This window comes from Scleropages formosus, chromosome 13 (assembly GCF_900964775.1).
Source record: "Scleropages formosus chromosome 13, fSclFor1.1, whole genome shotgun sequence".
NCBI classification, from domain to species: Eukaryota; Metazoa; Chordata; class Actinopteri; order Osteoglossiformes; family Osteoglossidae; genus Scleropages; species Scleropages formosus.
In genome coordinates this window covers 20,200,865-20,328,425 of record NC_041818.1, presented here as the reverse complement: position 1 = coordinate 20,328,425, position 127,561 = coordinate 20,200,865, and the positions used below count along the sequence as shown (strand labels likewise).

Genomic DNA, 127,561 nt, shown 5'->3' with positions numbered 1-127,561 from the left:
AATAATTCCTTCATGTAAATACTTTAAGATGAAAGATATGGAATAAAATTTAACAATATTTTCTCTGTTTTACACTTTCCACTTGTGTTCATGCCTTTCAACTGGATCAGTCAGTTGTTCATATTAAGAATTGTAATTGGTGAGAATATTTCAGCAAGATGATGAAGATGACACATGCACATTGTCTGGAATTGCTTGTCCTGAGCAGGGTTGCGGCAAGCCGGAGCCTAACCCGGCAGCACAAATCACAAGGCTGGAGGAGGAGAGGACACAGCCAGGACGGGACACCAGTCTGTCACAAGGCACCCCAAGCGGGACTTGAACCCCAGACCCACTAGAGAGCAGAACCCAGCCAAACCCGCTGTGCCAACACACCCCCTCCGCATGTGCAACCTTGTTTGCTCATCCCTTCGCTCACTCACTCACCTCTGTGGAGCTGCTTGTTCTCCACTTGTAGCTGCTGGTTCTTCGTAGACAGGTAAACAGCATCCTGGATGGCTTCCAGCAGCAAAGTCCTGTACCGGTCCTCCATCATCTCCTTCTGCTCCTCAAACACCTGGCGGAACACCCGGAACACCTGCGGAGAGAATTGGCATTCAGAGCCACAGACAATGAGCAGGTGGTGTACATGGATTGTTCATTTCCACGCAAAATTCATATGAATATTATGGACTTATGAACAATCATCAGGTGAAGCAGCCCTGCTATTGTACCCCAGATGAGGGAACTTGATTTCAACTGCTTCTGTACAGATCCTGTTGTGTGAAATTATGAAAGGTGCTCTGAAAAAAATGAGCCAAAATAGTCATCGTAATAATCACGTGAAAGGATCACTGCTGTTTTACAGAAGGAAACTGTGGGAAACACAGAAAGAATGTGAACATTTGCTAGGTTTTGGTCTCTTTTACTAGGTGGTCTAACCATGCTCACCTGGAGGCCCTCCTCCCTGAGGCTCTCCATCTCCTGGATGTGCCTTCCATGCTGGGCCACCATGTCCCTCTCGGCCTCCAGCTTTTCCCGGCGAAGAGCCTCCAGCTGCAAGACCAAAATCTGCCTCTCTTTGTCCAGCCTTAGCAGCCGGGCTTCCAGCCCTTCAGCCTACAGAGAGCGGAGCCCAGATCTGATGTGACAGTTTTTGTTACGTTCCTCAGAACGGTATTAAAAATAAACAGTCTTCTTCAGTCACCTTCTGTGAATTGAGCTCCCTCTCCATGTTCTCCAGTTCTTCTTGGATCAGCACTCTATGCTCTTCCATCAGCATCCTCCTCCTGCTCAGAGCTTTGTTATATTCAGACTCCACCTCAGACATCGGGGACGATCCATCATCATCCTGCCAAAAGAGAAAATTGAGATTCTGAGATGTCTTTTCAAGTGACACTCTGGTAAACGACTGCAGGAAGATTTTAGTTGCAGTCATTGCAGCTGAAGGTGGATCAACCAGTTACTGAGTGTGAAAGGGCAGTAACTTTTTCCACACCTATGATACTACACCAAGGAAATGGCATAGAAACAATACAGTTTTCACCTTTTTTTCTTTCAGGCTCCATTCAGAAGCAACTCCTGATGAAAATATGTGATCAAATTTAATGTCAAAGAGCTGGAAATGGAGAACACTAGAAGGCGACTAATACTTTATCACAGCACTGTATAATTTTTAGTAATGACACTGATTGAAGAACTTTACCTGGCTGGCTTGACTCTCTCTTGGGAAGTCACTCCTGGCAGCAGTCAATCTACTCTCCTCTTCCTTGAGGGCTTCTCTCAGCTTCTGGATTCGTGTCATCCTCTCCTGGAACTTCTCCACGCTCACCTTCCCTTCTGCGCAACACACATTGGGAGGTTTCATCATCTGATGAACACAGCAGCTGTGGTGTAATGCTTGTCCTACAGAGAACAAGATGTGGCTTGTAGTATTTCCTTCGGTTGGAGCTCATGCAGGGGGCATGGTGGCGCAGTGGGTTGGACCACAGTCCTGCTCTTCAGTGGGTCTGGGGTTTGAGTCCTGCTTGGGGTGCCTTGCGACGGACTGGCGTCCTGTCCTGGGTGTGTCCCCTCCCCCTCCAGCCTTACGCCCTGTGTTACCAGGTAGGCTCCGGTTCCCCGTGACCCCGTATGGGACGAGTGGTTCTGAAAATGTGTGTGTGGAGCTCATGCTCCATAGCATACCACTTATGTGGGCTTCCATTTCCTGTCTCAGTTGATTCTGAAGCAGCTTCAGCCTTTCTCTTGCCCCCTGGAGGTCAGTACTTTGGCCAGGTGTCTCCATCTGAGGATGTCTTCCTTTATGCCTCTGTCCCATTGTTGCAAAGCAGAGTTTCATTAACTACACATTGCATTGTCAGGTTACATCAGTAATATTTTTTTTCTCGATTTTTCTGGTAATATAAGTAAACCTTTCTTTTTTCCAAGATTTCTTGAGACTGGATCTTCCTCTTCTCCCAGTCTTGCTCCTTCACCACCTGTTCAAGAACCACAATAAAAAAAACCACCTTCTCAAAATCTGTGTTCTCGTTTGTTAGCAGGACTTCCTGGAGCTGAAGAAAGAATGGTTTTAGCTAAATATATATGTTTTATCCCTTTAAAGTTTCTACCAGTCAGTCACCTGTAAGTCTTCAATTAGGTCCTGTAATCTTTTGATATCCTCCTCTTCATTCTGCTCCTCTGATACCATCTTGGTTCTTAGCTCCAGAATTTTCTCTCTGATCTCTTGGGCAGCCCTGTTAGGACACCACTGTCCAGGGACCACACGATTCACTAGTTCCCTAACCCGCTGAGCTAGGGCTAAGGCATAAGCAGTTTCCTCATCCAACAGATCTTTGGGATGAACAGAGGAAAGAAAGTGATGATGGTCATACACAGAGACCACACTCTCAGAGCTCATCCCAACAAAGCAGAGCTTCACCTTGGGGCTGAACACAATACAGCAGGACATTGCTGCAGCTTCCCATGAGCGTGTCCTCCAGGAGCGAGAGGAGCAGCCTGTCTTCAACTGTTTCCCGGGCTTCCAGAACTCTCATCAAGACACTGACCCTGTCAAACCATGAGGACACCAGTGACGATGGAAGAATGGCCTGAAATGAGTTCTCAGACTTCACATGTCAGGTTGAATGATAAAAAGCCTAAAGAGGACATTGTTACCCATTGAGGTCTCCCTTGCGAGCACTTCCTGCAAGGTCAAAGAGCTGGAGCCTGCTGCGACAACATTGCACATCCCCAGCCCTGTCCACTGGGAGCCTGCGCTCCAGGCTGAGTGAATACAATGTGCTGCACCTGGAAGAGATATGCAAACCCTCAGAAATCAACAGGTGGTTGATAGAAGGTGCTGTTGAGACCAGAACTCAGTAGCAAAAAATTAAGCAGGTGATATGATTGATTCATCAACATGGCAATGTGGACATAGCTTATTATCTCAAGATACTGTATTAGTATCAATGAGGCAGCAGGTGACATGATGGTTATGGAGGAGCTTCTAAAACCTGAAGGTTTCTGGCTCAAGTCCCAAGCGGCCCTGTGAACAAATTTCTTTTTACCCAGATTTATTCATTCTTAGTAACCGCTTGACCAATGCATGGTCACAATAATCCAGAGAATATCCTGAAAGCATGGGTTGTGAGGCAGGGTAGATGCTAGTCATGCCACCAGTCCACCGTAGGCTAAATACACACACTTATTCACTTGCATCTACACATACTAACGGTAATTTAGAATCACACATCGACATGAAGTTGACATCTTTGGACTGTGGAAGGAAACCAGGGTACCTTAACCCTAATCCACAGTTGAATGTGCAGCCCAGCACTACCTGCTGTCCCACCGTTTACCCAAACTACTCCAGAAAAAATATGTGCCCTCATCACTGAAATTGTAGCTCTGAAAAATAAAATCTGAGCTTTGATCTGAACATTGCAGGGCACAGTAAGATTCTCTGTGTAGGGTCAGGGAGGTGTGTTACCTGTTCACCAGGTTCCCGGAGAGCTTCAGTGTCTCCCAACCTTCCTCATACAGAGAGAGAGCCTCCTCTGCACTGCCCACTTCTATCTCACAGAGACCCCCAATGAGACTAAAACAAGGAAGGACAGCACATGGACTTTATCCCAACCCGTCAGGAGACCCCAAAAGATATACAACTGTCTCATTGTCTGAGGTTATTTTACTCCAGCAGAGGATTTTTCTAATCTCTGATTCTCTTCCTAATGACCAAGATTCAACCAAAAAACAAGAAATCTTCACCGAGACCCTCAACAGTGAACATTCCTCAAGTATTACGATTTACTGCACTGATATAGTGATCAACTCTTCCACCATAATCTCGCGTGTGTAGCTCACAGTCCGAGCACTGGATGAGTCCTTGGCTTCAGGTTCTGCCTCTCGGGGTTCAAGAGGTCAATGGCGCTGTCGTCCGGATAGAACTGGGAGAGGCACAGCAACACACAGCAGATGCAAGAGCTGAGTGCACAAAAACAGGCCTCATAAAACTGCATGCTTTTAGAGAGAAGACTGACTGAAATGCGGTATAACATAAATAAATCATACCTGGATATAAGACACTGTTGTAAAGCATTCCTCATCTTTAATCTTGGAAAGTTCTTGGAAAAAGCCACTGAGCAGCTGAAACAGCAGTATAGGCAGATCTTAAACAGCTGGCATCTAATTAAAGTGTATGCAGTATTATATACATATTTATGAAACTTCCCGTCTGAATGTTCTCATTTACTAAAGCTTAATTTGACTTCATATTCATTAGACCAATGTGCCTGAACAGAAAAAAATCCAGGCTTGCAGATTTACTGCAGATTTTTCACTCTACATTGTAGCTAAGCTTTAGATCAGCATCACAGTAATGTGTTACAAATTCTTTTAATTTTTTTTTTATATTGACATTGTATTTTGGATGTTGCTCCACCTGTCTGATAAGACTGGTGCCCTGCAGGATGGCTTCCTTTCCAGATCTGTATGCTCCGCCAAAAAGGACAGATCCACAGTAACCAGAGCCCACCAGGCCACATAGAGGCAAGAGGATTTTCGGGAGCAGCGTCTGCCAAATGAACCAATCAGCACTGAATATACGCTTCCTTTTAAACAGTTGCTTCCGCCAGTTTTTACAGCTGACTTAACATTTGAGCTTCTTAATGCAATGACCAAAATTAACTTGGCAAACAGTGTAAATTGTAATTTTACAAAAAAAAAAAAATGCACAAATATGAGGTCAGGTCTCACAAACTCAAATGGTTATTAGTAGACATGCATAATGTACATCATTCCACCATTTCGTCAAATTTATGCATAATACCTAATAATGATTTTCCACTCATCAGAATGCAGTGAAACACAATAATTACTGAAGCAACAGAGTACAGTAGCGCGCACACACACACACACGCATCATCTAAAACTACTTGTCCCATACGGGGTCATGGGGAGCCGGAACCGAACCCGGCAACACAGGGCGCAAGGCTGGAAGGGGGGAGGGGGACACACCCAGGACGGGACGCCAGTCCGTCGCAAGGCACCCCAAGAGAAACTTGAACCCCAGACCCCCCGGAGAGCAGGACCCGCTCCAACCAACTATGTCACCGCACCCCCGTAAAGTAGCACAAAATGACCAAAAATAATGAGTCCAAATCACTGGCTTTGTACATCACATTTACATTACATTTATTCATTTAGCAGATGCTTTTCTCCAAAGCGACGTACATCTGAGAGAAAATACAATTTGAGCATTACATTAGGAGAGAGACATAGCTGCAACTATATTATACAAGATTTTTGAACCTATCTTTTTTTAGATACGTGAATAGAATAATTATTTAGAAATGCAAATAAAACTCACTTCCAGCATGGATTACAGGTCAGTGAAGCTCAGTTAAATATTCACAGTGGTTATCATTCTTATATACAACAACATTATTATATTATACTGCTTAGACTATTCATTATAGGCTTTGGACATTGTTATAACAGCTTAAAAGGAGAGAAAAGAATGTAAAACCAGATTTTAACAATACATTTCAATCCTCTTACCTGTACGTCGTTCTGGTTGGTAACGGCATCAAATTCAAAAGACGTTTTCTGTGGAAAAATATACACGGCTGCAACGTCTAGATATATGAGGTTTGTCGTTCAGTGCTTGGATTGTTGAATAAAAAATATTTTGTCTTTTCCATAATCATCCTCACCTCATTTCCATCCCTATAATAATCCGCTCTGTTCGTATCTTCATGAAGAACCAGTCGGCCTTCGGTTGCCTCACCTGTACAGGTTACACGAGTTCAAGTAGTTGGGGGTTGAGGTCATGCGTTCTACTGGGGAACTCTTTGGTGTAAAACAAAGGCAAAGCTCAGCAAATTCAACAGGTCTCATTCATCAAAAGTTACACACAGGGTTTCAGCAGTGCCCTATGAAACACACACCCCAAGGTCCGATTTGTTCTTTTTATGAAGTAGGCAGCTCTCAACCTGACTGCATCCTGCTGCCTTGTCCACCTACTGGGGTGTCCCACATCCTTCTAGAAGACAACTTCACCCTTTTGGAATATCAGTAGCTGAGCTCAATCATTGCACAGATAATCAGTGGTCAATCCCACTTACTTGAACATTGATTGACCACCACAGCAACTCTCACTGGCACATCATGGAGGATCTAAGAGTAAACATGGACAGAAGAGCCACCAAAGTTCACTTCCTTCAGCAACCACAGCAGTGAGCTTATAGAGGGCATCATCTGCTACATTTACATTTATTCATTTAGTTGACACTTTTCTCCAAAGCAACTCACTGTTATTTACTCATTTATACAGCTGGGCAATTTACCAGAGCAATTCAGGGTTAAGTACCTTGCTCAAGGGTACTACAGCTGGCAGGGAGACTCAAACCTGCAACCTTTGGGTCCAAAGGCAGCAACTCTATCCACTACACTACCAGCTGTTAATTCTAAGATGTAAGTAACCACCATTCAGCAAGTATAAGAAGTACTTACAGGGACATCCATATCTTCGGAGAGCAAAACCCAAACTCATCTGCCACCTCCTCCACCTCTCGGCCTCTGTGTCGAGTTACAAGGACCTGCAATATTGATGAGCTGCTCGCGTTTGTCTGAACAACGAGGGAAGGAGGTACACTGATCCCCAAGGGGAAAACGATCAGATTAAGGGAACTTGTGTATGTCTGACGAGAGCTCCGCTGGTGCATGTTGTTGCAAGGGCTGCTTAAAGGCCTCCACCGTGTGAAGGTCTTTTTTGGATTTTCCCACACAAATTGTTATGTGAAAAAAGGCTGCAAAAAGAAATTCTGTAACAAACAGGTGTTCTGTGCATTTTATTTTAATCTATGCAAAGAAATATGGCTTTTTTTTACCGTGTTGTGGTTTTATATTGGAGTCAAATTTTGCTTTATTTGAAGAGGTTCTGTTGTTCGCTCAGCTTCTGTAAAACACACACCGGCTTCATCTAATGGACACATGTGAATTGGTCACAGTCATCCGAAAGAACCGCGTCACTTTACTCACACACACACGCACACAACGTCTGAAGCCGCTTGTCCCATACAGGGTCGCGGGGAGCCAGAGCCTAGCTTGGCAACGTAGGGCTGGAGGGGGAGGGGACACACCCAGGATGGGAAGCCAGTCCGTCACAAGGCACCCCAAGCGAGACTCGAACCCCAGACCCAGTGGAGAGCAGGACCCCTTCAAACTCGCTGCGCTGCCACTCCCCCCACTTTACTGCACTGTCTAATAGGAAATTATATACTTTATGCATCATTCCAAGCTCATTGGAGCCAGTATACCTTGTCCCCAAAAATGTACTGAGGATGTTTCATTACCTGCTGTGTGTTCTGAGAGTGGTCATGGTGGGTTTGACTAGTGCTTGATGTGTGGCGGGTCTGGGGTTTGATTCCTGCTTTGGGTGCCTTGTGGTGGACTGGCGTCCCATCCTGGGTGTCCCTCCTCCACCTCCTGTGTTGCTGGGTTAGCCTCCGGCTCGCTGCGACCCTACTTGGGATAAGTGGCTATCGACAACGTGTGCGTTCTGTTTATTTATGGTTTTATTTTATCTTTAAGAATTGATTTTTCGAGATGCCTTTCGTTTTTCTGGTTCGTTTGTTTGTTTGTTACAAAAGGTTTTGTCAAACGTGTGCTGTACTGACATCTAGTGGAATCCTTTCAAGACATGCAGCAAAAATTCATTCCACTTTTCCCAAAACACCTCTGATGGTGAGGAGTCCCTTCAAGGACCAACGCGTTGTACGTACTTTCAGGTTCCGCATTCCAGCACAAACCCTTGAATGCGGAGCACTGGGGACTTTCTACAGCTTGCACTCATTTGCCAAAGCACTCTTTGGGTTTCCCCCTGTTTTCCCAGGGAAAATGAACCAAATCTACACCCGGCCAGCGCTGACATTTTCGGTCTTGTGAGCATGATGTGCAAAAAGTGTCGTCATCGTGCCTACAGAGCATATTGAACGCAGGAAGACAGTGGTTTTTAGGAAGGAGTATACTTTATTCAAAATGAAATCTCATACAAAGAGAACTTTATTAATCATTCACAGACACCTCCGTTGCAAATACACTACATATTTAAACTTGGAAACAGTGTAAAAGAATTTCAAATATATATTTAAAACAAACTGAGTCAACATGATGAAGGGGTTTTACATGAGAGGTGCTACACGACTTTATTGTCTTTCAAAAAGGCTCTGTGTGTTGGATGATGGGGGGTTGAGGGGGTTGGGGGTGGTTAAATATGAACAGACGTAATAAGGATACAGTAAATAGGGAGAACAGTAAATAATATTCATTACAGACTTTATTTTAAGCACTGAGGCAACTAGCAACATGATAAAAAAAAGTAAGAAGATTTCACCCTTAGCTATCAGCAGAAATTACCGAAGCTGTTCGGAAAGCGAGAGTTTGAAACATCTTCCCCTGCACTTGTTAAAAAAAAAGTTAGTTGATCTTTGCATACTTTAAAAAATTATTGGTTACTTCGAGATGCAATGAAGAAGGACACTTGTTGTCAGTAGCATCCGGCATTTTCAACCAGTTTTTTCTCCTAGCTCACTTTAGTCTTCTGGAATGAAAAATGAGAAAATGCATTAATAAACCAACGAAGCAGCGCTGTTTGTTTCAGGTTACAGCACAACTGCGGAACGATCCGGAAGTATGCAAATTAAGCACTGCTATTTCCTTGCTTGCGATTATTGCGTTCCTCGAATTGCTCGCTATGTTTGGTGGGGCCGATGGCTTTGCGGTCATCCCCTTGTGTTCTTATGGCACAGACCAAGGCGACCTCCACAGGATCATCTCCAGGCACCCCAGTCCCCCTGAGCTGTGCTCACTCACCGTTCAAGTTCAGCGTCTTGGCGAAGCTGGGCAAGGCCATCCTGACACCTGTTTATGGGAACAGCAGAGTGCACGGTCACCGCCGGTCCAGTTTAAAGCCGTCACGTCAGTCGGACTTCCAAACAAATGGCAAACCTACGGGGCATCCCGCCGCAGATGGGCCTTCCACGAATCTTCGTGTTGGGGATCTCCTCGCCATTCTTGTCAACACACCAGCAGTAGCCAGTGCTGTGGTGGCACTGCATGGGCAGGTAGTTACCGTCCTTGTCACACTGGGGGCGGTAGAACCCGGGCTTCACGCCTCGGACGCCGGCGGCCTCCACCTGGCATTTGGTCTGGATGGTGGATGCTGTGGACGACAGGCACGAGCTCAGTATTCACAGCGCGAGGCATGGCATCACAGAATATCTGGTCATGGGCCACCTTCTCCGTGGTGTTCTGGGGTGTCATACACAAGTAGGGTTATGTGTGTGTGTGTGTGTGTGTGTGTGTGTGTGTGTGTGTGTGTGTGTGTGAACAAGAAGAGCAAGATGGAGGAGTACCTCCCATGGCGGTGGTATGGTCAGGGTCGGCAGTGGGTTTTGGAGGAGCCTGCTGGGCCATCTGGAAGATTAGCCAGTGGTGCATCCAGGACTCAAACCCCTGTGAGAAGAAGTTGCCTTTGAGACCTGGAGCAGTGGCAAAGCCCAAGGTCTGTCAAAGCTGACGCTCAACAGTGTCTTACCTTCCATTCAGACTCCTCCATCTGAGACTTCAGGGCCTTCAGGTTTGACAGGAAGGTTTCATTGAACTGAGGAAGATCCTGGCCCTGATGGAGAAAACGTAAAGATCATTAATGTTTCGTTCGTTTTGACGAAACATGAACGGCACAGCTGGAGCTTCAGCCGTTATCCTCAACCAATTTGCGAACATGTGCTCATGAACGTGTCGCTACAGTTACATGGCGTGAATGCTGCCAGACATTCACCTGCAGGAGCTCCTTCACTTGCGTCTCCACGTTGACCATGGCGGTGTTCTCCAGCTTCTACAAGACAAGCAGAATACACCAGCAGTGAATACCCCAAGAGCTGTCAGCTTCTTCAGAATCAGTCTCTGAAATCACAGCAACACCCCCACCGCCCGTTCCCGGCCCATCGGAGCCGGTCAGTCGTACCGTCATGGGCATCATCTTGCTGTCATCTGACATGTCCATAAGGAGCGGCATGCTGTACAGGGGCATCCGGACCGATTTGGGAGCGGAGGAGCCTGCGGTGCAGGAGGAGAACAAAGCCGAGGATCTTCTTTATTTTTCATAATCTCATCGAACCCGCTTAAAGATGTGAAGCCACTCACAATAAGAAGCAGCCTTTGGATAGTGGCATGTTTTCCTAACCTGAGGCCCACAGGGCTTGTTTTGAAAATAACACAGCTCAACTAAATAAAAGTACATATAAATAATCCTATGCAATTATTTCATAGGACATGATTCTCAGTGCAGATGATGAAGTTTCAGTGCAATAAATTCAGAGCAATATTTTCTCAGAATTTATCTATAAGCACTTTCATAAGAGCGCCCTTAGATTTCACTGGATTCTTTTAGGGTTCATGCAATGGAAAAAGTTAGGAGCCTCTGATGTAAAGGTTTAATATACAGTATAGTGTACACTGAGACAGTGTCAGTGAGGCCTGTTTACCCCCCTGCCCTGCTCACCACGAGGGTTCTGTAACACCCTCTTCTGCAGGTCGCTGGCAGTGTTCTGCAGGTTGGTGAGCCGGCTGCCCTGGTTGACCACCTGGTAGACGATGAGCGCCTGGCCCGCCACCAGCAGGCAGGCCAGCATGGTGAGCCCAGAGATCTTGAGGGCGTGAGCCGTCGACCCCCTGGAGCCCAGGAGGAAGAGCAAGAGGAGGAGGACGAACGGTCAGAGTTGGGAACCGCAGGAAGAGCAAAGTGTGAACAACATGCAGATGTGCAGCAGCTGCTCTTCTACCGTCATAGTAACAGTGGTAAATTTTGGTAAACTTTTCCTCAGCAGCCCTCCCTGATACAAACAAAGTTAAAGTTGTTTTGAATTGATTGTATTAATTAAAGTTGCTTTCATGTTCACGCAATATAACATCCTCTCCCCCCCGACCCCAAAAAATGACATGAGCAGTACATTAAAAATGCTCAAAAACAAAATCCATTGTTGAGTTTTTCTTTTTTTTTTTGTTCTTATTATTACCCATCAAATACTAAAAGATCATTGGCTGATTTCATAAATCAGAGCCTTTGCGTCTGCTTGTGAGCAAGTGGAAAAACCGAGAGAAGCGAAAGTACAAGATGACATCAGCTGTTACTGGGCAGAGGGTTTACCTGAGAGCTTTGAAAGTTTTTTGTCTGAGCAAGAAACGCATTTAGTTAGACCAAAAAACTGATTTGAGAACACAAATAACCAAGGCTCACATTAAAGTATAGCTTTTTTAAAAGCACCAGATACATCTAAGGTGCGCACAAGGGCATTATTTGGGTAACAAATCATTTTTAAAAATGTATATATTCAAAAATAATAAAAACTTCATTGTTTAAACTGATAATAATTACGATCCGCGCAACAATGAGAATTATGAAGTAAAAAATACCACATTCGTGCTTTGCGCTAACAATCATACAGGGTGACATTCACTTTTTGTTCACGGTTCAGTGATGAATTCGGCAGGGATTTTCAAGCAAAGCGCAACTGAACAAATACAATTTTCATCGAGAAAACTGTAAGTCAATAACATCTGCTGAATCATTCTGGATTAAGTTAGTGAATGTACAAAGTGGGAAATGTCTAAACAAATTATAAGTTGTTCTCGATCAATAAGTGCAATATGGCATATTTTAACTGTTTAATTAATTCCATAAAAAATAAATAGAGTACTAACGTAGCAGGCCTACCATGTTGATTTGAAATATATGACATATACAACAAGCCTTATGTGAAATGTGCATTAATGTGCATGTATAATAAATCTTTTATATGGCACTTGCCCACCTCTGGGGGGATCTCTGCATGTTCACACTCTCTCCACTCTCTGCCCGCTGCAGAAGTCCATCGTCTTGCTCGGCCATCGTGTCCAGGTGCTCGCGTCCTTGTCCCTGTCACACGACTCTTCAGAAATGCAAACTTGCCACTAGTGATGCAGAGAGGAGAGGCGAGCTGTATAGATGGGAGGGCAGGGAGAAGTGAAAGTGCTGCAGGCGTGGAAAGCCCCGTGGTGAAGATGCAAGATGGGGGGGGCACAGGCGGCCTTCAGGGCTGAGTCGCCTTCCTATTGGCTCCCTTGCGCTACATCATCTGTTGGTAGTGGCAGAGTATGTGTGAATGATGAGGAAAGTCTATATTTCATCAAGGTTTGGAATTAAAAAAAACAGTAGCAACTGTTTCTACACTAAAACATCTCCGCCGTTTAAACTGAATGCCCTTGCAGACCAGACGAAAGCAGAACTCCTTTCAATAAACTTTGACTCTACCTTCTCTTCGTGTAAATCTGTTGATTTCTGTAATTATTCTCAGGCTTGTGCTTTGCAATGAAACAAAATTCCACTCTCCGCAGCCTCTGTCTTTTCCGAAAGCATCAGGAATTACTCTGATCTCTTGTGTTTTCACCCATTTCCACATTGGTTCAGTGCACGACGGCGTCTGACCAATAACTCGTAGTTGTGTCCATGACAGAACATGTCAGATCGTGGTTTTCACTTGTGCATTTTTGGTGTATTTTTCTGAACCGATTAAAGATTATGTTTTCTCTTCATCCTAAGGACAGACATTCATTAATAGAAGTAAATAATGTCAGAAGTTAATTTAATTTCCACTAGCATTGACCAGAAATTGAAGATCCCATCCTGTCCAAGTCATTCTTTTAATTATTCATACTTTTAGGGGCTTAACTGGTGTCCACACTGCACAGCCATTTAAATGTATATAAAATAAAGTTTTAATAAACTAAATTGACTGCTTTTACTAACAGTGCTTTTGATCACATTCATTTATAACTAAAGAAATCATAAGAAGGGGAAATTGGATTCGCATCCTCATTTTCGACTGAGTTACAGACTTGTCCAATATATGCATTTATTGTAGTATTTAATGGGAAAACACCTAACTCATGCACTGCTCCCAAATTTCACAAAACTCTTGAATTGTTTTATGAACTATGAAAATTATGAATTGTTTTATATTACAGTGAATCATACAGTGAATGGAGAACTGAGGATGAACAGAAAATGTACTTCACCCAGCAACACGTGAGTCACTGCAAATAGCGGCTTCTGATTGGCTGTTTTAATTTTATTTTCTGCTGTACGCCTGCTGGAGGTCCCTTCAAGATGACACAGGCTGGTGAACAATGGGTGTTTAATGAATAAAACTTCTTGGTAGAGACTTTTTCTTTTTTTGCTGTCAATGCTATGTATTCACATTATGTGGGCCAGTTATGTGCAATTTGTTGCTGTCAGGTGCGCCACCCTAACCTGGTACATTGTACCTGGTGTCTGATGATGCCCAGATCTCCTCTGGAAGACAGGATAAATACGCTGAAAAAAAAATGCAATAATGAATCCATTTACCTACATCCTGAAGTGAAAGGAAAATGGAGGAATATACAGCATAAAATATACATGACATAATGTACATACTGTACATTAGTGTGTGTTTTCCTGTAACAGGAGGTGCACCATACAATAGAAAAAATTCACATTGCCCAAAAAGATGCACATATTTACTTACATTTATTATTATTAAAAAGAGCAGCATTTTATGCAACAGCATGCACGCACGCACGCACATCTTCTGAACCGCTTGTCCCATATGGGGTCATGGGAAACCGGAGCCTAACCCGGCAACTCAGGGCGTAAGGCCGGAGGGGGAGGGGACACACCCAGGACGGGACACCAGTCCACCGCAAGGCACCCCAAGCGGGACTCGAACCCCAGACCCACCAGAGAGAGGACCCGGTCCAACCCACTGCACCACCACACCCCTACTATGCAACAGCATTTTATGCATTTATTACAGCTGCATGTTTCTCTATATTAGTTTAGTCTGCTGTTTAGCATTTTGTATTACTCTGTTAAGAAGAGCACATTATAAATACATATAAATTTGAATTAAGGATTCAACAGTGGGGGCCGTGGTGACACAGTGGATTTGGCTGGGTCCTGCTCTCTGGTGGGTCTGGGGTTCGAGTCTTGCTTGGGGTGCCCTGTGATGGACTGGCGTCCTGTCTTGGGTATGTCCCCTCACGCCCTGTGTTGCCGAGTTGGGCTCCGGCTCACTGTGACCCCGCTCGGGACAAGCGGTTTCAGTGTGTGCGTGTGCATGCGTGAGGGTCCAACAGTTATTCGGGTTTGCAAGCATTCAGGTTATAGGGTCCTGTGTGTAAAAGCTACACTATCCATATGCACATGGATACTAGGAGGCACCACCTATTATGAATTAATCAAAACTGAAAATGTACAGCCTGCACTCAAGCAAAACGTAATGCATCTGTATCTATATGTGTTTGAGAGTTGATCTGAATGCAAATGTGTTGGGTTAGACATTTGCTGGAGTGGGTGTCGCGCAACCATTTAAAAACCCTTTAAGAAAAATTTTTATTAGGCCCCTTTTGTTTTATTGTTAAACCCGAAAATCCTAATGCAAATTGTTGTTTTGAAGGAGTTATGGAATGCAGACGGATCACTTTTACACACGTGGTAGGAAATGCATTTTAATGCTCTGAGCTTCAAGCAAAGGAAATATGGGGAAATATGTCTGTAAATATGGGGATGACCAAAGTGTTCAGTTTTCTTGCTTTTAAATTAACATTTGATCTGCAAAACAATTCAGAAGAATTCAGGAATCTTTGGACGACTTTCCGGGCCTTATTGTTTATTGTACCTTTTTTTTTGGATTATTCTCTGAGATGTAGGTCACTTTAAAGAAAAGAGTCTGCGAAATGCATAAATATAAATATAAGCTTTTCTGTCTCTGTACTGTTCACAAAACTACATTCACATTTACATTTATTCATTTAGCTGGCGATTTTCTCCAAAGCGACTTCCAGCGTTAAGGTATTCACAACTATTGAACCATTTATACAGCTGGGAATTTTTTACTGGAGTAATTGAGGGTTAGTACCTTGTTCAAGGGTACTACAGGAGTCAGTGAGATTCAAACTAATTAAAAAACAAATATATATAACAACACAGATCAATATACACACACACATTTTCTGAACTGCTTGTCCTATACGGGGTAGTGGGGAACCGGAGCCTACCCGGTAACACAGGGCGTAAGGCCGGAGGGGGAGGGGACACACCCAGGACGGGACACCAGTCCGCCGCAAGGCACCCCAAGCAGGACTCGAACCCCAGACCCACTGGAGAGCAGGACCGCGGTCCAACCCACTGCGCCACCACACCCCCCACAGATCAATATAGTTTTTCGGTATTAAACGTGTTGTGATTTTTACAGCATATACAGTATTTATATATTTACTTTTTTTAACAGTTTTACTCTGAGAGAAAAAGCAAATGCTTCATTTTGTATGGAAGAGGCTGAGGGACAAGGTAAAAACAGTAAGTGGCTGCAAACACATTTGAGGAGGAAGTGTGGAAATACCCAGTGACGCTGGGTTCGTCCAGTGGCCGCGATCCAGATCTGATCCAGCGAGACACACACACACACACACACACACACACACACAGACACACACACACACACACACACACACACACACACACACGCATAGTGACGGGTATCGGTTCATGACTCAGCGACCAGCCAGCAAATCTCATAGTAACATGCAGGGTGTTAAATATCTTTGCAGTTGTTGGGTATGCTATCAGAGACTGTCTGAAACTTCCTGGTGTTTAAAGAGGTGGCATTCAGGTGGCATGGTGGCACAGTGAGTAGTGCTGCTGTCTCATAGCACTTGGGTGGTGTGAGAAGACATGAGTTCCATCCCCACTCAGTTTGTGTGGAATTTGCATGTTCTCCCCATGTCTGTGTGTGTTTCCTCTGGGTGCTCTGGTTTCTGCCCACAATCCAAAGACATGCTGTTCAGGTTCCCCCATAGTGTGTAAGTGACAGAGAGTGTGTTTCACTGATGTATGGATGAGTAACCCACTGTAAGTAGTGTATCTAGCAGTGTAAGTAACTGCAGTGAATAAGGTGTGTGGGCTGATAACACTCCATAGTGTTCATTGGAAGTTGCTTTGGGGAAAAGCATCTGCTAAATAAATAAATTTAAACATACTTGCTGTTTAAAGTCTTACACAGGATCCTGCAATCCCACATACATCAACATTTGTAACCCAGGGCAACACGAATATTACAAAGTTTACTCAGGTTCACTGGTGTAAAATTATATCATGAATACATAATGGTACATGGTACATAATGAATGAGCAAACATTTACACCAGATGTTCTGAACTGTTTCCATGAATGCTACTGATTGCACTCATTTTAATGTTTTGAAATTCGATTACCTTCATAAAGAACTGTCAAAGGTAATATTATTTGAACGTGAATTTTGTTTTTCTTAACTTTTATTTAGTTTGACAAAGTTAAGTCCGACAGTGTTTCTTCAAAGCAATCCTGTGCTTCAAGGCCCGTCTAAAGACCATCCTGAGACCCCCCAAGATATCCAGCAGGTGGTGCAGCAGTTCGGGTTGATGCCTTGCACCGGGAAAGTTCAGGGTTTGAAACCTCCTGCTGATGTAGGTACCCTGAATTGCTCCGGTAAAATTACCCAGATGTATAAATCGGTAAATCACTGCAAGTAGTCAAATGGCCTAAATGAAGGGAGTGTTTATGTTTTTGTTCAGAAGGTCTCAGTGTTGAGACTTCTGAGAACTGCGTTTGGTTCATAGGAGACAAAACACAGAGGGTCTTTTTTTCCATATTTGTTTCACAATTAGGAAGGCAACACACGTCTCTAACTCTCAGGTTTGAGGTTTTGTAGCTTCCTCTTCTTCAGTCGCGGAACATTCTAGATGATTCTCTAAACTGCGGCCCGAGAGGTGGAATTCAGCACCACCCCTGGTCGAGAGCTGCAAGGAAGGTAATACAAATGTAAAAAAGTTATGAGAATTTTCTGGTGTGTGTGTTGTCGGAGAGTGCGCTAACACACACGCGCCACCCTCATTCACAAACCTGTCGTCCGCTTTTACATCCATCACCGCAACCCGAGTATGAAGTGAACATCGTTTGCCACACAAATACCGCAAAATGAGGAATGATTCCCGATCACTTCCTCATCAAATTGTGAGCGTTCCTGTCCCGTTTAATGCGCATTAAAAACTGTGGCACTGAGGGAACAACTGATAGTCACTCACTTATCAAGATCAATGGGGCAAAATATATACAAAATATGTATTTGTTGCAACACATTATAGCCTGACTGAACACAAAGCTCCACATAGTTAACAATTCTGAATTTTAGTTTGATAAAATTCTTAATGTTATCACTCCTTATATAATATGGTTAATTCTGGCGGGGGGGGGAATAATTGATCCCCTGGGCAAGCAGTATGTCACCAAAAGTAAATTGAAATACCTAAATGAAAGATATTTTATGCATGACAGTGATAGCAACAAATATTGTGTAATATATCCAACAAAAATTATTTCTAGCTTCCCTTAATATTATGTGTTCCTTTATTATTTATGGCAAATAACTGTTGGTCTGGTGCAGGGTCGTGGTGGTCCAGAATCGATCCCACAGGTACACGATGGACACGTTTTGATAATTTTGTTCACGGATGGTCATGATATAAAGCAATAAAGTTCAGTCAATCACTGCCTCTGTCTTTCACTCCTCAAAGCACAAAGACATGATGCCCGTAGGGGTTCACTGCAGCTTCCATGACAGACATTTTAAACAAGATGATCATTGAAACTGAATTATTTATGCTACTGTAGGGGTATTTATGTTATTAAAGTTGCATTATTTTAATTCCAGTTAATAGTTACATTATCATAGTTCATTTTTAAAAGTATTAACAGTGAGAAGGTGGTATAAAGTTTATCGCCTTGCACTGAAAGAACCAAGTTTTTAATTCTTGGTCCCGCCGTAGTAAATCATTGTAAATGACTTAAAATTGTAAGTGGCTTTGGAGAAAAGTATCGGGTTAGTATGGATTCTGCCATTTCAGTTGTTATGTTTACCTGAACTAGCAGTTATGATAGGAAACAGGAAGAATGTACTCGGGATTTTACGTAAGAATAGTGACCATGGTAACGTACTGAAGGAAATGGCCAGATTGTGACCACGGAGACACAAAAACCCTTTGTCTTTCTGATACCAACTCTGTCTCCCTGTTCCACAAAATGTGTAATACAAGTCACTGTACAAAATAAACTGTTGCGGAAGTAAAAGGACTGCGGAAGGATCAAAAACAGCGATGTCTTGAATTATAAGGTCATTCTGTGAAAAAGGGTGTTATTCTCATAAGCTATTAAAACTGTTTCTGTTGTTGGGGAACCTTTTATATGAGGACAAAAAAAATAGAAAAATATTTAAACCAAAATAATTCACTCTTTTTTTTCAATCAGTAAGATATGTTAATATTCCTTTTTCTTCATAAAGGAGATGATCAGTTTAGTTCCCAAAACAGTTAAGAATAAAAAATGTGCATTCCATTTGATAGCCTCAGGTATCTCTGAGCACTGAATGACCAGTTACTTTGTTAAACATAGAAAAGAGCTCTCATATGGACATCATAAAAGCAATGTACTGTCCTAAGGAATCAGGAGGAATTAATGAAAATGTACAGAATACAAAACAACCAAATTCATGATAAATGAACTCTGAATGGTACATTTTCAATTATCTTGTAATTATACACTTTCTTAACCCAACTACATTCTATACCATTATCATGGACTCATGTCTTATCTTTTTGTCCATGTTATATGACTGCATTGAACTTTTCATGTGGAAGTTATTTCGCACAACTGAAAACACAGCATATTATAGACCATGAAAACATGCTGATGCCACTCGTTCTAATAACTCCGTGAATGGAGAAGACAGGGTGGGAACAGAGCCGTCAATCATTGTCTGTGCTTAATTAGTGCAACTGATTGATTAATGAAGATAACTGGAGCAATGCAGTAAATCAGCATGATGCGAGGTTCTCAGCTCTGCTCTTGGCAGCCCTTTGTATATTCTGATGTTCACACAAACTGCAGGTCATTAGCTTTGATTGAGCTCTTCATTGAATGAATTGCACATTTCAAACTACAACAATTAAAGGAATTAGTTGAGGTTCACTGGGGCAAGAGAAACATTACCTTAAACAATTATGATTTAAAAATACAGAAATCATTGGTATATTTAATCAATTATGGGATATGTATTCATGGCACCCATTGACTAGTGACACTAACGATCCAGGACATCAATGCAAATACTTACATTTGTGTTGTTCAGCAGAAACATCACCAAGTAGAGGATTGCCAAGATTGATTAAAATATCATTAAGGGTGGTTGTACTGAACACTGGCTAAGGATAACTAAAATACAGAAGAGAAAAATGCTTTAGAGGGAAGGAAGCTGAACCTTTAAAATGCCACTTCAAGTCAGAGAACCTGTTCTGGTACCACAGGGCCAAGGTGCTTAATTTTTTCCCCCAAAAAATGTATATACCCAGCTGAATATAAAAGGATGAATTTTTAATCTGTATTGGCAAGGTAACAAGATAACAGAAAATCTTCATAAGTACGCAAGAGCTAAAATGCTTACCATTCCACATTACAAAACTGAACTGGAACCAAAACTTTAAAGAGCCAATAGCAGTATAATGTGTATTCTTGCACCATCTACTGGCACAACAGAAGCACTGCACCAAGAGGACCACACCTGCCTGATGCCTAGAGCGATCTACCTGCTAGAATGCAGCATCTCATCCATTTCAAGACCAAAAGTCTAACAATACATACAACTAGACTTAAGCCATAACACAAATCTTAAAAAGCAAAAATGCAAACAAAACGCACTACAGATGTATCTAGATTAAGTACCTGAAGTATAAGCACAGAAGCCTCCTTTTGCCTGTACAGTTCTACAGCACAATTTCAAAACATATGAATGAACTTATGAATACCAAAAACATTTCTAATTCCAGATCAAGCAGTCTCAAAATACGTCAACTACTATGAATATTTAAACAGATTTACTAGCCGCAAACAAAAACAAAAACAAGAAGCATGTGTATTACAACACTTTATTTTGGTGACCTTGGAAATATACACATTTCACAGACGACGGCCACGGCGACCACCCTTTCTGCGGGTGCTGTCTGATGGAATGGGGGTGACATCCTCTGCAACAGAAACAACACTACGATCACTACACAAGGTCAAACTGAAATCAACATGCTTGGGTGGACCCCAGCCCCAACTGCTGCACAATAATAATCACAAAATTACAACCAAATGATTGAAGTCCAGTTTCTTACCAATGCGGCCAATCTTCATACCGGAACGAGCCAAGGCCCTAAGTGCAGACTGTGCACCTGGACCTGGAGTCTTGGTTCTGCAAGATAATCAAAGCCCATTAACATTACTTCACAAAGGATACATGCAACTTAAAGCACCATGGAAACATCATTGGTGGACTGAGTAGTGAATCTTTTCAACAAGCCCGCAAAGTGCATTTGGAAGTGAGAACAGTGCATATTTATAAATTGCTCATTGGAAAGTCGACACTAAACCTGCAAAAGCTGTTAACAAGTAATGCATCCTAAAGATATCAAAACCCGGAGGCTTCCACGGTTGGTGTCAACTGACTGGAAGTTTTGTAATTCATAAGTACAAAACTCCCAGTCATCCTAAAGATGTTGCAGAAGCACTTCCCCTCCATAACACTGTCTAGATGCAGCACTTATAGTTTACAGCTTTACTTTTATCCAAGCAGAAGCTACAACCTGACCACCCAAGGGCAGTATGAATTAAGCGTATTTCCTCTTCCAGATTTTGAAACTTGGACAATGTTTCAGGTATCAACTCCAACTAGCAAGCTCAACACAGCAAGATTTGTCTACACTTGTCTACACACAGTGTTGAACATTACATTTAAACCCCACATTTCAAAGAAAAATTAACATAATTTACTTCAATAAGAAGCACATATTAATGGTACCAGCGATGACAACGATCCTAAAAACACTCAACTGCAACAAGACCCCATCTTACCTGTTTCCCCCAGTGGCTCTCAGTTTGATATGCAGGGCAGTGATGCCAAGCTCCTTGCACCTTTGAGCCACATCTTGAGCAGCAAGCATAGCGGCGTAGGGGGAGGACTCGTCTCTGTCCGCCTTCACCTTCATCCCACCAGTGACGCGGCAAATGGTCTCCCTTTTAAAAAAAAAAAAAAAAAGAAAAAAAGAGAGGTTAATGGAAAAGAGCAACAGCTGGACCGTGAAAACATGAGGCCCTTCCTCAGTCCTGCATGCGTAAACATTGAGTTTACATGCAGCACTTGCTATACACTGCAGAGAAAGACTTTTCCTATAATTTCTAGTCAGATATGTTTTCCAGTTCACCATGTAACTCAGTTTACAAATGCAGTCAATATTACTGCATCGATCACCTTAAAGCAGACATGTATACTGTATATGACACGTTTCATCACAGTAACTTAAGTTAGACATTCAACTTTACAGCAAACAATTTATACAGGTAGGTACTTATCACTTCAATGTAGCTACTCTGATCATGCACGCTACAGCAGAAGGATCCGCAATGTGCACCGAACAGGAATATTCAGATTACAAGGCAACACCTATATCGTTACACCACCTGCAGGAGTACAAATCTAACAGGGCAAGTTAGTAAATGTTACTTTACTGAAGTTACCACCGCTTTTATGCATATGTTGTAAAGGCAACGTAACTTACAGTTTACACACAAGTAAAGCTGTTGTGTGTGGGTATATGAATTATATCCATGCTGTCCATCTGAAGAAATAAAGATTCTCTCGAGACTTACTTGCCAGAGAGATCGGTAACGTGGACGAAGGTGTCATTGAAGGAGGCGAAGATGTGGCACACTCCAAAGACGTTCTCGCCCTCGGCGACCTGCGGGCCCAGGCTGATTACCTGCTCTTCCTTCTTCTCCTTTCCCTTGCGAGGAGCCATTGCTGCAGAAACAAGACTTCCGTTGACTGGGTAAGAATTAATAAGCCTTTCCTGTATGCGAGCTGCCTCAAAATCCGACAAGCGTACAGCTTTTGATCTCGTGATCATTTTTAAAACGAGTTAAAAGATGAAAGCAGAATTTCATAAATAAAACTGCACTGCATGATACACCAGTCGGTACAGTCACGCTAAGTGTATTACTAGTTTTCTGTGTGCATCATTAGCTCCGAACGTTTATTCTCGACCAATCTTAGAATCTCAGATAAAAAGAACAAAGCTAAAATAATCTAACACAACACCGGCTCTGCTGTAAAGATAGCTCTTCGCAACATACTGCGTTTACAGCATCGAATGGACGCGGCCTACCACGGAACGAACTGTATCACTTGATCAGAAACCTCATTTCTTACTTTTAAAAACACGGAAGTGTAAACATATCTTACAAAGACAAAACCATTCAACGAAAATAAGATATTGACATGCAGTATTTGCTTATTCAAACTTAGATGAATAAGGATTTATTCTGATTATAAAATGAGAGCCCGCTTACCTATGTGTGCTTCTCTGAGCAGTCCGACCAAGAAAGGAAGACGGTACTACATCCGGGTTGAAAGGTTCGCATGTTTCCCCCGGAAGTGAATCGCGGATTGGAAGGTGAGCCTTTTGCCCGGAAGTGTAACTCATTTTGTTTGTGTAGCCGGGTTGTGGGTTCTTCAGTTCTTTCTCAGTGTTCAGTGCGCTTAGAGTGAAATAACTTGAATCAAAAGTAAAATTTTCAGCGTATACTCCATTTATAACAAAACAAACATATAAAATGTATATATGCGTATCACAAGCCAGAAACTACAATTTTGTATATAATATATGTGTGTATATACACACACTACATTTTTTAATGAATTTCGAAATGATTCCCAGAGTAATATTAAGGTATTTACATCCTCTTTGCAGATTAACCTCTTTTTAGTATTTGTCTATTACGTTTACATTTTCATAAAACAACAGTTACAATCACTAGTAATCTTCATGGATTCCCAATTCATTATTTAACAAACATGGAATTATGATTGTTGGTAGTTTTGTCTTAGTTCCTGAAATAAGTTGGACTACATTTACGCAACGGTCTACATTTTAAATACGACTACATTTATGCAAAAAATTACCATTTGTTCATTAGAAATGTTTTCATCCACAATAACGCACAACTCACTAAACCAGACTACATTTCACAACAGAAAAAGCTTTAGAAGTAGGCGCAGGTGGCTTGTCTGATACAACCTTTTCTGCCATAGCATATTATACCAGTAGCTGTCTAAAAGAAAGATGGAAAACAAAAATAATGGTGTGATGCAAATTTATGGAGCATAGTACAGAAATAAACTTTGGGGCATAGAGCTAATTTTGATATCTAATGATGCATTGGAATCAATTTACCATTTGTACATCTTGGATACGGTGCAAACTTTTTTGAAAATGTTGGGGCTCTTAATGCCAGTTTCAAGTCAAAGTTCACAGCCAACACACAACTGTATCGTCACATTGTTTAAAAAGCAATCCTTGAAAAAAACAGTATGGGTGTCTGGGTGTTCATGTGCTTCAAAATTATTAAAATTTGACAGGTTTTAACATCATTGTCAACAACCGCTTGTCCCGAGTGGGGTTGTGGCAAGCTGGAGTCTGACCCGGCAACACAGGGCGGAAGGCTGAAGTGGGAGGGGACATACTCAGGACGGGACGCCAGTCCGTCACAAGGCACTCCAAGCGGGACTCGAACCCCAGACCCAACACACAGCGGGCGCCAGCTGAACCCGTTGCACCACCACACCAGGTTTTAACATATAAACCTGAAATGTATGTTCTGGTGTTTATTGTACATTATTTCAAGCACATTCACTTTGTCAGATAAGTTCTAGGGTAAAAATATTGTAAATTTAGAATCCCTATTTATTGTGTTATTTAGTCCAAGACTTGTGTAAATCTGTGCAGAGAAAAATCACCCTTAAGTGTAATCTTTCTGCTGTGTAACCTACATGAGTACACTTAAGACTCCTGCATCGCAGATTCAAGTGGATAATCATGCAGAGCTGTGTAAGGGAGATATGATAAAATATCAGAGATGTGTGATACTGGTCTGCAGAGATAAGGAAACACCAGAGGCCTCGGTACAAAGTTAGCTCTGTAATTCTGCCTGCGTGCAGGCATTTACCTTTCCTAGTCACAGATCGTGTAAAGCCTCACTTTAGAAATGTGTAGGAAATGTGGGCCAAAGGTGGAATCAGTGGGCAGCGGTTCACGTTTACCAGAATTATTCCTATGACACAGAAAGCTTCTTTCCGGGACAGCAGGTGTGGTGAAAGAATGTCGGCTGTGTCTGAAATAGCACAATGGTGTGACAAATTCTCAGGTAGTGGGGACTAAAAATACAGTGCTGCTTGAAAGTATGTAAACCCTATAGGGATGGTCTTTATTCTTTAATAAAATATAAAGCTTATAAAATCTAAATCTTAAATCTTGAAATAATCTTGTAAAAGGAATAAATGATGGTGATTTACACAACTGATTCCTAAATACTTGGACTTACTTGGGTCTACTAATTGTACCGACTCCTACCTACTCAGTTTAACCAGTGCAACTTGGCTTCACTTATTTTTCCACCTGCACTACATTAGTTTTGCTACGACACGCATGATTCCCTCTATACTAACACGTGGAATTAGTAATTACACACCGATTATGTCAGATGAGAAAGACCGGTTTCTGATTAAATAACAATTTCACGGTAAAACTAAGGCACAGAAGGGGTTCACATACTTTCAAGCAGCACTGTATTAGAAATAGTATCCAATGGTGTTATACACAAGGGTGGGAGGGGGCATGTCCCCAATTCTCCTCTCCCATTAGGTCTATGCAGTGTTTGATTTAAGCCAGAGAGCAGTTCACTTTCAATTAGAAACACAATCACCGTAGCTCTGTGGCTTCTGTTGGGGGCTGAAATTGGAAAGGCAGGAGAAGGAAAATGAGCGTGGATGACTTTGGGGGCGCAGAGAAGCACATTAGCCCGTTGTTTTGGAATTAGCATCCTTATCTGAGTAAACAAGTCATCACTCCACTAAACCATGAAAGTGACCAAACACAGACAGTAATGTAAAGTGACACATCGTATTATTTGATGCAAATCAACAGACACTTGTATGAGCCATGAGGAGAAAACAAATCACTTCGGTCCTGTCTTGCATCTGGTATCATCCGTCAGGAGCCGGGCTTCAAATGTGACACAGTAATTACACGTAAAACGAGTGGGGTCTAAACCAGGCTTTCAAAAACCATGATCACGGGGACCCTGTGTTTATGCTGGCTTTATGCAATTTTTTTTTTTTTGGATTAATTATGTTTAATTTGACTGCTGGGAAAAGCTGACATTTGTGACATCTGTTACATCACTGGGGGAAAATAAGGTACAGTTGTACTAAAATGATGATCTGCTTCATTTACTGTTCCCCCCTCCAAAAAAAAAAAAAGCTTAGTTTATCCATTATCAGTAACTGGTTGTCCAACGCCAGTGCAGGGTCACAGGGGTCTGGAGCCTATCCCAAAAGCAAAAGCATAGTGTGAGGCCAGGTGCACTCTGGATGGGACACCAATACATTGCAGAATAATCTCACACATGCTTTTGGACTGCAGGGAGTACAAAAATGGGGAGAACATGCAAATTATACTCTGATTCAGCTAGATTTGAACACACAAAAAAACACAACTAATGATCCAACAGGAGTAAAAGTTGAACAGAGCTGAACACTGCAAAGGAGGATAATTTTATTTGAATTCAACACATAACATAACTGGTCACTTTCATCTGAGCCTCACAACATATAGTGGAACAACACCGAAGAAGAAAAAGAGATATTAGTTTTTGCCAAAATAGTAACATGCATAGTTTGAAGTCAATTATAAAATCCTACATAATTAATAATAAAAAAAAAACTCTCTCTTAGAAATGGGAATGAACTTTGTTTAAAAAAAGGCTCTTGGAATATTCCTTGTGGAAATACATTGTCCTCCAACAATTTGCTTTACAGTCATTGTTGTCCATCTAAATTTAATGCTCTCTGTATCTTCTGGATTGTACTCATTACTTTAAACAGATTGTAAATTGCCATGGATAAGTGTGTTATTTTTATTTATTTGGCAGTTTGTCTTAATAGGGTGTGTCACATCTTTTGAATTACACAATTGTACAAAAAGCAGCGCTGTAATTTATCACAGTGGGAGAACTGCACATGTTTTATTTAAAGAAAATTACTAAGTGTTTCTGCAAGAATCTGCAGTCAATTACAGTCAATTAGATCTCAAGAGTGCTTTGCAGATGTGGGTTTAGCGAAAGAAAAATGAACGGAATATGTGCGGAATTTGGGTTCGGGGAAGAATGCACTTGGGGTGAACCTGCGTGATGCTTCGAGAGAAGATCTCATCTCCAAAGCAGCTGATGACTCCGCTGCACGATCCACTTGCACAACTCTCCCCACCCAAGTTCCCTTCTCATGCTGTCCTCTTTTACACGATCCGTGCTTCTTGTCTGCGTCTCCCCCAGCTCTCCAGCCCCTGAAATGACCCTGGACATTGATAAACGATCCCCAAAACCCGAAAGAAACGGATCCACGGTGCAGACTCCACAGTATCTTTTCCCCAATTAAAATACAAAAGGCGAGTAATAAAAAGACTCATTTTTATTTGTAAATTAAGATCACAAAAGTATTAGTTACACAATAAAAATTATTAACAACAATTACAGTCTGATTGTACAGTTCAGGTAATTACTACCATCATGATGGTTATTTATCATTATCATTCTTTATTAATACTTGACAATAAAATACAGGACCTCTTGGGGAGAAAAAGTTGGCAGTGTGAACATCACCGGGACTTATGTGCAGGGTAAAGAGTTCTTGTTGGAAGATTTGGAGGGAAAGCAGAATGAGGCAGCGAGTTAGTCCCTTCGGCAGACCACTTGTAGGTAAAACAGACCAAAAGGTGCAGGTAGCAGGACTCTGTCCCTGCGATCTGAGATGGGCACCTCAGTGAGCACTAATAAATCTCCCCGAAATTAGAGGAGAATCGGGATCCACAGTGAGCTCAGAAGGAACAGGGCTTTCCAGCTTTCAGCAATTAATTTCAAAGGCTTTCACTTCTGATGAGGGAAAAATTGACCTTGATGTTGACTGCCTTCAAGGAGTCCAATATCCTGAGAATGAAAGATTTAAAAGCACTAAACTGGAAGAAAACGGCAAAAAAAAACCCTACATTGTTAGCCCTGCTCTAGGTGCCAAATTTTTCCATAATCCTGGGATTGCAGGCAGCAAGGGTTTAGAAATCATATTTCACACCCCAGGCTGTGCGTTGAAGATGACGTTGGCATACCGTACCAGGAAAATGTTCTCGTTGCACGCAATCGCCACCTCCCTGCCAGCCCCTCCCCCAACAAATTCGAGATCGTTCGAAGACAATTTAGACTCGTAAAATATAACATTGTCCTGCTCTGTAAATTCCTACTCATTGAGAGGAGGTCATTGCATCACAGACATCTGATTCCAGTCCATGAGAAAACTACGTTGTCCCCGACCCAACATCTTAATATTATATTGCATTGGGAAAGAAGAGGTGGAGGAGTAGCGCCCCCCCTCTCTTGTCGCATTCAATAACTTAAAGGTATACCATATCAGGACAAAAAAAAAAATAAGAAAAAGGTGGATTCTCACATTTTAAAACTAGTGAAATGAGAGCAGCTTTCAAATAATTACGTATTAAAAAGCTATTTGTTAAGATGTAGTTACAATGCCACGATCGATAGGTCACAGTACCGCACAGGTTGAATTTGTACCTTTCGTACATTTTGTAGTTCCTTCCCTTTGGAACGAGGATTCTTGGGAAGAACCCAAAAGAAATGTGAAAGAAGCAGGATGGAAGCAGTGATGTCTCTCCCAGTACAGACTGTAGCAGCTGGGATACAAACATGATCTCGTTCTGCAGTCTGCAAGTTGACGCCCGACTCCCCCCCCCCGCCCCGATATATACATTTATCCTAGAGGGTCAGTGAAATTAAGTGTGCTTTTCAACCCGTGTCAAAGAAAGAGACCGAAGAAGGGTGGAGACCGAGGTGATTACGGCTGTCAGACTGCGGGCATCGACAGCGTTTGTGCAGGTTAGCTTAGCAACGCAGCAGGGAGACGTCTCGGCTCCCCTTCTGGAATATCCGTACCGTACCAAGTTTGAGAGAACACGACAGAACACTATGCTCATTTGCATTAGTCTGGCCAAAGAAACGGGCAGCAACCGCGACAAACATCACCGAGTTCATTCGGCAAAGATTAACTTTCCTGAACTTCTTACAGTTAAAATCCAATTAAAGCGTCTTTCATTTCCCAATCTTTGTAGAACAAGCAGGATTTCTCATAATTGAACGCTTTGAACCGAGGTTGGACCACAAGGAGCGATGGCGAGTAATTCACGAGGAAAGTGAGGGACAGCTTGTGGAGCTAAGCCACTTTCGGAGAGCCCGATAAGGAAAGCGCTTCTCCAAAGTGCCTTTGAAACACCAAAGGATCCAGTGGCTTTTCCTTTCAAAGGGCTGCATAAGCCCGTTTTACAGCAGCTCCGTCATCTCGCGGACGGGGGCGGAGCGCTTCCCGGGCGCATGCCAACACGCACGTCGAGTCGCTGAGCGACAGCCGTCGGGCCGAGTGACACGGGCGAACTGCAGAGCTGACGCGTGCTTCTGCTGGGCTAAGACGTGTCCGGAACAAGTCTTCTGTTTAGCTCAACAACCGCAACATCTAACATCCAACACATGGGAGACCCACACGGATGATGGCGACAAAGAAACAAAGGAGTCCTCTCATCAGAGCCAGATCCTCGCACCGATCGTTCGAGTTACTCGGATTTCCACGCCAACCGCGCTAGACTTTATCCGAGCACCTTCCTGGGGGCTAATACTCAAAAACCCTCAAAGTGCAGGATTTGTACTGTGTTTTACTCTTCCCAGGCAGCGCTGCAACTGAGGCCACACATCATAACCCTGCCCCTCCGCACCTACTGAGCCAACTACACCGCACCACACCTGAGAGGGCGGAGTTAAATCGCACGCCGGTCAGAAGACACCGAGACCCTACGGGAAGTTCAGAGTCAGCGCGGCACAACTCGAGCAGCAGACGCTCTGACTCACCTCCTCGCGTTACGCAGACCCACGGCAATCAAGGCACTACGACACCCATTACATTCATGGCTGCATATGGCACCATTACGCCCGAGGCCTCGCAGACACTTATCTTACAGATAAGCAACAGAGAACCACGTCGCTGCGATCAGATAGCACTGAGCAAACAGCGATACAATTACAAATCTTTCAGCTTTCGCCCGGCTCTTAGTTATCCGCGCTCTGAGATGACGGCGACTCGCAGGAGGGGGGACCGAGGTTTGACAGCCGTCGCAGTCGATCGGCCGATTTTCGCCGAACAGCGGGAAAGCAGCGGCGCGAGGCTGGGAGGCGGACGGGCGGTCGGTCGGAGAGAAGAGAGGATGTTCGCACGTGCATTTAGAGGACTGGAAAAATAACGCGGCCGGGAACATCCTGCAACCGCTTGGACCCAGAGGAGCTCGGAGCCGCAGCGAAGCGCTGATCTGAAGCAGACGCCGAACGATAACCTGACGTGTTTGGTCCATTAGCTGAATGAAGCGGCAATATGCACGCAACTAACTTGTTCAGGAACGCACGTCTTACTGTCGACACCTGCATGCTCGGGTTACTCTAATAACTTAATAACCAACGGTAAAATAAAGAACAATTACCTTAAACCAGACCATTCCGCTCAACAACATTCAACAGAGCTTTGTTTGGAAACACACGCACTGGCCTACAGTGTTACTCTCTACACTCCACACATTCATAGGTCCCGCAGCCAGAGCCGGGACGTACACATCAGCTCTGTAAACACACCTGATGTTGCACTTTCTGTGGAATTTTGGATTTGAAATATCTTTTCTATGAAGAAGAAAAAAAAAAAAGTTTAAGAGAATCCTGCAGTCCCGTGATAAATATGTATTATTTGGCCCAAACATTCTTTGTTGCCATCTTGCAGGGCGAACCCTTGATGGAATGACACGCTGCCCACACGGGTGAAGGTTCAAGTACTGGAAAACAAAAATACTCCCACTCGCCCACCCACACGCACACATAGACGATCGAAACCCAGTGAAACCCTGCGGGGGAACTGCCGCACACCCATGCATGAGAAAAAAAGGGGCCCTCGTCACTGATGGCAGGAAGCGGGGCAGGAAAGGCTCGTGTCGGGCGGCACCCAGGCATGCAGTTGCTTAACCGTGGTTTGCTTTACCCCGAGAACCCCCCCCCCCCCCCCCACACCCTCACCCCAGTGGCACACCCTCCGGCTCCGCTATGATGCTCTAGGCCTCCAACACCCCTTGCATCACAAGTTCTAAGATCGCTCTTTTGAAGTTGCTTTGAAAGAGCCTCTGGGGGCCCCGTATTGATGTGCTATTATATAAAATTCCTACATGCTCTGCCTCTTGCTTTCTATACAAGGGTGTGTGTAAAAACGAATGGGGAAAAGCACATAGAGACAAAGGGTAGCTCTTGGGGTTGCGTAAAGGATTTGAAAAGGGCTGGGAAAGGCAAAGAGCAATGTTTGTTAACTTTTACCGGCCCTTGGATCATCTTATGCTTGGCGAGAGCGGCTCGCGCGGAACACTTAAGTGCGTGTCGGGTTCGGTCCTCGTGGCGGGAGGGGAACGCAAGCCGAGGTCTCCTGCTGGAGGTCACCTTTTCGGTAAGCTGTCCTCGTCCATCTGCACCACCCCCTGCACACGTCTGGCCCCGACCGCTCCGCCATCGGGCCTCTCCTGCCGGGTCGGCACGGCGCCACCGCTTTCTCCTGCCGGCCATTCTCATCGCCTGCAGCTACGCTCTCTGGGCCGGGAGGGTTCAGCCGTTCCATGCCTTACAGGATTAAAAAAATTAAATCCATTTTCATTGCTGCAGAATTGAAATGACTTCCTGTCCTCTGCAGGGGGAACTGGCAGATGGTGCAAGGGGAACGGAAGCGGGTGTTGAAATGCAGAATGTGAAACATGGGCACGGCGGCGTGTGTGACTGATCAATTACCCCCGCCGAGGTTTCAAATTAAACTCAATCAGGGGCTAGTCTAATCTCTCCCCTCCCACCGTCCTTCTCCAAATCGCCTTCTCTCGTCCGCAGCGGGCCACTGGGGAATCTGGGCGACACGCTCGGACTGCTTAGCAACATTCAAGCCTTTTTTTTTTGAAAAACAGGGACCGACCTCACCTTCAGCTGCGAAGAGCATCCGATCGCAGAAACTGGCCTAATTGATCTAAAGGCTCCGCACGTCACACATTCAGAAGTCAGTTTTCCAAGAGAAACTTAGAAAAGAAAGAGGGGGAAAAAAAAAAAAGGCTCTGCTGCGTTCACCCAAAACCAGACTTCTTTGTCAGAAATAAGGCAACTTCAAATCTCAGGTGAAGCTATAATCGGCCTAATGGGCGACCCTTCTTTACCGCGCCGGCTGGGTGTAGTTAACGTCTCTCCGCCGCATCTCTTTTAATTGCCCCTTTCACACTCCGGCTTACTTTCTATTTAATAGTCAGAAAAATAGTTTTTTTTTTTTTCCTTTTTAAATTCCTTTAGAAAATGGCAAGCTCTGCATATCCTGTTTTCACATTGTGCTGACATAAATTGTTTTTTTTACTCTGATGTCTGCATATTTAAAATCACTTAAAAACGGGGGGGGGCGGGGACAAACAGTGCTAACCAACTTTGTTCCGTAGTTGTCTGAATACTCAGTGGTACCATACTTTTAACAGGTCACGATGATGTAAAAGGAAAGAAGAAAAAAAAAAAAAAAAAAAGACTTAAAAAAAATAGCAAACGTGTCAAAAATACAAAAAACTCTGAATAGTCCACGTTGATGGGAAATGAACATTCCTTCCTGGCACTTTCATACGCCTGTGGCTAGTGTATTTAATAACTGGCACTACGCATACATGTATTCTTTCTGCGATCTCCCAAAACCAAAGTGTCTCTGTGTGTGCGCGCGCGCAGAGACATGTAGGGGAGATGGAAAGAAGTCCTGTCGTTGCCCCCTGAGTTCCAGCTTCTCTTTCAGCGTCCTGCCACGCTGGAGCAGGTGATAAAGAGGCCGGATGCCACGGAAGGGCGGGGAGTGCGGTTTCCTCATGGTTGCCCTCCACCGAAAGGAAACGACGTCCTCTGATCCATCAGCTGGCGGTTGCCTCTGCCCACATCCTCTGCCCCGGAGGAGGTCCGACTCGGCCAGATTCTCTCGTGGTTCTCTGCGGGAAGCCCCGGCCGATGACGGAGGGAAGGAGGCAGCTACGTAGGCGAGTCTGCTGCAGGACCACCCCCGTACTTCTCCCTCCTATTCAGAGGAGAGAACACACACCCCGGCGTGGCAGGTGGGCGGAGCAACTCGTCCTGTCGCCCATGTTCGGTCCAGGTGGCTCTTGTTACCTAGCGTTGACCAGCTCCTCACGTAGCCAGCTGGGCAAGGGCTGGCCGATCCTGTACAGCAGCTTGGAGAGCTCGACGTTGTGCTCCCGATAGTACTCCCTCAGGAAGGTGCGGGACTGTGAGGGGAAGACCACCAGAGCTCACCATCTCAAAAAGCAGCATATTCAACGGAAACAGAGCAAGAGAACCGAAGCAGTGGAACTTCGTCGGAAACCCAAGCTCTCGGGACACAGTTTATTATTCCGCACATTATTTATCGCTTTGGTAGGAACTTTAATGTCACCGCGACGCAAATCTGCGGAGCAGATCTTTCACGCGCGGATTTACAAGCTACTCGGCCACGGAACGCGTTTCCAGTTCTCGCTTTAATTAGGAAGCAGATGACTCCCGCGCCAGTGTTACTCATCAGATCTTTGCTATCAAACGTTCACCTTGAGAATAAGGCGGGGAAAATAATTCTTTGCTCTTTGGTAAACAAGGCTGAATTGTAAATGTGCAACATGAGGCAGCGTAGCACGTACTAATCTGGGCATCACTGTGTACGGAGACCCGCCATCTGCGGGAAGCATCGCATCCCGATATGCGAGTCTCTCTCTGTCTGATGGAACTGTGTTGGCTGAAGGTCAAGTCAGTCAAATTTCAATGTTTTCTTTGCGATAACTGCATCTATTATGACGTTTTACATCAAGGCACTGCATGAAAGCTTGGGTATTATAGGCATTCCGATGTGTTTTTTAAGCATTTATGAGCAGCGCTGCGGTAAGATTTACAACCGAAACAAAGGGCCATGAGAAGTGGGCACTGACTCCCGTTTTCTCAGAACAGCATGGAATCAGAAGTCAGTTGAGCAGCCTTTATCATTCATGACCAGCTGCGGAGTCAAAACTGTTTGCTTCTCTTCCCACTGCTTAATTTTCAATGATAAAATAAAACAAAACTGAATATTTTCTTCTCCGTAACGTCCCCGGATGCATGCACGTAAGAGGGCAGGCTGGGGAACCGCATGGTGCAGCCGGAGGCAGATGCACCTGAGAACAGCTAGGAGATGGATGTCTGCGTGCCGAGCCCAGGGATGGAGAAACCATCAGCGAGCTCCCAGAGAGCACCGCAAACACAGCATCTGACAGATGGCAAGCCAGTCGGCGGAGCCCCGCGTCTCTAGCGGCCCCTGGAGGCTGGGAGGGGAAGTCACCTGCGACTTCTCGGCTCATTAACTCGGACTCTCCCTGCCGCGGGGCCGCCAAGGGAGCTCCAAGGACTCAGAAATGGAACACCTGCAGCCCGTTTCTTCCCCCCGCCCCAACATTGTTAACGACGGCCGGGAGAGAGCACTGCCCCAGAGGGGTCACATGACACAGGGAGATGAACAGGCAGCTGTGGGGGTCATCCTAAACACAACCGTTTCGGAGCCTTTTTCTAGCACACGTATCTTGGAAATATACAGATACGTGCATATGTGGATTTCATAAAAAATTAAAAGCACCCCTCTAGAGATTCTACATGGACACTGTTGCGGCGAGTGTCAGCGTTTGCCTGGCGGCCAGCCACTCACATCCAAGTCCATCTCTGGGTATCTCCTGCCCTTGCTCTTGCCCAGACACTTGGTCTTTCCACCTTCCAGGAGCTGGCACCAGAAGCCTTTCTTGGGATCAAACCTACGCACCGAGGACAAAGCTGTCTTAGATGCAGTGATGCTGGGGCAGCTGGTGTTAGATGGCATCTTCTCTCCCCATGCAGAAAAACGTACATAACAGAAACCACTTTGGGAGACCTCACTGGGGAGGTGACTAACAGATGTTGCAGTTTACATGTCTGGGTTAGTAATTATCTGCTCAAGATGTGAGCGACAGAGAAAGGTATGGCAGAAGAGGAGGTGAGGGGGTTACAATGAACAAAACAAGGAAGAAGGGAGGAGAGGGGACAGAGAGAAAAGGATCATGGGGAGAGAAAGGAGGGGGATGGAGGATTCAAATTCCAGAGTCTGGCTTATAAAAAGACGACAGGAACCCAGACCAAAAAACAAGGATCAGCAATAAACCCATTTAAGCACATCCAAACATTTCCAGTTGCCCTGATACAGGATATCTGCAGGGCTGATTTTCCCGTGCACTCACTAAATTTTAACTGGATATGGTTTAACAGTTAAAGTAGCTCTCACGCTTTTTAAGGACGTTAATGGCCTCAACATTTCTATGCTCTCGTGTTTTTTATTTTTACTTTTTTTGGGAGGGGTATTTTCGAGTTCCTTGGAGACAAGCCAGGTACTTACGCCAAGATTTTGTGGTAGTTTACTACGTTCACCAGTCCCAGAAACTTCTGGATCTTATCCATGACTGACGCAGGCTCCGTTCTCAACATCTGTCCATCCAGGACCAGAACCTGGAGAGATCAGCTTTGTGTTAGAGACTAAATCAAACCACTTAATGCAGCTGGGTTCATACACACCCAAGGGTTTCTCAGTAGCAGTACAACAGGAATCTTGTCACAAGCTTTTGCATTTTAATAACTGGCATCTTACCAGTTGCATGATGACTGTGCTTTTCAACTGCATCTAGGAGATACTGCCCAGTGAGCCTGAATACCATGGTTCCAGGGGTAGTAAGACAGAAGGATTTCCTAACCTGGCTGGGGTGATAGTAGTTGAGCCAGCGATCCAGGTGGGTGGCGTACCATCCCGGGACCAGGCAACGGTTCTGGAGCACCCGTAATTTGATGGGGGCATCACGGCCGGCTGCGATCACCTCATGGAAGGTGTACTTCAAGGCTGCAGGGTCATCGTGGGCACGCTGGTGCTGAAGGGCGGACCGAAGGTCTCAGAGTTCATTGATGAACATTGCGAGGCAGCCAGACAAACGACATTCACAACTATTTATCCCCAAGGGGATTTACAATGATTTAACCATTTTTTTCTACTAAAGCAATCTGGGGTAAGTACCTTGCTCAAGGGTACCACAACAGGAGATGGGATTCAAACCTGGGTCCTTCGAGTCCAAAGACAGTTTCTCTAACCACTATGATACCTCCTGCCTCTCTACACCCCTAACAAATAACACCAGAGGCCAAATGCAAATCAGGATGGAAAAGAAATGTAGAAACTGAGGACATCCTCAGCCAGCACCAGCTACAGGTAACAAGACTGGACCCAGAATCTCCCTGCAGCAATGTTCTTTCCAACACTACAACTCTAATTGCAATAATGAGCCCTATAATCACTAACCAAGCCTTCAATATTAAGATGCGACACTTGACGGCTTTTGTTTAATAGCAGCGTTAATTACTAATCACGGCATTTAACAGAACCACCTCTCTGTCATTTTGCTGCTAACGTATAACACGTTGTCTTTGCAATGAATATTTTAGCTCATTTTAGGAAAAGCGTTTTAAGTGAGTCAAAATGTATAAGGGGAAGCCTCACCTGGTACCAGGAGTACGCCCGGTCGGCGGGGTTGATCAGGATTGTGATGATTTTGGCCTTGGGGAGCAAGGAAGCGGCCCGCTTGGCCGACAACTCCGAGTCAAAGTAGTTGGCGCTTTTCTCAAAATAGAAGTCCGAGCTGGTGTTGGAGGGCAGCGGGAAGTACTCCATGTACCTGCATAGGGGCGCAGAGGAAGATGAGGGTCCCGAAGCAGTGAGTCAGAGCGATTTCCACAAAGCGCATCGCTGTTCACGTCAATAAACAATCACAGTTCACAGTCTTGCGCAAAACTGCCTTTTCACGCTATTCTGTTTACAGGGCAGCAGGCGGAATGCTAGTTTGAGCCTTCGTCCTGCACTTGAAGGATCGGGGTTTGATTGCCAGCTCCTGCTGTAGTATCCTTAAACAAGGTACTTAGCCTGAATTGCTCCAGAACAAATTACACACCTGTATAAATGAGTAAATAAATTTGAGAAGATTACAATATGTACAAACCTAACAATCAAGTGCACTTTGGGGGGGAAAAAAAGGATCAGCAGAATGAATAAATAAAAAATAATAAAGAATAATACAAGAACGTCATCTCAGCTTTAATTAAAGTCAAATTAGTCCCGAGGGTCCGTCAAACGTCAATATGTTATGGGAGTCATTATCGCGTTACGCCCTCCCGAGCTCGCGGCTGATGACGAAAACTCGAATGGGGATTTTCCAAGTCTTCGAGAGCGGATGTCTCGAAATCGGACTGCGCTCACGGGGGGAAATGTAATTACGTGCGGAATCCGAGTCCTTCGGAAGAGAAGCCCACAATGGTTAATAACGATCCGATCCCTGATGTCAGGCAATTCCAACCTTCCAATTACTCCCTCTTGGACTTCTTTCAAGTTTTTTTTGCCCATATGACATACAGTTGTGAAAAATCGCACATGTCTCAAAACCCTGACAGGATCTCATCAGCCGAACCAGCAGAAATGCTTTTATTAAGTATGGAAAAAAAAAGGTGAAAGCACACCTGCTTGCTTAATCAATCATTATATGGTAGCCCTGCGTACATAAATCTGCGTTAGGCGCCTTCCGGATAATAATTGCCTCGATGTGAACTGTGATATTTAAAAATTGTTCCGATTATTAGTTTTGCACGGAAGCAGTTTCCAGCGACGGACTGCGGGACGCAGCAGCCCGTGTTTAAAAAACGAAAACATTCTGCAGAATGCTAATTCGAGCATTTCACGCTTCAGAGAAATCACTTCATCATAATTATTTCTTTCGATTTGTTTCCCCGGCATTGTTCGAATCTCAAACCTCCGCAGTTACGTTCACCTTGAGAAGCGGGCCCATGCTAACGAGACACTTATCCAAATTGTTATTTTCACTTTAAAAGGGAATACGGGGAAACTATTTAAAATTAGCGTTGTGAGCACACCCCACTTCCACGCCGTCCAGCAGCCCCACTCCCGCGTGTCAGGGCTGCATTGCCCTGGAGAGCCCTTCTCCCGCTTCGCTACGTTACAAGAGCAGCGAGGCACCCGGGCTGCCTGATGCACGCCGACGTGCATTAGGCTCGAGCCGCTCACTTGGTGGCACAGCCTCTGTTTGTTTTAAAGCTTTCTTGCCACATTCTGCATCCGAGGCCGGTGGAGCGGCAGCGGGACGATAAAAACGTTTTTTTATGCGCCCTTTAGCTGAGCGGGAGGGACCGCGGGGCTTCAAACATGCAAGAGAACCTCACGCTACTCCGTGAGGGTTTCGAGATTAGCGCTTCCGCCGCTCTTTAGCTTTCCTCCCGACTAAGCGGGCAATCGGAACACGCGGGCAGATTGAGAGAAAAGCCCACTGACCAGTCGATTCCTTTGTGGTAGTTGTGGCCATTGAAGAACTGGATTTCCTCAAAGGTCTCCTTGCTGGGATAGTTACTGGTCAGATCTGGGTGCATGCCCAGGAAGAGATAGAGCGCCGTCGTACCTGTAGGGAACGGGGGCAAAGCCGGTTAATGACAACAGGATGGGACGGCAAACCGACAGAACTCCTCGACTCAGTAAAACCCATGTGCCTCCCTTCCCTTCTCTTCTCTCTCCACTGGCTACCTGTAGCTCAAGTTCAACACTTGCTTACAGATTACAAGAAGGTCAGAGGATCCACACCTCTATACCTAGAGGATCTGATCACCATTGATCCTACACCCCAGCAGGAGTGCTGCACTCCTCCACCTCTGGCTGCTTGGCGGTTCCGCTCATGAGAGGTCCGAAATCAAAAGTCACGAGGTCCTTAGTTTTGGCTTGATGTGATGGAGCAAACTACCTTTTCTCCCTCAGAACTGCTGAATTCCTGACAGCAAATCTCCTCTCTTTAAGATCCATTTCTCTCCTGAATTCCTAACCGCATCATAAATTGGAACAAGCCACGTGTTTTGATATCCATATATTATCTGACTCTCCATTCTGCAAGAGGCTACTAGAGAGATCAGTGCAGGAATCAAACGGGCTGTTCTTTGATATTCACTGTCTATGTGTACAACTCTTATTCTGTTGCCATATGCACTTTTGTATACCATGATTTATACGTCACTATGGAGAAAAGCATCTGCAAGATGAATAAATGTGAATGTGATGTAACTGTAAAAGCAAAAGCCATTATGTGGGATACAATCCTGATCCATTCTGGTTAAAATCCCAGAAGGTCATTTTATCTCTTAGCGCACTTACTAACCTGAACTGCACCAATGGTATTAATGGGAAAAGTGTGAAATCCAGTGTCAGCTAAACAGCAAAATCATAATATATCATCATCATCGTCGTCATCATTGTAGAGATGCTGAAATAGACTTACGAGTGACTGGACAAATAGAGGCATTAATCAACAGAACTGCTAGCTTCCTGAAGAGTGCTGAACATAAATGCAGCGGCAGAAGAGGCTGACAGGACCCCATCGTCCCATGCTGGACTGGAACCCGGGTGCGCGACCAGCACATTCCTGCGTATCGCAAAAAAGGGACGAGCCCAGAGCTGGGGATCCTACGAGACCTGTCTCCGGAGCCAGGGCACTGCGGAAGCACGCGGGGCAGTCTGTTTTACTTGGCCGACTGCTCTGCATGCCAACAGCAGCTGTCAGTGATTCAGTAACAGGTGGTGATTATTATACAGGAGAAACGGGCTCTGTTCTGCTCCGGACGCATCCGGTTGAGTTTGACAGAGTGCAGGCGCACACCACGGGCACTGTCAACAGCGGCGCAATGAAATCGAGGGGGACCCGGAGGCCCCGTCTCCAGACTAGGGGAGCCGGGCTCCACAGACTGTGCCGTGGTGCCAGACCTGGGCTAATTGCACCGTGAAATGAGGGAACGCACTCTCCGCCCCAAACCCTAATCCTCGTCTCGCTGCAAAGATTAACAGTGCCATTTAGTGCCCTCCAAGAAGGGGAAAATCACTCCCTTAAGACGACTTATAAAAGTGTAATTAGCCCACGCACTAAACCAGGAATTCCCATTTGCACTATAGTAGTTGGAGATAAATAAAAACAGACCGCCATGCACGCCATTTACCATAATTCCGCAATAGTTAGGAACACGCAAAACATTTACGTTGACTCGTTTAGAAGACACTTTTCTCCAAAAGAGTACATACGACTTGCAATGTAGTTTTTAGCCGACACCTTTACCCAGGTGATGGAAAGTGGTACATACACTGCACAGAATTCCTGACGATCGTTGACCCATTTATACCAGAGCGATGCCACACATACACACACGCGTAGATACACACACACTATGGGAGAACCAACTGAGAGTCCCCATTTAACCTGAAACACATCTGTGGACTGTGGGAAGAAACCAGAGCACTCACAGGAAACCCATGGAAACACAGAGAGGATGCGCAGCTCCACACAGACTTAAGTGGGGGTCGAACCCACGTCCAACCGCACCATCTGAATTGAACTGAGGCTGAAAGCCACTCTCCCATGGTCTGCAGGAAAGGAGATACCACAGCACTTACCCGTCTTCTGTGGTCCAATGATGAGGAGCTTGGGGAATCGGTCACACGTTTTCTCCTTGGACCAGATGTCCTTGTGTCGCTTGTCCTCACAGGGATCCTGCAGAAGAGGAAAAAGGAGGGGGGAGGGCGGTCGTCAGGATTCCACAAAATGAGGAGCATCAGCGTACAGGATGACACGACTCTGAATGGAGCCCATACGGGAAATAATATGTCCATCTGCTGAGAAAACAAGGCTCATGTGAGTGACATAATGGGGTTAGGGTTCAGCAGCACTCGCAATCCCTCCCTGCAATTCGGGGGTCAGCGGAGAAAGACGTCTCCCTTGGGTTCTCATCATGGTCTCTCAGACTAAATGAGATATGCACATGCTGCTGCGTTTGCAAAATGTAGAGGTTTCCTCTGATAAATTGCAACTTTGTCACCACATGAACGTTGGGAATAAGCCAAAGTATTCGGGGGAACGCGGTAAAGGCCCACTGGGGGGCCTAAAAGCTCAACATAATTACTACCAATTATAACCTGGTGGAGAGAAGACTCCCGAGGGAAGCGTCACAACGACCAAGGCTCTAGGAGACTCGGGGCTGGTTTTGTAATTAGGGGAACCAAGCAATCGCCAAGAGGTGCCAAAATTTGGGGGTTCCAAAATTTTGCAACAGAAAAAAGAAAATGTATTGTAATCTTGGAATTTTTTTTTTTTTTAATTGTTTTTAATAATAATTTATTAACAGTCAAATTAGAAAATTGAAGATCTGAGATTGTATTTATTATATAAGCATAAGAAGTTACTCTGTTTATAAATTCGTATTTTATTTTCCCTTCTTCGTAATCTGGACGTATCCATTTGTATGTGCACCTTTATTAATTTACAGATTGAAGTCTAATGGGTGCTGGATTGATTCCTGCCGAAAACCCTTCTGTTAGCCCTGACGAGAGGGGGACACTCACATTTCCAAGCGACACACACGGACTCAACCCCCTAAGACCGCAGACCTGGAAATGACCTGCTTCCTGCACTGACCACAGAATGGACCAGACGTGTACTACTGCTGATGCACGTTGCCACTGGGTCAGCCTCATGAATCTCATGAATAAATGATTTCTGTGATAATTTCAGTTACTTAGTCTTAAACAAGCAACCTGTACTGAATTCCACTTTGAAAGGCATTTATATTACGAACCTTCATATTCCCAGACATAAAAATCTAAAAGTATGTATTCTCATATCTTTAAATAAACAAAATCCCATTATCATAGTATGCCTGCATTTAAAACAGCTATTGTGGAATTCATATAGTTTTTTAAAGAACTTTTTTCTACAGCATTCCAAATTAAAAGGTTGCAAGAAGTGAAATAACGCACAAATAACTGTTAAAAATCTCAGTCGACTATAATCAATAAAATGGTCTTCAGACACAATTTCTCATTGCTGTTACATTTTTTTCAAGTGCCTGCAGAATCACAGACAGGTTTCTGAATAAATTCTAATTTTTCCATGATGCCTCATCAAGAAATTAAGATTTAAGATGAAGACAAGATGAGCTGTTGTTTTTCATACTAAAACCACGGGTTCTCATTACTGTAACAGGCTTGTGGTGAAGATCTTAAGGAAGGTAAAATAAAACTGATTAATCATTTCGAAAGACATTAAAAGGCTTAAGATGATACTGGCAACATTTTTTTTTATGAAATCACCATGGCTGCTACTATTGTGAACAAAAACGCAAAGGATTCTTATTATCATCACTGACAATTTTCACATCTGGTTTGGTTTGAAGCTCGTGAGACTGACCCGGGCAGCTCTGATGACTGCCAGGAGCAGCTTATAACCAATACAGCATCCTCATTGTGAGCTTGATCCAAAGATCCCCTGTAAGAGCCAGAGAACTTCCTCCGTTCACTCGTGCGATAAACAGGTGGGCCAGTATAGGGCGCTTTGTGGGACCGAGGGCTGCGAGTCAAAGAGCACGTCAAGAAGAACGGTCGCCAAGACCCTACGTTCTCAAGCCGGCCATCTGCTTCAGGCTTAGCACGGGTTCACTGCGCAAACATCTCGCCATGCGATGTCCACGATGGACAGCTGACCCCTGGCAAAAGAAACTAGTCAAGTATAAAGCCTGTTTCATATGATCATCAGTTTCCCTAAATGTGCCTGTCAGATTCCGACGCCCCCAAACAAAGGCATCCGGACACAGACGAGGACTCTGCGACGGAAAAACGGTCGTCACGTATAGGAACACGGTTGCCAGCCACTCTCCTTTCTGCGAGACACAATGGCCGTCCTTGTCAGGTAATGATTATTCCGGTGCAGTGGACAGCCGAGGCGTACCGAGCGTCGGAGCGGGTCATTCATACACACGCGGAAAACGGAAGAAATGTGGCAGAGGAGATAGGAGAGAGAAAAGGAAGAAGCCGAGATGAATGCAGGTCCAAGGGGTGATGCGGAGAAGGAAACAAAGGCCTCGTGTTGAAGGAACAACCAGACCTGAGCACGCTGCTGCGCACAAATGGGACTCGAGCTTCATGCGTGAACTCGCAGTACGGCAGAGCTCTGCAGACACGCATGCGGAGCTCTGCCGGACACGATCGCACACGATCACACACAATCGCACACACACTATGGCTTTCTCGGGGCTTATCACCTGCCACAGTGGGTCCCTCTCCTCGGGGAAGATCTGGAAGTAGCGCTGGGCCAGGTGCACAGGTGGCAATGTCTGCAGCTTCAGGTTGGTCCACGTCTGCAGGAACTTGACCAAGTTCTTGAAGGTGTACAGCCCCAGGCGGTCGTTCCCGTAGTTGGATAAATGCGTCATGAAGATGCTGATCTGCGAGGCGAAACAAAGTCTGAGGACGCAAACGGGACGGAACCCTGCGTCATATTTTCACGACAGCGCTTTGAGTTGGACAGGGAAGCAAACGTGAACCTTCTGTAACCGAGGAACCGAGATCTGCTCGCAGAAACAGCTTGGCTGTTCAGCACGGTTTCATGACCCACTTCCAAGAGATACATTCCCATAGTGTGGTGCAGACAGGGGGCATGTCCATAAGTGTAGGGCGGAGAAGGGGTGTGTCCATCGGTGTAGAGCAGAAGGGGGTGTGTCTATCAGTAAAGGGCAAAGAGGAGGTGTGGTCATCGGTAGGGCAGAAAGGAAGTGTGTCCATCACTGCGGGGCACAGAGCAGATGCTACTCACAGGGTTGAGGAGCACGGTGAGAAAAAGCTCCCCCCCGTTTATCAGCTTGTCCAGCTCTTTGGGGCCTCCAGGATACTCCTTGTAGAAGATGGTGTGAGTAAAGAGACCGCATGTCTGCCTTGGAAGGACCTGAGAGAAGAAAACACAAGCATCTATTACTACACCGAAGCCACAAACAAACACACACACACACACAATGAGGCAGAGCACACACACGTACACATACGCAGACAGTCATCTAGCTTCACCAACACACATAACGGCTCTAAATTTTTGTCTTTTAATTATCTTCAACGGATGCCCGTCACCCAAGTGAAACAAACCCACGTTATCCGTCAGCCTACACGGAAACTAATGACAGCGTAAACGCGGCGCCACGGTTAAAGGATTTGCAAATCGATCATCTGAGAACGATCGGATGATTTCTTCCACGTATTCGGCCTCGAGGACGCCCCCTCTGAAGGGCTGCAAATAAACGCAGCCTTGAGGACAACATCTGCGCCGCAAAGCAGCTCGCCCGAATTTCATTATGGGCCGATCGGTAAGCGTAACAGCTGTATATGAAACATTAAGCGAAGCTGCGCTGTTTCAAGTCACGAAATGCTGATGTGAAGTGAAAGGATGAGGGCTACGGGCTCCGAACTGACGTTTAAAGCTGTAAAGAGCACATTCCCCATGTGGGACATAGAACAGGCTCTGCCTTGTCAAGGCCACAAGCAGCCGGAGTTTCAATGCCAATTCGCTTCTGTCAGAAGGACCTCAGCGGGGATCGCTGCATCGCGCCGCGGGGCAAACGGAGGCTGTCGTTTCCACGACGGTGAACGCTGAACGTGCGGCGGTGCCGCCTCGCCGCTCTCCACTGGCAGTCACGGTCACTGGAGATGGGAGCGGCTGGCTGAGTCGGCTCGAGCCGCGGCGTGAAGGTGAGCCGCGTCATCCGCACGACGGGACCGGCGGACGCCATTTCCATCCGGACGAGGGCTGATGTCTCGGATCTCGGCTGACCGCCACGTCTACAGGCCCGTCTGATTCCTCCGGGAGCCATAAGCGCGAACCCTGTGAGACCCGAAGACCGCGAACAACACGCGCGTGAAGAAGTGCACCCGAGAGCGTAGAGCTGGCCGAGGGTCTGAACGCAAACCGCTAAACGGTTCTGAAAATCAGACACGTGGCTCTTTCCATCTGCTCACGTGCACCGCGGCATCCCGGAGGCGGCCCCTCGAGACGGGCCCCGCTTTGTCGGGAGCTCCGGCTCTCGGGCGGGACTTTCCGCTAAGAAGCGGACCGGCTCCGCCACCAAACGCAGCTTCCGCCCCCACACCCCGCCAGCATCCGTCCCCCTGCCACCCCATCGGATTCAAACTCATTTTTCCTCCCGAAGTCGCTCTCGTGCGGTACCGCGAATAATGCTTCTTCATCCAATTTGCTCTGAGTGCAATTCATTCCCAGGGAGCAAATACTGGTGAGAAAAATAGGGGGGCCGCTCCGAAACGACGGCACTCCTTCCCTGCCCCCCCCCCCCCCCCCCCCCGCCCCCCGTGCTCTGGTGACAAATGATCACACAAAATCAAACACACATATATTCAAGTCCCCATGGTGAAGCACAGCACGCCTCCTTTAACAGCAGCGCCTTGAGCATCTCAGTTTGACCTTATATATCATCTGACTTATCTTGGGTATCAAACCGCTAAACATCCTCCGACTGCTAATCTTTTGGAACTATTAGTGTCGTACGACTGCCAGGGAGTGACAGAAAGCAGGCCAAGCCACTCAAACCTGAGTAGCGGCGAGGGTTTGAGCAAAATCACTGATGGCTCGGGGTGATAAGAGGACAAGTGCCTGTGAGAGGGATGGACCGAGGAGCTGAGGGTAGCCGAGCGTCGGGGTTCCTTACGCTGATGCCGCTGTGGATGAAGCCCCGGCGGAAGCGGGCGGGCTTCAGGTGGGGGTACTCCTCCGTGCTCGTCACCTTGATGCCCCAAACCTTCTTCCAGGCCTCGTAGAGCTGCACGTGCACGGGGTACACGCCCGAGTGGTGGGGAGCCACAGCGTAGCCCATATTGGTGGGGATCCCGTGATCCTGGACGGGGGAAGGAGAGGCTCATCTTTAGACCGATAACCGCTAACGAACAACCTTCGCTCGGAAGCAAAAATGAGAAACGCGCAGACACACACACACAAACGCACGCACACCCCCACACACTACACTCCAGCAGCCCTGTTATTATCACCGCCGCCATTATCTACTTCATTCAGAGACGATGCCCTAATTACACGCTGTACGGGCCATTTATCATCAAAACAGCCGTCTGAGGTTGGCCCGCTGTTTGTCTTTCACGTCTGCTGGTCTGCGCACAGCCGAGTCGCCGGGATGTTTACGCGCGGCTTGCGGTTCGGACCTGCCGGCCGACGGCGTCGTCCCTGTGCAACGACTGTTATGTATTTTTCGTCAAAACAAACGGTTATTTGCACAGCTACGTTTTAGCCACCCCCTGCCGCGCTCTGCCACGGTCTGCAGATTTGTCTGAGGAGAGGTGCGGCGCCCGCTTGCGCGTCTGGATGCTCACCGCCGCAAACCGCCGGTTCAGCATCATCTGCTCGGCCAAGACCGTTTGGTTGTGGAAGAGGTGGGGTTGCATGTGGCTCCACATGTGAGGGAACCACCAGAACTCCTTGACTAAGGACAGCAGCAGGTCGTCGCCCAGGTCTTCTTCATCCGTGCCTGAGGGTTGGACATGCATGCATGCACGCGCGCACACACACACACACACACACACACACACACACACACAAAAACAGGCACAAAATCTGACTGGATCACACAATGGTATTCACACAAAACAACGTCTAAAAGGTTCAAACAGACCTTGTATACATGGAAAACTGGAAAAATGGTTCCTCTGGCATGGAATTTATCCTTATCCCGGCACTTTACTGAATACACATCATAAAAATAGCACATAGAGCACTGAATATACTCCAGAAAAACAGATTTACATAGTGGCAATGATAAAACCTGGATATTACTCACTAAAACACGCACACTTTAAAAGACCTTGACTCCAACCTTCCACCTAGTGCTCCACAAAGCAGCATAAACACAGATACAATATGTACGTGTTTTATGTCTGTAAACGGATATGTTCTCTGTTTAATAACACATTACCACTGGAGTTGTCTATTCAGAAAGGAAAATCAATATCTGTGCCATTTATGTTATCTGAACTTGGAACACGGGGCTTTGAAGGACCGCCGCGCTCCCGACTGCATAAACAGGAATGAGGTCGGCCCTGGTACATCGAGGCGACGTACCTGCGTGGAAGAACTTTCCGGAAAAGCCCAGGTTGAAGGTGAAGTTGGGAACGTAGGTGCGCAGCTCATTCTGCGTCTCGAGCAGAGCCTGCACAGAGGACGGACACGGTCAGCAAAAGTTACCGCCACGTTAATGCACGCACGCTCGTGCAAACGCGCACACACACACACACACCCTGCCCCAGTTCAGCGAGTCCCTGGTGCACCATACATCATCGTATTCTGTCTGAAACCTCCCTCTTTCCCCTCCCGATTTGTTTGTTTGTTTTATTTGATCTCTGCACTGGGATCATAGTGTAACTCGTTCGGCATGTCAGAGTGGGACTGTGATTTACTGCCCCGCTTTACAGCTGTCAGAGTGATGCCTTTGATTGTTCTCACTTTTTATTCCCACCCAGTACTGAACATCTAATATCTTGGTATTAAACATCAAAAGGGGAGACAATAATAAACGCGGCTGTACGTGTTTGAAATATTCATGCCCTCAGCTCTTACGGCTGTCAGAGCCTGACACAGCAGGCCAGGCTGTTGGCCCGCAAACCGTAATGCTTTAAATGATGTTGAAATTGTTCTGTGTGTGTTGGGGGGGTGAGGATCTGCCAGTGTAAAAAAAAAAAAAAAAAAGAAAAAAAAAATCACATTTAAAGACAAACATCTGATAGACATATACAACCATGGATGTGGAACGGATAAGCAAACAGTACAGTTCGGATTCCTTATTTAACACGTGGATGGAAACATTTCCAGCTTTTTGCAGCATGACAAGGTGGGTTCCAGGTCTCTCGTGCCCTCCCTATGCAAGCCTCCACTCCTCCTCAGGTAATAACCACCCAGCATTCTTGCTGGGCTGCCGTTTTCCAGCCTGTCCCCCACCGTGAAACCCCTGGCAGTACAGGCAGACAGTTGACATCACCTTGACATCAGACACCTTCATGCGGGTGCCCTCCTTGCCCACGAAGATGTCATCGATGTCCACCAGCAGGTAGCGGTCCAGCGACAGCGACAGGCGCTTTCCCGTCAGGAAAGAGACGGCATCCACGAAGACCAGCTTGTGCAGCCAGAAGTTGAGGTTGTTGCCAAAGAGGACACGCTGGATCCCGTCATGGAGACCGAGGTCCTGCACCACGGAGGCGTGCAAGGCGGCGGTACCGCCCACGGCTGCCACGCTCTCCGCCGACCTCGTCTTGGCCAGAAGAACCGGCTCGTAGGTGGAGTGGTTCGACTGGAAGACGGTCCAGTCATCGCCTGGCAACGGGCCCCGCTCCACCTCCCTAGCCCGGGTGATGAAGAGGAGAGGGGACTTGGGGTTCACGGTGCAGTCTTTCAGGCCCAGGTTTGAGTGCAGGAAGAGGGGGAAGCCCTTGAGCTGGGCACTCAACAGGCTGTTTTCATTGGCCTGTAGGGACAGAACATCACTAGTGAAAAATGCACTTATCAACTCATCAAGATGGGCGACAGGGATTTGTACAAATGAAACACTGTCATTATTATTATTATTATTAACCATTATTTGTTTTTTCAAGGCCGCTTATAATGTTAGGTAATGAGCTTTACAACGATTTACCCATTTACACAGCACAGCACTTTTCGGTCCAAGGTTAAATACACTGATAAAGGGTGCTACAGTAAGGTCAGGGATCCAGACTTTTACTGCAAGGCAATTGCTCCAACCACTTTGCTGTGTGCAGTTCCTATCATCATCATTATTAACATCATCCTTTTGTCCACTATCTAATTTTTTTTTTAAACTTATACAGCTCGATACCACACTGAACACTCATACTGTGATTCTTGAGGTTGAAGGTTGGTCTCTCTACTACGGTACCTGGTACTTTCTGATGAAGGCTTAAAATAAATAAAATGGTAAAATCAATAAACTATATATGTCAAATACAAAAAAATTAAAAAAAACCTATTTAATATCTTTGTAAAAGAAGAAAAAAACATATCACACATGAACCCTTGCTCTTAAAGTCTTGTAGCACAAATAGTGAATTTCTAAAACACTGCGGGGGTTTTTAAAGCAATCTGGGTTGCAGACAAACAGAGCTTGGAAAGCTGCAATTCAACAGCATTCAATCAAACTCGCAATTCAGAGCATCCATCCAATCGAGCCTTTCCCCTCGTTATGTCATGTTTTTGCATCGCGATGAGTCGATGAAACAGAACACAAACACAAATAATTAGCGGCGGGTTTGGAGCGGTGCGGACTGTTAGAGAAAGCCCTCCTTTTTCTCCACTCACCCCGGGGCTATGGCTCACTCTCACAAGGGACTAGGAATGCGTGACATTTTGGTGAGGCGCGGCCCCCCCACCATGCTTTCCCCCAGCTCTTCAACAAATCTCTCATTTACAGTCCAAAAAGCCCCCCACCCAGCTTAGACCGGCTGAGTAGCCACGCCGCAAACGGCACGACAGTCCAGTGACGCCTGTCAAGAGAACCACTGGGCCGTGTCCCTCCTACCTCCCGTTTCGGCCAGGCAACCCTCCCTCACTTGCCTCCCCAGCAGAGAAAAAATGAAATGAATATGGCAGAGTATGAATGAACGGCGGGGGGGGGATAAACATCTAACCACAGTTCAGCTTTTTTTTAAAAGGTGCATCAGAGCTGAGCTTCAGGCACTGACAGCAATGAGACGCACGGCCGCGTGAAGTTGTCGTTCGCTTCCCGGGACCAGCCCGCCGGTGAGTCAGGCTGATGCGATTGGAGTCCGACAGCAGCCTCGGCTCCACGGATGACAAGGCGGCTGTTTGCAAGACGAGCGTCTTTTTACAGCTGTGCTGTCAACACGTCGCAGCTCCTCCAACACCCCAGAAAAACATAAAGAAGGGATTTCAAAAGCAGTTTAGGTCATTTACTTATTTATTCAGATGGCACTATCTGTTCTCTGCTTTTGGTGGGAGATCGTTCCCCGCTGCGGTTCCGGGTCCATCACACAAAACGAACCGGTATCCCGCAAGACCATGTTCCATCCAGCCCGACCCACGGGCTTTGGTGGGAAGCCACGCCTCTCCGGAGCAACCCTATGGTGATTCATTGTGCTGGGCTCACGTAGAACCGCCGGGTCAGGTCACAATTTTCTTCCAAGTCTGTCTCGGTCTATCAAAGACTGACCGATGCGCAGGACAAAAGGGGGCTGCTTGAACCGGAAACAAAGACATCCCCAAGAGGGAAAAACCTGGGAGCAATTACTCCAAGTCTGGGTGGAAAGGACAGACCCGGGGGGATTTAATATCAATTAAACATTAATACGGACATGGGATTAAACAGAAAGACCAAGAGGAAGAGAAGTGGAGCTTAAATGAGTTTACACTCGAATGTATAATTAAAGTGAGAGCACTCTCAATATCCTTACTGCCAGTACGCCTCTCCTGCTTTCTCCACGAAGGAATGAGGACGCAAGTTTGGGCAGTAATTTTGACACAACAGCACGCCGGGACACGTCTGCCACCGGGAAATTATTTACCCCACTGAAGACGGAGCGAGGAGGCTTTCTCGGAAGAAGGGGTGGAGATAGCAATGGCTCAGCGAGTGGCCCACGAACACAAACAGAGCGGGTTTGTTCAGGCTCGCGCCTGGGGGCCCATTATCACCTGCTGGAGGAGCCGAGATTGGCCTGGGAGTCAATGGGGCGTGAGAGGCGTTTAGAGAGAAGCGGCGCTCCCGCTAGCGCAAAATGCTAATGCGAGACGTGGAAGGAGAACAACCACTCCCGGCTGTACACGGCGGAGCCACATAACTGCTGTCACTCCTGGGAATATGGGTGGTCTGCAGCGGTTAAAGCACCAACTCCTGATGTGCCCGGAAGCCCGGAGGAAAGGATTCACTGCGGCCGAACTGCTCCTAGCTTTCATTTCCCAGAGGTGTAAAAATTCCACAAGGTGTTGTAGGCCCCTGGTGCAAAAGTAATTGCTACCCTCTCCCTGTCTAATTAAAATGAAAAGCCCAGACCCTCGAAAGCAGCCAACGTCAAAGCCTGCACAAGTGAAGAGAGCATTTCAAGATTTCAGTGACGAATTAGCCTTCTGGGCAGCCTTGGCACGAGACAAGAGGACATGTGTGAAGGAGCCAGAAGGAGTGGCTGGATAGAGCTCTGCTGGAGCGCTCGTAAGATGGAAGCAAGCAGTGGGTCAGGAGACCATTCTGGGCATAGAGCTTTTCTCGCTTGACACAATTCCGTGTTTGACAGACACTTGCTTTGCCAGAACTCCCAGGTTGTTATACTGTCTTTGCAGTTTATGGACACAACTGGCCCCTGAAAGTCTGTATAGCTCATAAACCCTAAACCGCTTTTACCACTATGTTACAATAAAAGCTTAATATTAAACAAATCTCTTGATTTATTCGTGGCTCAGCTTCTGCAAAAGTCTCGGGTATAGCTACAGTAAATGAAAACACTTTGTACCAATTTAACTTTAAGCCACATCAGAACTAAATGAACTAAAATGACTTTCAAGTGACTGAAAACACAAATACTGATTCTCCGCAAACTTTTGCTGAATGATTCATCCCACAGATGTGAAACACTGCAATAACATTTTGTTATTGATCATCAGCCCCTGTGAACACCAGAAGCCGTAAACACTGTGGAAATGAGCCGAAATAGGGTGGTCCGCACTCCTATTCTGTCTCGACTGCGTTTTACTGAAACCTGTCACCCGGCTGAATAAAAGCAGGCTACATTTGCACAGCTGCAAACAGAAATTTCTGAAGAAGTGAGAAAAATGAAATGGGGGGAAAAGAAAAAAAAAAACCCACAAAATGTCTGCATCTGCAAATTCATAACTTGACCTTTCACGACGTTGGGTGGTTAGTGTTGTTGCCTTCGGATCGGAAGGACACAGGTTTAAAATCCAACTGCTGCAGTAGCGCCTACGATCAAGCTATTTAGCTTAAATTGCGCCGCTAAAAATCCCTCTACTGTATAAATGGGTAAGTCATCGTAAGCAGCTTAACACTCTAAGTCACTTTGGAGTCGGCTAAATGAATACACACAATCAACACGAGACGGAAAGTGTATCTGTACTTGTCCGACCGACGTGTTGCTTACCTTATGTTTCTACCCAAAAAGGACTGAAAACTGTTAAAATGGTTCAGTATTTCATCAAAGTCACTTGATGTGAAATACACTTTGGAAGATAATATACTGTTACTCTTAGAGTACTGTTGAAGGTAACAGTAACTACTAGTAGGCTAGCTGTTCTCTAGAGCTGCTCACCTTGAAGAAGCCAATGATCCCTACTCCATATTCCACGCAGTACTTGTCCAGCAGCTCTCGGTTCCAGGCATCCATGTTGACGTACTTGAGGATGTTTTCGTAGATAACCAGTGTGAAGCGGCCACGGTCCTTGTCGGTGAGGGTGGGCATGTCTCCCTTCCCGGGTGAGATCTCGGTGCGGTATTTGAAGCGGCTGGACTCCAGAATGGCTACAATCTCCTGGCCCAGCTGCGAGTACAGACTTTCTACGAACACGAGCACCACGGGGTCCGTGCGTGACGAGTCCGCGGGCCGAGCTGTCCTCAGAGGAAGAAGACGTGAAGGAGCGACCTTGGCGTCATCGCAGTCGGCCAACGAGCCCTCGGAGGCTGCGCCCCCAGCAGGCTCCAGCTCCCGCTTGACGCCATAGAGGAAGTAGGCCGAGACAAAAACGCTGGCCATACAGAAGGCGAAGAGGAGGAGGAGGGTGGTCCGCAGGGTGAGCTGGCGGAAGGGCCGCGGTAGGCGCCCACAGATCAGCATCGTCCACCCCCACTCAGGTCCAGAATGGGGGGGGAGGGGGAAAAGCAAAAACTAAAATAACACACTTGGGCAGCTAGAGGTCACAGCGGAGGTGATAGAAAGAAAAAGGAAGGGGTTTATCATCAGCTCTCCCACAGCAGGCACTGTTCATGTCACCATCGCAGAACAGTGTTGGGCGTGGCGTCGGCAGGGGGAACCATCGGATTGGATGGACCTCCGGATGGGAGGTTTGTGCTCGTTACCAGCTCTCCGCCAGCCCCTGCCTACCCCCACCACCCTGCCCCACCCCACCAAGAGCACTTTTAAGTTCTGGATTTTCGGGCAGGCTCCCAGGACATATCGGAGCGGTGTCCAGCTGGAAACGCCTCCAGGGAGTGGAAGAGGAAGAGCTTGAGAGGGCGTTTCCTCGAGGTCCTCTCCCAGCAGGTCATTCCCGAAGCATTCCGCTTGACGGTTCCCTGCAACCTGGAGGAATGAAGGAAAGGTGAATTTATAGCAGTTCATTTTAAGGGTGACGACGACAACGCTTCAGTGATTTGTCTTTTGCAGTTTCGTTGCAGCATTAGGCAATGTTCTCTGTTCTCAAAATGCTTTATGATGCGATTGAACTTTGTCAATTTCTCTGAAACTTGCTTCGCATCACAGCAGCTCTGTCCGTCGATGACTATGACATGTTACGTATGAATAGAAAAAAAAAAAACAAGGATAAATGAAAAAGAATAAGTAAATCACATTGTTCATGCTAACTGGGAAATTATCTTCCGAAATGGAAGGCTAGCCAGGGACATTAAAACATTGAAATGAAACATAAGTAAATAAAAATTACAGGAAAATATAAAACATAATATTAAAAATATAAGAGGATTGGGTTTTTTCAAGGAAGATCTAAAGCCCCAACACTGCATTATCCACCTTGGGTCTGCTCTCGTAATTAACTACTACTTTCTCTCTGTACTGAGGTTTGGGAAGGGTGCCTGGAAGAGACGTGGGTACATTTAACAAGCATCTTCTCTGACGGCTACGTTCTTGTCTCGGAATACAAAGCAACAGCTGGCAGAAGCACCGGCAAGCCGAAATCACGCGATAATGGCGTCCACTTGTATTGATCAGGGGAAGCTTTAAAAACCTGGCCACGCCGCTCCCCAATTACACTTCAAAGGTAGAACGCCTTTAAACTCTCAAGGTAGAGCTCCTCAGACAAGTGTGGGAGAGACAAGGATGGACTCAGCAAAAGGGGTGCGGGGTGAGAAAAGATAATGACCTCAGATACACCAGAACCGCAAATGGATTTTAAATGGAAAGCGTGGAATTAAGCCTTCCGTCAGCCACCGTGATAAACCCGCGTGGAAATTATCTCGCCCAAAAAAAGCACTCGAGGAAGAAAATAAAAACATATTAAATACTGCATGATGAATCGGGCAGCTAGCTGAGAGAGGCGAACGGCGAAACGACGAACGGGCTGCGCTGAATGTACGCCGGAAAGGAAGCTGCTCTGTAACACAGCAGAATGAGAGATTAGCACAGCGGAGCGAACAGCACCATTCTGCGGGAGCTGCTCTCCACTGGCAACGGAGATAACAGAAATTGAATAAAAAAAGGGAAAAAAGGCCACCGTGAAGCCCACCAAACACACACACACACACACACACGCGGTTCCCACAGTGAAACAAGAAAAGGCTCAATGCATCTGAGCGTGGGCCCCACGTGGGAACTTCACTGTGGGACCGGGACACGTGCACGGCGGGACGGCTAGTCCGCTACAATCAATCAGCGTCCACCCTGGCCACACTGCGTCTCAGGCTAACACGGCCCTTAAGCATCTGTGCTAATTAACAATTGATCTAGTTATATAACCAAAATGTCTCGGGGGGTGTATGCAATGGGGAGGGCCAAGACAACAAAACAAGGTTTAGCAGTGCTTGCGCACAGTCCGAAACAAACAAAGATGATAATGCACAGCGAGCTACACGCCGCCACTGCCAACCCCTACGCCCCACCATAAACATCCCGTTAGAAGATGGTTTTCGTTACTGCCGCCCGTCACGGGGTGAGCGTCCGCCTGCGGACGTCCTTCCGCCCATTCGGGCTCGAGGAGGACGAGGCCATCGCGGGGCCTGGGGAATGGGTAAAAGACAAGCTGCCGCTCGCCCGTGCTCCAAGAGGAATACCGTTTCGCAGGAACATTTAATAGCGAGGGAACATGAAAAGGGAGAGTGACTGACAGCTAGTGAGCGAGAAGCCGGGAAGGAGGAAAAAACATGGAAATGAAATTATAAGGGCTTAAAAAAGTATTTAATCAGAGTAGAGAGAAAAACAGAGGAATGATTCCAGGAGCATGAGGAGGAGGAGGAGGAGGAAGAGAAGCGCAGTTCAGCATGTGTAAACCTCCCTGGATTTCCCAGTGCAGCCGGCTGTCCCTATTCACTGGCTGCCAGTCGGAATTTGGGAAGGTGGGGTGGGGGGCGCTCTGCCAAGCGATACAAAGCCCAAGTAGATTTTGCAAAGGAGAGGGAAAAAGAAAAGGGGGGGGGGGGGGGGGGAGGCTGGCCACCGTCCCGTCCAAAAGCCGCCACAATACCTGTCACTTTGCCGCCATTGTGCCCTAGGGAGGACACGGCCATCGGGACGAGGATTAAGGGGGGGTGGATAGTTGACTGAATGCAACCATACATAAGTTTAAGTGCCATTGTAGGAATTATTGCTTAACATAAAGTGGGCAATGAGCAAGGTCTGACGTCATATTTATGGTCACTCAACAAAAAAATGCAGACAACTCAAACGACTGGAAAGAGTAAAGTGTGACAATCAGGATTTCACACTTGGTGGTTTTGTTACTTTCAGTGGAGTTCTTCCCAGGAGAAACCTTTCAGAGTTGTTTTTCCACATAAACAGAAAACACGGGAGAGAAAAGCGATAAGGCTTCTGGATGTGTCGCTGCACACCGAGTTTTACAGCTTAGCTGAAGATCAATACGGCAGGTCCTCTCAACGCTGCTGCTTGCTCGTGTAGCCAAACACAAAATTCAGATTAATGGAGAATAAAAAAGGCAAAACACTGGCAGGGGAAAAAAAAAAAAAAAAAAAAAAAAAATCCTAGAAAATCTCACTGGAACTTTTTTAATGAGATTTTCGCCGACAGGTGGGAATGTTTATTCTTCCCCAGTTACAGCTAGATGCTACAATGACCGCCAGTGGATTTTGGCATATTTATGCAGTGTTTTAACAGCTAGTTCAACCCAGGGTTTATAATTTCAAGTTAAAACTGTTATCTCAGCAGAGACCAACGCAGATGGAGCTGGAGTTCTTCGAACGGCGAAACAAACAAACAGGAGCTGGGTTTTCACATGTGGTCATCCGGCCTCTTTCTGGTTGAAAAGCGTGGATTCAGGGCGATGGATGCTGGAAGTGAAAATGACAGCAAGGAGGTGGTAGCAATAAGTGTTGGACTTGGCAAGTTTCCAATGGTTAGGGGGTAATTTCACAGCCACAGCTCTCCACGGTGGTGGGCCCTTCAGCGTTGGGATCCCATGCCGATGTTCAGCTCCACAGACTTCTCATCTCCCTTCCCAAAACCCGAGTATTTGAAATCCCCAGCTTTTCGATCCACTCCGTGACCTACCTGATCCTAAATGAAAAGCTCTCTTACTGCGGTCCATATGAGTGAAGGTGTTGATGACACTGTTTCGGCCATCTCATGCCTGCAGGTCCCGTAAGGCAAATTGCCCCGGGTGCTTTTCGGGCTTAGGCTCATGTGTGTCAATAATTAATTATACTGAGCAATCGGATAATTAAAGGACGAGAGTGTGGAATGAGCGGTGCGCTGACATACGAAGACGTAGGCAACCAGAGTCGACACGGGCTGACAGAGTGTCTACCCAGGAAATCTACAGGGACTTAAGGTCTTCCCCAAAACCACACATAGCTGACCTTCAGATGTAATCACACAAGACTTACTTTGGAATTGCCTGAAAATGCAATGGATCAAAAGTGTCTTACTCAGGCCTTGGGAGGTGAGGGTGTGGGTGGGGTGTCAAGCAACGCCAAGCTTGCTGCAGAAGCCACAGTCACAGAAATGGCCGGCAGCAGGATTCGGGCAGCTGTGGGAACTCAGTACTGAATGGTCTTTTAGGGTGGAAAAAGGACATGGGTTCAAAGACCAAGTCTTCAAAGCTCAAGGTCCTTCTCCTCCTACCTCTCCCCTCTTTGTGTCTCCTCAAAAGAATAGCATAGCTGACTGGCTGCCCGACACCCCCGCCTTCCAAAAAGAAAAAGTCATACAGCGAAAAAGGAGAATTAAAAGAACCTCAGCTCTGGAGATGGGTGTGTAATCTAACTGGACACTCAGAATGAAGGGGGCAGAGATTTTCAATAACTGGAAAAAATGCATCTACCCCCACCCTGCTGTATTAAAGCTTGATGGATTACTGGTTTATGACAAGGCCTTTGCAAATTCTTCTCTACTGAGGGTGAGAAGCGTTATCCTCAGGTCAAAGTCCTCAGAAGAACCCAAGAAGTTCAGCTATTTATGTTGCAGACTAAGCAGCTGCAGAGTATAGGGGTTTCATGTCTCCACAAGTTTCAATTATAGGGACTAGTTGTTGCTAATGCATTACCAGCTAGCACCAAGATAAATTTCACAGACCAGTATGCTTGGTTGCACACCGCCTAGCAAATATGTATAGCCATACTTAACATACCATGAAAATGACTGTCACTCCTTCAGACGCACGAATGCATGATTTTCCTCCGAGAAGTGTACATGTTCCCCCTTCTCCTCCGAAGCAGCAGTTTTTGGCATGAGAAAAGTTCACGTTTAGGGTCCGGTGTACATGTTGAGAGCCCCCGCCTTGGACTGAGTTTAAATACCCACCATCAACTGACTTCTTTTGTGCACATGATGGTCTTATATAGACTGGTCTCCATTCCCTCTGAGGTCCCCCTCCCTTCACTTAACCATTATCCTCGGCGTCCCTTCTTTTGAGCATACCAGAGAATCAGGAGAATGGGGTAACACTGGAAGTTTCCTCTTCAAAAGAGGGCTGCATCTGCTTCAAAAGCGCTGCTTCAAAGTACAATGAATTCCACCGATTCGACCTTATTTTACAGAGGGCCGCTGCAGATCAGCGCAGAAAGCCATAACCGCATGGTTACCAACAGCCTGCATTTTACTATACTACTATTAATATTTATTTTCCATCCCTTATTCAGTTTGCTCCATCTGTTCACTCTTTTTTATGCTTGTTTTCCATCCTGCCATTATCCAGTTAAATTGGAATTTAATTTGAAATGCAAATATATCATTTTTGAGTTGCTAAAACAAGAGAAGAAATTGGAAACGTTACAGGTGAAAAAAGCTTCAGTGTTCTTACAAACAGGGAAAAAAAGAAAAAAAAACATTCATGTGTAGGTTTTTTGAAGATTTTGTGCTTTACTGAATAAATCCGCACATGAATAACAGAAATCCAGCATCCCAGTATTCAATGCCAAGAAGTTTTTGGCAGTGTAAGGATGTATCTGATGGAATGAAAAATACGAATGTTTGTAATCTAGAACTTGCACTAACGCTGAAAACTCAAAAACTTAAATTACCTTAAATTAGCACAAGTTTCCAGAAAGGTTTAAAAATTTGTAGCAAACATTATTATTATTTTTTTTTTTTACTGCTTTACATGCATACTTTTCAGAAGCCCACGAACTACCAGGGTACAAAGGGACCACCTTAGCTTCGCATTCCGCACCGAGCATCATGAGTAACAAGTCCGGGCAGCGAGTTAGTCCTGCGTGAGGCTTCTTTCTGGGTCAGCGGCTCCTCGGTGGACTCCAGTGAGAGAGAGAGAGAGAGAGAGAGAGAGAGAGAGAGAGGCACCGAGCACCCAGTTGTGCCCAAATTTCAGGCTGTTTCACATTCACAAGGGTGGACATTGTTCGCGGGGATCGACAACAGCCTCGACGATTGTCCAGAAAAAGGACATACAAACAGCTCTGCTCATACAAACAGACTAATGAGCGTGAACTGCCCTTGCCTTCCCATCTCTTCAATATTGCAGCGCTCGCAAAATAAGAAAAGGAAATGGACGTGTGGCATCCAAACAGAATCCTCTGTCGTTGAGTCCAGTTACCCAGTTAACTAACAATGATCATAATTATACACATACATACATACAGACATATATATATATAAAGTAAAAATTTGTCAAATTTCTGAAGATGAAGACCTTTCCTCCATTAAAACTCCCATTTTCCCCCACTGAAAAAGGAGAAGCAGTGGGGGAAAGTGTTCCAGCCGAAGAAAAAAAAAAAAGACACGATCATAAAAATGTTTTAAGATTACGAGCATGTGTTATGTTAAAAATATGTAATGGTTATAGCACAGATGTAACGGTTATAGCGCAGCCTCTGCAGCAGCACGTGTATCCGTCAGTGACAGAAATACAAGATGGATGACTCTCTTTCAGGTGGCGGATAACATATAAAAACTTGTGCGTCAACCGGGCACATAGCCAAGGCCCTGCCGCTACATTAATTACAAAGGAAAGGGCTGAGATGTCAGCTGTGGAAGTGCGAAAAAAATCGTATATTTTATGTGTGTGTTTATATATATGAAAACACACACCGCTGAAGGCCCATCACAGGCATAGCTCCCATTCCCTCCGAAACGAACTACCGCAGCAGCGTGCGAAATGTCACCGGAAAAAATGCTGCCGAGTTGCAAAGGAGTCCAGAGTTCACTATAAAGGCATGCGTACTGTTCCGGAGCGTTCCTCCTCTCTGGCTGCAGGGATACATTCTATAAATAAGCTACTGGAAGTGGCCAAGCTTGCCCCGCATGGAGAGTTCTGCACTTACCAACACACTGACAGTTACAAATGATGTCCCTCCATATTCTTGCTAGCACCTTAGCAACTACACGCTCGCCATGGTAACTCCATAGTAACGGCTCCTTCCGTGGCAACCGCATGACAACATTACTCTGTGAGGAATGGGGAATCATACAGAGTTGTTCAAACCAAGAGAATGTTTAATTTGTTTATACTTCAGAGCGTTTTTAGAAGAAAACATCAACACGCCTGATCAATGTTTCAGTGGATAATGTTGGGCCGTACTGGTCTTTGGGGTGCAGATGTCTGCATGTGCTACGAGCATCTCTGTGGGACTGTAACCTTTCTGGTATTTTAAATGATGATCTTCAGCAAGATCAGCACCAACACACTGTCTTTGCGTATGAGGACAGATGTTTCGGTCTTCCTACAACACGGCTACTCAACTAACAACATATACAAGAAGCACCCTCTATTTTCGCCAGTGAAACTGCCGATGGTGTTGATCTACATATCATATAATTTAATTCACAGCTGCCCTCCCAGTAACAATGTCTGCACAATCCAAAGATTCTTGCCGGAAAGCAGCTCCGTGCTGTATTTTGCTCCTAGGAACACGTGGGACGCTCCTGTCCATAAAGCCTCGTCTACGCCGACGCAAACCCAAGCGTCAGCGTGCCTAGCAATTCACCTGCACGTCATGTCATTGAAGAAATGGTTGTCAATGGTTACCGCTAACAGTGGAACATTTTTGTGTTTTTTTTTTTTTTTTTTGGATCGAGTTATTCTGATTTGCACTATAGAGAAAGCACAAAAATGCTTTCAAAATGGACAACATAAAAGAGAACTCTCAAGAAACAGACTATGTGCCAGATGACATCAAGAAATACACCAGGCAAATCACGCTGAAAGTAATACGGCCATCGGGAAAAAAAGTGGCAAACCATTTCCACATACCGAAACAGGCCTCGGTCACTCAACTGCCCAACGATGCATGAGCGCAGAGTAACTGACAAGGTGATATGACCTTAAATATCGTAAAGGCAAACCCAGACTGACCATTATCCAGAGAAAGACATTACCCAATTAAAGTGAACAGGACTATGTCATTTAGTCATAATTAATAATTGCTACTCAGTGTTCTCTCATTCAGACTCACAAGTCCTGCTCTGACATCACCCCCCTTTCAAACAAATATTCGGACAATGGATACACAGAGTGTGGTTTTAATGTTGACGGTTACACGTTCATCCGAGGTAAGGCGGTACCACCGCAGCATTCAGCAACGCAGCACAACTCGAAACATCAAACTTTCAGTGTGACCCAAAAGATTGACATCCTGGCTGCTGATGTCACTTCCTGTGTTGCAAAGTGACACGCAGACAGCAAGACAAAGATTGGCAGGAGATGATGCGTCGAGGCGCTCCGCTGCACACCATAAGCTGATTACAAATAAAACCCATGTTGATTCTGAAACCACAACTTCCTGCACCTCACGAAAAAGTTGAGGCTTCTGGGGCGAACTGGAGAACCTCAGCGTTTACGAGCGCTAGTCGCTCCAGACGCCTGGCTTTTTCTTAGTGCCGTTTTCTGCATCTTTTCATTTCGCCAGTACTATTACACAGCACATTGCTTGCCTTGTTCCCCAGACTAAAAACCCAGTCCTTTCCATTTGTTGTCCTTTGCCAAGTGAAATAAAAACCCAAACAAATCCGCAAGGTCATACGCACAATACTGTGCACGCAGATATTTTAATTTACTTCCCTGCCTAATAGTGTCAATTCTCTGCTCTACACTAGTGATGGCATAAAACATATTAAAAAAAAAAAATCTTTGTGGCACATTGCGTGTTCCCGAAATGAAGAAAAATAGAAAGACAGAATAAGACAAGCAATTCTGACACACCCTATTTCACAGAAGGAATTAATCATCATGGGACCTGAGGCATCGTCTGATAGGAATGCAGAGTCTCAGTTCAACTGAATGTGGTTCCCCCAAAACTATGTCTTATGTCACTTAGGAACTGAAGAAATAAGTTGCTTTGACCAGTGTAGCCCTGCGCAAAGTCCCCCCCCCCCCCCCTCGACAGCCCATCAGGCTTGAGGGGCCAGCTGACAAACACCATTTACATGAAGAGGGAGGCCTGGTCTAGGCCGAATCTGGAGAGGTCCGCAAAGTGTAATCCTAAATCCATAATCCTATTTATCTAGGCTCGACCAAATGTGCAAGAGAGCGACCAGCAACCTCAAACTCTCAGGCTGACCGTGTCTCCCTGCCTAAGAGGTTCGCTTGTATTTCAGAGAGGTGGACAGGGTTCGACTGGAGGTCAAAGGGGATACGTTCAGGAAGCACGCCTGTGAGTTAATGTTATAAAACCTCAGCACGGCGTGACTCGTGGTCCATGTGAATCCACCTGCTCCAGCCACGCCACCCATCGACACTTTACACACAGTCTTACGGTATAGTAAACAAGGAACAAATTCATGCGGGTTACTTAATGACTTTAAGCTGTTGCTTCTTTCAGCAAAGAGTACGGACTTCAGGATGGGCCTCTTGCTCACATTTGCCATTAATTAAACTTATTGTCCTTTGATGCACAGTGGCGTAAGTATACAAAACTGACAACATGTTTAGGATTTATTTTCCAAATGTACTGCATTTACATGCTCTAAATCTCTAAGGCAATTTGGGGAAAATATATGCTATATGTGTCTATATAAAAAGTGCTTGTAAATTTCCAGGGCAAGAAATTGGCATTGCCACTACATACCATCCCTGCTTTGGAGGGGGGGAGGTAGGGGGTAGGAGTATAGGGCTGTTACATTTTATTTTAACATCAAATCTGACTTGAATGTGCTCTGATTTTTAACATATTCATTATGGTCCGGGGTACATAAATATATATTTTTTTCAAAAAAATCATCACCTCATGGTCCTTCAAAGACTGTTTTTGAGTGACTAAAAATCTTCAATCAAGGCAATTTAAACAAAATATGCTGTAGCACGGACAGCTCGCTCTGATGTATCCCTGCATCCCTTGTGTGTCTCCAAGTACATGAGCGAGTCTTATCTGCCAACAACAAATTTAAGAAAAAAAAACAGAAAAAAAAAAAAAAGAAAATACCTGCCCTTGACAGTAAACACTGTGGCCCTGTCATATTTCTTGCAGTTAACTTGTGGCTGAAAGACCATGGTCTTTTTGTTATTACAATTTATTTTTAAAGAAAATACACCTACTGTATACAATACTTAACTCATGTCATATCAAGTGCTGTGACAGGCCTACTGCTTTTGTACCTTGTTGGTATAGTTAACACGGTATGTGAGGTTTCTTAAGGCTGCAGTGACCAGCTACAATCACCTGTGCACTTTACATATCGTGCCTTTCAGATGCAAGTCATCTACTCTCCGTGAAAATACAGGAGCTCTGTGCCGCAGGCTAGGCCATGAGGGAGGCTGCCTAATACAATACCTGGCCAGCCATCAATCCATGATGTCCTTGCTTCATAATATTCAACATAATATTTTAATGAAGTTTTTTTTCATGTGAATCAATTTTGCAAAATGTCCTAGCATTACTTTTGTGATTTTGTATCAAGAGTCTCTTTCCACATGGACCCTTCACATGTTTCCCCTCTGAAACTCTTAGCATTCCAGAATTCCTCCAGTGTTGGTTTTCAGCTCCAATCGTCTGTTTGATTATTAATGAAGTTTGTCTATTTTCAAAAAAAAAACAAATTCCTAACTAAAGATCTTCATATACTGGCAAAGTACAGTGCTACATCAATTGCTGTATTCTGCAATATTTTCAGTCCTGTTAGATGGCAGGCATCAGTAGCATAAATAAGGTACGATATTCAAAAAATATTTTGGCTCAGCTTTTGTGAAATGAAAGACAACCATTATGACAATTTTTGTAAGGTGACAAGTCAAGGGTGCCTACATGTTTATGGTTTATTGTAGTATAGAAAAGTAAACATGGAAAATCGGTCCTTGTGGACACATCCAGGCAAGATTAAGAAAGTGCAGAAGTTGATGAATTCCAGAAGTTTTTCTTGACAACTGTATTACAAGTTCTCTCACAGTGCATTTAGGAACCATTTTTTTTTGCATTAAAACAAGTAAATACAAAGCCTCTGAAATTTGACATACACAGACATATGCGTATATGTTCACTTTCCCGCGTCCAGCCTGCACCGTGAGGCCTTCCGCGTTCTATTCTCCAAACTTCTTTGCCCGGACTTTCCATTCTCGAGAGGCCAACTTCATTCCACATGAGAAAGAAAAACGTGGTGACAAAGTGCTGAGTCCTGGCCAGGTGGCACTGCAGCGCCGACGCGCCGGCCTGCCCACACGCCCACCCGCACACTGGGAGAACGCCAGCTAACTTGCCAGGAAACATACCCACGCGTGGCCATCCACCAGACGGATATCTCATAATCAAGGCGGAGGAGCACACTGCTGGTAATCAGATACTGTTTTCTTCCAGCCTGTTTCTTAGCAGATGCCAGTGGTCTCCTGGTCTCCCCGAGTCCCAAGGCTGCGTCCCGGCATCCTTCACAAGGGGAATTTTACCAGAATCCCACCAGGCTTGGTCTGTTTAAAGTCCCCCCCAAGCAAAGAGTATTACTTGAATGTTCTGATTGCAAATCTGAATTAAAACCCAATGAACCCAAGAAGGTGTCACAACTCAGTATGCCCCAGGTCAAATATACTCTGTAATTTCACACTGCAGTCCCAGAGTCAATTACCCAGTTAGCTAAATAAAATTCAAAAAAAAAAAAAAAAAAAAACTAAAATCTGGCCATCAGTCATCCTGATCTGAAAATCTATTCCCTAATGGAATAACAGACAAGACATGAAGTGTGGGAGTTTAAAAGAAATGAACTGAAAAGAGAAACATGTCATACTTGCAGTGAACCCCTCAGAAGGGGAAGTTAAACAGTTTTCTTTGCACTTGTGCGGAGACGAGGGGACTGTTGGAAAGTGGGGGGCATGGCACCTGTGGGACGCAAACCTTACATCTTCAGTCCTCCGTGTGTCTGAGAGAAGTAGGAGTGGGTGGTGTGTCAGCCCGAGTTAAGGAGCTCCGCAGGGAGAGCACGGCAGCAGGCCTGAAGGGAACACCTCCGAGTTTGACTTGGCCGCTCTCTCGCTCTGTTGCTCCCCACCCCGCCACAAAGTCGCATCATGCAGCAAGTGACAAATGGCTTTTGGCTGCTCTTAACAGAAAAGAAAGGAGGAGAGCAAACAAATGCAGAACAGGAAAAAAAAAAAAAAAAATCCATGTTCTTGGAACAGTCGCATCCCAGGCCCAAGGATCTTTGGGGTGGGGATGGTCTGCTCCAAGAGCTTGTTGATAAAGCAGTTCCAGGCACGAATTCCGTTTCGCGAAGCCGTCGTGCCGGGAATGATTAGGAGCTTAAGACATGAAGCACTTTTTGAGCCGCTTCCTCTTTCCAGTCACCCTAACCCAGCTGCTAACGTAAAGAGGGACATCGTGTAAGTGCTGCCGCAAATATTTACATTTCCTTTCCCTTCGGTAATCGACTTGCGACTGTGAAGGACAGAAGAGACAGCGAAGGTTCATTTAGAGATTTGGAAGTTACTCTCATACTTATCACCCTCTGCGCCGCCCCAGCTTCTGCATCACTGTAAAATTATCGCCATTTTAACCCGATTCAATTTTATACCCCAGAGGCTGAGGAAATTACCTGGTGCACAGAATTGCCTTTACAAGGCACACATTTACGTGTCTGTAATGTATTTGTGCATCTGTATTTTAGACATTTTTTTAAAAATAAATTCAGTTTGGAGTCTGACTGCGAGGTATGCCTTTCCTGCCACCAAACTAATTGAAACGACAGGCTCAGTTTCTCCCAGCAAACTCTGTAATTGGTGCACGGACACACAGCAGGAGGCAAGGCTCACATCTTCAAGTCTGCTTTCTTTTCGGTGCTGGAAAAAGTAACTCAGCAAATCCAGAACATGTTGTCATGACAGCAATGGCCATCCCAAAGGATAAATATTATATATGCATATGTCTGTGTAGAAAACGAATGTTTATTAAACTTCTTAAAGGAGCAGAGCGGAAAGAGCACTGACTGCTTGTGTGGGTATGACACGACAGGCACAAAGTAGTAACTGCGAGGACCAGATTAGGTACATTACACCTAATGGCTAATTATATAGACATTGAAGCCTGGTGTTTAATTCACTCCACTGGGACAATTTGAGTTAAGAAATAAAAACAAATGAACGAAAGCGCTCCCATGCGCCCACGCAAAATAGGCATCTCCCGTCACTCTGCTGTGTCGTGCTCACTCCCAACCCAAACCCATCCCTCCCTCCAGTGTGCCCTATGGGATCTTCGCAAAAAAAAAAAAAAAAAAAAAGGCACAAAAGACTTCTGGGAGCTGAGAAGGCACGTGGGCTGCGGCGGCGTTCGAAGAAGTAGGCCAATCGTTAGTGGGCGGAGCAAAGCAGAGAGAGCTCGTTAGGATTCCCAAGAAGAGGCGGATGCCCAGTGAAGAACACCTTCATCCTTGGTGCTCCTCATTAAGACTCATACTTGAGGGCTGTCCTGGGTTATATATAGACACTTCATTACTGAAGGTGTCGATGAGTTGAACGCAAAATTTCACGCTTGGATCTCGAGATACCACCTGTCCAGGCAGGCAAACTGCGTCCTTCTCTTCAAGTAACCTAAGCATCTGGCTGTTTGCTTGGAGGCCACCTTGTTTAAGTACGGGAACTTCAGTTCACAGCACCCAGGTTAGCCTGTTAACATCACTAGTCAGAGTGACTTATTTATAACACCAGCAGTCCTCCATGCACGGCTGTGTCGTGTCCTGAGCAATACCGTACATCACCCCTTAAATGCAAAACCCACCCAGTCAAATGCAAATCCGGTCCAGCTGCCTCCACCATGCACCCTCCCCTCTGCATCTCAACATGCAGCCGTGAAGATAGCGCCATTCTATCATCCGCCCAATTACGGAGGACACACAGGGAGGGAGAGCATAAGAATAATATCACGTGCACTCCGCTCCATAAGAAAGCTCATGTGTCTAGCATTAAGACACAAGTTGGGTGTATACATAGCTCCCACTTAACGTGCATTTCACATTTATCTTAATGTTAAACCTGATTAGCTTGGCTTCCGGAAAATCGGGATCGTTAGCTGTTCCCGCTGCGTTGGAACACATCGGGTCAGCGTCGAGGGATAGCAGACAGTCGAAGGAATGTTGCGGCATGACAGACCCCGTGGTTTGTAGAATGTCGAGTCATCTGTGTTTATTATGAGTCCATTCACTATGGACAGGTGTATATTTTCTCAAAGTGGAACAGAAACGTACCTAGGAAAGTATCTGAGGGAGTCTGAACTGGAGTCCTGGAAACAGAAACAAGGTTAAAACAGAAACATTCATTGTCCTAGACATATGCTCACAAGGGTGCAAGTGTACAACAGGGTACATCAGTGGGCTTTGCAGAGTTGCACGCTGAGGCAGACCCTTTCAAACACGCGAAGCATTCCCTGGCGAGAGCATCACAGGCCCGGGGTGAGGGCCGATTTCCCTTTTTTGCAGACTATATCAAGGCTGTATGTGTTAAACCCTATACGCTATTTTTACCTTTACAAAGCTATAGGGTAACGTCTCAGTGACAGGCCATAACTCCAAATATGCTGACCATGAAAATGGGTCTTTAGGTAATAATAGAGGTATCAAGAGCGGTGGAGGCTTTATTTTCAGCAGGCTGTATGTGGGCCACAGCGATGGCTGCCTGAGAGGTCACAAGATTAAGGTAACAAATTGCAAAATCTGACACTTGGAAAAATCAGACAGATAAATGCTACCTGGAAGAATTTCCGGCTCCCAATTGACAGACTGCCGCTTGACCTTAAATTTGTCATTGGAAAAGTATCTTGGCGGTGCTGGGAATCAGTAGGCCCTTACTAGGTGACTCTCTAGATAAATACTTTCCCTGGATCCCTGCACCAACCCTTGAGAGACCACCCTCAGGTGCCCCTGACACAGAACCTTGGCAGCCACTTCCTTGCCAGCTTTCTCACCGCCTCGGTTGCATCGTGTTCCCGTCAAAAACGACAGGGAGAGCTGTTACAGTTGAAGATGAAGCGCCTTCTTGCCGTGACCTTTCATTCGTCCTCAGACGCCGCACGAATGCTTCGCACCTACCGCAAGTCTCAGTGTCACACAGACGAGGAAGAGATGCGGCGTGACTAAACAATTCGTTGCAGACATGAGAAAAAAAAACAAGAAAGAAAAAAACTTGGCAGACAAATTTAATTTAGGAAACACGGTTTCGTCAGCTAACTGATTAGGAGGGGATGCGGATCAGAGTGGGAGACGGGGGCACCATGCTGAAGGTCCCCCCAACTCCTGATGGGTCTGACATATTGCAGGAGTCTGGCAGCGCTGTAAAGAAAAAGTGACAGGTTTATGAGGGAGGAAAAATGAAAAGGAATGCCTGGAGCGATACATTATAATGGCGCGATCTCAGGCGGGCAGGTGGGGGAAGGGCCGAGTTTACTCAAATGGATTTTTACAAGAAACAAATAGGTCAGTCAACACATAGATTTATCACTACGGTGACCAATGCAATGTGGGAGGGGGAAGGTGTCGCGGCCATTCATCTCCGTGGGACTGAAACCATGCCTTCAGATCATCCTTAAACAGCAGGCGTGAGCAAACCTGGGGTTGACTACGCAGAGAGCTTATATGAAATGGCACCCTGGGACGTACATGCGTGCGAGTGCTCTACATGCATGTCTTCCTAAACTCTTGGAGACATCCGAGGAGATCCACCCAAGTGAAAATCCCTTCTTACGGCTGGTTATTTACTTTTCTTAAAAATTTTCTAAGAGTTACACATTTTTGCGTTTTTGAGTTTTGTTGAAGTCAGTTTGAGAATCATTGTACTGGGGTATACCTTGGCATACAGACTCCTTGTCTACCAACTTTGGTATGAAGGCCCCAAAAAAGTGGTACCCACGTTCAGCATATGGACTAACTGCTCCCAGAACTATGGACTTTTCTCCGATGATGTAGAAATCATGAACCAATCAGACACACTTTTCTCCAATGACATCAACGTCATGAGCCAATCAAGCGCAGACTTTACAACAATGTATGATAACCTCCTCTTATTATTGCATCCTTCTATTCATGTAATTCACTCTTTGTATTGTTCTCAGATACACATCACTTTGGAGAGAAGCATCTACTAAATGAATAAATGTAAATGAATGTGCTTTATGTCTTTCACATGTCTACATGTACTGTACAGTAGTTTAGAAAAAGATTCTGTAATTTAGTTTGTTCATTTAATTTTTGATTATTTTAATGTATTGTTTTAATATTTTGATGACCAATCCAATGTATTTGTAGGGTGTTTGCAAGAATATGTGCATGTCTGTAAAGTGCAAGAACACATTTTTTTTCACATTTAAAATAATGTGAAAGGACCTCGTTTACAGACTCTTTGTATGCGGAAAGTTTTCAGGGATGAATTATTTCTGTATAACAGGGGACATGTGTATGTCATTATCGTGAGAGGCAACTTGCATTTTCCATAATGAATTTTCATAAGTAAATTAAAGGCATTGTGTGCTTATGTGTGTATGAGAAACCCTGAAAAACATTGCCTGCGCTGTCAGAATGCCATTTCCAGACTCTGTGTACTAAAGGCAGATTCACAACCTAATCCCAACTAGCAGCAAGGGCCTGAGAATCGGAAACTTCCCCATTTCACACAAAGAAGACCAGAAATGAAGAACTGAGGAAAAATTTGAGCAAGAGATGTTGGCTCCGGAATTAATGTGTGTGTCTTATTCAGAAATGCCATGAATAACCCTAGCTCACCAAGAAAGATAATGTAAGGGTATTTAAAATTACTCTTGGCCCATTACTCCTTCCATCCCTTCTTCTATGATATGACTTGAGCAACTGGTTTCATCATCTATGCTGTCTGGCCAGTGTGTCCCAAGTCTCTTCGAACATGGGTGAAGACCCTGTATCAACAGATGGTTTTTCATGGGAGTCCAGGAGATGGAGTCCTGTGATATGTGCCAATCATACACACAGCATGCCTTAAACTCTCAGGATAGGGCTGGAGAGGACAGAATGGGGCACGACATTATACGCAGTCCTCAACTCATGGCGGGGTTCAGTTCCGGTGACATTATAATAAGTCACAAATCCCCTTTCACAGTATTATGTAAACCACAAGAATATGTAAACTATTAACATGAATAAATGCAACATTGTGTACTGGTTTTGTTATCATTGTCCAGTAAACTCATACACACAATTCTTGTTGAAATAATACAAGCACAGAATACAATGATATTTTCACTGTACCATTATTTTCCATTTCTACATTTACGAAATTATCCGACCCTTTTCTCCAACGAAACGTACAAGGTTAAACTAACTACAAGTATTTATTCATTTATACAGCTGGATAATTTTACTGGAGCAATTTGGGTTAAGTACCTTGCTCAAGGCCACCACAGCAGTAGGTGAGATTCAAATTGGCAAGGTTCCGATCCAAAAGGCAGCAGCTCTAACTATACTACCAGCTGTGCCATTTACAAATCTGTGTTTTTTTTTTTCCATCTTGCTAGCCATTTTAAAAAGTAACTTGCAACCAAAAGTCATGACTGAAAAATAACACAGCATTGTTGACTGAAAAGCCATCATGGGTTGTATATACAAGTCAGACTACCTGTAAAAGGGCTACCCCTGCCTAATAGCATGCATGGGTGTATTGCCGCCCCCAGAAACAACCAAACAGAACAAACATAGTCCCATTAGCCCTAACACATTGTCTGAATATATCTCATATATACACTAAAAGTGTAAATCATCTTAAATTGTCCAATTCCGATGTACATGGAAGAGAGAACAAGCTGACTGCCTAACACAGAAGTTCTTCCAACACTGAACTGACCAACCTGCTGTGGTCAGTAAATCAGTACGCTTTGCCCTGGTCTCCCAGGATTAGATGCTTGGCAGCTATGTCACCAGCCCCCTCCCTCTGCTTACTGGGGGTCAAGGAGGACCTGGTACGAAATGGGCCCCAATCCCCAACTCCTCGTCTTCCTGCTGCGTCTCAAAGCAAAGGGAAGACGAGGGATTGTGGGCTGCCACTGCCTGCCTTCGACCCTCACACCTCGGCGACCTCCTCCATCCGCCACTCATATTAACGGCTTATTAAAAACCCACAGTCCTCCCTTTGATGTTGTGGTATCTCCCACAGTCACTCTCCCTGCCCAGTGCTTAGCTTCTCTCTGTCACACGAACACACAGACACACACACGCACATCAAATGGAATATCCTGACAGATGAGACTGGGAAGATTGTGGAATTGAAAACAGTCCAATGTGTTGTCTACCACATGGCTTTTATCAGACACAGAAGGAAGGGCCATTAGCCGGAGATCCCCGATTGGGTGTCTTAGAGAATTAGCACGAACGCTGCTCTTATTAAAGATTACCAGATGCTGCTGTAAGAATTGTAAAGCCGGTGCATTTGGTTTTTTCAGAACATGCGCAAACAGATGCAGAAACAAAAAAAAAAAAAAAAAGCAAAAGTACCATCTATTTATACATTACTGCCCTTCCATAACGTTCAATAGACTTCCACTTTGCAAGAACGTGGAAAGAATGCCGCCTTCTTAAATTTCTGCATCACTACATTTCTTGTTGCCTCTCACGCTCTTTCTTTGCACCTTTCATGTGATTCTGACAATGAGACCACTGTCCAAATTGTGAGAAAGATCACCAGAAAAATGAGCTTCGCTGCAGCACAGTGACAAAGTACACAAGAGAGGCAAAAGCTATGCTTGAAACCGAAAGCTTCCTTCCTAAAATATCTTCGGAAAAAAATTCACAGGCATGGTACCTTTTGTGTACTAAACTTCTGAGGGTTGTTTCTGATATTTTTGATTGTTTTCCAGTAGGTAAATATACACAGTGGTGACTAAGGACTTGAGGGGCTAATGGGACACGGGTGGGACACATCTGGTCCCCCTGAGTTAGGTCTCTAAACATGAAGTGCTTCAGTAAACATCCAGCTGGGTGACGTGTTGAAATGTAAGCAACACAAGTCACCAGGGATAAGGGTGTCGGTCAGGCAGATAATGTCAAAATAATGAGGGAATGAAAACAAGGCCCAACTGACGGAATTTTGATGAATGCAGCAAGAAAAAAAGGCTGTTCCTGCTAGGAATGAGGCAGAGGCAAAAATAGCTGAGAGGTTCTGAGATGCTGGTTTGGCTAGTTTTGATCCAGCAAGTGAAATAAGGGTGATGTTTTCTGCCGGGAGAAAAATCTTGAGAGGATGATTCACCGTGCTGCTCGGTAGATTCACAAATCTAACATGGTGCGTTGGGCTAAAATTGGTGTACCTGGAGCTCGGACTCATCTTCATGTACATTTATTCATTTATCAGACTCTTTTCTCCAAAGTGATGTACGTCTCAGAAAACAGTACAGCTGCACATTACCCCAACAGACAGGGAGATGTAAATGCAGACACGATTGAGAAAAGTCAGTTTGTCTCATACCACTGTATAAACCAGTATACGTTACACAAGTAGCTGCATACAGAGTTAATTTTTCAGGCACATAACATACTGCACATTGACTAAGCACATAGGAAATCAGGGGAGAATTGAGTCCCAAAGAGATATCTTTTGAGACCCTTCTTGAACGTTGAGAGGGATTTAGCAGCTCTGAGTGAGTGAGGGAAATCATTCAACCAACTGGAGGCAGAACCAAAAAAAACATTTGATTCTGAACCTCTTGTAAGTGGGACCACCAAGCGGGCAGAAGCATAGCAATCCGGTTGGGGTGTAGCAAGCAAACAAGTCACGTGGATATCAGGGAGCACATTCATTGATGGATTTGCAGGCGATAACCAGTCTTGAATGTCATGTGGGCAGCTACAGGAAGCCAGCGGAGAGAGGAGGAGGGGAGATATATGGGACTGCTTTGGTAGGTCAGAAAACATGTGCAGCAGCTTTCTGTATCACAGAGGTTTGACAGCAGAGCCTGGAAAACCAGACAGGAGACAGTTACAGTCGTCAAGGCAGGATATCACCATGGCCCAGCCCGGAAGTAGCGTACAGTTTCTTGCGAGATAAGGGTGGAGACTGAATACTTTGCAAGACATATATACACAACTTGGACATGGCTTTATTGTGTTGACAGAAGAACAGACAAACCTGAGGGACAGATTTGAGTCAATCATTTCTGATTGGCTTGAGCAGGAATGAGCAAAGGTTCTGAAGCGTTGTTGTTGAGAACACCAGTTTGAGTCCACTGGCAAACAATGTTGTTTGCCAACGCCAGTATCTGACCTCACATAGGCCACAGCAATCCTGAAAATGGGTCCTTCAAAGTAGATGCTTTTCTGAAACTCTGTCTCATGACCTCAAGGGTGACTGTCAGAGGACCTTCAGAGTGGAAATGGGATTTAATGATGGTCCTTACTTAAGAGGGAGAGCAGAGATGAACAATAACACAAATGCTCTGAGGTACACAGTCGCCATGGTGAACGCACTCAAATGCTGACTGGGGCATGGAGGAGAAGGTCCGGGCATGGCTATCTATTCCCCGTCTCCCAGCGGCAACCCACATTGCTCGCCGCTCCTGCAGAAGGTGGACAAGGGCTGAGAGAGGACTAATGTAAGAAATAAATACCTGCAGCAAATTGGTTTGACAGATGGCTGGGGGGGTAGTGGAGGTGGCAAGGGGGGAAGGCACAGAGGCAGGGAGCAGGCAGGCTGGGAGATTAACTCTGTCTAATGTACTGTGCGTGTAAGCAGGGTTTTCCATTATAAAGAACAGTGAACCTCATCTGGAAACGTTGGAGAGAGTCGGAGGCTGGAAATGTGCAAATTGCATTTCCGCCGGTGAGACGGAGGGGAAAGCTGTTAACGGTGTACGGTTCTGGGAGATGGAGTGGGGTCCTGTTGGATCCACCTGCAGGCAGCTCAAGTCTCTCTTCCCATATTCCCATTAGAATTGAGCCATTAAAAAAATTGGCTGAGTGGACAGAAGGAGAGTTTCTGACCAAGCCCAGATGAGAAGCGATGTGCTGAGGTGCCGCAGCAACTCACTTGGTCCAAACTGAGCTGAAAATTGGACTTCTTGCCATGTAGTTAACTTGTCTGAAGCAGGACTCTGTCACTTTGGGCTGCTGCCAAGGTCTAGGTCTCGGTGCGGCTGCCTGTCCCACTCTGCCTGCCAGCAATGACTTTTACGCTCACAGCTTCTGCCCCATGTACTCCCAGAACTCATCTGCAAGTACCTTGTGACTCCAGTTCCATGGGGCCCCGCAGAAGAGCAATCGGCGTGCCGGACCACCGAGGCAGCGGCTATACGCTGCTGGGTAGGAAACATTATCCGAATCGTTCAAGCAAAAACTGCCAGCTGTTCACATGGGTTACCTAACGTGGAAAAACGCGTCAGTTTCGGAGGTCCCCGAAGATACGGGCATCTGTTCAAAAAATAAATAATGTAATGTAAAACTGGCGCGGAGGCAGAAAAGCCCCATGGCTCTCTAGGGCCCCAGGTGACCCTTGGAAATGTAGTCTCTAGTGATCACTAATCTGTCAAGGGAATGTATGTCAAATTTTTTGGAATAAATCGGTTCTTGGAATTCAGCAGCTGTAGTAGATCATTGTACTCTTCCATGGGGGCCTTGTCTATTCATGAAGGCTTCTGCAGTCTCATATCGCACCAATCCAAGCAGGAACTAAGCTACAGAATTGCCCCTTACACCAGCCAGTCATCTTTGGCAGGTATGAACCTCACATCGGTGGATGCACAGGGATCAAGCAACACAACATCACGAGGTTACTGGAAAAATAGATCGCACGGCGGGTCACTATCGACAGGGGTCCGAGGGAGCTGCCCTCGGGGGAGGCTCCTGTTAGAAGAGCAATGCAATATTTTCACAGTCTCAGGACTTTGCGCTCGCTGTGCACTTTAATAATGACTCCTCTGGGCTCCAGAGGATGCTTCAAGCATTGCAGCAAAGAGCTTAAAAAAAAAAAAAAAAAAAAAAAAAACCAGGAGACTCAAAATGAATTCTTCTTCATAGAGGAAGTGAAAGAGAGAGAAAAGAAACAGTTGCGTTGTCAGAGAAAATTGCCTCGGTCCTTTCTTTCACTTTGGTCCTCCATTTTTAATAACATGTTCTCTATTGGAATATTGGCATCTGCTAGGCTGTGCGGACAGAGTGGCATTCTGTGTTTCCACCGTTGTGTTCCTGCCAGGACCAGGCCAGGGTGGGTTCGAACGCCTCTCCTACAGCACCCCCAACCCCACACCACCCCTAGAGTCCTCAGAATGCCGAGAATTCCTTAAAACAAACCGTTATGAACAGGATCCAGGCTACTCAGCGATTCAGATAATTGAGTTGAGCAGCAGCTGCAGGGAGAGAATAGTCTGGCATCACAGCCATGCATTGGGAGGAAAAAGCCGGAAAAACTTTCCGCTCTCGCTCCTAACTCAGGGGGCCCGCAAGGGATTGGGATTTCTGCCTTTTTTGCAATGCTTTGCTTCAGTCCCCCACTCTTTTTCTACAGGGAGGGGAAACGGTCTGACAAAGCATCAGGGTTGGCTTGCAGAGCATGCTGAATTCAAAACCACGGCTATGAGCTTGAGCGCACGGGCCAACGTCTGGAACGGAAGATGTACGCAGGCATTGTGAAATCACTCACATGTGCCTGACTGTAAAGCACGACTACTGGTGTGTGGCATTCATCTGCCAGCATCGGTGTCCCATTTCGGAGGAGCGGGCAACACAGATCTTTAAGGATGCTCAGCTTCAGCAACGCTGACCCTGGAGAGGAGTGGGTAGTGTTGTGATCAAGCACATTGGCTACAAACATGAAAACATGAAGGTTGCCTGTTGAAGAGCAAGGGGTTGTAATAAAAATCCTGCCTGTCCTATTATTTATGCTACTGAAGGAGCAAAACAGTGAACCTGCACACAGAATCATGGAAAAAGGACCGTGATGATAATGTGGGAATCCAGAACCTATCCTGGAAGCACACAGCACTAGGCTAGGTAGAGAACACCAAGGATGCCAGCCCATCACAGGGCAGTCATATGCACTCACTCATTCACACTTGCACGCATTATGGTCAATTTAGAGTCACCAATCCACTTGAAGAGTGTCTTTGGACTGCAGGAGAGAACTACATGCAGAGTACTCCCACATAAACAATGAGAGAACATGCAAACTGTTCTAAATGAGCGGGGACGGATCTTTCACGAGACACCTACAACCAAAGCACTGTGAGACACCCGTGATACTTGCTGCACCACCCTGCCACTCAATACCTCAATGATTTATTTAACTGTCTAGGAGAAACCATGAGCCATTCCCTGTAGCCTAATGAAGAACTTCCACATGACAGGCTTGAAGAGGACGATCACAGGAGAAGGGGGATGTAGGTGGGGAACTGAAGCCATGGTTAGGTCTGCCAGAACAATTATATTACAGCTTCTTCAGTAGGACAGTCCCTCCACCGCCCCCAACACCAGCACCTCCACTAAAGACAGACATAGGCAGTAGCACTGAGATCTTTTTCTGCATGAAAGCTGGATCACTGTGAGCTACGGTTTGATGGCCATTGCATTGCAATTCAACAAGACAGACTCTCAACGTATATAGTAGATAGGTAACTGGTTCTGATAGAAATCCAGAAGTAAACTTGCTATATCTCTTTTCCTAATATATGTTCGCCACTTCTGAAAGCTGTAATAAGCTAAACTCATTTGAAACTACTACATTTACATAAGAATTTGGCAACAATCAAAATATGTAAAAGATGAGGGTGAAAGTCGGATTTTTACGGTTGCATCGACTCGAGCTTTGCTAAAATGTTCACATATTCGTATCATTGTTATATTACCTTTTGTGAGATACATTATGAGAGCAGGCTGTGTGAGAACATTGCTGTCTATTCTTGCGGTGTGATTTATTATACAGGGAGACTTCCCATGGCAGCCAACGTTGTAAATATAAGCTTCATTTAGTTAATCAACCAGTTAATTGACTAAATTAAACATGATTTTTTCGTGTCTGGATATGCTGAAAATAATTTAAGTATCAGTGCATACAACATAGCGCAGTTACTTGAAGGTGAATTTAAAAGGGGAAAGGAAAAAAAAAAATCTGATTGATTCATCCAATTTAAAATATGCCACTCTTGATTTCTGCAATGCGGAGTTTGTCAGTGCTTGGAAAAAAAAAAAGAAATTCATTAGCTTAGCTGATATTCATACAGAGAACACGCTTAAAAATGTGCATATAACCACCTCAACCAGCTGAACATTTTCTGAAACAATTCAGTATGAGCACACTGGACATCTGCTTGTACAACCTTCTGACCGCTCTTCCACGCTGGCACAAAGTTTCTGTGTTTTCAAAGCCATAGTTTGAGCAGCCGCCTTGCATTGAAAGGAGCCAGATTCAAATCCCACCTCCTGCTGTTGCACATTTCAGCAAAGTACTTGCCTTGGACTGAAACAGTTTTAAAAATATATAAATGTATAAATGGGCAAATTGTCTTCACATTGTATGATAAAAGAAAAGCGTAAACAAATTCAAATTGGGAGAACTATAAATACTTGTGGCCGAGTAATCGAGGTGCGATTCAAGCAACTGAGCTTGTAATTATTCTGCGTTTATCTCCTTTACCTCATTTCAACCACCCATCTATTCATTTTGTACACTAAGCCACCTACACCGATTTACCCATTTACACAGGTGGGTAATTCTTACTAGAGCAAGGGTACTATAGATGGAGTAGGAATCTGAACCAACATCCATTGATTACAAAGCAGCTCAGTGGCTCTGCCCACTATGTAACCAGCTGGACCTAAATTAAGGTTTGGTCCTTGCAAGCAAGGCTCTGATGGGCAACGCCTTGCGATGCAACAATACGGACGACGTCAAGAAAATTCATACGGCAGCTAAGAAACTGGTTACGATATAAAACCAACCAACGACTTACCTACACTGGCGTTTACACTTCTTGGCGACGAAGACCCCGGAGAATGGCGGGCGGGACTTTATTCAGATTGAAAGTGTTAACAATAACCGTGTGACTGTACAAACTAGTCAATGACCATATTTAAATCGACTACCCACATAGAAATGATGCACACAACAACCCGCTGACAAAAGCTTACAGAAGGTGTTTGAATGTTTCCTGTACTGATGGAAGCAGGCCTCCGCACTCGGAGTGGTTCGGACATGCTCTCTCCAGCCCCTTTCACACTAATGATTTATTTAGGACTCTTCAGAGGTGTAATAGCATCGCCGCTGGCCTCCGGTAGGCATGTACTCTGTTCCCAAACCACGTGACAAACGTGTCTATCAGTTTCGCCTGCTGCTCACAGTGATCATTCGATCCCACATCCCAGTGGCCCAGACCACCAAGCACGCGGAAGCAAATGCAGCCCATGTTCCCAGGCCTGCAGCTCCACCCAGGGCAACCCCGGTGGCCTCGGCTCATTTCCTCTTCCCTACGCCTCCGAGCGTGGGTTCTGAGGAGCTACTAGAGAAAAATTCTACCTAGATACTAGTGAAGAAAGAAAATATGCTGAAACTCAAGTGAGATGTTAACTCTCTACCAGTAGCCCTGCCAACTGCCCACAGCGCAGTGAAACAGTCTTCCTAAAAACTAACTAAATGAAATTAGCTAAACTCCGGAACTGGCAGGCATTCAAAGCCATTTTGCCGGGCCTGACACAAAATTACAGTAAACCATCGCTGCAAACCAACATCAATCTACAAAGGTAGTGTGGCTATGCATGCGGGGGAAGGGTGTTGGAGGTGTTTTCACCCTCTGCTTCGTTTAACGGCAGTGGAGACAGGCGGTGACCCCGTTCACAAGGGAGGACCGGAAGGTTGCACTGCTTGAAATATGTGCCCAGCGACCCTGACTAATGGCTCCCAAAATGGAGCATTAAGGGGGCAATGAGAGAGCATTACCGGGGGGCTGGGGGGGAAGGGTGACTGGGGTAGCCAGGGGTCCCATTCTCCTTGGAGTCACCTTCCAACACAGGTGGACAGGAGCATGGTGGGTGGCCAAAAAAAAAAAAAAAGAGTATAAATACGATGTTTCTGTAGGCTAAAACCATTCTCTCATAGAGAAGTCAAAGGTCAAATCGAAGTTGCCAAAAACCTGTTGGGGAAAAAGGTGAGAGTTGTGGGGTGGATATTAGGAAGCCCAAGCTTTCTCTAAGCATTCCACTATAATACAAGGGCAGGGACACTGGCAGGTCACAGTGCAATAGCGAAAGACAACAGATGGGCAATAAGGGTCACTAACTGAATCCAAAAAACACCAAAAAAGTCCCCTTGTCCATCCCTTATTGAAGCTTCTGGAAGAAAATGAGAAGGAGCTTCTCAAGACAAGGAACTACGGCACCAATGGGGGGGAAGTAAAGCTGACATGCATGTCAATGCAATCACACACACACACACACACACACACACACACACACACACACACACACACACACACACACACACATTTTCTGAACCGCTTGTCCCATACAGGGTCGTGGGGAACCGGAGCCAACCCGGCAACACAGGGCGTAAGGCCGGAGGGGGAGGGGACACACCCAGGACGGGACACCAGTCCGTCGCAAGGCACCACAAACGGGACTTGAACCCCAGACCCATCAGAGAGCAGGACCCGGTCCAACCCACTGCGCCACCGCACCCCCCTATTCAATGCAATCAATGATTTTAAAAAAAGTTTGCACACACCAACATGCTATTCCCTTCAGCTTCCGCTTGCCATCATGCACAGCAAATAAACACAAAGTAGTCCACATGTGCGGTGAACAGCTGAGAGACCAGAGGCGAAGAAGCTAATCATCACGAGGCGAAGCAAAAACCGGACCGCTGCCCCTCTTGCACTGAGTAAAGGCGGGCAGCAGCGAGACAAAACTAACACCGCCGACGAAAAAAGCAATTGGGTAAACAAATAAATAAATAAATAAAGGAGGCCAGGAAGGCGAGCAAGACCGTGCCGTGGTCTTGCATTAATAATTCAATTCCGCCTTTTGAATGGTTTCAATAATACATGACGTGTTTAAAAAAAGCCGCTTCCACCACCGCAAGAAAATAATGAAATAAAGTAAACAGACAGAAGACGGAGGGAAGGAGGGCGTAAGCCGCTTGCCATCTCAAGCCGTCATTAAGATATGAAATATTCACTTGCTGTGTAATCCACAACGGCGAGTTAACCGAGCAGCACCCAACGGTCCGTGACCCGTGTTACTCAAAAAAAAGAAAAAAAAAAATCCCCCTCGAGCAGCTGTTTGCCTGATCTCACTTAATCTGAGCAAGAGCGACAGGCCGGGGGAGAGGAAATGTGGCGGTGGTGGGGGGAGCCGACAACGGCCTGCCACCTCGTCCCCTGGGTCAGGAATGTCGGGTTTACTGTAAATCCCGCGCAACCGAAATATGTGCATTTCTTTCCTGGTGACACTGATAGCTCTGACATCTAGGAAAGAGGACACACTAAGGACAGCAGGGGAGGCGCTGGTTAACGAACTGGCGGTGGGAAATCACACGCTTCGATACGCGTCCAAAGGGCCCTGCTGTTGTACCCTAGGGATCGCACATTTACTTCAGTTAATTACTCTTTCCAAAAGGGAGAACTTGTCCAAGTCATTGTTTTTCCAAACTGAAATGTTTGCCGAACAATTAAATAATAAAGATAATTTAATCGTGAGCTGTGGCATCAAAGAATGCCTTGTCTGGGCAACGCAGGGACGTTCTGTTCAAATTAGGTTTTGGAGGGAAACCGTAACGGGAACCCTAGTTTTCGGAGTCGCGGGAGGGCGAAACGCGTCCTTTTCCTGCCGTCGCCCTCTTCTCCGCGCACAGCTGTCAAGCAGGCAGAGCGTCACGAGCGCAAATATTTGAGCAAACTATATTTGGTTTGCACTTCAAAATGTCACCGTCCGCGCATCGTATAAACAGCAAGCCACTGAAATGTGTTTGCCCACGGCGCAAAGGCGGCCGAGCCCTATCGCAACGCTATCTTTGCTTTCGTGCGCCGCGCCAGCGCTGAGAAGCAAAACAGCGTCTTTGATACAGTGGAGAAGGATCTGCGCTCCTGCTGAGGATGGAGGACATGCCTGGTTACAAATAAAAATATATTTATACGTACTATGGGGGGGGGGGAACTGGAAGCATTGAGAAATTCATCAATGTTTATGCAGCATTTTTTTTCTTTAACATTTGCAAAGGCTAAAATTTTTGTGTGTGTCATATGTGTGACTGAGTTCTTTTTTTTTTAAAAAAAAAAAAACCCATGCGACCAAGAGTGCCGAGTGCCAGGAAGTGATCCTGCCCTTGAGCGCGGTCCTTAACCTGAACCGCTTCGGTAAACATTCACACACTCTGACACAGAGCCGGGGCCCCCTCTTCCCCCCCCGCGTGGCCCCTTCAGAACCCCGCCAGCGAAGGTGCTGCACAGACGCGGGCTGTCGGCCCTCGGTGGAGCACAGCGGCTCAGAGCTAAGCTACTTTCCTGACTAATGTGCTGTAAATACAGAATGCAGAGTTCAGACTCCCTAATGCAGCCAAATGACTGGGACCTTCTGTGTTCCTCCCTTCCGCCCAGTCCATTTTGCATGGGGGGGGGTCTCAATCAGAACTGCCTCTCCGGTTCATACCCCTTGCTCCCCATTTCACCCCCACCATTTAGGTCATCAGTCTTAATGGTAGCTTTACCATCAGTTACATAATCAATGACATATGTATGATATAATCTGAACCAGTTTAAGGAACAGCTTCCCTCAACCCCTGTGCAATTCTAGTGGCCAATCCTTTCAGCCAAAGTCAGAATCGTCATTTCCTGCTTTTGTGTCCATTTCTTGCGGATGACCACTCTTTTGCCCTTTTATTTATCTTCCAAATTGGCTGTGTTTGCCTTTCCCCTACACAAGCAAAGCGTTTCGGAATTAATCTTGAGCCGGGCTTTTGAGGGCAAAGTTAAACGGGTCTTTTCACGGCAGGGGGTGCTGACTTTTAATAAACATGATGGTGCGTCAAGTAATCCTGGTGCCTCACATCTCCTGGGCTATGGATTCAGGTGTTGGTTGAACTCTAGCTCATTCTGTATGAACTTTACATGTCTGGATTGTGGAAGGAAACTCACACAAAGGCATGCAAGCTACTTGCTTGAATCCTTACTTACAGTGATAACTACGCGAATGCTCAGCAGAAGTCAATTTTGATGCAAGCCCCAACATACTGGCTTTCTAAAGCGAGCATCTTTGCATGACGACGTGTGGTATGCAAATGAATGATAGTCTGAATGCTATATCGAATCACACACTGATCACTTGAAGCAATGGGTTCACAGATAGGGGAGCACCCCCTCCCAAGCAGTGAATATCATTTAAGGAAATTAGATGGTTCCACCGAAAGCAGTTTCATGCTCAGAGCCTTCCTTCCTTACTCCTGTGGTTCTGTAAAGTTTCTGTTTACGGCCTGTGGATCACACTTGAAGACATCTTTCAAGTAATCAAGATTCAGCGCTTAAGAGCATGCAAAACTTGCTGACAGAAATACACCCCTTTCACCGCGTCAACACAAGGTTGTGTGTAAACATCATGGCAGATGTATTGTGGAAAACTGCTGTTCCAAGGTGTCTAGAAAGAGATTGATAGAACAGGACCACAACAAGGTCATGTGCAAAGGAAGTCTCATGAAGTATGAAGTCTGTTCGAAAGATAAGTACCATCGTAAACCTCTTCGCCCTCCCAAGTTCTTACCTTCAGATGACTGGTTCTGTCGGTCAGTGCAAGGCGTGGTCCTCAGAGTTCAAAAGGCCAAATTATTTTCAAAAGCCTCTGAAAAGAATAAGAAGAAATGCATCAATACACAAAACCAAGAGCTCCGAACAGCAAGCGCTTCACCATTACAAGAGTGTGTCTAAGGACTATCTGTAGGGGTCCAACAATCCCACACTCTGCCACCACGCACTAATCAAATTAGGCTGCTCCTTAATTCAATCAACACTAGCTGAGCACGCTGGAAAGCAGCCAATGAGTTAATACCTGCAATTCAAACAGCTCCCAAAAAATAAGAAAAATTAAAAGAAGCCCGCTCCCCCCCACCAGGTCTGCTGAGAATCTAAATAGAGTACGCCACAGGTTAAATGTCACTTAACCCACCATAGACCAAATCACGACAATGTGCAATTATCTGACAGCCTCAACCAGCAGAGACTCAATACCAACATGGCCATGTCAAATCCCTGCTACTGACAACTGCAGAGGGGGGAGCAGTGCTGTTGTCAGTTTGCATCCCAGCATGCCTCAGTTCAACGGTCAATCCCACCCTGATTCTGCAAGCCAGCGAAGCCACACAAGCTCAGGTAGAGCGGAAAGCTGAACGCTTATCTAACTGTCCACCTCCAGACCGTAGCCATCTGAACACACATTACCCAAGGTTCTGAAAAAAAGAGCACATACCAAAAAGGCACATTATCTACTTTAAACAAAGCATCGAAAAGCAGTAACGTTCTCTAAATATTTGCATGGACCGTAATGGCCGTAATGAAGCACCTACAAACACTCAGTCAGTGGATATCACCTCTACTTTTCACACGCTCAAACATGCAGACCTGGGGGTTTTAGAGAAAGTCAACATGCCACACCCATCAAGAGGAGGTGCTTATGGGCAGGTTACACAGCCCAGTGAGGGTGACCTGAACTCAGCGATCAAAGCGTTAACCACCTTCCTGTCTTGCCTCTCATGAAAGGCACTGAATGTAAAAAAGGCAACTGGACCAATAATACAACAGGGGGTGGGGGGGTGGATACTATACCCTATGAGATGCAATATTTGTAAAAGAAATTGGAAGAAAAAAAAAAAAGTCAGATAGGCAGATAGGAAAGGTGAAGCAAGGTGTAAAATGATGTCTTAAAATACGCTAGAGAAAGAGTACCCTGCATGTCAGGGGTCAAAAAGCACAAACAAGTGGCTCCCTCATTAGAATTAGTGACTTCCTGGTTCACAAAGGTAAAGGCCAGATTCCACGTTAGGACCAGGAGAGGGAGGGTCACAGAGTCGGAAAAGCACGGAACGGTGATAAAACCTACACCCCAAACCCAGCGAAAATGAAGCAAGTGTTCCCTGGACCAGTTTCCTAAAACACGGGTGTTCAATTCATGCAACCCTTGGCGAGCATGCCAAATTTAGTGGCGAGAGGTGATTCATAACCGAAGGACAAATGTTTGACAGGTGCCGCAATCGGTCGCAAAGGGGTTTACAGAGGTACGTGCGAATATGTCTGATCAAATCTGAATTATCAGACATCAATCCCACGAATGCACTGGCAGGCCCTTTCATTGCAGATTTACCAGGAAATCAGAAGGTCTGTACAATTACCATTGTTCCACAGTCACTATTCACACCGCAGGTCTCTAGCGTAGCGTTCAGAGGGTCAAAGCCTTTCACGCTGCTTTTCCGAGACCGGGATAAAAGGTAGGGACTCGAACCATATTAAATGTTTCCTTAAACTGCTTTAACAACCATTAGGTTTTAAATTTGAATAGCAGGTTTTATACTCTGACTAAAAGGTAGCAAATTCCCAGATAGGAATTAAGAGGAAACACTCATACGTACCCATTAATGTGTAAAACTCTGTAAGCCCCCGGGTCAGCAAATTGGCGCGAACCGGGCTTTAGAAAGCGATATTCCAAACAGGCCATGATGCGCATGTGCTCTCGCAGAGAAGGATTATTCTTTTATTGCTTTCAATAAAGTAATGAAACATCACGTCCGCCATAAATCAAGTCGCTCGCTCCGTTCATTAGGTGGCTTCAGTTTCCAGGAAACGTCCACCAGTTTCTCTCTACGTTACTCCGATACGCGGCTTCGACTACCGGCCCTGCGAGGCTGATTAGAATGGCCATCTTTTTCAATTCTTTGAACGCAAACGGCGCGACAACATATGCTAAGCGCGCACAAAATGAAATGCAATATGTTCCCCGTTAACGTCGTAACGTGCCAAAATTCCATCGGTGCCTTCGTGTATTAAATCGAAACTTCTGACAGGGCGTTCGCTTGCATTTTCGTCATTTTTGTAGCTAACAAGTGTGGACACACCCGCTGCGTTTAAGAGTGATATTCTAGATTGGTCTTGGGGACTCTTGGAGTTGGACCAAATCCGGCCCGACGGAACCCAAGAAAAGCGGGTTTTGGCTCAAGGCCCAACAAGAGGGACCTGTCCTACTGACTCCGTTAGGAGAAACAAATTGATGCGTCTCCTTGCGCTGACAAGCCTTCCAGTCCTCCCATCTGCTCTCGTGGCAAATCTCCATGTGTGCTGACAGTGCAGTTCACTCCAAATACCCATCTCTGCCCGAAGACCCAGAACAGAGACGGAAACGGCACAATTCGCTTGCATCCAAAGTGCGGGATTATGAATGTTAATTCGGTATTCACACGCTCTGAATTCTGGAGCATCCCAAGGCGCACGGCAAATTCGAATGCGATGGGGCACACACACACGCACACACACACACACGCACAGAGACACACACCGGTACGCAGACGCTCAAGAGATCAACCTCCGGCCGTTTCAGCAAGCGGCCGAGGTAGGGAAGGTGAAGGAGGACTAAATCGGGCGGTACCCCGGGGGCCTGGGGACTGGGTGAAAGGGCGCTGGAGAGCATTCTCCGGACATGAACGATGCACCCGAGTCAGTCCGCCCCTCCCTTTGCTAATTTAAAGACAGATCTAGCAATCACAGCTTTTCTCATTACGCGCGGAGCGTCCATTTTTAATTAAACACTGCTTCCCCTCATGGTGAGTCAATGTTGCCTTTAAAAGCGTAAAGCATACGGCATTTTTCAGTCCCACTCCATTATGTACGGCGCAGATGAAATAGACTTCGGAATCATTTGGCCAGAGGGGGGTGTGTGCGCGCGCGCGTGTGTGTGTGTGTGTGTGTGTGTTCGATCTCGGTTTACGGAGACGGCTCGCTAACGAAGAAGCATTTCACAATCTGCTCACAACAAGATTACCTCGGAAACTGAGACAAGTGTCCTCTGAAATGGCTCCACTAGTCACTCTTCCCCTTTTCACTCTTTCTTAGCATTTCCAGGAAAACCCAGGTGTTTTGTTCCCCCCTTCGACCGAACTAGAGCACTTGAATCAAGTTTATTTATAAACCGTGGACGCAAATTCACCACCATGGGATTCAAAACAACCGCGTGCATTTATCGAACAACCTTCAAACTTCTCTCTCTCACACACACCACACACACACACACAAAGACAAACACGAACACACACGTCACTGCTATAAACACAGCTGGAAAGCCAGGGAACGCATGCTGGTATTTAATAATTACCTTTCACTCAAAACAAACACACAGGATGGCCTTTTCTTCAAAATACCCATGGACAAGGAAGGGGGGAAAAAAAAAAAAAAAAAAACCAAATCTGCCCCGGAAAATTTTGCACCTTGTCACCAGCTCTAAAACCTTCTCGCCAAAGAAGAGAAGAACCCCGAGAGGTCCTTGTGAGGCAGCGACTTCGCCCGACTCGGAGCTGATGACACGGAAGTTCTCCCGTCTGCCGAGATGCGCCGACGGCTGAGGGTCCCACGAGGGCAGCTTTGAACCGAGCGCTGTCGGCAGTGGGTTGGGGGGGCCCGTCCGGTCCCTGAGAGAGTTACATCAGCAGAGCGCTCCCTTCTGTAGCTCCTCCGAAACTGTGCCCCAGACAAAAAGTTGAGCTTTCCGGAAAACTCCGCGCCCCGTTTCCTTTTGCATCTACCCAGCGGCAAACTATTTATTTATATTTACTTGTTTACGTAGTAAAGCTCATCCCGTCATCAAATACGGCTTAAAACGTTGTCCATTTAGTCAGGCAAATGGAATGATTCATGTTAAATGGAAACCTTCCTCAAGGGCCCAAGCAGGGAATAGAACAGGCAGCCTTCACGTTTAAACGCCTGTGTCTCTAACCATCAAAACAACCTGTGGCACATATCTGGCAAAGTTCTGCTCCTCCAGCTCACCCCTGCATCCGCAGCCGTAACAGCAGTCATACAGTAACATGCTGGAACATTCTAGAGGATTGAAGGCATTCTTCTGCAAAAGGTGAAATCTGATGTCGCTGAGGAGAATTCAACAAATACCAGTAGATCCCCGACAGGTACAGCAAGAGTCATCGGGTCAAAGTCGATTCTTGGTGACCACTCACATGGTCTTTAAGGTAGAGAAGGGTTTAGAAGTGGTTGGATTGCAGTCTTTCGTGCATGTGGGAGGAAACCAATGCAAACACGGGGTGAACATGCAAACTATAGTACATGAACCAGACTCAAGCACTAATCCAAAACCACAGCACAGGAGATGGGAGGCACCATCATCGCCAACATCTACCCACTGTGCCACCGTGATGCTATCCTCATAGGAGAGTTCTGCAAGTATCACAAGTTTCGAGTTCAAGTTTCAAGTTTATTGTCATAGGTGCAAGTACCGTGTACAAGTATCATGAAATTGTTTTTGAATGCTTCTCCACAAACTACGGACAAGGACAAAGACAAGAGAAATACCGCACGATGGAATGGAACTGATTCCACGAATTGCACGATCGTCCATTCAAGCCTTACACAGCTTCAGAGCACAGGAAGCAGAACATGGAGGGAATCCGAATCAGGACAAGTCAGAGCTTTGATGCAGGTGAACCAAAACTGCTCGAAAACATCTGAAATCCGCAACGGGCAAAATAAACTTGAGCATTTATTAATCATTCGACTTTTGTAATGCAAATATGCCGTCGTACACAAACAATGAAGATTGTCAGAGAGGGGGGAAAAAAAAATTAACGTCTGTCTAGGAGCAGGACTGGAAAATATCAAGTACCACTGCAGGAGGAATTTCAAGCATTCACTTTGAAGAATCCAAGCGAGAGCAACAACGAAACAAATATGTGTCATTTTGGATGCTAAGTGACCAAGGGAGAATTTGCGATAATTGGTACAATAAAATTGGTTCAAACCATTCGAAACACGACGTAAAAACAACTTAGGTGTTACAGCAAAGATTAAATAGGGTTTCCCTAGAATATTCCACTTGCACCAGTTAATTTATTTCTCATTTTCACAGAAGTGTCAGAAGCAACACAAACCCCCTTATGATCTCCCGCATCCTGAGGGCTCGGATAATAAGGTGGTGGTGGGGGGGAATGGGGCCTCACTAACTGCAAATACAAGCATATTGGAGAGGGGGGAAACACAAGTTAAACAACAAAGTGGAAGAGATATTTATTTTTAGTATACCTGTGATTTTTTTTTTTTTTGTATTTGTTGGAAAACTGCGTATTTTCTCAAAGATACTGGGTGGGAACAGATCCAAATAACCTACAATATTAAACACAGAAATGCTGTACATTTTAACAACCAAGTTTCTTCAGAGCGAAGGATTGAAACAACAAGGCAGTATCATAATACTCCATCTTTTCAAAAACAGAAAAAAAAAAAAGCAGTGGGAGTGCCGTGAAACTGGAAAGGTATTTTTCCTAAAAATAAGACCACATGGCTGGTTATTAACCACTTTAATGGTTATTAACCATTTGTGATGGGAATTACAAAACCTCACCCAACCTGGAAGGCATCTGAGTAGGCACAGGAAGGGGGTGGTCAAGTCAAACCTGATCTAAAATTACTACACTTGGGCTGAGGGCCACAGTAGAAGGAAGTACTGCTATATTATCATTATTAGGAATTGCTACCCTAGCTTAGGTAATTATAATGATTAAAAAAAAGTGCTCATCATTTTGAGCCTTGCTGGAAATGGATTCGAATCCACGAAATAAGTACGTGCACGAGTTCGGCTTTTCAAGGTGTTGCGGCACGCTCCTTACTCAAGTCATTCCGCAGTCCGCAGATGCGCGAGCAACCTGACGTTCGTCCTGTACGGCCTGATGGAAAACCACCTTCCGGAGAAACGCGACTCGCTGCGGGATTGGCGCGGCTTCCGCGAGAATAATGCGCGGCTTGTCACCGGATCTCGACGGCTCCGTTACAAAACGCGCGGGGACGACAGATACGAATTACAGATTAAAAGGCAGGTGAGGACGGCGGCGGCGATGACCGCGTGTGCCGTGGACGTCGTCGACAAAGAGCGCTGATCCTCCTCGGCTGAACAAGTCTCGAGTGCAGCCATGCGGACGGAGACAGACGGGCACACGCTGGCCCATGAAAAACTTCCAGCAAATTCTACAGCAGCCAATGTACTCTGCTGATCAAAGGAGACAAAGAAAGCAATAGAGATAGAGAATGAGGGAGTGGAGGGCAGAGACAGGGGGACAAAATTCCAGCATGCACCCTTTGACCCCGATTCCATGTGGCAGTTCGGGTGTGGAAAGAGGTGGAATAGCGGTCGCCCAGTGTCAAAGTCCAGTTTTAACACAAAGCCTTTGAGGGAGGAAGGGAGGACCATCCGCGGTTTACAAAATCCGCGCGGCAGGTCTGAAAAAACTCCCGCGACCGTACAGCTGCTTTGTGGAATTTATGGCTCTGAACAGACCCTCGAGAGTGACCCGCGATCCAGCTGGGTGCCACGCACAGCCTTATACGTCAACATCGGCTCCAAATCAATCAAGGGAAGAAAAAAATAAAATTATTTAAAAAAAATAAATAAATAATAAAGTTATGAGTTCGCAGTCCAAACGCCCAGTAATGGAGACAGCCCCCGTTGGCTCAGGTCACAGGATGTCTCCCCATCCCCTCATTAACAGGGCAGTAATGGAACCCAGCAGTCAGTGACCACATGCAAGAACATGGGATACGGGGACACGTGGTGAGCCAAAAAGCCTTGAACTCAGGAGACAAGAAGGGAACGTGAGAACTCACTAACGCGAGGCCTGTTGGCTGCGGACGTACTCCCTTAACAAGAACATTGCTTACAAGCCATGATGTTTACATTTCCCAATGAGATACTGTAGATAATGGTTACTGTCCAATTACTTTTACCAGACAAGTTGTCCACTAGGAAAGTAACCTTTATTCGTAGCTCGAGGGCAAATTTCAGAAGTAGCCCCAATCACTTAACGCTCAGTATGAAGCAAATGTTCCCACACAAGTACGTATTTTCAGGCCAGCCTCCTAAAATTAATCTTCGCGACGTGTATTTTGGAGGGTTTCGGGGTGAAGGTTGATTCCGGAACATTCCTCCGTTAATTTGAGAAGGGGAGAGAAAAAAAAAAAAAGCAGGCCATCCCCTCTGCGGCGGTCCACACCAAGGTACAGGGGGGCTTTCGGAAGGACGAGCCGAACTTCCGCCGCCCTCAGTCGAACGGCACAAATGGAACAGCGGAGAGGTGGGTTAAGTATTATACATGAATACATTAATAACGAAATGCCCTTTTCCGCAGTTGAGAATAGAAAAAGAATGCGGGGGTGGGGAGGGTGCAAAGACACTGTTGCACGCCCCCTGAACGAAAGAATGATGTTTAGGCCCCGGGGAGAAAGGGGGGAGACTCGTCCTCGATATTCAGAACAGCACCCCCCGCCCCCCCCGGGCCTCCATGGACACCAATTTGCATATAACTGGCTTCCCTGCCTCACGCCGCCGATTGCGCACCGCCGACCCCGCGTACCCCAGCAGGCACTGCATGATGAATGAACTGTTTCGAGACCCCCTGACCCCAGCCTCGGGCTGCTGCTATTCAACAAGATTCGTTTACATTCCGCACACATGTAATAACATATTAGACCATATACATGTTTAATAGCGCAGCCCCTACTGCCTTGCCCCCCTGGACCTACGATTAAGGAAACGGGTTAAACAGAATACACAAAATAAAAATCATAAAAAACAAGCTTTAATATAGTACCAAAAATGAAATTTAGAAGAGATGAACAACAACTCTTTAAACAATTTAGCTGATACGAGCTGCCCTACAAGAACGCACAGCCCAATGAGCAAACCAGCGAGCAGCAAAGCAACATCCACCAGAGAGCCCTGTGGCCACAGATAGCAATATGGGGGGAAAATGGCTTTTCTCTTCCTCCTCCCTCATTCCCCAGCGGAGACTCTGGGCGTGGAGGCAGAAGGGAGACTAAATTACCTCCACCGTGCTGCAGCCGGCCGTAGCGCGAGGTGCCAGAGGCTGAGAAACGGAACAACCTGGCATCAAAATAAATAATAAAATAAAAAATAAATAAATCCCTTTTTTAATTAAAAAAAAACACATCGAAGTTACGGGACACGGTGAACTTGGGAGAGCGACGACAGTGTTCTTGAGCAACCCACTTGGAATGTTCCGGTAGGCGGGAGAATGATGGCAGTGGACGGGGCAGAGTCCAGCGCGGTTAGGGGCAGCCGTGTCACCTTAATTACAGTGACTGTCGGCACAGAACTAGTGAGCATTCATCAGGGTCTGGCCTGGACTAATGTGCCTCTCCCGAGACACCGTGCCAAAGAGGAAAAAATTCCATTGTTAACGAGCGAGGAGAGGAAAATATATAATAGTTGGACAACTCACCCCAGAGTGGGAGTTACCCAAGTGCTACAAAGGAAGATCAGATACTACAGATGGAGACATAAAACTCGAGGGGATACAAACCCACCGAACCCACACACCCGTGGCCTTGGGATGAGGTACGACTGCAAGGAGGGTGTGCCCGTAAGCCTTTCAGTACATGGGGGCTGGTTACTGTAATGACATACTAACACTGTATACATTTGGGGTGAGAGCAGAATCAAGTGCTTCACACTTAGGGGAGCGGTGAAGTGCATTACATCACCTCGATCATCCCGGAAGGAGAGGGCGATGGTTTGTGGTGGGGGTGCGGGTAGGAGGGGGGTTCGAGACCAGCGGTACGGACATGACTCAATGCCACAGCAGGTTCCGATGTTGACATCATCAAGCTGGTGACCCTGGTAATGATTTTCCCCAAGTTGATCCTATTCTGAGTTCTGACCCGGTAAATACCACCCCCCCCCCCCCCCAAAAACCCCCGCTTCAGTTTCGCCAACAGCCAACCAACCGCCTAGCCACCCCCTGCCTGTGCGGTTTCACTAGAGAAGTCACAAACCAAGAACAGGAAGATTCAGGCCATTCATTCACCGCACTTGACATTAGAAGGCCATCTCTTCCGCTGAAACAAAACACTCCGGTTATCAGAAAGTGGCGATTGTGTCACACTTACTCTCACAGCGTGTAATAATGGAAACCTCACCCATCGATTCGACAGCGTTGGTCCGACTGCTCGGAAAGCCTGGGTGCGAGATCTTTCCCACAATGAAGCCGTTTCTGCACTGCTAACGATTCGAGCTGTTTCAAACAGAAAACATCCCCCCTTCCTCTTCTTGTGTTACGAGCACGACATTTAAAGTCAAATCGCAATTTTTAAGCATCCTAAAGAGGCATGTTGTTACCTAGAAAAAGAGGGGGAGAAACGCTGTAAATAACAGTAAACGTATCCCAGTTCTGCTCGTATCGTTCGACACGGAGACTAGCTGAGAGGCTTCGTTCCCAACATGATGTATATGGCCATCTCTCATTTTAATTCACTGCAATGAGGCGGCACAGCGACCGTGCTGTACGGAAAGGCGGGGGTGCCGTGGAAAAGGCATGAGGGTACATCTGCGGGGCCAGCGGAGTCCTGCGCCAGGGTTGTGTTGTCTTCATTTCATGGGTGACCGCGATGCTCTGGTTTCAAGGTGAGCAAGCCCAGGAGGATGGGGAGGGGACGGGCAGCGGATGCGGAAGCCTCGGCTCATTAGGCAGAGAAAACAAGCACCGCTCCGCGGGCGAGGCGTCGGCCCACCCTTCCTCCCGGAGCCTTTGGCAGAAGGACCCCATTTCCTCGCTGCCTGCGAAGACTGTTGATCCCCAGTCCGGTGTAAGGGTGGGCAGAGGGACATACGCCAGCACCCCCGGCCCCCACGCGCCGAGGCGGATTCACCTGTTCGGACGACCGAGGGAAATAAACAAAGCGAGTGCCGAGCCGCGGTCAGCGGACGGCGAGAGGGACCCGCCACATTCAGGGCTGCCGCCGTAGCGTGTCCGCCAGCGGAGCGGGAGCACGCACCGCGGAGATTTGTTTAAAGAGCGCCGTGCGCAATCACGGATGGAAAGCGACAGCAAATACAAGAGGGCCGAGGGGCCGCAGGTCGCGCCTCGCGGAACGCGACGCCTCGCACGCACGTGACCGCAAGCAAAAGACTCGGATCGCCGTCCGCCCCGCAGCTGTAGATGCGGACATCCGCGTGGACCGACACCCGTACACGCGCTTGGTGGTGACCTCCGCTCGGGCAAATGTGAGGCACTCTCCAGAAGGCCTGCCAATTAAGTTTGGCTCTTCCGAGTATCAAAACATTTTTAACCAAAAAAACTCACAGAAAATAATGAGGCGGGAAGTGGGAGGCATATGCGAACAAACATTTCGGCATTTATTATTTTAGACCAGCGCCTTTGAAATAGAGCTACACAGAGAAGGACATTCTCTCATCTTTACTTTGAAACCTGAAGGGAGCGGATTGATAAACAGAATAAGTTATGCCCGAAGAAGAAAAGGAGGAAGAGAAATAGTGGGGCTTCCCGAGAACGGACAAGACAGTTGTGATGAAGGCAACTGGCCAGAAACCGGAGAGCCTACAGTGCCGCAGACAGCAGTTGCTTTTGGACTGCAGTCTAGACTCCTGCCAGGAGGCCATGTTGACGGGGGTTCACTCCTACGGACTGCCGGTCCCCCTCATCTACACGCACTACGCAACCCTGATGATTCCCGGGCAGGTCTCGGACCTCGCGCAGCACTCCTGTAACAACGATGAGGCGGGGCGGCTAGCAGGCGGACCACCTGAGGACTGAGCAGGACAAGGAAATACACACAGGTCTTGGTTGTCCTCTAAATGCTACGCATCTGTAGCCACAGAGGCCTGCTAATGTTGCTAAACTGCAACTACATAAACACTCTGCTGAGAAGGGGAAAAAAAAAAAAAGGACATTATCAGTCCATCGACAGCAGTGAAAGACTTTGTAACACACGCATTGAAAAAGTATTACACATACATCATCTGAAACCGCTTGTCCAATACGGGGTCGCGGGGAGCCGGAGCCTAACACGGCAGCACAGGGCGTAAGGCTGGAGGAGGAGGGGACACACCCAGGACGGGATGCCAGTCCGTCGCAAGGCACCCCGAGCGGGACTCGAACCTCAGACCCACCAGAGAGCAGGACCCGGTCAAACCCACTGCGCCACCGTGCTCCCTTAAAAAGTATTAATGTAAAAAAAAAAAAAGAAAAAAAAGTCACCCATTGCAGCCAACAGAAGTCAACAGGTTGGAATTCAAAGGACTGCCCCCCCCCCCCACTCGCTCAACCACAGACATGGGGGAGTGGGGGGTGGGACACCCTTTCCCATCACCCTGCCCCTCCCGGAGCTACTCCTTCTTTTAAAACCCTTCTGCTGCAGTTTCAATAACAAAGAGGGTACGAACAACTGGATAAACAGGCTTGAACTCCACCTGTTCCTGTCCACTGTTGCCACCCCCCCGCAACCTCTCTGCACTGCAGGGGCTCCTGGGTAATGATTAAACTCTCCCTCACAGCCCTGCTCGAGACTCACCTCTCTGAACCCATGCCAATGTCTCGCAGCCATAGATAACCCTGCTCATTACGGGGAGAGCAAGCGGACGAGTGGGCTTTTCCCCGAAGGGACGCCCCCATCCTGTTGCGCTCGCGCGCACACACGAAATGACAATCACGGTGAAGGCTCAAAACAAAGCTGGTGCCATATCTCAGTCAACACTATGCAAAACCTTGTGAAAATGAGCTCAGTCTGCTGGTTATCGGGGTTAAATGTAAGAGAAAATCCACAACTTCTCCACATACTTATTCCCCTTGTTTGACCTGCATTCCAGCAGGTGCATGGGTGCTGTTCAGCCCATTAGTCCGGCAGCTACAAAACATCAGAGAGCTCAAATCGAGGCTGTGACTTTACAGGTGAACTTGTGCCCGGGTGACCGGTACTCCACCCGCTGCATTTCGGTTACCGCAGAGCGGTATATTGAGGTAAAACAGCATGCAGGGCACGCGGCTTCAGGCAGGCCCGTTCACGAAGCCAATGAATACTTTGGAGAGATGGTCCGAAGTCATGTTCTGGGTGGTCTGTGAAGGGGCCGACAGAGGCGGAGCAACGGCTCCCTCACCGACGCTTCCAGGAAGAGGGTTTGGACGGCTGGGGGAGCGCGGCATCCCTGCCGCAGAGACAAATTGCAATGCAGTCTATGGATTTGGCAAGGTTCTCCTGCAGATTAATTACCGCTCCCTCACTCATTCCTCTTTTGGCATACGACGGGACATGAGGAGAACTTCTCAGCTCCCGGAGCACGCTAAGCCATGCTAGCGCCAACTTGGTCCGTGTGCCACGCTCTATCGCCACCCGTATCGGGCTGCCTGTCGGCGCTCAATTTGCCGACAAGCTGCATAAGTTACGGTTTCTAGGAATCTACTTTTGAAATAAACTTTTCCTGCACAAATGAGGGGAAACTGAAGAACTGGAGCTGTAGACCGCGAAGTGGTTAATGAGCCGAACTTCAGACGGAGCGACTGCCTGTTCGGCATCTAGCCAAGGTGCTGCTCTTCACCTTAAGGGCATCTGCAAAAATATCTAACTATACAACTGGCTGTAAGGCAAATTCATTCTGGATAAAGACCTTCGCGAGGACACTAAAACTAACGCGAGAATTAACTGCTCTTAGGAGCTGCATTAGCGGCGATGCCAAGAAGGGATTCATAGCCAGAGTGGATACACAAAGAAGGACGGAGAAGCAGAATTGACATTTCGCTTAAGATTACACATTGATCCCTCTCCTTTTCACACTTAGTGGATGCTAAATGGGTACAATACAGTCTTAATAAACCCTTCCACCAACACGGATTTAGCGAGAGCTTTTCAAAAAGGGAAACATTCAGCTTCAGTAGTACCCTAAACCCTATAATGGCAATTGAATGAAAATCCCACCAATGGTGTAACTCATAAAAAGGTCACTTTTGATAACTTCTGTCAATGCTCAGTCCATGAGTCACGCAAGGCCCAAAAATAGGCACCGAAGCAAAGTAAATAAAATAGTCACCCTTGTTGATACTCAGAAGGTTGTATGTATACCACCTCCAAGAAGCATTAGTCCATGTTCCAGCAAGCTGCCAATTCCTCACTAGCCTCGCCTTCTAGAGGAATGCATTATTAATTAGCCTTTGAAATCCATACATTGCTCCTATTGCACTGTGACCGGCAGTTTACATCCAGTTTCGACTTTGCTTGCGCTGCAATTATAGGATGGCGAGAAGCGGCCCTCCCGCACGCCAGCCTCTTTGATCGTGTGCCAATTATACACTTGTTTGCCGCGTCTGGCCTCGCGGGATTCGTTTGCCATCTCTGCGCTGTTCCCCCGGCCGCACTCTCTAGCTTTCCCCCTTCTGCAATTGATGGATCGGCGTATTGGTGGGTTTCCGCTACCCAGCAGTCAAGCCCTTTCCTCAAGGGCTTCACACAAGCAGGCTCTCTCGATTCAGCCTCTCGACTTTTTATTCTCGACAGTCCCTTTGGATCCGGTCCCTGTAGGGCGCGCTCATAAGCAAGGTAAACGGGTAGGAGAACAGAGCGTTGACCAAAGTACCAGCAACAGGCTGTACAAACCAGCCCTTTGGGATTTGGGGAGAAGGTTCTTGGTACCAGATCTTAAGCCACAAGTCTCGTTCTTTTTCCATGGCATTTCCCCCACCAAGTTTACTTTCTCATCGCCAATGAAGGCCCACGGTGTGAAGGAAGAGGGTCAAAAGGTGCAGGCATGAAGGAAGTGCCCCCCTCCCTCCTGCCACAACTTCTAATTAGATAAATATGTCAAAAGTGACCCAAAAGTCAGAGCTACTGAAACGGCTTCATTACCAGGAACAAAAGGAGGCAAAGGAAGCACCAAGGTCATTTTCAAAGCCGTCGCTCCAGCCTTTTACCCATCTGTGCATCTTCGACGGCCATGTAGAGAAGTGCTCTTCTGTCAGACGACCTTCGCGGTCTCGTAGGTCGTTCCAGAGAGTGCGTCGTTGAGCAGCAGAGTCGCTGTGACATCCACAGGCCTCTCGCAAGCCATGGCGGTCTGACACACGCCAAGGTGCCTTCGCCGTACACTCGGAGTTACCCGAGTGGCACTTTTTGGGAAATAACACTTTTTCCGACTGACAACCAATTAATTAACGTCAGCGCTTTGTGTCAGCGCTTCAAAGAGGCCTGAACTGAAGAAGCATAAATCACACCAGTACTCAGACTTGCTACAACATCTACAATGCCAGCACAGACTAGAAAATTCATAAATAATGAGCTACAGAAGAGAACAGAGATAAAATGTAATTTAAGGTTTGTTATACAAGGGTCAAATATTTTGAATAAGGTCATTTCCATACATCTGCTGAAGAGGGAAATAATAGCTTCAGAACAGTAATTGCATTTTCCAGCGAAAATCCAAAATAAGTGTCAGAACTGAGGGTCATAAGAAGAGCCTAATCGCTAAGGACAAAAATCAATTCCCCCCGTAAGACACTGTATATACAGAAAGAGGAAAAGGCAATATAGGAAGTAAGCGTATAATCCCTGGAGTGGTCACAATGACCATATGTGATCCATTTGCATGTGACCTCTAAGGACCAGCCCTGACTTTTGAGAAGGACTGATTTACGAGCCATCATGATGAAACAGCTACTCATGAGGTCATTGCCGACATCACATGTTCGAGTGGAAAATATATGGAGTTGTCATTAATGCGGGTCAGTTGGCGTTGCAATCCCAATTTAATGGAAATGGCTCGCCTCGGGGTGGGTTTGAAATGCCGAGGCAAAGTCTATTAGAGCTTACCAGTTTGTTTTTAACACCATAAATAAAACAAACCTTCATTTCAAAATCTCACTCACAAATAACCTTCAACGAAACAGCGGCAGAGAAAATGCAGTTTATGCTCCTTTTAATGAAACTTCAGCAATGTGTGTGTGTGTGTGTGGGGGGGGGGGGGGTGTTGGTCAATACATTTCTCTGTCTGTTCAACCTTCAATATGTTTTTGTCAGTATTTTCTGAGCCCAATACAACCCCTTTGGCCTCCCCCTCATCCTTCTACCCACTTCAGAGACAAAAGCTCTTTCAATTCCTCAACCCTATTAGGGAACAATCAATCCCATCTCATTTTTCGAAATGCGAGAGGCACTATCATGTGGGCCAGCTTAAAAGGCCCACGGAACAATGGAAGGCTCCTCGGACAGATCGGATTGCAGCCCGGAGCGAGCGCCGCGGAAACGCAACCCCCCGCCGCCCCCGCCCCGCATTCGCACGAGCGGGAACTCTGCGCTACGAGGTGCCAGTTAAGTCAAGGAGGCCACATTAGATAAGCGACAGTCGCAGGTTTTGTAACAGGGGTCTGGGAGCGGCCGATCCCACCGACCGGACCTGCTGTCCGCGCTCGTCTGGCCTCGAACGCAGGCCGAACACGCATACTTTAAAAAGAACCTATCGGCCAAAGCCAAGCGGAGGGACCTACTCCACAGCTCCACAAACCAAACCGCAAGTCCTGATGCCTGAGGCCAAGCTGCACCATAGCGGTCCTGCAGAGTGTGTGGTGGGGAGGAACCTCACCAGCTTCTTTTTTCCTTTCGGGCATCAACCTAATCAGAAGAAAGTTCGATGCCTCCTTTCTTCCGCTTCATTTGCCTTTCTCTGAGCTTGACAGAAATGCAAAGAAATTAAATGTCCCCCATGAGTCTGATATTCAGCAGTAGATACACACCATCTGCTGACAGATTGCTAAGGAACGGTTCTCGGTTCTTACGCGGCCCCCTCAACTGCTTTTTACGTCACTTTCCAGTTCAGCGCCTTACAGATTAATGAAGCTTTCTGCTTGTCTTATTAAACGGTACAATATCCATTACGCCGTTCGCCAAGTCCGATGCCATCGACTGGCGCTTTCACCGGGAGCGGTGCCGTGGAGGGCTGGGGAGTTTGCGCAAATGGGAAACGGGAGCAGGGAGGATGGCGAGAGAAAGAGAGAGAGGTGTGAGAACGGAGCGGAGAGGGCAGGTAGCATTCATTAACACCAGCGGTACAACAGCGCTGCGGTTCAGTTGCGTCATGCCTTGGCTGACACGCTGTCCTTCGCTCCATTTCATAGCGGAAAGCCAATTGTATGTGACTTTCCCCCTGCCGAGCCAATCGCGCGTGACCTTTGTACTCCTAACAAGATACGACGGCAGGGGCCGTAACCACCGCCGTAGCGCCCCCCTCCTTTTCGAGCAACAAAAGACTCGGCAGCACTAACCGCGCACCTTCGCTTACGTATCACACATGGTGTTGCGTGGCACTGCAATTATTTTGTTTGTTAAATAGTATTTAGTGGTTGGGGGGGTGCAGTGGCGCAGTGGGTTGGACCTCGTTCTGCTCTCCGGTGGGTCTGGGGTTCGAGTCCCGCTTGGGGTGCCTTGCGACGGACTGGCGTCCCATTCTGGGTGTGTCCCCTCCCCCTCCAGCCCTAAGCTCCGGCTCCCTGCGACCCCGTATGGGGGAAGCGGTTCAGATGGTGTGTGAGTGAGTGTATTTAGTGGTTTGTTAGGACGACCGTTCTCCGGATCATTTCTGTGTCCCGTAACGGGCGTGACTCTGTGAGTTCGATTAATCGCATCTGGTTGGTTGGTTGTTTTCGGCGCCATTGTTGGTGTAGCGTAAAGCTCGGAGGTTCTCGGTTCTGGCTCCGTCGTGGTGGAACGACCTTCCCCTGTCACTCAGAACTGCGGAAACTCTGTCTACTTTCAACAAGGGTCTGAAAACTCACCTTCTCTGGATCCACTTCGCCCAAGATCTCTCCAGCTCATTTATGGAGTAGTTGTTCAAGCATCGTAACCTCATGAACATCCCCTGATACAACCTTTATTCAGCCACTACGCCGGCATTGTCTCTTTCTCTTAATGTAATGCATAAATTGTACGTCGCTTTGGACAAAAGCATCTGCTAAATGAATAAATGTAAATGTAAATATCCCAAAATATTGCAGGTAAAAAGCAAGAGGGATGTCTCTTTTTAGGAAGAATTCCCACCGTTTGTCTTTGGGAGTCATTTCCGGGCATCTATTATAGTCAAACCGTTGAAATTCAACCACTGGGGGTGGAGGGTTGAGCGAAATCTCCATCCTCAGTTCAAGGTTAGTTTCAATCATATACAGCATGTTACATAACCAAAGATCAACCTTTTTCAAAACAGTCATTCCATTAGGTGAAAGAAGGAAAAAAAAAAAAAACAAGGAAATTATCCTTTCTCCCAACGATTATAGAACGATACAACAAAGATAAGCCTTTCCACGTAGCTGCTGAGTTCTGGAGCAAAAGTGCATTTCAATTACTATAATGAAGACAATAATAAAAATGTGACTCTTTTACCCTTAACACGAACACACACAATAATACCGCAAGTGCTTTAGAAATGAATCTATTGTAATGCATTTAGATCTCACAAATCAAAACCAACATTCCCTTTGGACAGCGCACTTAAAAACAAACCACATAAATAAATAAATGAGTACATACATAATGATAAGTGAACCTACTGGCCATTCAATTCGTCTGAGTGCCTGTGACAGATTCCTGCCTAGATCTCCATCTGGCTGGGGGACAGCGGAGAGGATGGCTGGGATTCGCAGCATGGCCTGGGGGATGAGAATGCTTTCTCAGTCCAGTCCCTGGTTCGAGGAAGACCTCAGCTCCCCCTTAGCGGCACCCGTCACCACATATACAAGCTCTTTTTTATTTAAATACAACGGACTTGTTCCAAAAAGAGACTCCAGTTTAAGAAAGAGCAGCACGAAAGGTATAAAATACAATACCTAGGACGATCATCAGCCCGCACTGTCATAGTTAAGGATCTGTAACCACTGTGTTGAAAGTTCATGCCCAGGAACAGTCCTACTGTTCTTCAGGTGAGAACAAAATATCCAACTGAATGAATGGGGGGGAAATAAAGCTTGCTTGAGAAAAATGCATCAATTATTATTATTGTTAATAATAATAATAATAATAATATTATAGATCATTGTTAATAATAATAATGAAAGAATAAATTTTCCCTGCTCTCAAATCAGGCTTAAGCACCAGCTTTCTCTAAAGAGTATTGGTAACATCATCACTTGCAATGCTCTAAAAAAAAAAAAAAAAAAAAGAAAGAAATAAAATGTATATTTTTTTAACATTTATTATAATATAATTATTATTGTATAAAAAGTAATCTGGACTAAAGCAGAGTGGGAAGTGTTTCATGGAACCAAAAAGAGCCCTTTGGATTCTCCATCCAGCTGCACTGACACACCATTTAGAAGAAATCAAGTGTCATAGAACAGAGGTTTAGTTTGAAAGGCAATTTTGGTTCACAACACAACACAACCTGAGGCTATAGTCTTCTGTCATGTTGGGCCTTTTCTTCCTCGGTTACATTCTGGCTTATGTTTCTGTGAGCACAGATCACAGAAGTAATAACCAAGGGAACTTTTCGGAAGAACATTTTTTATTAGATGTTTCACTGTATGGGCCTGCAAGTGATTCTTGCGTGAGATCATTGTCTCTCACCGTCACCGAAAAATCTGCAAAGAGGATCCTTAGCATACAGTAACAAAATATAAAACACCATAGGTTGCTAAGTGGCGGCACGTCGGCCCTGGATCAGTAGTCCAGCTATATCGGGACACTGCAAAAAATAGCCTTTTCTAGCCATTTGTTGTGTTTTTTGAATTTTCCTCTATAAAAGACACCATAATTCAGTGTATGACCTGATCAGCTCTTACCCCAAAACTAATACCCCCGATTCATCTCGTATGCAACTTTGGGCAGCACGTCTGCTGGATTACATTTTAAAAAGCTGGTTTGATCCCATTTTATGAATTTATATTTCTTCATACTTTTTTCATCCCTGCACTACATCGTCCCTCTTGAACTAAGGAAAGGGAGGGGGTAAGCACTACCAACACAGCACACATAAAAAAGGCAGACATCATTTCTACATGACACATCCGTCGGTGGCTTGGCAACAGCTCGCTTCACCTAAACAAAAACACACCTTTACCATGTATAAGCCAAGGCTTGTGCTACCTTTAAATAGATCACGGTTTAAAACAGTGGGTACCATATTCAATCAAGCACATGTAACTTTTACTCTAGTAGCGGTCAAGAACATGGGCATTTAACTTAAAGGTTGTTTACAGGTAATTTTGAATACTAATATGAGATAGACCTTTAATAATAAATAATAATAATTAAAACAATTATATAACTCTTTGAGGAATTTAAATTAATTATAGGCTCCTTGGAAGACTAAACTAACAAAAGGTCACACTACCACTGTAAACTTCAGCAAAATAGTGCCATTCATAATTTGGCTTTTATAGAGACAATCCGTAGCCACGAAAGGGTCGGAAACGTTTAAAACTAAAAAATCCTCAGCGAAACAAGCGCGCGCGCACACACACACGCGTCATCGCGTCTGATCTATAAAAACATGATAGGGTGCGACCAATGTCTACCGGGTGGTGATACGTTCGAGTCCCCCTCGGTTCAGTCCGACACGCGCATCAGATCGCGACACCCACCCTGACAGACTGACCACCTGAAGACGAAGGGGTGAGTGACAAAATCGACCACGGGTGACCCACGAACCCGCTCTCGCACGAGCTCACACGTCGTCCCTCTCTCTCTCCTTTTTGCTGCACGAGATCAGCGCTTTTCCACGGATGGCCGCGGCGACCGTCCGGACGAGTCGAGAGCCCACGTGGATGGGATAAATCGGGGCTGCCCAGGGGTCCGAATTCCAAAATCGTGGCGATCAAAATCACAAGGACACCACGCATGGAAACGCCAACGACAACGCAGAGCAAAATGTTTTATATGACTGAACATCTAATATTTCTGCGCCTTCATCCATCTGAAGGGAAGCGTTTCCCCAAAGTTCATGGAACTGACAAGATAAACGTAGGCACATGATGATTATAAAAGTTCTCAAGTCCGCCATCGCTACTGAAAAACTGCCGTTTGAACCGATTCCGTGTGTGTGTGTGTGTGTGTCTGTCTGTGGACCCCATCTATCCTCCTCCTCCTGCACATCATCATCATGTGAACACGATTACCTTCAGACGAGCGCTCTGCACCCGCCACCCGCCCGCGGACCTTTAAAGCGGGAGTGTGTTTCAGCATGTTTTCCTCTGTCCGGCGTGGATCGCCTCCGGGCTCCTCAAACACTTTTTTTCTTTTTCTTTTTTTTTTATGGAAACTCGGCTTCCAACGCAAGCCGCCGCGGACACAATAGACACCGCTTCACTCACACACACATCATCTATCGGTGCGCGTTCAGTTCGGCTCGAGGCTTCGCGCTGTTCTTTGCAAGTGTGTTGCGTTGTTGAGGGTTTTCACTGTAACTAAAGCACGCCTGTAAACAACCCCCCCCCCCCTCTCCTTTCTGCAGGAGCTCTCGGTGTTACTTTGTTGCAGATCTCCGACATCATCATGTACGTTCCGCAGCTCGCGACCAACCTCCCCCGCCGGATTAAAGTTACCCCCCCAGCGCCGGCGTGGGGGTCGCCACGAGCTGGGCTGGGGGGGGTGAAACTCCATTCCGAGGCCGGGCTTCGTTTCGCTTTCCCCCGATCGCAGCGTTATAAGGCCGACCCGCGTGTTTGTGCGCGTGTGTGAGTGTATGAGAGAGAGAGAGAGAGAGAGGGGCAGAGCCCATATGTGCATACGAGTGTCTGTGAGCGTGTGTTCCCCTGGCCGTCAATCCAGCGCCATCCGAAGCCCCTCCGTTCGCCACCGAAAACAGTGGCACTCCGGGTGGGAAGGCAAACCGAAAGCCGCCGCTCACCTCCCATCCACGTTCCGCGCAAACGCCGCGCGAGCGGAGCTTCTCCTTGGGGCTCCGACGTGGGCTCGGCAGCAGTGCGGCGCGGCGACCCGCCGATCCGATCGGCTCCGTTCCGTTCGTTCCTTCGTTCCTCCTTCCCTTCCCTTTCCTTTCCTTCCCTTCCCTTCCCTTCCTCCTTCCTCTCCTCCTTCACACGGGGCTCTCAGTCACCTCCCGGGTAGTGTTACCCCAGCGCTCTGCTGGGAGAAATGTGAGAAGCTCCGGCTCTTATTTCTGCGGCGCATCGCAGGAGCGGAGCACAACAATCACTAGAGGGCGAGCGGCGGCGCGCGCCGGCCAATCCGATCGTGTTCGCGGCTCACGCGCTGCTCCAAAAACCCCCTCTCCTTTTGAAAATATTTCCTATATCCTTCGCGTTTCCGACTGCGCTCCTCTCAGCGCTGCTGCGCCGTTTGTTCATCGTGCCGTTCCGGCAGAGATGGAGATGTTTGTTCCTTTCAAAGCCCAACTGCCCTAAGATATTTGCGAGGGAGAAAAGCAGTTCGGGATTATTATTGTTAGGTACCTGCCTGGCTGTGAAATATTCTTCTTGTTTTTATTGTTTTCTCTATTATCTATGTATTAACCTGTGACTTGCTGTAAGAAACCACATGTTTCTTAACATGACATGTGATGTGTGCGTGTAGTGTTACTTAGTTATTTGCAATTATTTTATTATTGTAGATATTTTAGCGGTAATTTGTAAATGTCCATTTATTTTTTTTATTTATTTCCTTATTTTACATCAGTATTTATTTATTTGCTCATTTATTTATTTGCTGGGTAGCTGTGCACCTTCTTTTATGTTACAGTATGTGTCACGTGCTTGAATTCCCCTACAGGGATTATTAATAAAGTCCCATCCTATCTTATCCTTCATTGGCACCGTTTAAATTCGGTGTGTGCTTTTCAGTTTTGCTGAAACCGTGGTTCACAACAATGCAAGGACATGTGTTCTCTGATATTATTGTTGATGTAATGCACTCATCCTATTTTTCTCTGAGCTGCACCTTGCTTTGGGCAAAAGCGTCTGCTCAATGAATAAATGTAGTAGAACTGGAGAAATGCAAGCCATTTATTTAATCAATGTTTAAATCTGCATGTGCACATCTAGAGGTATGATTGTTAGCTCTTATTTAGTTTGGGACTTTGTTCAAATTGACTTAACTTTACCTAAGCAATTTTGCAGTATTGTCCCATTTATACAGCCGACTGTTCCTAGTGTCTCAATTCATGTTAAGTACCCTGATCCAGAGTACAAGAGCAAGAACATTGAGATTGCAAGGCAACAGCCTTAAGCGCTCCGCTTCTCGCTGTCTCAACTAAAAACTCATTTATTTTTCTAATGAATCCAGGAGTCGCAACCCTATTCAGGTCAACAACTAACAAGGCTGTGAAAGGTTCTGAATTCCTTCTGGCGCTAATGGGTGGGAGACTTTGACATTGCCTTTTCAAAAGTGCAGTTTCCTCTTCCACTCTTGTAATGTGTGCTCCCTGTAAGAATTAAATTTGCATGCGGCAAGACGGGGCCACGAGCAACGCTGTAGAAATCTTGCCGCTTAACTGTACTCTTCGCTCCTTGCTCTGTTTCACAGCTCCATCTTCAATTAATCTTTACGCCTTTGTCAGGTCACGTAAGTGTTGGTTCAGCTGTGATCACACACTTCGCCCAAATACAAACACCCATCGCTATGCCCCTCTACCCCCATAATGTTTTCTCTTTTGGGTAAAATACACAGGCTCTACTAAAATGTACTGATCATACTAGATTTGAAATCTGAGAAGCTCGAGATACCATCATAACCCTTTGTGTATATCTATGTATACTCCATTCCCCTATCTTCTTTTGCCTGCAAGTTGATAATACAGAAAAATAAATCAGACTGTGCACTAAGAATAAGTTTTTTCTTCTCAGAACTCTGAAGGTTGTGAAGTGTTTTACATTTGCCACAAAGGACGTCTTTGGTTTGGTTTGGAGAGGTCAGTACCGTGCTGCATCATGGTAACACAGCTGGTTTCAAGTGAGGACTGTGGGGGGGGGGGGCTATAGTGAGTGACCTGTGCAAAGAGGTCGGCATCATTTCTTAATGTTTCACAAATCCATTAGCAGCCTTGAGTCATCTGGAGCTGGAAGACTTTCTGACAAGACAACGGCTGAGTGTTCTTCCTTCTTCAATTATACATTTTGTCTTTTCTTTTGACCCATGCTTTGGAAAGAATAAATGGGGAAGCGCACAGCTGTCAATACATTCCCTTAAAAACATACAAACCGTTTCCTCTTCAGAGACAAAAAAAAAACCCACAACAGGTGGGGGCACTGCTAATTTTACAGTGCAAGTCCGAATGTTTTCCCAAGTCCAGACAACGGCGGAGGGCATGAATCTGACCAAGGATGTATTACACAACATATTGTCTACAAGGGAAATGTGGAGGAATACAGATATTGCCCTGAGCCTTAGCTGCACTCCTCATTATTGGCTTCTTTCTTTAAGTGCCAATCCTCACTCAAGTAGAGGACAAAGGACTAACTAATTCTGGGCTTTGTCCACAGGTTGTCTGAGGTTTCAGACCGTGTCAAATGCGTCACGTTTTATTACCCACATCCACGAATACCATTTTCTTTAAATTGGCAGATAGAGTGAGTCATTCACATCGGCAGGCTATTTTTATGAAATGCTTTTATAGGAAACCGGGAGGGAGAAACCGTTCTGTGATCGTCTTCTGTTTAATGGGACCTGCTCGATCGAGTTCGTGGCATCCTGACTTTATAACTGCATTATGCTCCATCAGAGTCTCTAACACTAACAGGCTGCCTGACAACACAGGTAATTTTTCCTGACAAATCAGAAGTACCTTCAAAACCCCTGATGAACAAGCTAAACTTGCTCTGCATCTGGGCCTTCAGAAGAAGAAGCTACTGCATCTACTGTGCCGAAGCTACCGTGCTGCGGAATGCATTTTTAAGTGAAGACCTTAAGTTGCTCATAAAGCAGGGAAAACAGCTTATGAGAGGATTATTTTGTTATGTAATTTGTGTAATTTATGTTTCCCTGGCAAGTCTTGGTTGTTTCTTTTTTTTCACTCTGTGAACCCGTACATAAGGGAATGGATTAAGAATTAAGACAGTGATGGAAGAGCCAACCCAGGCAATAGAAAGCTTGAAGCTGAAAGTACAGACAACATGAGGCATCATATTCCTAGTCACATGACAAAGAGTCACACACGGTAATGAGGTAGCAGTGAAATCTTTATTGTCTTTCCAGCGTAAGACGCATTCTTGCTAGGCTCATTAGGCAGCCGCGGTCATCCGTAAGTTGCTAAGACGGACAGAACGGTCCGTGGGCTTAACTGGAGAAGGGGGTTAAGCTGATCACAGACAATGTTTGTTTCAGGCAAGTGGTTCTCAAATAACTCCACCACTGTGGGTGTGTCAGGTGTTCTGTGACTAGGCAGTAATGGGGTCCAAACCTAGGAAGGACAGGGTTCCTGGGAAATCAAGCACAAAGTTATGCAGATCAGTATATGATTTTCTTTATTTTGTTAAGGGTTAGTCATGTCTTGCTATATTTTATATTTTTTTTATAGCTTTTATCCAGTGGATGGGAATGTGGTGGTGCAGCAGGTTGGGCCACAGCCCTGCTCTCTGGTGAGTCTGGGGTTTGAGTCCCGCTTGGGGTGCCTTGCGATGGACTGGCGTCCCGTCCTGGGTGTGTCCCCTCCCCTCCAGCCTTGCGCCCTGTGTTGCCGGTTTAGGCTCCGGTTCGCCGCAACCCCCCGCTTGGGACAACTGAATTCTGTCAGTGTGTGTGTGTGTGTGTGTGTGTGTGTGTTTTAAGCAGCGTAACGTAAATTTGTATTTTGCATTACCATGATTTACTAATAGTATGGCAAGGCCTTTCCTTACAGTTTAAATCAACAACCTTATGGTTTCAAGCCCTTAACAAGAAGTCTACCCATTTTCATATGGAATATCATATCCATATCAACTGCATCCATGCCAACCTTTAAAACAATACAATGGTGGAAAATATTTCCAGTGAAAGGAAAACAAAACTGTGGAAACAGTGACATTGCATGTTGAGCTGTAGGGTCATTTTATCCATATAGGGATGTAAGTGATGTGATCCATCATGTCAGAAGTTCTGAAGCACTAGAAGTAAGTTATCCATCCTTTCTTTTCTTTAAGTCCTTCATAGAGATTTAAAAATAGGACTTTATGTGATGTCTGAATCAAAATAGATTAATTAAAGGGTGGGGCAGAGCAAACTGTGATTTTATTAGTCCCATTGCCATTCTGTGTACCACATACCACTGTAATATGTCCACATGGGAATTTGCCAGCTTTGCCCAGATGAGTCATACATTTACTCATAATATGTGATGTTCTGAATCATGGCACACCTGATATCTGCAGTACAGCTTTTTAACAAGTGAAAAAGTGAGATTTTTCATACTGTGAGACTAACTGAAAAAAGTTGGTTAAATGTGTTTAAAGTAAGGATTTTACAAGATCAAAGAACAAATTAAATTATTACAGTTAAGCAATTATAAATGCATTTGATTGTGCAAAATGCAAAATAGACCAGTTCAAGTTCAGAGTTGATGGTGGAATGTTATGGGGTAACTTTTGTTGTTTTATTTTATATAATTTATTGAGTGTAATTTATGCTGCAGACACATGTTTGTTTTTTGCTTGATGAAGTTGTGGTTTCTTAATTGCTTGTTTTATTTTTAAAGTACGGGTCTCCCTTAATCAGGGGCGCAGTGGGTTTGGATGGTCCTGCTCTCTGGTGGGTCTGGGGTTTGAGTCTTGCTTGGTGTGCCCTCTCCCTCCAGCCTTGTGCCCTATATTGCTGGGTTAGGTTCTGGTTTGCCATAGCCCTGCCTGGGACAAGTGGTTTCAACCACTGTGTGTGTGGTCTCCCTCAGCTTCACTTCTGAAAAGTGAATGGTGCTGTCTAAAAGACTATTCATCTGTGATTTGATATGGATGGACAACGAGTACACGGGGTCTTGATCCTTCCAAACATTGTTTACTAGGAAGGAGAGGAGATCAAGGTTGATGGAACTCTTTTCAAACATGACAACATCGCAGCTGATGGATACACTCAGTCTTGATCATAGGGAAACTGCATCTCTCTTCCTGTCTCAAGCCAAATATTCAGTTCAGAAGGAAATGTTCAGCTTCAGGAGTATGACTCTGAAATAAAAAAAACTGTGGAAAAGCTGAAAAGGGCACCAGCCAGTCTTCTTTTTGTGGTCCTTGAAAGATGGCTGGTGGGTCTGCAACTTGTGTTTTCAACACTTGCTTTTGGAAACAGATAGACAGAATTGCACAGCCTCATGCCCAGTAGGATTATAGGATATTATAGTGCTACAAGAATTTTTTTTTAAATTAATTAATTAATTAATTTATTTATTTATTTATTCATTCATTCATTTATTTATTTAACAGACGCTTTTCTCCAAAACAATTTCCCATCAACTCTATGTAGTGTTACCAGCCCTCACACCTTATTCACCAAGGTCACTTACGCTGCTAGATACACTACTTTCACTGGGTCACTCACCCATACATCAGTGGAACACACTCTCTCTGTCACCCACACACAGAAGACCAAAGGTGTGAAAAGGAGCTCCAGGCCAGTTTGGGACAGCCATTAGTATATTGGTTAAGGACAATTTTAAATGAGCACTGCTAGATGTTCCACAGAGGAGCCCTGACTCGATGTACCTAACATCAGCTACTACACTTGAAAATATGCAGCCTTTTGAATGGGAAAACATTGCATAGATCAGTAGTGCTTGAGATAACTGAAACACACGCACAGATCTGTGTGTGTGTGTGTGTGTGTGTGTGTGTGTGTGTATATATTGGAATATATATACATATTCCTGTAGGAAGTATGGACGTATTATAATAATAGTAGTAATAACAGTGAGGCTGTGGGAGGAACCGTACATCAAGTAGAGAACAGGTCCCAGAGTATTGGCCGTCTCCATCCATGAGTGTGTCAGGATGACTAGACACCCCAGGGATTGCTAGGCTCAGCTAGCCTTCTGACTCTTTGCAGCCAGACCGCTACATACGTGTTTAATGAGATCACAGGGCACAGGGGTCGGCAACTCCATACCACCCATCGCCACTGACAGGGAGAGACGTCATGTGGTGAGAGATGAAAAGCGCCGGTTCACTGCACCTGACAGATCTACATCTGAGCACACGGGGAAGACTGGTGCACTTCTTCTGGGGGCTATAGAAATGAATGCTTCAACTGAATGCTGCTGCTGCCGCCGCCTCTGAAATGCCCTGCGTCATCCATATTTCATCTTTTTTTCATACCAGTTATGTATGATGGGCTTTCCGAAAAGCAATTTAAGAGTCCTGATTGTTGACTTTTGCTGTTGCTTTTTAATAACTAATCCGATAGGCTGGTGGGGGGTGGGGACTTTCTGCTAAATGAATAGCTGTAATATTAAAAAGGTGCAATGACTTTGTCCATTTGAATAAATGTCTTGATGACTTGATGCCTAAAGGCAGGGCTGCATGTATTTGGCAAGCTCACAACTTAATAACTGAGAAGCCCCAATTAGCTGCCTTATGGTCTCTTACAATGACTGCTGTGATTTTATGTAAATAATGATTTGTGCAATTAAGGTTAAAACAAACAGAAATAAACATATATAATAAAATGCTGGATTGCAATAAGCTCCTTTGACCAGTCAGTGATGTGCCTCAATTTTCCATGCATGCCAAATGGAACATTGCCCTGTTCACTGGTCCATCAGGTGACAGGTCCCAGATGAATGATTGATTTCTCTTTATTGCTGTGTATAATGGATATATTGACTGCCTGAGGACAGTTTGCTTTGTTCCCTGCGGCTAGGCGGGGAGAAGACCATTTAATCCTAGGTTTCCCTCTCCATGTCTCCTGAACCTGGCAAACCAAAATAGGCAGAATCGATCAATCAGAAAATGCACTGTACTCTGATGAGCGCGTAATTAGAAAATGTATTGATGGTAATTTGAGGGGAGATCCACAGCAGGCAGTAGCTGCAGGGCAGGGAGAGTCACTTCTGTACATTATTAAGTGAACGTGCATATAATGGTCAATGTTGGTGGATCATTGACACTTTTAAGCCACCTTACATTTTTTACATTCACATTTATTCATTTAGCAGACGCTTTTTTCCAAAGCGATGTACATCTCAGAGAAAATACAATGTGTGCATTACATTAAGAGAAACAGACATGGCTGCAGACATGTGATTCTTAAGTAAATTTAGTTTGTTTCTTTCCATTTTATGCACCGATGTTCATCGCACGAGTAGGTGCACAAAACTCAGAATAAACTAATCCTGATCACCTTCCTACAATTTTTTTTTTTATTAAAAAAAAAGGCACACAAACATTTACGCACAATACATGAGTAGCGGCTGTGTAAAGGCTCATCTGGGCATGATCATAAAGTTACAGTGCATGAACATTTACACCATACATGAGCTGGAGAGATCTTGGGTGAAATGAGTCCAGAAGGTCAATTTTCAGACCCTTCTTGAATGTAGAGAGAATTTCAACAGTTCTGAGAGAGAGGGGGAGGTCATTGCACCACACTGGAGCCAGAACCGAGAACCTCTGCACTTTACCTTTCGTGCATGGAACCACCAAGTGAGCAGACGTAGACAAGCAAAGCGGTCTGTTTGGGGTGTAGCAGTTGATCAAGTCTTGTAAATAGCTAGGAGCAGTTCTATTGATGCATTTGTAGGCGATAACCAGGGTCTTGAATTTGATCCGGGTAGCTATAGGAAGCCACTGCAGAGAAATGAGTAGAGGAGATACATTGGAACGTTTTAGCAAGTCAAACACAAATCATGCTGCAGCATTCTGTAGAAGCTGCAGAGGTTTGATGGCAGTAGTGGGAAGGCCACACAAGAGGTGGGTTGCAGCAGTCCAGACAAGAGGTCACCATGGCCTGGACGAGTAGAGTTATTTGTGAGGTAAGGACGGATCCTGCAGATATTATGCAGGATTTAGCTGCAAGTTCAGTTGTGGCTTCGATGTGCTGAGAAAAAGATAGACTCAAGCCAATCATCAATTCCAGACTCTTAGCCGAGTAGTTAGGCAAAATGAATGAGTTGTCCAGTTTGATCGATAGATCGTGACAAGAGGAGAGGCTAGCTGGGAGGTGAAGAATCTTTATTTTGGAGAGGATGAGTTGGAAGTGGTGATCAGACATCCATGCAAAGATGTCTGAGAGGTAGTCAACAATGCATCCAGAAATGTCTGATGCTCCGGGTGGAAAAGAGGGGAAGAGCTGGGTATCATCAGTATAGCAGTGGTATTTGAATCCATGAGAGGCTATGACCGGGCCGAGGGAGGAGGTGTAGATTGAGAAAAGAAGAGGACCCAGTACCGAGCCCTGCAGCACACCGGTTGAGAGAAGCAGAGGAGAAGAATGCAAGCTCCGCCAGACCACTTGATAGGATCTGTCAGATAGGTAGGACTCAAACCATCTTAGTGTCGCTCCTTTGATCCCAAGCTGACTAAGAGAGGAGAGTAGAATCTGGTGGTTGACAGTGTCGAATGCTGCATACAGATCGAGGAGGATGAGGACCGAGGAGAGGGAGGCGGCTCTAGCCGACTGGAGAGCATCAGACACCGCAAGAATCACCGTCTCCATGGAGTGACCAACTTTGAAACCAACCATTTATTTTAACAACTGATGTAGTTGGATACTTCAGTTGAGCAAGTCTGCTTATGTGCATGTTAAGGGTACGATAGCAGAGCCACAAGAAGGGGGTAGGAATTAATAATGTTCTCATTATTAGTCTATGTCCTTAATCACTATGCTATGTGCTGTCCCTCTCTTTATAGAAAAATCATGAATGCACTCCTAAGCCCTGCCTGCCTTGCTCCTGCCCGCACTAGTCTGCTGTTCAACATAAGCAGACGCCTCCAGACCTTCAGTGCTTCTAATCCCTCTTCAGGATCTCTGGAACGTGCTGTTCCGCACCTTTAAATAAACATGGGGGGCTTACGCCTCCATTAGTGTTGATCCCTAATCTTTAACATCCTCAACCTGCTAATTGGTTTTTCCCCGACAGAGGGACTAAGGGAGGCCTGGGTTGCTAATCACATGCAAAGTAAACCGAAGCAGATCCACTTAAAAGGAGAACTCTAACCCCAGCCCGGGTGTTGAGATTGTCACAGTAATCCTGGGCTTCACTTTGAAATTTCTCTGCTGCGTACATGCGCACGAAGCCTAGAGAACTTGATGCTTGCAATGGTTTCAGCGGACACTGGGAAAACAAAGTTATCATTGTTTGCGCCCATTATGTAGCCAGTCACTGGATAAACAAAAGGCCTTGTTCTCTGTAGCCACTAATCCTTCGCCTCAAAGACTTCACAATGAAATTCAGATTTCTTAGCGCTGCACTGCGAACCAGGCCCATGCGGCTCCCAGGACTTGGCTGATAAGAAGCATTATTGTTATCCTGTGGTCTATATTAAAATATGCACACCCTGTCCTCCTTTCTTAAGGATTTTAGTACCATGTATTATGAAGCTGAAAAAGGTACTGATTTCAAGAATCCTTTACATTGTTGGATTTAAAATTGACACAGGTTTTCATGTTGGAAAACATACACAATTTCCCAAAATAGAGACATAATAATGTAAGACTTAAGGAGAAAAATATTATCTTTTCTTAAATGTGTGTCCTTTTTTACACTCTAGTTTAAACGTGACATAGTTAATTGTATTGAAAACATGTCAGATTTTACAAATAGGATAGAAATTACGAGTTATGGCAAGAAAAACACTTGGAAAAAAAATTAATAGCAACGACCTGCCTCATAATTGAACATTTCCACATTTACTAAAAATTTAGTAAGCAGGATGTTAGATACCAGCTGGCATTTTAAAACTAAACTGGCACCATGTCATGTGTAAAAACACAATTGCGAAACAATTATTTAGTCTCCAGAAGTTTCATGTAGAAAAAGATATTAAAAAGATATTTAAAAAAACTTTTACATCTCGAACGTCCAATTATCAAATTTTTAACCAATCACATCACACATGTTGTCTTTGTTTGCGCAATGCATGCTGGGACCCCATCGGACTGCTGTGGTGCATTCTGGGATTTGTCAGTCGAAGATGGCGACGTCTTTAGGAGCGAATACGTACAACCGGCAGAACTGGGAAGATGCGGTAAGTTTGAAATAAAAAGGCTTTAATTATTTTAATGAGCTGTTAATTGTTTATGTCGCGTAATAGAATGTAGTAATAAGGAATACCAGTTTGTGTTTTATGACAGAACACTTTTTTTTTCAGTTAGCGTGCTCGCTTGCTAACAGAGTTAGCTACCACGTCCTCGAGGAAAATCATTTGCGTCAATAGAAGACATCCATGTATTGTTCATAAATGTATATGTTTTAAATATTTAATCTATATCCAGTTGTCTTTATGCGGCTCGAATATCTTGAAAGCCTTTTTTTTAATTTTTTTAACCGTGTGTGTGTGTAATCATAGTCCGTTGGTTTTCGTATGCAGTGAGTCTGCAGACCGGTTTCGTAGACACTACAGCTAGTCCGTGACGTGGTCATTGTTTGTTTACTTAGTTATTAGTTATAACATTGTTTTCTCTTACTATAGTATGGATGTCATTAGTTTCTGTGTTAAAATGGAGTATAGCAAATTTGCTGGTATTTGTTCACAGCCGTTGCAGCACAAATGAGTGGTACAGGACACATTTCCGTATTCATCAGTTAGTAGTAGTCACATAGATAATTAAATGTTATTTTGAAAATTCTTAAATCTCTAAATACGTAAAATGCATTGTTTGGTCCTGGCACATCATGTTCTGTTGCTCAACCCCACTTCTTGTGTTTGATTTTTAAGTTTTATGCCATTATAAATTCTAGCATTGGGTTAAATAACAGGACTTCCATCTGCACTCCTTTTCACAACTGGAGCGATTTACTTAAAGTTTTAGAAGAGATGTCTTGCAGAATATATAATGAATCAAATGCTTACTCATTGAAAAAAATGTAGTTTTGAATCCTCTGAATCTTTGGACCTTCCTTTTGCAGGATTTTCCCATTCTCTGTCAGACATGTCTGGGTGAAAATCCTTACATTCGTATGGTAAGCTGACAAACATCATCATTTGAGATTTTATAGGTTCAGTAAAATACTCACCAATAGGGGCTGCCTTTTGAGTACCAGTTTTGTTTTATGTGTTTTAACTTGACTATTTCATAATTTGCTTTTTTCAGTGTCTTTAGTGATTCAGTGGTTTCTCTTACCATCATATTGCCCAGTCATTTCTTTTGTCATATTAATATTTTTGGATATTTTTTTCTTTTTTTTGTAGACTAAAGAGAAATATGGGAAGGAATGTAAGGTAAGGTTTTTTTTTTTAATAAATTTTTAGGTAAGGTTATTTTTTAATAAATTTTTTTTACTTGTGCTTGGGATGTCATAAGTGTGTGCTTGTTCTTGAACAGTCAGCAAGCTCCTGTTTAGTTTGTCATGTCAGACATAAGTGCACTGTAATAATACTTCCACAATTCCCTGAACAATATTGTAGCTGCAGTATATTAGACTTGTACTGACATTGTGATTTATTGCTTGGGACCACCCCATACCTTTTAGATCTGTGCACGACCCTTCACGGTATTTCGATGGTGCCCTGGGGTGAGGATGCGTTTTAAGAAGACAGAGGTGTGCCAGACATGCAGCAAGATGAAGAACGTTTGTCAGACGTGTCTGCTGGACTTGGAGTACGGTGTGTGGCTTTGCACAGCTGTGTTTGCCCTGAGTAATGCTATTAACTGTCCAATGTGGCATTTGTCTGTTTGCTTCTGTTATTTTCAAGTTGCAGTTCAGGTTTACATGTGTTTCTTGTTGCTTATGTCATGGTTGTCATACTCCAGTGAATATTGAGGACTGGGGGAAAATGGTTCTATGGAACACTTGTTTCAGAGAATTAACTGTTTGTGAGGTGAAATGTTTATATGAGGCAAAGTGGTGTAGCGAGTAGCACTGTTGTCTCAGTACTTGAGTGGTGCTTGTGGGCATGGGTTCAATTCGTGCACAATCTGTGTGGAGATTGTATGTCCTCTCTTTGTTCCTGTGGGTCTTCTTGTGGTGCTCTGGATTTTTACTTCAGTCCAAAGGAATGTTTTAAGTCAGTTGGTGACTAAATTTCCCATGGAATGTGTGGGTGTTCCACTGCTGTATAGATGAACGATTGACCTTACGTAGTGTACTATTGTGTGTCTAGCATTGTAAGTTTACATTTGGTGAAAAGGTGTCAGCTGAATACTACATGGTGTTTGTAAGTGGCTTAGGAGCAGTGTCTGCTAAATGAGTAAACGTAAATGTAATATTAATGTTTCCACTGATGATACAGGCCTCCCAATCCAGGTGCGTGACACGGGGCTGGCAATCAAGGACGATATGCCGAAGTCAGATGTGAATAAGGAGTACTACACCCAGAACATGGAGAGAGAGGTATAGTAATCTGTTCAAAAGTTCTTGGTGTTCTGTAACTCCTGTGCTGTGTAAGTGAGCTTGTGACATTTGAATAACAACTGAATGTAGCACCAGCTTCTGTCTGCATGCCTCCCTTCATCTGTACTGTTAAAAAGCAGAAGTGATATATTATTCCTTGCTGATGCAAATGTCACTTATTTTTTCAGCATGTTAACTCAGAATTGTTTACATGGTGTCAGTGTTGGGGATGGGGGGCAGCTGCTCTGTCTCCTTTAAATATCTTAAGGGTCCAGACAGCTCCACTCTTCCACCTGCTTTATTCATCATGACCTCCTTTCCCTAAGTGTACTCAAGTGCTCTCTGTTAAACAAAACTGGGGGCTAAATGTAGTCATTGTGTGTACCGGTATGTTGTTGTCATGTCTTTACTTGACTTTGGGCAACTGAAAATGGTCTAAAATGTTTTAAGAGACTAAAATGGTTGTGGACTAAATGGAGGTTCATTGTAATCACATTTTAAACATATTACCGAATTAGATTACATCTTTTGGAACCTGTGCTCATTAAATTTTCACTTTCAGTTGTATAAAACTGGAATTTAATACTAGACTAATTTCAGTGAAACTGGCAAAGAGTGAATTTCAAGAAATGTGTGGCATTTAAAATGTTTTTAAATGGACCAAAAAGCACTACTGTGAATCTGTATTGAAAACCCTGTTGGAGGAAATTGTGTTTTGCCGTATTTCAGCTTTTTTCTTCTCCCTCACTGTGTCTATAGAGCAATAACAGACTGTCTTTACAGTACAATTGGCATAAACCCCAGAATAAGATGTACAGATATCAATACTCTAAAATGTACTCTTCAAAAATAGTGTGGAAAGCTTGAATTGATAATGTAAAACAAGTACATTATTAAATGAAGATCCACTCCATTTTGAACAGAAAGCACAATTTAATCTTAGTATGACTTTGCTGACCTTATGATAAGATTACTGCCTATTAAAACCTTTTAGTTGCCTGGTTTTGTTATGAGCAAAAGACATTGAACTAAAGGAAGCCTGTCCTGTATGAAAGCATTTGTGTCCTTGCTTGGTTTTTCATTTGCATTTACCTTGTCTGTAATGTTGGGGTTGCTTGGGATTAATTTGAAGTGGTTGATCCTCAGATTTGAGACTGGTTTTTCATACAGGGTGGAAATATTCATGCCAGTGGTATTAATACAGTGGTTGCTGAATTGTATCTCTGTGTAAGCTATTTATTCTTATGCTTCCTTTATTATAGAATGGTGTGCTGGAACCTTGGGGATACCTTAGCTTGTTTTAATGATAATCTGTAGTTTTCACTTCAGTTTTGTTTCAAGTCTTTCCCTGCTAACTCAAATGTTGTTGTTGTTGTTGTTGTTGTTGTTTTGGTCAGCTAAAATTGAGTGTGTTGGGATGTATTTCTAGTTGTTTAAAACGAGCAATCTGCCAGAAGCCTTTGGCCTTTCGCAATGGCAGATATGGACTGTTGGTAGAATGCAGAATATTGATCTGACCCACTGTTCCTGCTGCAGATTCAAAACTCGGATGGAACCCGGCCAGTGGGTCTCCTTGGCAAAGCCCCTTCCACCAGTGACATGCTGCTGAAATTGGCCCGCACCACACCCTACTATAAGAGGAATCGGCCTCACATTTGCTCCTTCTGGGTGAAGGGTGAGTGCAAGAGGGGTGAGGAGTGTCCTTACAGGTGAGTAAGATTGCCATGTTGGGGCCTTGCATTTTAAAGGTCTTGGGGCAATTAGGATAGTTTTAGTACAAATTACTGTCATTTGTACCTAACTGTAAGTGATCTGGTACTTTTTGTAAAGTGAGGGTTTTTCTAAAAATCTAATGCCTGAAATTGTATTGTTTAAATGTATACTTCTTAAGAGTGCCATGCAGACTCTATTTTATTTCTGTTTATTCTACACATTTAACTTTGCAGTGTTTTCCCTAAATTTCCCTCCATGTCTGTATTCTTATGTGAAGTCACATGCCCTGCTGCTTAATTACATTATGCAATTTTCAGATTATCCTACAGTTCTGCTATTGGGAGACACTTTCTTGGGGTCTTTCCATATAAGAGGCTTAATCGAATAAGAAACTGAACATTCGCCATATGTGTTCTTTTTGGAAGGATTGGTGTTGTAAAATGGGTGTTTACAGCTATTTTGTCTGTCACTTTCAGTGTGTTTGTGTAACTTGGAATGTGTATTTGTTACATTCATGTAGCGCATTATTGGTCAGGTTTTTTTTTCTCGGACAGGAGTTTTCAGTACCTTTCTGTTGGACACACCTGCCAGCCTGGTTTCTTGTAGTACTTTTAATCTGCACCTAGGTGGTGCTGTTCTGCAAGAAATACCTGAGAATATTAAAGCAATTTTGTGTGTGTTTTATGGGAGCACTGCTGCTGGCATGACATTTCTCTGTGGTTGCAGCTTAATTTTAACAACATTTTGATAGATCCGTGAATGATTTGTGTTAGAATATATACTAAATATACCAGAAATGACAGACTAGACTTGGGCTTAGTGATTTAGCATCCTTATCTCTAAACTGCACAGACACGAGAAGCCTACTGATCCAGATGATCCTTTGGCTGACCAGAACATCAAAGACAGGTACTATGGTATTAACGATCCGGTGGCAGACAAGTTGCTGAAGAGGGCGTCCACCATGCCCCGGCTGGACCCTCCTGAGGACAAAAGCATCACAACGCTGTATGTTGGTGGGCTGGGAGATTCAATCACAGATGTAGAACTCAGGTGAGGTCTCCTTTTGCGCTGTCTGCTAAAGCAAATTGGAAGGTTCTGTCCTTTTAAATACTGTGTCATAGTGCCTGATTCTTATGAGAAATGGCCTGTGTCCATTAGAAACCATTTCTACCAGTTTGGGGAGATCCGTACCACCACGATTGTGCAGAGGCAGCAGTGTGCCTTTATCCAGTTTGCCACAAGGCAGGCTGCTGAGCTGGCTGCAGAGAAATCTTTCAACAAGCTCATCATCAATGGACGCCGGCTAACTGTCAAGTGGGGCAGGTGAGGGATGACCCCGTGTGTGCCAGTGGTGAAGCTTAGTATGCTCTTGCTCCCACTTCACTTGTCTCTTCTTTTCAATATGCTTATTTCAAGGATGGTTTTTTTTGTGGTGTTTGCTGGTTTCTACTGTAAATTAGTGTGTTAAATTAGTGCGTTATTACCGCAGGAGTCAATTGTCATGATATCTTCAGTGGATTATTGTAATGAACACAGCTTGTTGGCTTGTAAAGCTGTTTTGGGAGAAGGTCTGTGCACCTCTGACTGAGCATCTCTGTATCAGGTCCCAGGCAGCTCGAGGCAAGGAGAAAGACAAGGATGGGGTGAGCGAATCGGGGATGAAGCTGGAACCTGTCCCTGGCCTTCCTGGAGGTGTGTTGTCTCCTTCTCCATGTATCTGGAAGCAATTTCATTTTCTGCTGGTTTCAAGTTCTTTTTAATGCTCTGAACTGGGGGGCAAAATTCTAATGATTACAGTTCAGCTAGAGCCAGAACCCTTTTTCACCATGGCCTGAAAACCCTTAACTATATGATGTGCTATTTTCTTTCTTTTTTTTTTTTTTTTTTTGTTTCACTATTCCCTCTGTCCAACAGCTCTTCCACCACCACCAGTGTCAGAAGAAGAGTCTCCAGCAAACTACTTTAACCTTGGGCCCAGCTCGTCACCCCCCGTTATGAATGTGGGCCTTCCACCACCTCCAGGCATCACAAATCCGCCACCTCCTGGTATGCATATCCTGTGTACCTCATTTGTTATGTACATCACATAAAGAATTTAACTTGTAGTTTACATACAAGAGATCAAATTGGTTTACCGCTATTTACCATTTGCTTTCATCCGACAGGCTTCGGACCTTCAGTGTACCATTCTGTGGGTTCCATGGGTCCCCCACCTCCCCCACCCATGTCTATGAGGCCTCCGGGACAGATCCACTACCCTTCCCAGGATCCTCAGCGCATGGGTGCTCACGCAAGCCGCCATGGTGGCTCATAGTTATGGGGTTGCATTGGTGTCCTGTAATTGTGTGGTCTCTGGATTTGAACTTGGTAGTAAAATGGCTGCCTAAGTATTTTCTTAGTTCTAACCCTTTTACTGGATTGAAAATATTTTATAAATAATAAATGGAAACATTCCCATAAATTTAAATAATTACTTCACTTTCAGGTTACTGAAAGGGCATGAAAGTCAAACACGTTTACATTTGTTATAGATCCAGAAAAGGGATGAAACTTTTGAGAGGTTACACATGCTCTCTGCGCTTGATAGAGCTGTAAAAGTGGTTTTGGTTATCTCCAAGCCTTTTTATTCTGTCTTGTACTACTTTGTGTCATTTTGTTTTAAAGAACTAATTGTCTCCATTTGTGTCACCATCCATTCATTGTAAACTACCGTGTGGGACCTTATTTGAAAACAAACCTGTGTCTTACGCCTTACTCCGGAAGTAATTAAATTCAGAATATTCTCTTTTAGCTATATTTCAGCAAAATTACCTACCCCTTGAAGTCCTCTAATGGCTGTAAATGAAAACTGATGTTTGGGTTGTTTTTCAAATTGCCACGACAGACATTTCGAAGAGACCTTCTCAGATGTATAATTTATCAAACAAATTTCATTCCAAAGTGTAGCACACACTCTGCCATTGAGTCTTTTCACTCAATTCCAGTCTGAAATTGGAAATTCTTCAGGCTTTTTTTAAAATTTTATTATAAATAATTGATTTTTTTTGTAACGTGTCATGTATTATCCAGTGTAAACATTAAAATAGTATTCCTCTTTTCATTTCCTTAGTCTTAAAATTATCACCACAGTGGGAGGCTGGTTGCTTTGAGAGGTCATTAGGGGATGTAGATATAATTGTGTGCTTTTGAGGATCTTGAATGTTTTTGATACTCTTCTATGCCAAAATTACTGTTCTAATGAAAACCTCAATTAGGTTGTATATTAAATTTTCTGCCTGGGAAGTGAGCAGATTCTATTCTTCTGGTAGTACTGACAAGACAAAATTAGAAAGCAGCACATGCACAAATGGCTGTACCCTAAACACAACTGTTTTCAGAAGTCATCTTTCATCCTTTCCCTGCACTATAAGCTGTGGATATCACCTAAACAATATAAATGGCTGTGAGAGCAAAAGATTTAAGATTTTTGGGACTCAGGTTGGAGATGATGATATTCAGGTTTTGCTGCAAGTCTTCTGTTAGCTGAGTGCCAGATCATTAATGTTAACGTTTGTATTTGCAGAACGAGTGTGATACTGTTATAGTCCAGTCATTTTCTCATGAGATGCCTCTGGGCTGTTGGCCCCTTCCTACACCCCATTACAGGTCGTTAGACTCTGGCGAGTAGCTTATTCCCCATCCACGAGGTGCACGGTTGAAGTTGGGCCGCTTGGTCATGCGGTCCCAGCTCAGGTTGGGCACTGGTATAGTCTCCAAGAGCTCAACTCGCCGGGTAGGGACCATCACCTTGGTTGTTGCGGGTCCGCCAAAAGGCATGGGTGCCCTGGGAAAGAGGGAGAGCCTGAATTATGTCCAGCTGTACACATGGCACAAAACTGTGCTACTTCTAGCTTTTATTAGTTTAACTGACTCTCCAAAGCTACTTTATTTACCTCTTTATTCAGAACTGTAATTAAATATCTTTTTTAAACTGGAACAATTCCGAGTAAGTATCTTAAGGGTACTACAGTTAGAGTGGGATTCAAATGCAGGTCCTTTGAGTGTAGGCCAACAGCTTTAACCACTACGCCACCTGCTTAAATCCAAGGACTTTGTAGCGTAGGACATGGCCAAGATCCAGTGACTGCTTTGAAAGCCAATAGTTGGAAGAAGGTTAAACGGTTTAGGGGATTACATATGCATGCTGTCAGCCTCTAACCTCTCCACCCACATGTCCCTTAATGCATAATAACCTTGCCGTCATGAGAGAACACAAAAGCAACTTTGAATTTGAGTTAACATAAACAACCTGGGTGTAGTTCCTGACTACAGAACGAAATTTTACTTTATTCTTTGGGCTGACAGGCCAAATATGACGCAATGTTCTCTGCGCCTGGGAAATGCAATCCCCCATGTGCGCAATCAGTCTGGAGGGGCTGACAGTTATTCCCTGGCCCATGGTGTTACATTTCCACCCTAAGGTTTAAATAGATTCTGGATGCTTGAGCCCAAGGATCTGGGTGCCAAAAATGGGGATTCTGTTTCTACTTGGAAGGTATACTGGAAATATGAATGAGTGCCAGGTTTGACTCAAACCCTTTTTAATTTTACAAAAAGTAATTTAATTCAGTTGATGGGCTGTCATTTGTTTTAATTTGTGACATGCTGAAGATATTAAACTGCACAACACTGCAGGTATGTTGTGTATCATGTTCCCTGCAGCTTGTGTCGTCTGCAACAAAGGTCCTTTATCCCAACATGGTTTGATCTAGGAGGAGGGAAGTGTGGATGTTTTTTCAGGCTCACCTGTTGAAGCACCTGTAGTTGACAGGCTGGAGTTGTTGCGGTGGATCAGGGAGGTGGCAGTCGAGAGTACTCAAGAGTTCCTCATCATTACCCAGGGCTTCCCGCCACGGGGAGCAGTAAGACTTTGGAATCACAGTGACATTGAACTTCTCGTGGGGGATCTCCTTAAGTGGGCCTGAGTAACCTGAATTGGGGTGTGGGGAATTAGAGTAACACTTCACCTGCACCTTTTAATGATCACACACAGGCAGCCTATGTGTCAAATGCCTAGAGAAGGCAGTTAGTTACCTGGGGCAAGGACTTTGGGGTTCCCTTTCCTGCCTCCAGTCTGAGTCCGAGGTAATGTGAGGGTTTGCTTCCCAGGCTGCTGGATCAAGATCTCTGTGCGAAAGTTCTCCTTTCCTCCAAGGGTACCTTGAGAATCCTGTACTTGTGTCTGGTTCAGGTGTTGGTGCTGAAACAAATGAGGATTGCAAAGCTTTATCTATCTGATGTGAACAACTTGTGTTCTACAAATAAATGCGTTTAATACTCCGTTCTGTTTATTTTTATGCAGCACTCTTCTCAACGAGATGACACAAAGTGCTGAACAAGAGCTTATTCAGACAGCAAGTAACAGTAAAAATAAAGTTAAGGCAAAATAAGAGAATTTGCTTGTGTACTGTTCTGAAATAGGTCAGCTGAGGAGAGGAAAACAAAAAAAAAAAAAAAAAACGAGGAGCTGTGAGAAAAATAAACCTGTCAGGGACCTCCTGGGCATGTAGTGTAACTACAATGGGCCTGGTAATTAAAGCTAAATTATACATCCCCTGCTGTCTAACTCTTTTTTTTTTTGTCAATCCATTTCATATTTTAACAGTGCAGGCTGCACATGGACACTTTGTTTTCACAGTTACCATTAAAGGACAGTTAATGGATGGTGAGTTTAGTCTACAGCACAAATCATAGTCCAATCCTACAGCATCAACGACTAACATGCTCTTTAATTCCTCCAGGAGGAAATGACTCAGGATGTTAATTAAAACAATGTGGACGGGACCACCCTCTGAAGAAAAGCCCACCACGCCATTGCAGTTGTGCTCCAGCTGGGCACTTTGCGTTTTTTTTCCACAGATGCTCACTTTCCCAGCATGGGAGACCAGCTGAAGATGAGATGACACCCATCACACTACCTCATCAGACACCATGGGCTGTAAATCGTCACTAACGATCTTGCGCACTCGCTGCGGTTGGAGAGAGGAAGCAGCTCATCTTGGTTCTTACTAAGTAGAGATGAACTGGTTCCTGTGGAGATGCAAGTCTAGTTCCATCCTTTAGTCAATATATTGATGATCTCTAAAGTGAGCTTACAAAGTTTGAGCCTTGGGATGCGTTCTCCACGGTGAATTTCTCCACCCTCCTCTGCCTCTCCAAGAACATGCGGGAACCTCTGTTGGACTGCAGGTTCAGTTCCTCCATCTGCAGGTCCCGTGGCATACTGACCTTCTTGCCTAGGTCCAGGCGCTCTGTTACCCAGAAAATGTAGCGTAAGAGGAGTTACGGAAAAATCCCTGACCACAAAGGTACTGATCACTTGGCACAATTCTTAGCGTGACGTCATTTCTTATGAGTTTTTGCCTCCTTGTCGCTCGTTATGTAAAGTGATGTCCTGCCTGAATGCAGAAAGTGTTTCTGTTGCTTTATGACGTTTTATGTTTCTCACACATTTATTTAAAGGGAGAAGCATCCTATGAGGTATACTAGATCTTGACTATTTTAATGTAGCGGTCACAAGGGTACGCCAAGGCTTTAGTGTTTGTTTTGGGGCTGGGTTACGTGGGCAACGGGTTATAAATAGGCTGTTTGGTGGCATGTCTTTGAGGAAGGTCTGCTTGGGGACAACATACTTCTGAGACTGAGCCAGTGATCGTGACAGGGACCTCCTTGACGTGTCCTTACGAAACTGACAGCAGAGGTCACATTTTGCAGACTTTAGACGAGAGTCGCGCAAAAACACACGGAGCTGCGATCATCGGAAAAACCTCTAAAACCGGGTGGAAAATGATGGTCTAACACTGCATAGCGGAGATGTTTCTTACCGCCTCGGGCTTCCTTGGACAAAACCATGGCCTGCTGCTTCCTTTGCTTGGCCAAGTCTCTATATGGTACCTGCGTCGTCATCTCCCCAGGAGGAACTGAGGAGTTAACACATCATTGACATCAGTGCTCTGGTTACCTCACAGCATCTGGAAGTAAGCTTGGACTCTCGGCTTTGCACTGAAGAAACCGTACAAGCGGTTTCTGCTGAGATATTGCTAAAGATAAAAATGCCAACCCTTAATTGTGCGACGTGTGTGATGTTCACTCGCTCGCTCGATACCGGTAACTGCTCATCCTAAGGTATCCTAGCGGTGATCCGGAGCCCATCCCGGACGCACAGGGCACCAGGCTAAGCAGAGTACACTGGTTACCTGGATATGATACCAGTCCATCGCAGGGTAGCTGTGCGTGATCCGATGATGAAAGTATAATTGGATTTTTTTTAACCAGTCCTTTTAGCATGAAAATCTGCACGTGTGAAAACCGAACCGCTGATGACTCATAAAGGAAATTAAAAGGAATTTCCTTAAAAGGAAATTCTGTACCTGTCATTTTACCGTGTATGATTCGTAAGGGAGGGGGCGCGGTGGGTTGGACCTCCGTCCTGCTCTCCGGTAGGTCTAGGGTTCGAATCTCGCTTGGGGTGCCTTGCGACGGACTGGCGTCCCCTCCTGGGTGTGTCCCCTCCCCCTACAGCCCTACGCCCTGTGTTGCCGGGTTAGGCTCCGGTTCCCCGTGACCCCGTATGGGACAAGCGGTTCTGAAAATGTGTGTGTGTGTGTGTGTGTGATTTGTAAGGTAAATTAATTAAAGACAAATGATGCACTCTCCCATATTGTGTTCACATTTTCAAGAGGCAATGTGTGCATCTGACATCGTGACATTTTTGGGTACCGCTGCCCCTGTGCTGATGACCGAACTGCTCTTTACCAGGCTGCACCCATAAGCCATCGACAGCACCTTTCCTCTGATCCCAGTGATTATCCTATATATTTCTGAAGCTCGGTTGTTGGAGCTGTGTGGTTTGTTTCTGGTCCTACGCTGAAAGCATTAAAAAAGAAACTCAACGTTTTTAAAAGAAGAAGGGAAAATCGCTGTAAATGCAACATGTAACTGTGCACAGCGTAAAGTGCTACGCTACGTCATTTAATCAATGTTTTTTTTGATAGCGTTCGCCATGTAGAAATCGGGAGGAGCGACATTAAGGATCACAGCTCGTGCGTCCGACAAACCCTGCGTTCCATCGTCCGAGAGCCTCGGCTCAAGGTCCGTCGCCGGCGCCCCTGCTCACCGGGCCCCTGGCCGGGGCGGCGCTTACCTGTCTCTTACGTGAAGAGCCGGACCACACGGCGCGGCAGACGGCGTGCTCTTCCTTCAGCGATCGGGGATGCTTCCTTGCCCGACTCGAGGACCCAAGTTCTGGCGGGGGAAGGCTCGGATGCAGTGTGGACTTCTCCCAGCTACTTACATCACAGTTTTATTTTAGCTGGACCAGGCCGGCACTGCGTGGAAGGGGCGGCGGGCTTGGATTTATACCCCCCCCCCGCCTGCTTATCCCAGTTCGTAAAAATATGATCCGGACGGGCAGCGCTCACGCAGGACTCGAGAATAGCTGACGGGCCCCGAACCATGCCACCGAACCCGGGCCCGCTCGCTGCTGTGCCACACCTCAACGAGGCCGCCAGAAATTCCCTGCACATGAGTGCGCGGTGACGTCAGCAGCAACACCTGCGTGCTGCAACACCCCCTTCGCTGCCTATATTTGTTGAGCGGTCAAGGCAAGGTCATGAGGCTGGACAAGGTTTGAGGGTTACAAGGTCCGTTTCACCCTTCGCTGTCCATCTCCTGCTTTTCCGAGCATTTTTCTTCTTTGTTTGTTGGGATGGAGGCGGGTGGCATAATGGATAGAGCTGCTGCTTTTGGACTTGGGGGCTGCAGGTTAAAATCCCACTTCTTGATACAATACAGTATTTATTTAACAGACACTTTTTTCCAAAGCGACTTCCAATGAGCTCTATGTAGTGTTACGAGCCCACACGCCTTATTCACCAAGGTGACTCACACTGCAAGATGCACTACTTACAAGGTATCGCTCATCCATACATCAGTGGAACACACTCCCTCTGTCACTCACACACTGGGGATGAACCTGAACAGCATGTCTTTGGAGTGTGGGAGGAAACCAGAGCACCCGGAGCAAATCCGCACAGACACAGGGAGAAAGTGCAAATTCTACACGGACCGAGGGGGGATCAAACCCTTGTCCTCTCCCACCACCCAGGTGCTGTGAGACAGCAGCGCTACTCACTGTGCCACCATGCCACCCTCAATATACTCCATACCCCTGAGTGAGATATTCTCTTGGATTGCTCCTGTACAAATGATCCTGCGGTAGAAAGGGGTAAATAACAGTAAGTACCTTATTAGTATAAATCACTCTGGAGGAAAGCATCATGTAAATGTCTTCGGGGGAATCGATTATCGAGAGCTCTTTTTTTGCTTAATAAACTTTCATGAAACCTTTCGGTAAACAGGCCACCGTTTTTCTCCCACGTAAAACCGTCTGCGAACGCCAAGGAAATTTCCCCTCCCGCAATTTGAGTTTGTTGAGATGACTTATTGATTTTCCTTCCTGCTGCAACCAGTGAGACTCGGCAGCCTTGATGAGGACTCTCTGCATCGCTGCCGTCGCCGCGCGATCAGCGTGGCGCTCAATCGTTCACTTAGCAGGCCTGAGAAAGTTCAAAACCCTAATGAGATAATGGGATTTTTTTTTAATGAAAACACCCCCCGAGAGCCTGTTCCATGTGATAAATGCACCCTCTCTGATAAATTAAGTGAAATCTGACTTTTTGACAAATACGCACGCTCCCCGCAACATCGTACATAAAGTAGGGCCCATATTGCACACCATGTCATTTTTAATGCCGATACCCAAAAATTACAAGTAACATCGTGAT

General features: G+C 45.4%; 5 protein-coding genes across 8 annotated transcripts; 1 reads left to right on the top strand and 4 right to left on the bottom strand.

The window, feature by feature from the left end:
* Window positions 1-8,934: 8,934 nt before the first annotated feature.
* cd74a (CD74 molecule, major histocompatibility complex, class II invariant chain a) lies at window positions 8,935-12,532 on the bottom strand. Its single transcript, XM_018756311.2, has 9 exons — window positions 12,336-12,532; window positions 11,027-11,196; window positions 10,490-10,581; window positions 10,304-10,360; window positions 10,061-10,144; window positions 9,879-9,978; window positions 9,476-9,685; window positions 9,337-9,384; window positions 8,935-9,064 (listed from the first exon to the last, which is right to left on the bottom strand). The coding sequence occupies exons 1-9, from the start codon at window positions 12,410-12,412 to the stop codon at window positions 9,057-9,059; spliced, it is 846 nt and encodes a 281-aa protein (XP_018611827.1). The 5' UTR covers window positions 12,413-12,532; the 3' UTR covers window positions 8,935-9,056.
* Window positions 12,533-20,540: 8,008 nt separating this feature from the next.
* Window positions 20,541-23,095, bottom strand: rps14 (ribosomal protein S14). The gene is made up of 5 exons (XM_018756324.2): window positions 23,021-23,095; window positions 22,322-22,472; window positions 21,527-21,688; window positions 20,791-20,867; window positions 20,541-20,655 (listed from the first exon to the last, which is right to left on the bottom strand). Exons 2-5 carry the CDS (start codon window positions 22,468-22,470, stop codon window positions 20,588-20,590), a joined length of 456 nt encoding a protein of 151 aa, XP_018611840.1. The 5' UTR covers window positions 22,471-22,472; window positions 23,021-23,095; the 3' UTR covers window positions 20,541-20,587.
* Window positions 23,096-30,873: 7,778 nt separating this feature from the next.
* ndst1a (N-deacetylase/N-sulfotransferase (heparan glucosaminyl) 1a) lies at window positions 30,874-103,776 on the bottom strand. Of its 3 annotated transcripts, XR_003798085.1 has the most exons (17): window positions 103,464-103,776; window positions 82,341-82,418; window positions 52,149-53,135; window positions 47,843-48,325; window positions 46,930-47,017; window positions 46,185-46,339; window positions 45,512-45,697; window positions 43,618-43,746; window positions 43,067-43,249; window positions 40,428-40,524; window positions 38,277-38,400; window positions 36,441-36,615; window positions 35,647-35,817; window positions 35,295-35,404; window positions 34,578-34,680; window positions 31,823-33,141; window positions 30,874-31,477 (listed from the first exon to the last, which is right to left on the bottom strand). XR_003798085.1 is itself a non-coding variant. In XM_029257381.1 (16 exons), exons 3-16 carry the CDS (start codon window positions 52,668-52,670, stop codon window positions 33,022-33,024), a joined length of 2,646 nt encoding a protein of 881 aa, XP_029113214.1. In that variant the 5' UTR covers window positions 52,671-53,135; window positions 82,341-82,418; window positions 103,464-103,776; the 3' UTR covers window positions 30,874-33,021. The 3 variants fall into 3 exon arrangements, 2 of the variants coding, with proteins under 2 accessions (XP_029113214.1, XP_018611997.1); XM_029257381.1 differs by having other exon boundaries at window positions 30,874-33,141; XM_018756481.2 differs by lacking the exon at window positions 103,464-103,776 and adding an exon at window positions 102,733-102,997 and having other exon boundaries at window positions 30,874-33,141.
* A 9,871-nt stretch (window positions 103,777-113,647) lies between these two features.
* Window positions 113,648-120,410, top strand: LOC108936864 (pre-mRNA-splicing factor RBM22). Its single transcript, XM_018756502.2, has 11 exons — window positions 113,648-113,715; window positions 114,597-114,650; window positions 114,880-114,909; window positions 115,161-115,293; window positions 115,921-116,021; window positions 117,558-117,730; window positions 118,587-118,787; window positions 118,896-119,060; window positions 119,341-119,429; window positions 119,652-119,783; window positions 119,903-120,410. The coding sequence occupies exons 1-11, from the start codon at window positions 113,662-113,664 to the stop codon at window positions 120,049-120,051; spliced, it is 1,281 nt and encodes a 426-aa protein (XP_018612018.1). The 5' UTR covers window positions 113,648-113,661; the 3' UTR covers window positions 120,052-120,410.
* A 952-nt stretch (window positions 120,411-121,362) lies between these two features.
* Window positions 121,363-126,257, bottom strand: LOC108936865 (myozenin-2). Of its 2 annotated transcripts, XM_018756503.2 has the most exons (6): window positions 125,920-126,257; window positions 124,601-124,696; window positions 123,873-124,027; window positions 122,811-122,976; window positions 122,523-122,706; window positions 121,363-121,560 (listed from the first exon to the last, which is right to left on the bottom strand). In XM_018756503.2, the coding sequence occupies exons 2-6, from the start codon at window positions 124,680-124,682 to the stop codon at window positions 121,377-121,379; spliced, it is 771 nt and encodes a 256-aa protein (XP_018612019.1). In that variant the 5' UTR covers window positions 124,683-124,696; window positions 125,920-126,257; the 3' UTR covers window positions 121,363-121,376. The 2 variants fall into 2 exon arrangements, with proteins under 2 accessions (XP_018612019.1, XP_018612020.1); XM_018756504.2 differs by lacking the exon at window positions 124,601-124,696 and having other exon boundaries at window positions 125,920-126,256.
* Between the last annotated feature and the right edge of the window lie 1,304 nt (window positions 126,258-127,561).

Excerpts from the sequence above, each read along its gene's own strand:
- cd74a (XM_018756311.2), bottom strand. The coding sequence starts at position 12,412 with ATGGCCGAGCAAGACGATGGACTTCTGCAGCGGGCAGAGAGTGGAGAG. Across the intron at positions 10,582-11,026 it reads GGTGTTACAGAACCCTCGTG|GCTCCTCCGCTCCCAAATCG; the intron begins GTGAGCAGGGCA and ends CCTGCACCGCAG. Across the intron at positions 10,361-10,489 it reads GCAAGATGATGCCCATGACG|AAGCTGGAGAACACCGCCAT; the intron begins GTACGACTGACC and ends CTTGTCTTGTAG.
- rps14 (XM_018756324.2), bottom strand. The coding sequence starts at position 22,470 with ATGGCTCCTCGCAAGGGAAAGGAGAAGAAGGAAGAGCAGGTAATCAGC. Across the intron at positions 21,689-22,321 it reads GTTACCGATCTCTCTGGCAA|GGAGACCATTTGCCGCGTCA; the intron begins GTAAGTCTCGAG and ends TTTTTTTAAAAG. Across the intron at positions 20,656-20,790 it reads TATGAAGATTGGCCGCATTG|AGGATGTCACCCCCATTCCA; the intron begins GTAAGAAACTGG and ends TTTCTGTTGCAG.
- ndst1a (XM_029257381.1), bottom strand. The coding sequence starts at position 52,670 with ATGCTGATCTGTGGGCGCCTACCGCGGCCCTTCCGCCAGCTCACCCTG. Across the intron at positions 43,250-43,617 it reads TCACCGTGCTCCTCAACCCT|ATCAGCATCTTCATGACGCA; the intron begins GTGAGTAGCATC and ends TTCGCCTCGCAG. Across the intron at positions 35,405-35,646 it reads ACTACTATCACCCCAGCCAG|GTTCTGGTCCTGGATGGACA; the intron begins GTTAGGAAATCC and ends TGATCTCTCCAG.
- LOC108936864 (XM_018756502.2), top strand. The coding sequence starts at position 113,662 with ATGGCGACGTCTTTAGGAGCGAATACGTACAACCGGCAGAACTGGGAA. Across the intron at positions 113,716-114,596 it reads GGCAGAACTGGGAAGATGCG|GATTTTCCCATTCTCTGTCA; the intron begins GTAAGTTTGAAA and ends TTCCTTTTGCAG. Across the intron at positions 119,784-119,902 it reads CACAAATCCGCCACCTCCTG|GCTTCGGACCTTCAGTGTAC; the intron begins GTATGCATATCC and ends TTCATCCGACAG.
- LOC108936865 (XM_018756503.2), bottom strand. The coding sequence starts at position 124,682 with ATGACGACGCAGGTACCATATAGAGACTTGGCCAAGCAAAGGAAGCAG. Across the intron at positions 124,028-124,600 it reads GTCCAAGGAAGCCCGAGGCG|AGCGCCTGGACCTAGGCAAG; the intron begins GTAAGAAACATC and ends TCTGGGTAACAG. Across the intron at positions 122,707-122,810 it reads CCCCAAAGTCCTTGCCCCAG|GTTACTCAGGCCCACTTAAG; the intron begins GTAACTAACTGC and ends ACCCCAATTCAG.